The 144,179-nt window shown below is 43.5% G+C and overlaps 3 protein-coding genes and 1 non-coding gene across 13 annotated transcripts in view; 1 reads left to right on the forward strand and 3 right to left on the reverse strand.

The window, feature by feature from the left end:
- Window positions 1-6,294: 6,294 nt before the first annotated feature.
- On the reverse strand, window positions 6,295-86,733 carry ITK (IL2 inducible T cell kinase). Of its 5 annotated transcripts, XM_069968844.1 has the most exons (19): window positions 86,328-86,733; window positions 67,654-67,705; window positions 48,946-49,153; window positions 35,205-35,309; window positions 34,436-34,517; window positions 32,018-32,146; window positions 23,636-23,670; window positions 21,615-21,745; window positions 21,248-21,313; window positions 20,252-20,306; window positions 16,862-16,941; window positions 16,119-16,246; window positions 15,894-15,968; window positions 14,679-14,850; window positions 13,656-13,872; window positions 11,907-11,971; window positions 10,652-10,770; window positions 10,300-10,457; window positions 6,295-6,722 (listed from the first exon to the last, which is right to left on the reverse strand). In XM_069968844.1, exons 4-19 carry the CDS (start codon window positions 35,238-35,240, stop codon window positions 6,651-6,653), a joined length of 1,620 nt encoding a protein of 539 aa, XP_069824945.1. In that variant the 5' UTR covers window positions 35,241-35,309; window positions 48,946-49,153; window positions 67,654-67,705; window positions 86,328-86,733; the 3' UTR covers window positions 6,295-6,650. The 5 variants fall into 5 exon arrangements, with proteins under 5 accessions (XP_069824945.1, XP_069824954.1, XP_069824963.1 ...); XM_069968853.1 differs by lacking the exon at window positions 86,328-86,733 and having other exon boundaries at window positions 67,654-67,737; XM_069968862.1 differs by lacking the exons at window positions 67,654-67,705; window positions 86,328-86,733 and adding an exon at window positions 66,357-66,409.
- On the forward strand, window positions 78,914-81,665 carry MED7 (mediator complex subunit 7). The gene is made up of 2 exons (XM_069968879.1): window positions 78,914-79,144; window positions 80,628-81,665. Exon 2 carries the CDS (start codon window positions 80,645-80,647, stop codon window positions 81,326-81,328), a length of 684 nt encoding a protein of 227 aa, XP_069824980.1. The 5' UTR covers window positions 78,914-79,144; window positions 80,628-80,644; the 3' UTR covers window positions 81,329-81,665.
- On the reverse strand, window positions 86,214-86,295 carry TRNAS-UGA (transfer RNA serine (anticodon UGA)). Its single transcript has one exon. It is a non-coding gene; the product is annotated as a tRNA-Ser (tRNA).
- Window positions 86,734-114,964: 28,231 nt separating the features above from the next.
- The window catches only part of SGCD (sarcoglycan delta), a 474,695-nt gene continuing 445,480 nt past the window's right edge, over window positions 114,965-144,179 (reverse strand). For all 6 annotated transcript variants that reach the window (XM_069968891.1, XM_069968911.1, XM_069968908.1 and 3 more), the window contains 3 exons: window positions 129,763-129,835; window positions 118,444-118,567; window positions 114,965-117,828 (listed from right to left, as the gene is read on the reverse strand). In XM_069968891.1, coding sequence (XP_069824992.1) covers window positions 117,655-117,828; window positions 118,444-118,567; window positions 129,763-129,835 — 371 coding nt within the window. In that variant the 3' untranslated portion in view covers window positions 114,965-117,654. The remainder of the gene's footprint in view (window positions 117,829-118,443; window positions 118,568-129,762; window positions 129,836-144,179) is intronic.

Raw genomic sequence — 144,179 nt, forward strand, 5'->3', positions numbered from 1 at the left:
CACACAGCATCATCATCACACAGCATCACCCAGCACCCAGCCAGCCGGCATCATCACACAGCATCACACAGCCGGCAGCATCCACCACACAGCATTACACAGCCGGCAGCATCATCACACAGCATCACCCAGCAGCATCATCACACAGCATCACCCAGCCGGCAGCATCATCACACAGCATCACCCAGCCGGCAGCATCATCACACAGCATCACCCAGCAGCATCATCACACAGCAGAGCCCTATCACACAGCATCACCCAGCATCATCATCACACAGCATCACCCAGCACCCAGCCAGCCGGCATCATCATCATCACACAGCATCACCCAGCACCCAGCCAGGCGGCAGCATCATCATCATCACACAGCATCACCCAGCACCCAGCCAGCCGGCAGCATCATCACACAGCATCACCCAGCAGCATCATCACACAGCATCACCCAGCCGGCAGCATCATCACACAGCATCACCCAGCCGGCAGCATCATCACACAGCAGAGCCCTATCACACAGCATCATCCAGCACCCAGCCAGCCGGCAGCATCATCACACAGCATCACCCAGCAGCATCATCACACAGCAGAGCCCTATCACACAGCATCACCCAGCATCATCATCACACAGCATCACCCAGCACCCAGCATCATCATCATCACACAGCATCACCCAGCACCCAGCCAGGCGGCAGCATCATCATCATCACACAGCATCACCCAGCACCCAGCCAGCCAGCAGCATCATCACACAGCATCACCCAGCCGGCAGCATCATCACACAGCATCACCCAGCCGGCAGCATCATCACACAGCAGAGCCCAGCCGGCAGCATCATCACACAGCAGAGCCCTATCACACAGCATCATCCAGCACCCAGCCAGCCGGCAGCATCATCACACAGCATCACCCAGCAGCATCATCACACAGCAGAGCCCTATCACACAGCATCACCCAGCATCATCATCACACAGCATCACCCAGCACCCAGCCAGCCGGCATCATCATCATCACACAGCATCACCCAGCACCCAGCCAGGCGGCAGCATCATCATCATCACACAGCATCACCCAGCACCCAGCCAGCCAGCAGCATCATCACACAGCATCGCCCAGCAGCATCATCACACAGCAGAGCCCTATCACACAGCATCACCCAGCAGCATCATCACACAGCAGAGCCCATCAAACAGCATCACCCAGCACCCAGCCAGCCGGCAGCATCATCACACAGCATCACCCAGCAGCATCATCACACAGCAGAGCCCATCAAACAGCATCACCCAGCACCCAGCCAGCCGTCAGCATCATCACACAGCATCACCCAGCAGCATCATCACACAGCAGAGCCCATCATACAGCATCACACAGCAGAGCCCATCATATAGCATCACCCAGCCAGCAGCATCAAACATCACCCAGCCAGCCGGTAGCAGCAGCCTCCATCACACAGCATCAACCATCATACAGCATCACACAGCAGAGTCCTACATCATGCATCATACAGCATCATCCATCACACAGCAGAGCCCATCACATAGCATCATACAGCAGAGCCCATTGTACACCATCATCACACAGCAGAGTCCTACATCATCCATCATACAGCATCATCCATCACACAGCAGAGCCCATCATAGCATCATACAGCAGAGCCCATTGTACACCATCATCACACAGCAACACACAGCACAGTCCATTACACAGCATCATCACACATCAAACAGTATGAGCCATCACACAGCATCATCCATCACAAAATGTCACCAATCTCACAGCATTACCTTCTATCACCCACCATACAGCAGCACCCGACATAATACACAGATCATCACCTATCACAAGGAATGAACCATCACACAGCAGCACCCATCACAGAGCATGACCCTTCATCACTTATCACACATCACCCATCACAGAGCATGTTCATGTATCGTGCTGATTCTCTAGCACTATACCCTCCTATCCGCTGCCTGGTCTCCAACACTATACCGTCCTATCCGCTGCCTGGTCTCCAGCACTATACACTCCTATCCGCTGCCTGGTCTCCAGCACTATACACTCCTATCTGCTGCCGGGCCTCTAGCACTATACACTCCTATCTGCTGCCGGGCCTCTAGCACTATACACTCCTATCTGCTGCCGGGTCTCCAGCACTATACACTCCTATCCGCTGCCGGGTCTCCAGCACTATACACTCCTATCCGCTGCCGGGTCTCCAGCACTATACCCTCCTATCCGCTGTCAGGTCTCCAGCACTATACCCTCCTATCCGCTGCCTGGTCTCCAGCACTATACCCTCCTATCCGCTGCCTGGTCTCCAGCACTATACACTCCTATCCACTGCCGGGTCTCCAGCACTATACACTCCTATCTGCTGCCGGGTCTCCAGCACTATACCCTCCTATCCGCTGTCAGGTCTCCAGCACTATACCCTGCTATCCGCTGCCGGTTCTCCAGCACTATACCCTCCTATCCGCTGGCAGGTCTCCAGCACTATACACTCCTATCCACTGCCGGGTCTCCAGCACTATACACTCCTATCTGCTGCCTGGTCTCCAGCACTATACCCTCCTATCCGCTGCCGGGTCTCCAGCACTATACCCTCCTATCCGCTGCCGGGTCTCCAGCACTATACCCTCCTATCCGCTGCCGGGTCTCCAGCACTATACACTCCTATCCGCTGCCGGGTCTCCAGCATTATACCCTCCTGTCCTCTGCGTTGCAGCTGTCACCCTGATGTAGTGCTGTGTGTTATTGCTTCATCATGCAGCAGCTGTTCTTCTATAGAAATGAGATCCTCTCTATGCAAAACAACAGGAAGCTTTATCCCTCTGATAGATATTTCCCAGCTGATATCTGACACCTCATAATAATCCCTGTAAGGAACAGGACGCTATAGAATAACAGGGCCGGCGGCTAGGGGAACAATAAGGAAAATAGGTGCCTGATTGTTATAGGAAATGTCACAGAATACAGAAAGAAATGGCCTTAAAGGGGGAATTTAAGGGGTACTGCAGCGTTTTTTCCCCTTTCAAATCAACTGGTTTCAGAAAGTTTTATAATTTATTTCTATTTAAAAATCTCCAGTCTTCCAGCACTTATCAGCTGCTGCAAGTCCTGCAGGAAGTGGTGGATTCTTTCCAGTCTGGCACAGTGCTCTCTGCTGCCACCTCCTGTCCATGTCAGGAACTGTCCAGAGCAGTAGCAAATCCAGTAGAAAACTTCTCCTGCTCTGGACAGTTCCTGGTATGGCAGCAGAGAATACTGTGTCACACTGAAAATACACCACTTTCTGCAGGACATACAACCACTGATAAGTACTGGAAGACTTGAGATTTTTTTAATAGAAGTAAATTACAAATCTATATAACTTTCTGAAACCAGATGATTTGAAGGAACATAAATTTGCCAGAGTTCCCCTTTAACTGGCAGCAGTAAAGGAGGACACTGTCCCTCTGCTGCCACCAGTGGCTGTGTTGGGAACTGCAGGCCTTCATTGTTGCAGAATTCATTTCCCATTAACTTACAATATAAAAAGACTGAAATTTGATAAAATTTTTTTACATACACAAAAATGTGGTAAGGGAAGGTGTTTGGCCTTTGTATCAGTAAGTTCCAGGTATGTATGTAATATGATTCCATAGGGCCCCATGCATATGACAATATAATGATATATATCACGTGTCATCATACTTATTTATTTACTTAAACATAGTCTAAAAATGTTTTCTATCAAATCAACTGGTGTCAGAAAGTTATATAGGTTTGTAATTTACGTCTATCAAAAAATCTCAAGTCTTCCCATACTTATCAGCTGCTGTTTGTCCTGCAGGAAGTGGCCTATTCTCTCCAGTCTTGAGAGCAGGAGAGGGTTTTCTATAGCGATTTGCCACAGCTCTGGACAGTTCATGACATGGACAGAGGTGGCAGCAGAGAGGACTGGAAAGAACAGACCACTTCCTGCAGGACATACAGCAGCTGATAAGTACGGGAAGACTAGAGATCTTTTAATAGAAATAAATTACAAATCTCTGGCACTTTCTGACACAAATTGATTTGAAAGATTTTTTTTTTTCCCGCTCGAGTACCCCTTGAATAGTATGTACATATAGACCGACAGTGATTGGGTAAAGAGAAAAAAAAATTAAAACAAGTGTATTCAGTCTCTGAACTTTTATTAATAGTAACGTTTCACAAGAATAAGAATCAGCTGTTGTAAAACTACAATTCCCATCATTCCTGATCCAGGCATGATGGGAATTGCAGGTCTGAGGTATCCCTATGCTTGCCTAAGGATGTAACAAGCAAACGGATTGGGGGGGGGGGGGTCTGACTAGTCGATAACACATAGGAGGCACACCTATATTTGGCTGTGGTGGCAACACTTCATACTGGCTACAGCCATGTACATGAGGTCTTACATTGAGTTCCAGAATATAAGTTCATGAGCGACAGGACCCAGTGCAAAATCAAGGCTCCCTCACACTTCAGCATCCAGAATTTTGGACAGCTCTGAATGCTTATCCAGAAACTGTCAGGAATTCCGCATGTACTGCATAGTGCTCCAGTCCAGCACCTGCCCAACTCCAGGCTTATAGAGCCCATACAGGTAAATGTGGTGCTGTGTCTGACAGGGCTGGGACCCATTAGCTCCCCGCCCTGTCAATCAGTCTTCTGGCCATAGGCAGCATTATGCCTCCGGCCAACAAGAGGTCGCTCTCTCTCCATCCAGTGATGCGGCGCATGAGTGACGTTACTCGTGTGCTCACAGAGACAGAGGGAGAAGCTGGCCGGGAGTACCGTTGCAGCCGTGAACCAGGTAAGTATGTATTTTTTTTCTCTTCCGTTTTTGAGGTCAGGAAACACTGATGGTTCTCTGAAGTCTGTAAAAATGGCCACAGAAATGTGAAGGGGGCCTGAAAGTGGTTAGCATGTACTCAATGGAGCGGTGGCACCATATTACTATTGAAGTAAATATATAGTGAAAAGGCTATGGACAGTCGATCTAATATTTTTACATCCATTTTACGCAAAATAACAGATGCATTTGTGTGCGTCCATTTTAATCCGTTTTCCATAGACTTCCACTATATAAAAAAGGATAAAAACTGCATCAGGTTTATTTTTAGAGTACCCAAAACCATGGTCACATTGACTTTTTAAAGGGGGAGTCTCACTTACCCCAAGTATGGTACCCCCTAGGCAAGGGATGGGGAACCTCCTGCTCTCCAGCTGTTGCAGAACTACATTTCCCATCATTGCTGATCCAGGCATGATGGGAATTGTAGTTTTGCAACAGATGGCGGGCCGAAGGTTCCCCATTCCTGGCCTAGGGGGTAACCAGCAAATCAATGAGGGGGTCTGACTAGTGGGTTTCACATAAGAGGCACACCTATAGTTAGCTGTGGTGGCAACACTTTAGATTCATACTGACTACAGCCACCGACCGCATTTTTGGGTACGTTAAAAAAACAGATGCATTTTGATCCGTTGGAATCACGAATCAAAGCGGATGCACACAAATGCATCTGTTTTTTCATCCGTTTTTTGCAAAAAGATTTATCGGAAAAGAAAACTAATATTATTTTCTTATACAGACCCTTGCAGGTACCGATTACCCAATTGGGGGCTAGTGGGGCATCATCAATGTGAGCTGTCGTAGTGCCTCCACCCTATGCTCCATCGAACCCCCAGAAAATCCCTATGAATAGCCCAGGGGTAGGGATCCTTGGCTCTCCAGCTGTTGCAAAACTACAACTCCCATCATGCCTGGGCAGCCAAAGCTAAAGGCATGATGGGAGTTGTAGTTTTGGAGAGCGAAGGTTCCCTACCCTTGGACTATGTTATTATTGAGGGACACCATATCAGGAACAGCATGTATGACATCACCAGTCATTGAGATAGATTATAGTTTAGGGGGAAAAAAAAGAAAACCTGAAAATAACATAAGAATACTAGTTTCTTGCAATGCATTTAAAACATGGAAGATAAATACTGTACTACATATACAATGGAGGAAAAAGAGAAAGTGGCGCCTAGCGACTCTTGCAGTACCATGTCTGACCTGCAGGTGGTACTGCAAACTGTATTCTATGAGGGAGATTTATCAAACATGGTGTAAAGTGAAACTGGCTCAGTTGCCCCTAGCAACCAATCAGATTCCACCTTTCATTTTCCAAAGAGTCTGTGAGGAATGAAAGGTGGAATCTGATTGGTTGCTAGGGGCAACTGAGCCAGTTTCACTTTACACCATGTTTGATGTGTACAAACCAAAGGCAGTGTTCCTCAACCTGTGGCTGCTGCAACACCTATCATGCCCTGATAGATTCAGGCATGTCAGGGCATGATGGGAGTTGTAGTTCTGCAACAGGTCGGGGAGCACTGCCCAAAGACGTGAATGCTTTTCTGCTGGCATTGAAAGTGCATTTTGTTTTTAGACTGGCACAATATCTGACTTTCTATACCAGGGGTAGGGAATCTTTGGCTCCCCAGCTGTTGCAAAACTACAACTCCCATCATGTCTGGACAGCCAAAGCCATAACCATATACCCCATGATGGACGGGATATATTGACCGCTATACAGTGCAAAGATGGACACACAGATAAACGGAAAGGGAATTCCAAGCACGACATTCTGACATCTCCATCCGGGTCACATTTCTATCTCCGAGATATCTGTGATCTCTTTCAGCAGACGGCAGAACGATGGGCGAAGCTCTGGGTTCTGTCAAAAATTGAAGAAGTAAAGGAATTAGTTGCGGTAAATGACTTTATAAAAGGTGTCTGTCTCTTTAAAAAAAAAAACAAAGAAACTTGTAACACATGTCATAGTAACACATAAGAGTATTACCAAAACAGCTTGGCCTGGCTCAGCACTGCATCCCTTTATATCATCAGATACCCATCTAGGGGTACTCAGGAGAAAAAAATAACTTTTTAAATCAACTGGTGTCAAAAAGTTTTACAGATTTGTAAGTTACTTCTATTAAAAAAATCCAATATTTATCAGCTGCTGTATGTCCTGCGGGAAGTGGTGTATTCTTTCCAGTCTGACACAGTGCTCTCTGCTGCCACTTTTGTCAGGAACTTTCCAGAGCAGTAAGAAACCCCTATTAAGAAAAAACCTCTCCTGCTCTGGAGAGTTCCTGACAAGTACAGAGATGGCAGCAGAGAGCACTGTGTCAGATGGAAAACACCATTTCCTGCAGGGCATACAGCAGATGATAAGTACTGGAAGATTTGAGATTTTTAAAAAGTAAAGTACAAATCTACATAACTTTCTGACACCAGTTGATTTGAAAGAAAAAGTTTTTTGCTGGAGTACCCCTTTGAAGTGGCTTAATGGTCCGTTTACACGAAGCGATAATTCGCCCAATCGATCGTTTAACAAATTTGAAGCAACAGTTTGGTTTCTATAACGATCAGCGTTTAGACACATAAATTGTTTGAAAAATTGTTATTCTGATTGTTTTTAAGCCCACCTCACACATAGGATGAATCGGTGAAAGACTGTTTACACAAAGCGATCCGCGAATTTTTAGCGAACGACCAACGACGATTTGAGAACATGTTAAAAGATCAAAATGAATGATTTCTCACTCATTGCTTGATCGTTCGCTGCGTTTACACGGAACAATTATTGCTCAAATGCGATCGTTATTGAGAAAATTTTAACGATAATCGTTCAGTGTAAACGCAATTTTACACATTCAAATCTATTAGTCAAACACTCTTTCTGTTGAAGCTTATTCCTTCCAATTCCTGCTTATATATGTAGACGTGGCAAAGCCTGCATGTGCTTACAATATGGACGGGAGAGAAAGCAGAGGCCACATGTCTACTAAGGAAGAAGCAACTTATTTCTAGAGACAACCAAGGGATGGGGTGGTGAAGGTTGTATGTACTGACATCATTTGTTGGAGGAGAGTTGGGAGACCCCCATACACATTAGATATTTGGCCAGTCCATTGGCAGGTTCACAGTAATATTCTCTAATGTCTATGGACCCTTAGTCCTCATTCACACATACAGGAGATTTATCAAGTGAAACTGGCTCAGTTGCCCCTAGCAACCAATCAGATTCCACCTTTCATTCCTCACAGACTCTTTGGAAAATGAAAGGTGGAATCTGATTGGTTGCTAGGGGCAACTGAACCAGTTTCACTTTACACCATGTTTGATAAATCTCCCAGTCAGTGGGTTTTTGTTTTCTGGTCCGTACATTGTGTCCGCTATCATGCCCCCAATCTGTATTTTCTTGAAGACCCCCAAAAAAGTGCTTGTTAATAAAGTTGAGCTGGTTCAATAAAGATGCCAAACCCCCTAAAAAGGTCACATAATTGCTTTCAGCCAGTAACTTTTCCTGGGGAATCTGTATTTTCTGCGGATCCATATTTTTTGCGGACGTCCCATAGACTTCAATTGCTGAAGCAGTAGAAAAACCTGGGAGCGTAGTGTCCTTTTTTAAAATTGTGGATCGGATCGTATGCTCGCAAACTAAGGATTGTGTGAATAACCCAATAGAAATTTATGGCCACGAATTGTGGAGACTAATGCTGCGTTTACACGGAACAATTATCGTTCGAATTTTCACAATAACGATCACATTTGAGCAATAATCGGCTCGTGTAAACACAGCGAACGATCAAGCAACGAGCGAAAAACCGTTCATTGTGATATTTCAAAATGTTCTCAAATCGTTGTTGGGCGTTCGCTAAAAATTTGCAGATCACTTCGTGTAAACAGTCTTTGAAAGATTTACTCTATGTGTGAGATGGGCTTAAGCGATCCTAAAAACGATCGCATTAACAATTTTTTAAAATTTTTTTCTAACAATTCATTCCTCAAAACGCTGATTGTCATAAAAACCAAATTGTTGCTTTAAAATCGTTTAACGATCGATTGGGTGAATTATCGCTTCTACACAAAGCGATTTTCAACGATTAACGAGGATTAAAGGATCGCAAATTACATTGTTTAGCCTTAACCTGAAATCGTTTACCATATTACACAAAATGATGGTCGTTAGTTACGATCGTTACTACAATCGTTATTGCGATCGTTACTATGATCGTTTATTCCTTCTGATCCCAGCAAAACAATGGGCAATGTGCAATTACACTGAACGGTTACTGAAAAAATGCAAAACTTGAGCAAACAATTAACAATGATTTTAGGTTCAGATCCAAATAAACGATCAACGACATACGAACGATTTTTCGATCGTTGCCTGCAATTACACAGAACGATTATCGTTTAAATTCAAACGATATAACTATTTTTCGCACGATAATCATCCCGTGTAATAGGGCCCTAAATAAACAATCAGCGACATACAAACGATTTTTCGATCGTTGCCTGCAACTACTCGATACGATACGATAACCGTCCTATGTAATAGGGCCCTAAGGCCTCAGTCTCTGGGATTCATTACTAGGATGATAAAACAAATCTGACAATATTCCTTGATTGAATATAATCCAGAGCTACTGACTGTAATGCTGGGTTTACACGGAACGATTATCGTGCGAATTTGCACGATAACGATGGAATTCGAACGATAATCGTACGTGTAAACACAGCGAACGATCGCACGACAAGCAAGAAATCGTTCATTTTGATCTTTTAACATGTTCATAAATCGTCGTTTGTAGTTCACAAAAAATTCACAGATCGTTCCGTGTAAACAGTCGTCGCGCGATAGTCCGGCTGCCCCGCCCGGCCCACTGCGCCGACTCGATCGTCACCCCCCTCCGCCGCCGCTCTGATCACCACCCCCGCCGCCCCGATCGCCACCGCTCCGATCCCCACCTCCGCCGCCGCTCCGATCGCCACCCCCGCCGCCGTAAACTTAGCATTAGGGTGCGTTTACACAGAAAGATTTATCTGACAGATTTTGGAAGCCAAAGCCAGGAATGGATTTGAAAAGAGGATAGATCCTAGTCTTTCCTTTATGACCTAATCCCTGTTTATAGTCTGTTCCTGGTTTTGGCTTCAAAGATCTGTCAGATAAATCTGTCTGTGTAAACGCACCATTAGGGTCCTATTAAGCGGAGCGATAATCAGCAAAATCGGGAAGCTGCGAGCACAGGAGAGAAGACCGGGAGCGGGGAGAGGTAAGGTAACAGGTGTTAGAGCAAGGGCTGCATGGACATCGCTAACGATGTCCATGCAGCCCTTACTGCCCAAATATCCGTCCGTCTAATAGGTCCAGTAAATGAGAGCCGATCTAGCAGATCGGTCACCATCTGCTACGTGTGCAAAAGCGTGAAAACATACGGGCATACGGTATATTTACTTACTTCCTGCCAGCAGCTGTTCATGAACTGGTACACCTTCTCCGATGCCATCTTGGGTCTGAAGAGCCTCAAGCCATTTGACACTTCTTCTACAACGTCCGAACTACTGAGGTGTTCAAATGGCGTCTTCCCCTCGCTGAAGACCTCCCAAACCAGGACACCTGCCCAGCAGAGACATATATAATACATACATAAATCAAATATATCTTACAGCTAACTCTTGCTCTGATTGGCTCCCACATTCTGTCATAATGGAGAGAAGCGCTCAGACGTGTGCTTCTCCAATCTATGTTTTAAGATTGGCTGGGGTATGAATACTTCGATATAGCGTTAACTTAAGATGACTTCGACATACCATAAGACCACACGTCGGACTTGCTGCTGTAGCGTCCGTATCGAAAAACTTCCGGAGCTGACCATTTCACAGGGAATTTAGTACCTGTTGAGCTTGTGTACTGGTCATCAAGGACAAACCTAGAAAAGTAGCACAATTACTCAATATACGAGTATCGAAAGGGTAGCCAAAAGAGGTGAAAAAATGCTCTGACAATACGCTTGTCTATAACTGCTTTACAGGGGATGTCTAACATGGCCGCTTTCCTCCAGAAACAGCACCACTCTTTTCCGCAGTCCGGGTTTTGCAGTTCAGTTCTATTGAAGTAAATGGAGCTGAATTGTAGTACCACACACAACCTTGAGGACAGGGGTAGTACTGTTTTTGCAATAAATTAATTGTGCTTTTTCTTACCTTGGAGAACCCCTTTAAGGTGAACAATTTTAGTGTGAATTTGGAGCACCTAATGAATAATAATGGACATTATGTAATTCTTCATTTCTCCTGAGGGGGCACTGCAGGGAAGTCGATCACTCCCTGCTAAATTCCTCTGCAGATTATAGCTGATTTTGTCTGGTCCTTGTTTAAAGGGATTCTCCAGAGAAATATTTTTCCTTTCAAATCAACTGGTTCCAGAAAGTTATATAGATTTGCAAATTACTTCTATTTAAAAATCCCAGGTCTTCCAGTACTTATCAGCTGCTGTATGTCCTTCAGGAAGTGGTTTATTCTTTCCAGTCAGACACAGTGTTCTCTGCTGCCACCTCTGTCCATGTCAGGAACTGTCCAGAACAGTAGTAAATCCTCATAGAAAACCTCTCCTGTTCTGAACAGTTCCTGACATGGACAGAGGTGGCAGCAGAGAGCACTGTCCCAGACTGGAAAGAATACACCACTTCCTGCAGGGCATACAGCAGCTGATAAGTATGGGAAAACGTGCAATTTTTTTTAGAGATTCCAAGACGTCTTTTTATGTAAAATAACAGTCATTATTTTACCGTGACGACTGTCAATAATGATCATTATTTACGGCCATCATTATTAAACAACGGTCGTTATTTTGCCGAAAAAAAAAAAAAAGGTTGTGGGAACATAACCTATATGATCGATCAAAATCCACCTTCATTTCTTACAGCTGTTGCAAAACTACAACTCCCATCATGCCTGGAAAGCCAAAGCTACAGCTTTGGCTGTCCAGGCATGATGGGAGTTGTAGTTTTGCAACAGCTGGAAAGCCAAGGTTCCCCATCCCTGTCCTAATATATGTCTTCCTTACCTGGTCATGCCAAAATCCGACACCTTGACAACCAATGATTCTCCAACCAGACAGTTACGAGCGGCCTGGGAATGAATGAATACATGGCTCACACAGTCATAGGTTACTCTTTATAATGTAAATCATTTATAGGTATCTATTATATATGTGGGGAATAACATCATTATTCAAAGCAAATTTTGTGTCCAAGAGTTCTCGGAATCTTGTAAAAAATTATAGTACATTAGGGGAAGTTACCATTTGCTGCTTATTTCCCCTGCAGCGGCCACTACAGGAGGAATAAGGTATTACATGCTGATATATAGCTGGATCCAGTTAGTCAGAAAGACCGATATTGCCTCAGTACTAAAAGGGTTGTTCACTGAAAGTTTTATTCTTTCAAATCAACTGGTGCCAGAAAGTGCCAGAGATTTGTAATTTACTTCTATTAAAAAAAAATAAAAAATCTCCAGTCTTCCAGTACTTATCAGCTGCTGTATGTCCTGCAGGAAGTGGTGTATTCTTTCCAGTCTGGAGAGCAGGAGAGGTTTTCTATGGGGATTTGCTACTGCTCTGGACAGTTCCTGACATGGGTAGAGGTAGCAGCAGAGAGCACTGTGTCAGACTGGAAAGAAAACACCACGTCCCGCAGAACATACAGCAGCTGATAAGCACTGGAAGACTGAAGATTTTTTTTAACAGAAGTAAATCAAAAATCTCTGGCACTTTTTGACACCAGTTGATTTGAAAGAAAAAAAAAATGTTGCTGAACAACCCCTTTAAGGGTGCCTTCACATGTACCGGATCCGCAGTGGATTTTACGCTGCAAAATCCACTGCGGATCCAGTGCCTGTTCACTCCTATGAGAATACATACTTGCAGCGGGATTGACAGTATAATGTCACTGTGTGGTTAAAGAGGTTTTGGTGCTGTGTGACAGGAGAGCTGACCGTATAATGCGAGCACCCCCCAGGATTCTCTGCTACCGAATGTGGACGCGCAGCAGCTATACATATGCGCAGTAAAGACTTGTCCCGCTCCACGCATTCTCAATCAATGCCAAGCCATGTCTTTGAGCGCGCCAAAGACTGAGACTTCCTGTATTTGGTCTTTTTTTTTTGAAGAGAGAAAAGACCAAATATCTTATAGCTTACTCTTTCCTCTGCTCCCTTGACAACCCCTTTAAGCACATATAAGAACCCTTGTAATCCTGAGTGGATCAGTCAAGCTGTTCAAGTTCGGCAACATTCTCCGAACCTCAACACTAAGGGTATGTTCACACTAAGCAAATATAGCGGAATTCCACGGCGGAGCTCGCAGTGGGTGAATGGGAGGGCGTGAGTGAATGGGAGGGCGAGGCAGACATTTTAAAGGGGTAGTTCACCGACACATTTATTCTTTCAAATCAACTGGTGCCAGAAAGTGCCAGAGATTTGTAATTTACTTCTATTAAAAAATCTTTAGTCTTCCAGTACTTTTCAGTTGCTGTATGTCCTGCAGGAAGCGATGTATTCTCTCCAATCTGGAGAGCAGCAGATATTTTCTTTGGGATTTTGCTACTGCTCGGAAAGTTCCTGACATGGCGATTGGAGATTTTTTTTTTAATAAAAGTAAATTACATATTTCTGGCACTTTCTAGCACCAGTTGATTTGGAAGAAAAAAAAAATTGTGAACTACCCCTTTAAAAGTTAAAAATCAGAAAGGACAGACAGAAAAAAGAAGAATACCCCTTTAAGGCATTTACAAAAGTTTGTCTATACTATACCTACCAGGTCCCTGTGAATAAAGTTAGAGGCCTCCAGATACTCCATCCCTTCACAGACATCCTGACACATCCCCAGAGCTATACTCCGTGTCAGCGTGCCCCGGTTCCTGCGCAGGTAGTCGTTCAGGCTGCCATGTTCCATAAACTCAAATACAAGGAAGATGGGCGCTTGTTGGGTACAAACTCCCAGAAACTGCACAAGTTTAGAATGGGAAAGCTTCCTATAGACCAGGAGGAATACAAGACCAAGACATAAGGTATTAACAGTGTATATGATACAAGGTGACTGCTGCTCTGTGTCCTTCCTATGCTTTAAGCCTTGATTTACCTTTCAGGAACAGTATGGATCATCTTTAGCAGGCAGAGAGCCTCAGCAGGTATATAATGCAGGTGTTCTAACATTCTCCTGCACATAGAACATGCTAATCCATACTCATATTTCCTGTTCTGTCCTGATCTAGTTGTTAGACAGACATGTAAAGGGGTTATCCAGCAAAAATCTTTTTCTTTCAAATCAGCTGGTTTCAGAAACTTATATAGATTTGTAATTAACTTCTATTTAAAGATCTTAAGTCTTCCCATACTTATCAGCTGTTGTATGTCCTGCAGGAAGTGTTGTTTTCTTTCCAGTCTGACACAGTGCTCTCTGCTGCCACCTCTGTCCATGTCAGGAACTGTCCAGAGCAGTAGCAAATCCCCGTAGAAAACCTTTTCAGCCCTGGACAGTTCCTGTCTCGGACAGAGAGCACTGTGTCAGTCTGGAGAGAATACACCACTTCCTGCAGGACATACAGCAGCTGGTAAGTATGGAAAGACTAGAGATTTTTAAATAGAAGTAAATTACAAATCTATATAACTTTCTGAAACCAGTTGGTTTGAAAGAAAAAGATTTTTGCTGGATAACCCATTTAGGAGCTAATGGGGACAGAGGGACTTGGCTTAAAAAGTAGGGGCTATCCTTACAAGACAGAGACACCTGGGAGGTATACATATACGTAGCTTGTACCTCCCACCATAAATAACTTACATTAACACCTGGGCTTCCTCCACAAAGTCTTCCTCTGACATCATTCCTTCCCGGATCATCTTTACCGCCACTTTTCTGGTGCCTTGCCAAGTTGCCAGTTTGACCACACCAAACTGACCGCAACCGACCTCTTGAACAAAAGTCAAGTGGGTGGGATCAATTTCCCATTTTCCTAAAGAAGAGGCAAAATCTATAATTTTAGCATTTTTTTGGCTGTATATTATAACTTTTTAGCATTATTCATGCTGCTCTGGACAGTTCTTGTCATGGACAGAGGAGGCAGTAGAGAGCACTGTGTCTGACTGGAGAGAATACACCACTTCCTGCAGGACATCCAGCAGCTGACAAGTCCTGAAAGGCTTAAAGTGGTTATCCAGCACTACAAAAACATGGCCACTTTCTTCCATTGAAGTGAATGGAGCTTAATTGCAAATTGCACCTGAACTGGAAACAAGAGTCGTGTTGTCTCTAAAAGAAAGTGGTCATGTTTTTGTACCACTGGACAACCCCTTTAAGGTTTTTTAATAGAAGTAATTTACAAATCTGCATAGGTTTCTGACCCCAAGTGATTCAGAAACAATTATTTTTTTGCCAGAGTACCCCTTTAAGCCTTACATGTTTTCGTAAATTTACTTGGCGCATTACTCTACACATTAGTAAGCACATTTTCACTAAACATTAGACTCACAGGTGTTTCCCCAATATAGTTACTGCAGTGTTTTGCCATTTACACACTAGGCACCAGATGGCGCTAAGAATACTTTCATTATGTACAGTATTTATTATTATAATATGTTTTTTTTTTTACTGCGTTAGTAATGTTCAGTTTATATACCTCACCAGTTCATACCCCTCTGGTTAGTACATTTTTATGGTCATTCCATGGTATTTTTTTTTATATTTTTATATGTATAAATATTGATTTTTTTTAAATTGTACATCTATGAGTTGTGTATTATTTTTGGTAATTTGATTACACACCAGTACTGCTTATTGGCAGGCCTGTTATGGTTATGTCTTATAGATATGTCAAACTTTTTGAATGGTCAGGGTCCAGGTGTTCAGTGTCCCACTGACTGTTAGATAGAACAAGGAAAAGTGTGCAGACAGTACTGGGAGAAGTGCATGGTTGAGCGCTTCACTCCCTGGCTCACTGCAATCTCTATCTCTTTACATTCTAAAAACCCAATCCAGACTACAAAGTATCAGGCTCACCGTAGCTCAGTCCTGCCGTTACGGGGGTCGTCTGATTCCAGCAAGACACTGGATGCCGCAACCTTGTCACCAGACCTGAATGAATGATAGAGCCAATAGGATTATCCTATACATGTTACTATACTATACATATACTATACTATACATGTTACTATACTATACATGTTACTATACAGCAAAGCAAGTAAATTCTTTAAGTGAAAATCCTTTCCGTATGACACTTACCCCCGCCATTGTGTTGGTGGTAGTTAATAAGCTCTGGGATGTTCGGGAGCACGATCTTCTCAGCCAAGTAATAGCGTGGAGGAGAATCCCTGGTTTGCCGAATATGATAATGTTTCACTGTGTCATCCCTGTGTATAAAATCACAACTTCAGACGTGCATGAATAGAGTCTAGTTTTTCAGCTTAGGTCCATTGCGCTGTATGGGACTGAGCTGCAATACCCTACACAAACAGGGGTGGCGCTATTTAAGGACATCTAAGGACAACTCCGTCCAAAATGTATTTTTTAATGTTATTACATAAGCAAAGCTAGACAAATTTCTAACGTACACTTATTATTTCCCTCAATTTAGTAGATCAGACAGGCTTTAATTTCTCTAACAAAATGTGAAATGACGACCCGGTCTATACCTGAAGAGTCCAGCAGGGGCGCAGTATATGTAAAAATTACATGTAAAAAGTGATGTTACGATTTTATGCATGTAATTTCTACATATACTGCGCCCCCTGCTAGACCCTTCAGGTATAGACTGAGTCGTGACATCACATTTTTTTTTAGAGAAATTGAAGCCTACCTGAACAGCAACATATGTGCATTTCTCATAATTAGTGTATATTACAAATTTGTCTAACATTGTTTCTGTAATAAAATATTAAAAAATACATTCAGTATTGTTGTCCTTTAACAAAAAAAAAAAAAAAAGTCACAAGAGTCATATAAGCCAGAGGGGTTTTGGAGTTTACCCTAATGATTTGGTGAAGATGGATACGGTGTACATCCCCGGCTGTCTGGAATCCCGGACCATGAATGCCCCTTCCTTGCCCTGTGTAGGAATGGATGACAGGGACACAATAAGAAGGATTTCTGAATGGGACTATAGATCCCATTTATATGTATAGTAATGGAGTCGAGGAGAATGAGCGGCTGACTGGGCTTAAAATAGAGAAACGTCATCTATTAGAATTCATACTAAAAATACCTCTGCAACCATTCCCAGAGTACAGAGCTCAGCAGCCTCCCCCGGCTCCAGATACAATGGATGTGATTGAGTACCAAACAGAAGCCACATTTGCATATAAGATTCAATGATAACTGATTTCACTTATTGTTCCCCCACATAATGAAGCCATTTTTTTTTAACAGGATTCGCTCTAAATGCAACACAAATGCATCCTGTTTTTCATCCGTTTTTGCAAAAACGCAGTGTGAACCTAGCCTAACTGGTCACAGGTGCTAGTGCAAAAGCAATACAAGTCTCGAAGTAGACTGCAGGTAGAGGTGAAGAGAAAAGACTTTGTGTAGCGAGGGTGGTGTAGGGGCTCTTATTGAAGTAGTGCAATACTCTGCCAGGATTGTGGTGTGGATACTTGAAAGAAGAACTTCTCGTACTTACATATATATTTGTACTGGGCATATATGACTGACTTCTGCCTACACAAGATCAAAGACCACCATGTGAGATAGTACGAGTCCTAGATCTGTCTCTAGCTCGAGCTCCCACTGAAGATTCCCCCCAGGTGGACGGTCTTTGTCAGTAAGATACTTCAGCACTTAGCAGCTTTGTCTCACTGGGGGTCAGTCCCTCTTCCTCTCTTCTAGGGGGTGACTGACGTTTAAGAAGGATACCAGGCATAGACAAGGGTGTCCCAACACATGGTTACCCCACTTCTAGGGCTTAGCACTGCATACTAGGAGTCTTAGACTCCACACTGAACTGTACTGTGCTCAACTCCGACTGTAACTCCTAGTAACTAACTAGAGAACAGGAAACCCCTATACTATATAGGGTCGTGTGACAGGAAAGGAGAAGAAAAGAGAAAGAAAGGTGTCCTACACCTGTGAATAACTAAACCGTACACACTGCAGCTGTGCACAGGGGAGAGTGAGACACCTAGTGGTTGGAGCGGAAAATCACAGCCCCCAGCTTTTGGCTTGGCACCTGACAGAGTTATTTTCTGATGGGCGGTAAAGAAGTTAGTGACCCCTGTACTGGAACGCTATATTTCAACCTGGACTACATCAGTGATCTTTAGCAGCGTGTTCCTGCCTCTAAAATCACCAACTGATTTTTCAACATTCAAAAAGTAAAAAAAAAAAAAAAAAAAAAAAAAAGACCCCCAAATCAATCGCTTTTGGCCTTGCATGCCTGGTAGGGTTTGTCTCTCAGGTACTGAGACCTGTACACCAATCTAAGCAGCATACAGGAAGTGGGAATGGAGTAGGTGTGCATCGAGCAGCTCGGCACAACCACTTGAGCTTAGAAAAAAAACATAATTTTATAACTTTGTAAAACAGCCACCAGCTAAGTGATGAGCATCATTAGTTTTTGCCATCTATCAATTATCTGCAGCTCTGAGTATTAGATGAAGCTGTGAGATTCCCTTTTAGCTTGGAATCTCCTGTGGTGCTTTTGGGCAGTTTTATAAGCTAAGGGCAGAAGATACCACCCCCTTCATTAAAAATGAAAGGAAAACTTGTATCCCCTATCTAACAGCTACATCCTGTTCAAAGGTTATGAAAATATTTTTTTTCCCCTTTAGGGTGCGTTCACACGTACAGGATCTGCAGCAGCTCTGCAGCAGATTTGATGGCACAGATTTGAAGCTGCAGATTCAAAGCAAATCAATTCTAGGCCATCAAATCTGCTGCGGATCTGCTGCAGATCCTGTAAGTGTGAACGCACCCTTATGCTAAGTTTACACGAGGCGATTATTGGCCCGATCGTACGATTAACGATTTCGAAGTAACGATTTTTTTTTATAACGATCAGCGTTTAGACGGTACGATATATTGTACGGAAAAATCGTTTTGCGATTGCGCACCCGCAGCCCGCCCCCCCACTCAACCGCAGCCCCCTGCGCCGCCCCAATCGCCACCCCCGCCACTCGGATCGCCACCCCTGCCACCGCTCGGATCGTCCCCCCGCCGCCCGATCGCCCCCCAGCCGCAGCTCCGATCGCCCCCACCGCCGCGGCCAAGAGCATACGTTACCTGCTCCGCGCAGCAGGTCTTCCGACATCCCCAGCTCCCCTCTTCAGCGCATTGATTGGCTGAAGAGATGAGCCGGGAATTTCAAACGGCTCCTCTTCAGCCAATCAGTGCTCCTCTTCAGCACTGATTGGCTGAAGGGGAGCCGTTTGAAATTCACGGCTCATCTCTTCAGCGGGCGGGCTGCCGGACTATCAGGCGACGACTGTTTACACGGAACGATCGGCGAATTTTTTGCGAACTACGAACGACGATTTATGAACATGTTAAAAGATCAAAATGAACGATTTTTCGATCGTTCGCCGCGTTTACACGTACGATTATCGTTCGAATTTGATCGTTATCGCGAAAATTTGCCCGATAATCGCCCCGTGTAAACGTAGCATTAGGGTGCTTCACACCTACAGGATCCGCAGCAGATTTGATGGTGCAGATTTGATGCTGTGTTCAGTTATTTAAGTGAAATTATTTAATTGTGAACGTACCCTCAAGATGTCTGGAATACTTGTATGGCCCTCACTCTAGATTTTTACTGTACAACAAAATGCATGTACATAGCATTGGGAGTATCTGAATGTAATATATATTAGGGGGGTATTTAATATGTTAAACATATTTTTTAAGAATTTTTGGTGACTTTTTCCCCCAAAATTTTCCACTTATATATCTATAGATAGAAAAGATATCTTGCAGCTTTCATTTTCATGACTGGGGCTAAAACTAAGCTGAGACTTCCTGTTGTGTCTCTGGTGATAAGAGGAGGCTGCTGTAGAGTGGTCTGTACAGCATTACAGCAACATGTAACAACTGTAAATAGAAGCAGCTCCCTGTAAAAAAAAACAAAAAAAAAAACAACATTTTTAAAGCTCACAGAGCACGCTCAATGATGTTTTACATTCATCTCAAGGACAGTGTCTATTGCCATCTATGTCCACGAGTCTTGCTGTAAAGCATGTCACTAAATGCTGTTAAGAACAACCCAGGCAATATGGCAGCTCCCATAACAATGTTCAAAAAGTAAAAAAAAAAAAAATTAAGTCAGAAAATAGAAACAGATTAGAATAAAAGAGCACATTTTAGTATCTGACTCTAATCAGTAAAACAAAACTTAGGTATCATATTGCCTTTAAGACGTGAATACATACCTCATCAATGAGAAGCTTTTCAGCCTGGTTCCTGCTAATGTTTCTGTTGTACCACCTTAGAAAAGTAAAATATGAACATGTTACCAAATGCAAGTAAAGAAGTAGGGGATAGAAACGAGTGCGAGTGCAGGGTCAGATACACAGATTTGTTGGTAGTATGGTATCATAATAATACACAGATTACATAGTGCCCAGAAAGACATGTGAAATTGCTGCAAAACTTACTATGCAGCTACATCTCAGGCAGATACAAAATAACAGGTGAGGTCTAATTAAATGCTGGAGCTTACCACAAGAGGGCGTAAAAGTGTTTCCCCCTATAAAGAGGCTCTCAGAAGCTACTTATGGGTAATGTACTTCTTGGTGAGATACCAAATATGCAAATAGGGAGAGATCTGTCAATCATGGTCAGTGGACCTGTCAGCAGGTTTAGGCTGTCCTCTCTAAGGGTAGCATAAACTAGCGAGAGAGAAAATGAAGTGATGAATGATGTATCACTTGCATTGTTCTGTGCAGCTGATTCAGAGATAGCCTCCTGAATAACATGGACAATAAGTAGTCCTCTCCATTATGTGCGTGAGCCCAGTAGTCCTGGATATTCATCAGAGGCTGAAAACTCCACCCACCAGCTGCAGATTGGCAGTTATCTATCCATGCTGCGTATAGGCAGTCAACTGTCAATAAGTAGCTGGAGGGCGGGGGGAGGGGTGTGGCAAGAATCCTATTCTCCTGCATATTAGGAGAACGGCTGAACAGAATGATGTAAGTAATACACCGATCTGTTCAGCATTTCTGTCAATTGTTTATGCTGCATCCCTTTTAAAGCAGCATAAACCTAGTGACAGATTCCCTTTAAGCAAATCATATGTATAGATTTGGCTGACAGCAATCTACCCTGACATTTTATGCACTCTATAATACCTGTGACTTACGGACTACAAATGCCAAATGCCATATACTATTATCATAAGACATGACTCTTCACGGAGCGCTTACTCATATGTTAGCAGGCTGTCTTCACTCTGCGCTGCCAGATAGCTGCTTGGGGCATAACCAACATGTCTGAAAAAGAGAACATCACCATGTTTTATTGATTCCACCGGATACTAGAATTCCATGGTTCTCTGGAAATAACAGCTTTAGGGTGCGTTCACACCTACAGGATCCGCAGCAGATTTGATGGTGCAGATTTTATGCTGTGTTCAGTTATTTAAATGAAATCTGCTGCAGATCCGGTAGGTGTGAACGTACCCTTATTATACACTCTAATATGCAACTAACGTTTTCTGCTCTCATGGAACTCCGGACTGCAATACAAAACCTATGAAAGTACAAATTGTATCATTAGCTAGCAATTACTCACCCATTTTGATCCTGGACTTTCCACCAATGCGGTTCTGAAGTGTCCAGCGGTAGATATTCTTCCCCTCTACGGAGTGCCAGCTCTTGGGTATTCTCTGTTCTGTAGTTATATAATGCCACTGCCCAACCTTTCTGGAAGAAACAGAAAAAAAGATGGCGAGATGCTTCAGGGTTATTGTTAAAGGAACATTTGAACTAGATAGGGGATAACTCCTCATATCTTTTAGTTCTGGTCGGCAGAGGACTGAGGGGGCGGGGTGGGGTTCTATGTCTTCAATTGCAGTCAGATCAGTGGGGGGAGCGCTCCTGCAGCAGCTAGTTGCCTTACAGTCAGTAAGATGTTTGATCTTACGAAAAAAACTTTACAGGGATACTCTGGAGAAAAATATATAATTTTTAAATCAACAGACATCAGATTTGTAAATAACTTCTGTTTAGAACACTCAAATCTTCCAGTACATATTAGCTGCTGTATGTCCTGCAGGAAGGGGGTGTATTCTTTTCAGTCGGACACAGTGCTCTCTGTTACCCCTTCAGGAACTGTCCAGAGCAGTAGCAAATCCCCATAGAAGACCTGTCCTGCTCTGGACAGTTCCTGACATGGACAGAGATGGCAGCCGAGAGCACTGCGTCAGACTGGAAAGAATACACCACTTCCTGCAGGACATGCAGCAGCTGATAAGGTCCAGAAGACTGGAGATTTTAAAACAGAAGTCATTTACAAACGTGTATAAATTTTAGACACCGGTAGATTTAAAAAAAAAAAATGTTTTCCTAGAGATCATGGCGCAAAAAAATTGCCCCATACGACCCTGTAGGTGAAAAAAATAAAAGCGCTGAAAGAGTCACAGTAGGGCCATTTTAAATATACCTATGTGCATATAAAAGTTTTACTGCTAATAAAAATATAAAACGTTAGAAAACCTAGTAAACCTGCATATTGCTATGTTCAGACTGACCTATAGAAGAATGAACGTCAGTTTTGCCATTTGTTGACCCAAATTCACCCCATAAATGATATTTTGGAGTGAATTATGGCAGATTAAAAGACGCCATTACAAAGTACACCTGTTTCTGAAAAAAACAAGCCCTCATATGGCCCTGTAGGTGGAAAAATAAAAGAGTCATAGGTCTTAGAAGGTGAGGAGGAAAAAATGAAAACACAAAAATGACAATTGGCCCGGTCCTTAAAGGGGTAGGGCGGCGCTAAGAAATTATTCACAAAATAACCCACATTACAAAGTTATACAACTTTGTAATGTGTGTTATGTATGTGAATGGCCCCCTTCCCCGTGTTTCCCGACCCCCACCCGTGTACCCTGAAGTGTAGTGCATTATACATACCTGATTTGTGTCGACCCCCGTCTTCTGACAGTGATGTAATCTTCGGGAGGCCAGCCGACCTGCTCCTGCCGTCCCCCCTCTGCCGCCGCGTCATAACTGTGCTCAGCCAATCGCGGCTAAGCAGCTGATGACATGTGCCGCGTCATCAGCTGCTTAGCCGCGATTGGCTGAGCATAACTGTGCTCAGCCAATCGCGGCTGAGCACAATTATGACGCGGCAGAGGGAGGCCGACTTGAGGGACGGCAGGAGCGGGTCGGCCGGCCTCCCGAAGATTACATCATTGTCAGAAGAAATGCGGACGGGTGTCGACACGAATCAGGTATGTATAATGCACTACACTTCCAGGTCCACGGGCGGGGGTCGGGGAACACGGGGAAGGGGGCCATTCACATACATAACATACATTACAAAGTTGTATAAGTTTGTAATGTGTTATTTTGTGAATAATTTCTTAGCGCCGCACTACCCCTTTATGGGGTTAACCTAAGAAAAAGGCTTGACTGGTTCTTCCAAAAAAATAAACAAAAATAATAATAAAAAAAATAAAATAAATTGTAACTGCATACATTTCCCAGGAAAGAATCCACCCTGTAGAATAGTATATTTTCATCTGATGCCCACTGGCATTGACTGCAACCTTTATTACAGAGCATGTGCCATTATATTGATGTACTTACTCTGTTGTCGTCCGGAAGGGGCGGCAGCGGTTTCCCTGTGAGACAGAAAAAAATACATATGTTTATAAGTATCTCATAGCGAATAAGGCAGAAGAGACCTGTGCAGGTGAATGCCAACCAAGTAACCCCATTATGTGCCACGGAGAGATGCTTTGAGAATAAGAATTTATAAGACTGATTTCCTGACCAAGACCTTGAGAGCTGAGTTAGACTAAAGTTCCTTGGGTCACCAGAGGACGTGATCCTGAGGAGCCACCAGAGGATGTGATCCTGAGGAGCCACCAGAGGATGTGATCCTGAGGAGCCACCAGAGGACGTGATCCTGAGGAGCCACCAGAGGATGTGATCCTGAGGAGCCACCAGAGGATGTGATCCTGAGGAGCCACCAGAGGATGTGATCCTGAGGAGCCACCAGAGGATGTGATCCTGAGGAGCCACCAGAGGATGTGATCCTGAGGAGCCACCAGAGAACATGGTCCTGAGGGGCCACCAGAGGACGTGACCCTGTGGGGCCACCAGAGGACGTGACCCTGAGGGGCCACCAGAGGACGTGACCCTGAGGGGCCACCAGACGACGTGACCCTGAGGGGCCACCAGACGACGTGACCCTGAGGGGCCACCAGACGACGTGACCCTGAGGGGCCACCAGACGACGTGACCCTGAGGGGCCACCAGACGACGTGACCCTGAGGGGCCACCAGACGACGTGACCCTAAGGGGCCACCAGATGACGTGACCCTGAGGGCCACCAGACGACGTGGTCCTGAGGGGCCACCAGAGGACGTGGTCCTGAGGGGCCACCAGGGGACGTGGTCCTGAGGGGCCACCAGGGGACGTGACCCTGAGGGGCCACCAGAGGACGTGATCTTGAGGGGTCATTAGAGGACGTGACCCTGAGGGGCCACCAGAGGACGTGATCCGGAGGACCCACTATTCTTTTTATAAGTCCACTTTAAAGTGGTTTTACCAGCAGATCCAGATGAGGTTGTCTTTTATTAGACCCTTGGGGCCATATATTTGGGGTACATTATAATGTCCCACACCAGGCTCACAGAAAGATCCTCTGGCACTCTGGTGGGCCCATCTGACCCTGCTTAAGAGCCACATTCAAGACAACCACTGTGACGTATCCTTTCCTAATTAATAGAATAGGGTGCTCAATAAACCTCATTGACTTATATTGGGGTCCATTGTGGTGTCCATCTTTTGGTGAGAAGAGCAGCTCTGCATGCTGAGCTATTTATCCCATCATGTATGATGACTCCATACAAAGCCTCCAATGCAGTGTTGAACACAGCATATACGAACATATGGCTCCTCAATATACATATAGCCTTCCCTCTTCTAGATTGTGGAGGAAGGCCTGTAATAGGCAGGGAAGAGAAGCTGTTATAATCAATATACCAGGGAGCCAACAGCAGGGAACATGGCCTTCATAGGACGGCCTCCAAAGCACAGGAGTAGTGTTAAGCGAACTTGCTGAACTGTTTGGGCCCGGGCAGCATTCTCTGAACAGGAACACTCAGCATTTAGCTCCCGGCATCTGGAGAAGCTTGATGCCACCCTAGGGAGACCTGGAAAACATGGATACAATAGGCTGTATGGATGTTTTACTGGCAGCCCTTAGGGCAGCATCCAACTTATCCAGATGCCAGGAGTGAATCAGTATATGGGGATAAATTCTGTTCTTGTAACAATCAAAAATGCCTGATCTTAAAGGGAATCTGTCACTAGGTTTATGTTGCCTTAAATTAAGGCAGCATAAACTAGTGATAGAAAAGAACAGATCTGTGTATTACTGACATCGTTCTGTTCAGCCGTTCTCCTAATATGCAGGAGAATAGGATTCTTGCCACACCCCTCCCCCGCCCTCCAGCTGCTAATTGACAGCTGACCGCCTATATACAGCATGGATAGATAACTGCCAATCAGCAGCTGGTGGGCAAAGTTTTCTGCTTCTCATGAATATCCAGGACTACTGGCCTCATGCACATAATGGAGAGGACTACTTATTGTGCATGTTATTCAGGAGGAGATCTCTGGATCAGCTGCACAGAACAATGTGACACATGATTCTGTTCAGCTTCTCTGTCACTAGTTTTTGCTATCCTTATATAGGACAGTATAAACCTGCTGACTGTCTTTTTAAGAAGTTTGTTATAAACTTTTAGCAACTGTTGGACCATTTCCTTAGGTCATAGGGGATCTGAGAACAGGAAATATTTTACAGACTATAGGTTTTGGTGAAACCCACTGTATACGTGTGACGTATGGCCCTACTGTACCTACTGTACTTATATATCTTTAATTTCCTTATCGCTTCTGTAATGCTGCGTTTACATGAAGCGATAATTCGCCCAATCGATCATTTAACGTCATTTAAATTCGTTAGAAAATTCGTAAGAATAATTGTTATTGCGATCGTTTAAGTCCATCTTTCACATAGGGTGAATCTTTAAAAGACTGTTTACACGAAGCCATCTGGGAATTTTTAGCGAACGACCAACAACGGTTTGAGAACACGTTAAAAGATCAAAATGAACGATTTTTCACTCATCGCTTGATCGTTTGCTGTGTTTACACAGAACGATTATCGCTCAAATGCGATTATGGCGCAAATTCGAACAATAATCGTTCCGTCTAAACGCAGCATTAGATTCCATATGAATCTAACAGGAAAAGAACTACAGAGGGTAAGGGCCCTATTCCACCGGACGATTATCGTTTGCATAATCGTTAACGATTAACGATCTCAAACGACCGCTATTGCGAAAGACCTGAAAATGTACACTCATTTCCATGGAACGATAATCGTTACTTATGATCGTAATTGCGATCGTTTTTCTTAGCTATTTATTCGCTAATGCGTTCGCATCTATTGCGAACGACTGAACGATGTCTTATTCAATGCGAACGATTTGCGAACGAGCAACGATAAAAATAGGTCCAGGTCTTATATAGCGATTAACGATTTCTCGTTCGGTCGTTAATCGTTAACTGCATTTCAACCGAACGATTATCGTTAACGATAATCTGAACGATAATCGTCCGGTGGAATAGGGCCCTAAGGGGCTTTACCCCTTATGATCACTTTCTGAGACATTGTGTATAATACAGGCCTCAGGGAAGCTGGTTATTCTTCCTGTGGTCAGTCCTTCTGCAGTAGGGCCCTATTCCACCGGACGATTATCGTTCAGATTATCGTTAAATCGTTCGAATCTAAACGATAATCGTTCGGTTGAAATGCAGTTAACGATTAACGACCGAACGAGAAATCGTTGATCGCTTTATAAGACCTGGACCTATTTTTATCGTTGCTCGTTTGCGAAACGTTCGCATTGAATAAGACATCGTTCGGTCGTACGCAATAGCGAATAAATAGCAAAGAAAAACGATCGCAATTACGATCATAAGTAACGATTATCGTTCCATGGAAATGAGTGAACGTTTTCAGGTCTTTCGCAATAGCGGTCGTTTGAGATCGTTAATCGTTAACGATTATGCAAACAATAATCGTCTGGTGGAATAGGGCCCTAAGTCTCATCCCACACTAGTCACGTAATGGGAGCTTATGTCTTTCACTATCTTTCCTCTACCCCACCAGCTTGTCTTATGGTGTCTAATACTGTACTGGTTCCACTGGCCTTACAAGTGGTCTGGTTGCATCACATTTATTATACTTGTAGGCACTTTTTAGACACATTGGGGGAGATTTATCAAACATGGTGTACAGTGAAACTGGCTCAGTTGCCCCTAGCAACCAATCAGATTCCACCTTTCATTTTCCAAAGAGTCTGTGAGGAATGAAAGGTGGAATCTGATTGGTTGTTAGGGGCAACTGAACCAAATGGGCCATGGCCTCAGCATGGCCTACTGTGTCGGCCCCTCAGCTGGTTACTTCACCTACCACTTGTGAAACATTCACACACCAGTATCTTTTTAAGGGTGCCTTCACACTTACCGTATTGCTGTGTATTTCTCGCACATAAATCCACAGTGATACTGATTGCTATCAAGCCAATGTATGTGTATTCTCACTGCGTGTTTGGTGCGATTTTTACATGCGCGTTTTGATTCTCACATGATTTTCACAGGCAAATTCAACACCACAAAAAACACAGCTACTTTTATGCGAGTTTGAGGCAAGTTTTGTGCAAGAAATAAGCAGCGATACGGTACGTGTGAAGGCACCCTAAGGATGAAAATCTGGATCCTCTATTTTTCATTCGCAATCTACAAAAAAACATCCTTTTTGCGTTGCGTATTTTTATCTGTTTTTTGTGCATCTGCAAAAAAAGGGTATAGTGAAGAAAAAAGAGAGAGGATGACAAAAATGATGTCACTAGCTGACCCAACCCCCCCAAAAAAAGGTCACATAGTCATCTAGGGGCCACTGTACAGTCATTTCCATCAGGCAGGATATTTCTGTCAGGAGGAGTTTAGTGATCTCATAAAAAATGGATCTGTGATACGGATGGTTTTGCGAATTCAAATGTACTCTACGCAAATTTTGCACTCTCCATAGACTTCTATGGGGGTGTCTGTTCTGTTATTACGGACCATATTACAACATGCCTTTTTTTTTTTTCATCACGGATGCGCAAATTTACTAGATGTATGAATAGCCCCGTAGAAAATAATGGCCTGTAACGGATTCAGTATTTCCAGGTCCATGAAAAATACTGACGTGTGAATGTAGTTATGGTGATTTATTTTTTTTTTACCGATGCAACCTGTTGGTGAAGGTTGTGAGCACAGTACTGACTGCAGAAATAGGAAATTCTTTGTGGTCAGGACTGTCAGGCTGCAAAAACAAGGGCTGATGTGTCAAAAAACACAGTCTCTTCTTTCTTCCCTCTGTCATATCAAGAAGCCGTCGCTTCAGATTCACACACAATTATGTTACCAAATAGCAGGAGTACTAAACTAGTGTACTCAGTCAGGTCTATGATTCAAGAATGGAGTGAATCATGGGTGACTTGTTCACAGCCAAAGATCATAAGGTACGACTGTGTCAGGGTCAATGACCCTCTGATCTTCTTGGTGATTAAAGCAAAGACTTTCCAGTATTACATACTCCCATTTCTATAAAGGTCACAACTGAGTCATTGATATGGTAGGTGTGCCATGTTCAGACCTTAGGTTGGCAGCACCTTTGGATTAGTGAGGTTTCTATGCAATATATGGCTATGTTCACACTGCGTACAATTCCATCCGCAGTTCTTACGCCGCCGTACATGTGCGGCTGAAAGTACAGGCGTGGGAAAAATCGACATGCGGCCAGATGCTTACGCACCGCGAACATACGCCCGTAGTAGAGTTATGCTTCCCTAGCTTGTTTCGAAGCGATCTGAAACAGGTCATTTATTTGGAAATCTTCGCCCAGCCCAATAAAACACACAGAACCCTTTGGATCGAAAAATCAAGTTCAATTTGACTGAAATAAGTACTCCGTACGGGACTGCATGTAACTCCACGGCCGTGAGTTCAAACATTTCCGTCCTCAAACAATGGTCTTGTTCATTTTTCACGGCGGCGTATACGATCCGGTCGTAAGTTCATACGTAGTGTGAACTGTGCGGCCGTATATCGTATACTTTCAAGCGAACGCATCAACCTCAAAACTACGTGCGTATATTCGCGGTTCGCACTACGAGCGGAAAGATACGTAGTGTGCACATAGCCTATATATATATATATATATATATATATATATATATATATAATTTTTCTAAGTAATATATATATATATATATTCTCAAAGGTGAATGTTTGCCTCTGTTGAGCATTCATACAGTGGAGAAAATAAGTATTTCATACAATGCTGATTTTGCAAGTTTTCCCACAAACAAAGAATGGAGAGGTGTGTGATTTTTAGTGTTTTCCACTTCACCTGTAAGAAACAGAATCTATAAAAAAGAAACTCACATAATCACATTGTATGTTTTTAAAATAATTAATTTGCATATAAGTATTTAGTCACCGACCAACCCGCATGAATTCTGCCTCTTACACGTGTTTTGCTTTCCTCTGCTCTCATTATCTGTATTATCTGTCTAAGGACACCAGGGACAAAGTTGTGGACCTGTACAAGGCTGGGATGGGCTGCAGGACAATAGGCAATCAGCTTGGTGAGAAGGCAATTATTAGAAAAGATGACTGTCAATCTTCCTTAGTCTGGGGCTTCGTGTAAAATCTTGTCTCATGGGGTAGGGATGATTCTGTAAAAGGTCATAAATCAGCCCAGAACTACATGGAAGGACCTGTTCAATGACCTGAAAAGAAGTGGGACCAAAATCTCATAGATTACTACTAGTAACACATTAGGCCTTCATGGATTAAAATCCTGCAGGGCACGCAAGGTTCCACTGTGCACATCAGCACATGTCCAGGCCCGTGTGTAGTTCACCAATAACCATTCGGATGATCCAGGGGAGGCATGGGAGAAGGTCATGTGGTCAGATGAGACCAACAGAACTTTGTGTTTGGAGGAAGAAGAAGGGTAAGTACAGCCCCAAGAACACAATCCTAACCATAAAGTATGGGGGTGGAAACATCATAGTTTGGGGGGAGGACAGGACAACTGCACCCTATAGAAGAAAGGATGGATAGGGCCATGTATGCCATATGAGAGTTTGGCCAACAACCTCCTTCCCTCAGTAAGAGCTTTGAAGATGGGTGGTGGCTAGGTCTCCCAATATGACAATGATTCAAAACATAAAGCCAGGGCAACAAAGGAGCGGTCTGTAAGAAACGTTTCAAGGTCCTGGAGCTACCTAGCCAGTCTCCACACCTGAGCCCAACAGGCACCCTATAGAGTCCCATTGTATGTGCAGGTTTATTACTTTGCAGCCTTCCCCTTGTGTATAGTGGGTAGCTGTTCGCCAGTGTTTTCCACCCGTACGATCTTTCCCATACAGCATCGAGGCCACTGTTCTTATATTTTGGTGAGTTTCTTGTGCTCATGTAGATGAAGAAAAAAAAAACTGCTTAGAACAGCAACTTTTGGCTCGTCAGGAAATCCAGTCTAAAGACTTTATTTGTAATCTGTAACTTAATCTTCACCAACAAGCTATATCTCAATTTCATGCAAACAGCGAACCTTGGTTATCAAGACGTGGCATGAATTTTTTATTTTTTTTTTAAGAAGACTCTTGATACCAGTGAAGTCTTTGCTGGGAGGACCAGAAGTAACTTCCTCAGTGTAAAATCCCTTTTACTCGGGCCGATTGTTGCTAGAAATGATTCTTCGACTAATTATCGGCCCGTGTAAAATTGACAGCAATCGGCCGAGGAGCGGAAAACGCCTTCTTTTCGACAGATCGCATCTTTTGTACTACGGAAAAATAAATCACTATGGGCCAAATATCTCGATATCAATGCATTTAAATACGATAGCAATGCATTTAAATGGTTTAATGAATGATAGTTATTTTTCGTGCAACCCGGCTGGCAGGGGCATAGCGGAGGTTCATGGGGCCCCATAGCAAAAACTGTACTGGTCCCAATAAATTCTGTGCGCCACCCCACCCCATACTCACATGACTTGACGCAGTCCCATGGCGTTCCGTCCCCCTAGATGTCACTGGTGCGCCGGGGAGCTTGGAGAACCGAACACCAAGGGACTGCACCGGGTCATGTGAGTATGTGCATCGGGGAAAGGAGGGCTCTCTTGTGGCTGGAGGTACAATGCTGCCTCCAACCACAAGAGAGACTGGCAGGGCAGGGAGCCCTGCAGATGGGTGCTGCAAGCTGTAACCACCATGGAGACAGACCACGTTTCACGGGCCCACATGCCACACGGGCCCTGTAGCGTTGCATCATCTGCCTCCATTGTAGCTATGCCACTGCTCCATCCATGGTGCACTACAAATGACGGCCAATCTCACTGCAAACGGTCAAAGATTATTAGGTCTAAAAGGACCTTTACTCTATGAGATGTTCAGCGAGTCCCAAAGAGTTACATTAGGGAAGTGACCTCTGGTCCACAAACATACCGGACTGGTCATAACAGAGAGAAGCAGGGACTGGAAGCAGAATCGTAATAGGAAAAACAGAACTGAGTCAACACAGTGGCCAACATGAAGAGGCTATAAGGAACTTTTTCCCACCCACCAAACAATCAGTCTATACCGTTGATACATTCTCCCCAATAATGCCAGCATGATGGTATTGGGTATATTGATGATGTACCAATTGTGGCTCAGGCGCCACAGAACCTGTGAGAAGCAGAATTTTTTAACAATACCTTATGAATGGTGCCACGTTTAATGCAGATCAAACATTCCTGTTTTTAGATAGAAACTAGGTATGTGTATATACCATATGTATATTCATGCCTAACCATCATTATTAGGATTGGAAACATGCAGTTCTACTTACAGCCATTACTTGGATCATAGACAGTACATCCTGTGGCCATTTTTTCTGTCTGGCAACAGCATCTCCACCGTCCTTCCATCCAGAAGTTGGGGTGATACTTGGGAATCAGACATTGATTGTTCTTCGTCACTGGGTGAAGAGTTATAAACGTCAGCTAATAGCAACCATTGGAGACATTTTTGCCCCTGAGAACAAGCACCATTCCCGTCTGTTATTGAATACACAAGGCTGCAATACTATGGGGATGGATAAGGGTCGTGGAAAAGAGCGGCACTGGTTCTGGAACACAACGAGTTCGGCAAGTGGTAAAAAACATAACCTATATAACTATGTAAGAACTACACTATGGGATCACCACCCAAACCTCCTTTCTATTGACATAGATAGGACACAAAAACAAGTCATAAACTTGGCAATACAGACTGGCAATATTCAGATGTAGCAGAACTGATTTAGTTAAATGTTAAAGAAAGAAAGAAATGTTAAAGATCGCAACTCTAATTCCCAGGATCTGTGAGCTCTGTTGCTAAAGCAAGTGGTATGCAGAATTGCTGGAAGTCCCATAGACTTGCATTGCATGGAGTTGCTGGGACTCAGAGCTGCGATCCGGCCGCCAGGGTGAAATGATAGGTACTCTTTAACCCCTCAAGGCTTCATTCGTAGTGCTGTGTAACACCTTATGAGCAAGCATAATCCTTGTAGACCTGATAAGCAACTACTTAGGCATTGGGAAAGATGGCGGTCATGCTTTCACCAAAAAATTTGTGTAAAAAAAGTGACAAAATGGGGCTTTGCTAAACTACCCTCCTATAGACTTTAAAAGGATATTCCGCTCAAACATAACTTTTCATATGTTGCTGCCCATGGTGAGACTAACAATTCCTTCCATACTTGTTATTATCTATTCAGTCTCCTTCCCCCAGCTCTCAACTGCTGCTTTTTACTGTCTCCCCCTCCTCTCCACTCCCTTCTGAGACAACTAATGTAAACAAGTCCCTATCTGCAACTTTGTAATGGTGGTGGGGGGGGGGGGGGGGGTTAATCACAGTGAGTTCATCAGCAACTTGACTCAGACTATCTCTCCCAGCATTACAAAGATACAAAGTTGCAGATAGGGACATGTTTACATCAGCCGTCTCAGAGGGGAGGGGGGAGACGGAGAAAGGATCGTGCAGGTATGGAATTAATTTTTATTCTCCAACATATGAAAGGTTATGTTTGAGTGATATACCCCTTTAACTGTGCAGAACATACCATCAAAATGAAACTATAATTATAGAGGTATAATGGTTTTGTCACCTTTGTCAAGAACCTTGCTCGTTCGTGCTTCTACATCCTGTAGGACAAGAGTGATAGAAAACTATATGTACAGCCTTCTACCACATAGCAGCACATTGCAGGTGACGGCCCATTTAGAGTTTTTCTAGTCTGTCACTACCTAAAGGGGATGCTTATCTGCTATTTCCCTCAGATCATGTTCCTTCGTTGCTCTTTACCTCAGTTCCATTAGGGACGAACTATGATTTATAACTACAATTTATCTACAGTCCCTATGGGGGAGTCTGAGGTAGTCTGAGATACACCTCCTGTCTCATCATTGGTTCAGGCTGTTGCTCTTTCCTCTTCTGATTGGCTGCCATTTGTTTACACAAAGCCCATCCCAACACGTCAGTGCTGAATTTAATTACTGTTTCTATATGCCTGACATAGACATAATGGGGGAGATTTACTAAGGTTGCCCACCTGGCATACACCAGGTGCAGATTCTTTCCTTCTCCCTAGCGTACGCCAGCTTTCTGTGGCCAGGTGGGGAGGAGGCCGTACTAAGCCTCTTAGTAAATCCGGCCAGGGAAAAGGGGGCAGGGTTTTATTTAAAGGGGTTGGTCACTTTATAGTAAAATAGGTCAGTACAAAGTATTAATAAGTGTACTCACTGTATATACTGACAGCAGGTCCCTGTGTACCTCATAGAGCTAAAATCAGACTCCCCTTCACCAGGCTGGGCTGCCCTGCTCTGTTTTGTTTCAGTCCATAAAATAGCTGACATGGAGGAGCATGTGACCAGGCCCTGTCCACTGTGTCCTCCATAGACATATACAGGCTCAGTGGTGGACACTGGGGGGCGGGGCCTGGTCACATGCTCCTCCATGTAAGGAATCTTATGGACCAAAACACCACAGAGCAGCGCAGCCCAGCCTGGAGGAGAGGAGTCTGATATTAGCTCTATGAGGTACACAGGGAGCTGCTGTCAGTATATACAGTGAGTACACAGGGAGCTACTGTCAGTATATACAGTGAGTACACTTACTAATACTGTACACTGAGCAATTTTACAATAAAGTGGCCAACCCCTTTAAGACTGGCATACTCGTACGCCAGTCTTTTTTTAAATGTCCCCCCTTCATGCTTTAATCATACCTTCTTTTAGAGCCAGAACCCATTTTTCCCGACTCTGTTTATCAGGGGCAAAGATGTACAGGAAATAATTATCATGGACGACCTGAGGGGGGAAAAACATCTGATTTAGGGGAAAAAAATACTATCCAGCATGGTAAAATACAACTTTAAGGGGAACTATCAGCAGGTTATGTCCCTATTGTGCAGGAGACGCTGAGGAGGAAGCCATGTCTCTTACCTTCCTCCTCTGTGCCGTTCCGCTGCTGTTAGTCGTGTTCCTCATAGTCTAGTGAGACCGTTAGGGGCACTGCCCACCCCCATAGCGCCAATCCACCCCCGTCCAGCCCCTTTTTAATGATAATGAATACAGCGGGCCGGGGTTAGACTGCCACTATGGGGGTGGGCAATGTTCCTAACGGTCTCACCAGACTATAAGGAACACGACTAACTGCACCGGAACAGCACAGAGGAGGAAGGTAACAGACATACCTTCCTCCTCGGCACCTCCTGTGCAATAGGGACATATCAGTAGGTTAGATTCCTCTACGTTTTTCCTATCCGTTCAACATATCCATTTTTAATGTTACTTTTAACGGACAGAAAAACGTAGTCAACACTTTTTTTGTGTAAGGTAAAAAAATCGAAAGTCAATGGAAAAACGGATTCAAACAGATGGCACATAATTGCATCCATTTTTTTTCCGCTGCCAATATGTGGCCTGGTTTATATAAGATTGTACAAATCCACACAACACAATGGTTCCCATGTAACAAATCAGTCATAGTCTTACCTGGAAGGCGTACTTGTTCCTGCAGCCAATTGTCATATCTGTGGTCACTATTTCCACACACTTAATACGAGGCACTTCCACAAATCCTCGAAGACTTCGTACTTTCTAAAAATTAAAGGGTAGACAGAAATAAATATCAATCTATCTATCTTATCTATCTATTTATCTATCTATCAGTTATCTATCTTATCTATCTACTACCATCAATCTTATCTTATCTATCATCTTTTCAGATCTATCTGTCTACCTATCAACTCTTTCAGTACTTATCAGCTGATGTATGTCCTGCAGGAACTGGTGAATTCTTTCCAGTCTGACACAGTGCTCTCTGCCGCCACCTCTGTCCATGTCAAGAAATGTCCAGAGCAGGAGCGGATTTCTATGGGGATTTGTTACTGCTCTGGACAGTTCCTGACATGGACAGAGGTGGCAGCAGAGAGCACTGTCTCAGACTGGAAAGAATACACCACTTCCTGTAGGACATACAGCAACTGATAGGTACTGGAAGACTGGAGATTTTTAAATAGAAGTAAATTTAAAATCTGTAAAACTTTCTGAAACCAGTTGATTTAAAAGAAAACAAAATTTGCCACAATACCCCCTTAAAGGGCTTGTTATAATATTATTGTTATATTATGATGTTTATATAGTTTTTCTCCTCTCGCTCTTAATTCTTAATTCATTAACTTCCTAATAATGGCCCTGATTTACATTGTCTTGACGCATCACTGAACCGGTGACATCACCACCTCATTTTAACAGTCACCCTATCCCAATCACTGGCTTCAATGTTTAATAGAGATGAGCGAACCTGGAGCATGCTCAAGTCGATCCGAACCCGAACTTTCGGCATTTGATTAGCGGTGGCTGCTGAACTTGGATAAAGCCCTAAGGCTATGTGGAAATCATGGATATAGTCATTGGCTGTATCCATGTTTTCCAGACAACCTTAGAGCTTTATCCAAGTTCAGCAGCCCCAGCTAATCAAATACCGAATGTTCGGGTTCGGATGGAGTCGAACCCGAACCCGGTTCGCTCATCTCTAATGTTTACAGTTGCAAATACTGTATATTCCATGAATAGGAATTAATATGATAGAAAAACAATGCCTCTTTCTTCCAGAAACAGTGCCACCCCAGTCTTCAGGTTATGTGTGGTATTACAACTCCCCATTCCTGTAGATTTATCTAACACTGGTAGAAACAGTCCTGGAAACATCCGGTGACATCACCAAGCTTCTATCTTTATGAATGATCACCTCCTGCCCACGCAGGACGCAGGTCTAGCTATTGCTACTTGTAATATCCCTATATAGCTTTTATATTTAGAGAGTACTGTTCATACTCTCTGGTGTTACTTCCAGCTCACTGTTTTTTCCATCACACAAATTTCACCAGATCAGGAAATGTGTCAGCTATATGCTAAACATCTATCTATGCCGCCATGTGAGGTGACACGGTCACATAGCTTAGGCTAAAATTATAGTTTTCGTGTTTTTTACTGTGTCCGATGAAAAAAGGGTGCGCCAAAGAATATAATGTGAGGAATAGACCCATCAGGGGAGATTTATCAAACATGGTGTAAAGTGAAACTGGCTCAGTTGCCCCTAGCAACCAATCAGATTCCACCTTTCATTCCTCACAGACTCTTTGGAAAATGAATGGTGGAATCTGATTGGTTGCTAGGGGCAACTGAGCCAGTTTCACTTTACACCATGTTTAATAAATCTCCACCAAAGTGTATGGGGACCTTTGGACATTTTCTTCAATCAATGGTGTATGGCTGAACGATGAAGATGGTGTACGGCTGTACAATAAACCTTCAATAAATGACGGCTGATCGATCGTCCAGCTATCAGTTATATCTCTCACCGTACACGTTACGGTTTCATTGATGTTTGTATCTATGGAGACCCAAATTTCCAAATTAACAGAAGAACTCGCCACTGATCCGGCAGCAGGCCAGCATGACAGACACTTTAAGGGTGGGTTCACACGGGACAACTCGCTGCGAGTTTTGCAGTGAGGTCCGCTACGAGGTAAGGTCCTGGCAGGTCCCTGTGAATGTAATTCAGCACCCCCCTCATCGGCTCCCGCTGTAGGAATACATTACCTGTCTCCTTGTCCCCAGGGGTTCTCGGCTTCCTGCTCTGCCACCCTTTCAGACTGCTGCGAGTATGTATTCACAGGTACCTGCCAGGACCTTACCTTGTAACGGATGTCTCTGCAAAACTCGTCCTGTGTGAGCCCACCCTTAGAAAGAGTAACGTTAAAGTTCTAAAATGGCCAAGTCAAAGTCACGAGTAAAATATGGCCCTGGTCTTTGTTTCATGAAAGAGGTTGTCCAGGGACCTCTGTACTCCCCACCAATCTCTGTATCGGCCCCCAGCCTCTTTGTTATGAATACAGCCACGGGTAAGCACGTGGCTCTATAGGAATGAATAGAGCCACGAGTCACATGACCTACCCTTGGCCCCAGAGATCGTCAGGGGGTATTGAGATCGGATCAGTGCAAATGTGGACAAGGCAGATACACATCCGAATCCTGTCTATAGTTGTGGACATTATTACGGTTGTGTGAATAGAGACTTAATTTTTTTTTTCAGGTTTGTACAAACCCGACTAATCAGCATTTGAATCCCACTGTGTGGACAAGGTCGAGAATATCCATGTTTTCCAGGCAGTTGTGGAGCTGCAAAAAAAATTCTCCACACAGCAGGATTCAAATGCCGATCATGTTCACTCATCTCTACTGTCGAATCAATGATCGCCTGGTAAATGGCGCCAGCCATAACCAGTGACACTGGGCAAATGATGAATGATCTTTATGGAAACATTCTCAGAATATTCTTTCCTGAAAAATCATTTATGGATGAAATATCTTTGATGCAATTTTTTTTTAATCTGCCTGTTTTGAGTATTCACCCAAAAATTAGCATTATCCGGGATTTGTGGCCAATTTATCATTTGCACCTTTTAACTCCTTCAGGACCAGGCTAATTTTTGTTTTTTCCTCCTTGTGTTTAACCCCTTCGGGACCAGGCTAATTTTCGTTTTTGCATTTTCGTTTTTTCCTCCTTGTGTTAAAAAGGCCATAGCACTTGCATTTTTCCACCTAGAGACCCACATGAGCCCTTATTTTTTGCGTCACTAATTGTACTTTGCAATGAGAGGCTGAATTTTTGCATAAAGTACACTGCGAAACCAGAAAAAAATTCAAAGTGTGGTGAAATTGAAAAAAAAAAACACATTTCTTTTATTTGGGGGGACTGTGTTTTTACGCCATTCGCCCTGGGGTAAAACTGACTTGTTATATATGTTCCTCAAGTCGTTACGATTAAAACGATATATAACATGTATAACTTATATTGTATCTGATGGCCTGTAAAAAATTCAAACCATTGTTTACAAATATACGTCCCTTAAAATCGCTCTATTCCCAGGCTTATAGCGCTTTTATCCTTTGGTCTATGGGGCTGTGCGAGGTGTCATTTTTTGTGCCATGATGTTTACTTTCTATTGATACCTAGATTGCGCATATACGACTTTTTGATCGCTTTTTATTACATTTTTTCTGGATTTGATGCGACCAAAAATGCGCAATTTTGCACTTTGGGATTTTTTTGCGCTGACGCCGTTTACCGTGCAAGATCAGGAATATGAAAAATTAATAGTTCGGGCAATTACGCGCGTGGCGATAGCAAACATGTTTATTTATTTTTATTTATAACATGGGAAAAGGGGGGTTATTCGAACTTTTACTAGGGGAGGGGGCTTTTTATTAATAACAACACTTTTTTTTTTTCTTTTACACTTATACTAGAAGCCTCCTTGGGGGACTTTTAGTATAAACACTCTGATCTCCCATTAACATCTATGCTGTATAGATATACAGCATAGATCAATGAGATCAGTGTTTTATTGCTTTTGGCTGCTGCAGCCTAAAGCAATAGAATGCCGAGCTGGGATCAGCGCCATTACGGCGCAGACCCCGGCCGGCAACAGACAGAGATCGCTTCTCTGTAACAACGTCACGGGGGAGCGATCTCCCCACCAGACACCAGGGAACAGCTGCAATGAAGTTTTCAGATGCAGCTGCCAACTTTAACAGCTGCATCTGAAGACTTAAATAGCAGGCACGGCGATCGGACCGTGCCCGCTAATAGCAGCGGCCCCGGGCTACATGTTGCACTCGGGACCCCGGCAGTTCAGAGCAGGGTCGCTGCACGGTTACGTCCTCAAGCGGAAAGGGATTAAAAGTTGCAAAAACTGGTGTAGGCCTACTAGGTACCAACCTACACTAGAATAGTCAAACACATTAGACTTCTTGGTAAATGTCCCCCAATTAGTTAAAATAGATTATCCCAATTGATATCGCTAGGATATGATATACCAAGTAATATCGCTAGGATATGATTGATGGAGGTCTGACTGCCATGACCCCTACCGTTCCCAAGTGGCACTCTAGCAGCTATTTATTTTTAAGGCTGCTATGGTTCTTTGAAGTCAGAACCCAAATGTTCAGAAAGTAATGAAGCCATCCCTTTCTGAGGTGGAAACTTTTTAAGAAGGCCATATCTTGACCAAATAAATAGGGGAAGAGTAAAATTTGTTACGCTACATTTGGCCCTTGCACCAGAGCTGAGGCAGTACATGTGTACACCAACGCAGGACTTCTAAGACTTTTATGGATTTGGCAAGTTAAGCATTTTCCACTGACAGCAATAATGACATCACAATTCGACTTCCTCTTGCTGAAATCCCCAACAAATGTAATAGCGGAGATTCTAACATTTAGGTATTAGACAGGTAGGTCTACATGTAATTTGGGTGAGAGTGGAAACATTAGTCTTGACCACAAAACAAAATGGGTAGGTGCCGTTACGCAAAAGATGGCAAAGATAACTGTTAGATAAAGGATCCCGTTCCCAAATTGAATCGTATATATTGCCATTGAGCTTGGGTGATCAGCAGGTTATTTCCATGATGGCACCACTGGCACAGCTTTGGTGATAACTATTGGATCTACTGGATCCAACAAAAGACATGGTAGAGTATGGGTTGGTACATTTAGCAGCATGAAGCCAGATGGGCAAATACATCCAGAGTTCGCCATGTGTTTTCTGTATTAAAAAAAACATTTATTTTACCTAAAAACTGATAGACAATGGAGTTCCCTGTTTCCAAGCAAATATCATATTAATATATAAGCTTTGGACTAAAAATTATTTGCGTCAAGAAAATCAATGAAGCAATCATGGGATGTTAGATGGGAAAATGTTAGTATGCAAAGCCAAATACTATCAGACCCCCACTCTTAAAGAGTCACTGTCGTATTTTTTTTTTTTTGCAGAAATCAATAGTCCAGGCGATTTTAAGAAACTTTGTAATTGGGTTTATTAGCCAAATCTGCCATTATCTGCATGTAAAAAGCCTTTTCCCAGGTCCCCCCCTCCTTCCTCTTTTTCATCCACTCTGAAAAATCTGAAAATTGTGACTTGTTGCAGGAGACGTCCCCTGTCTGCTCTAGGGAGAGGGGAGGGGGGAGGAGGAAGGAGGGAGTTAGCCGGCGGCAGAAAGCAGATAACAGAGGATTACAGGCACGGAGCTGGGTGACAGCTGTAATCCGAGCTCAGACAGGTCACTGGTGATGGTCACAGGAGATATCCCGTGAGGGATTTGTAGATTAACTCTTTATTGTCCTGTTTTGGTCTTTTCTTTAGCTCTCTCCATAGGAGAACAATGAAGACAGGGGGGAGAGCTTCAAACTGCTTTTTCATGATAAAAATGCATTTTTCAGATAATAAACCCAATTACAAAGTTTCTTAAAATCGCCTGGACTATTGATTTCTGCAAAAAAAAATTTCACGACAGTGACACTTTAAGGCCCTATTACACGAAGTGATTATGGACCATATTTAGCATATAATCGCTTAGTGTAACATACGACAACGATCAGCCGACATGCACGATGTTGGCTGGTCATTGTCTTTCAACACATTGATACATCAACGATGAGGATAGCAGCGATATGCTGCTGTCGCTCTGTGTAATAGGAGCGGTGGCAGCAGACTGCCACTATCTTCTATGGGCTGCCTGGATGATCTAGCAATCACCCGGTCACTGGGAAAGAGGAGCAAGCGAGCGCTGACTTGACAGGTCGGCGCTCATTTGCTCCTCTGAATCGCCCTGTTAAAAGACCTATTGGCCAATGTCCACATCCATGGATGCCACGGTTCATGCATGTGCCCAAAGTTCAGACTGCAAAACAACAGGACAAATTATAATATGGTCTGGATATAGTTTTTAAAGCGGCCGGCCGCAACATCAAACCATGCCCTATGGGAACACATACGGAGGCCTTATTCTACCCCACCAACTTACCCCATTCCGATGCTCGTAATAGTTAAGTGAGTTGTGAGTAAGGATGAAGACCCTTGACTTGAAGTTGGCCGGAGACGTTCTCCTTTTCTGCTGTGACCTCTTTATAAGTAGCTGTTGTAATAGGACTGAACTATTCATCTGGAAGATCAACCACCGCTCCCAGGGTCACATGGAGACCCTGAGATGTCTACATAAGCATAATCCCTTTAAATCCACTCACGAGGGCGAACAATTAAATCCAAGAACAGACATGAGGAAAGTACAACACCTGGACACTGCGAGCTATGTGAGAAGAAAAGTTATCGAGAACAGGGGGTAAGAAACAGACGTAGGGAGCGGAGGTGGAGTTCGTGAAGTCTTATCCTCAGATCTCAGAGTGCAACTGTAACCACATCCTTGTTTCGACTTGCTTCTTCTGTTGGTCTCATAAATGTTATATACTCCTCATTCTGAACTCACTATGTGCACTGTATACTGACATCATTCTCACTTTAGGGAGAAAAACTCCTGACTCCAAATCCGGTCATCAGAATAAATCTCTGGGTCAATGATCCTTTACTACAACCTGTAACCTGTAATATTTTTATGCTCCAGAAATGTATCCAGGCCCCTTTCCACAACCACTTCCTCTGGCAGAGTTCTATAGACACCTTGCTCTTACAGTAAAGTGTAGGAATTGTGGCAGTAGCTGAAATTACCAAAAATCTTGGACTCTTAAGTTCAGGCCCTGTTGAAAAGAGCCTTTATTGTAGGCCCGAATCCCAAGGAACGCCTGTGGCTGGAACTATAAGGGACTATTGTGTCTGGAATCTGAGGCTTTCAGTACTGGGGTATTATGTGCAGCAGGTAAGGTAAGGGGTCATTCACTCATTCCGTGAATGGTCAGTAATTGTGGACGCACTGGACTTGGGAACTCCCGACATCATCATTCATTATGATGATGTGAGCTCCAAAATAGTTAAATCAATTTGGCTTCCAAAAATATGCGTCAAAGGAAAGTAATAAAATAGGCAGGGCTCATGTGAGGATTCGGGTGATGAGACTAAGCATGTGCGACACCAGCACTGCACACCTTAAGTGGATGTTCTGAAAGGGAATCAAAACAACACCAGGGGGCACCATAACAAGCAGATAATCACAACATTTAGACTCAACTTCCAATAATTGGTAATTTTCCTAATGTATGGCCACCATTCCCCACTGTAAACCACAATGCCTCATATCAATTCCTAAAATGCCAGGAGGCAAGTCTGGCAACATGCATTGATCCTCGAAAACAACCTTATGCCAACAGGTGGTTTCTAGTATACTCAGGCCCATATAGGCTGGGGTTTTCCATTGTAAAATTCTTAACCACTAACCTTACATCATCACAAGCAAGCATGGGCACATACTGGGAGCTCCATGATGCATTGCACTGCGGGCACTGGAAGTGGTACGCATAGTGTCTTTTTTATTTTCCCCCAAACCCTTGGCCGTAATGGTTTCCTCCCCCCCCCCCCACCAGACTTCTCCTTTAATATTATAAAAAAAAACACAACACACCAGCTTGCAGAAAATAGGCCATGTTTTATTTATGGTCGAACTTTAATAAATAAATAAAATAGATAAATACTTACAGGAAATGTTTTATTTTCAGTCTGACATAGGGCTCTCTGGTGACATCTCTGGCTGAGACAGGAACTGTCTCGGTTTTCTATGAATCCCCATAGAAAACCTCTCCTGTTCTGGACAGTTCGGCCAGAGATGTCAGCAGAGAGAACTGTGTCAGACTGAAAATAAAACATTTCCTGCAGAACATATAGCAGCTAAAAAGTATGGAAAGACTTAAAATGTGAAACGATGTGCTGCGAAAATGAAAAAAATTCAAATTTTTCACACATAAATGTTGGTGTAATTTAGATTTTTTCTTGTTTGCAAGGGGTTAAAAGAAAACATAAACCACTAATCATGTAGAGCAATTTACCCCGATTACAGGAATACCCCACATGTGGACACAAAGTGCCAAGGGGGTGCACGGAAAGCCTCCAAAGGGAAGGAGCACAATTTGGATTTTGGAAGCTGGATTTGGCCAGAATGAAGGACGAAGGCCATGTCGGGTTGACAAAGACCCCGTGCTACCAAAACAGTGCAAACTCCCCACAAGTGACTCCATTATGGAAACTACACCCCTCAAGGAATCTAACAAGAGGTGTAGTGAGCATATGGACCCCACTGGTGACGGGCACATAGGTGGAACACTGTTCTGTGAAAATGAAATTTTTTTAACCAGAATGTTGGTGAAAATTTGAATTTTTCATGTTCACAAGGGGTTAAAAGTGAAAAAAAAAGCAAAGTAGAGCAATTTACCCCAAGTGTGGAAATACCCCAAATGTCTGGATAAATTGCTGTGTGGATGCAGGACAAGCCTCCAAAAGGACTAAGTGCCCTTTTCAGGCCAGAAGGGATGACAAAAGCCATGTTCAGTTTACAAAGCTACCGTAACAGTGGAAACCCCCCAAGTGACCCCATTATGTAGACTTCACCCCTCCAAAAATGTAACAAGGGCTGTAGTGAATATATGGACCCCACTGGTGACAGGCACATGGGTAGGGATAAAAGTTAAAAAAACACTGCTCAACTGTCAGGCCAGTATGCTTTTCACATCGGTATTTTATGCCGACAAAAAGTCTGTCCTCCACTAGTTATGCAGTGTATGTCTCCTATGAAAAAAAAATTGAGATGAGCGAGTATACTTGATAATTGGGTTTAAACATCGGCATTAGAATGTTGCTGTCTGCTGTCGTGGAGAAGGTGAAGACAGCCCGAGTCCCGCCTGGAAAACAGGGATATAGCCTATGATCTAGGCTGTATCCCTGTTTTCCTGGCGGGACTTGGGCCGTCTCCACGGAGCATCCAGACCGCAGCATTCTAATGCCGATGTTTAAACCCGATTATCAAGTATACTCGCTCATCTCTAGTAGAGATTCCAATTTTCACACTGGTCAACTGTCAGACCAGTGTGACTTTCCATGTTGGTATATGATGCCAATATGGAAAGTCTGCCAAAAAAATAACAAAAACATAATTTACCTGAGGCAAGAATCGCATTTAGTCCATGGACGAGTGGTACGCTTTGAATCAATCTCCGATGCAGAGGCCTGGATTGTCGGGACAGGTGTCGCATTGGTAACATGTGTCCCTTCAAATACCCCTTTGATGACACACTGCATAGTTTCCGGGATCTTCCTTTCTTCCCAGAGTGAAGGACTAATCCCAGGAAAATGTTGGCCTGGCACAATACTGCAGTTCGAGGAGTACTTGGGCCCGCTTCTCATTGGCTTCCAAAGATTAGGGCTTTCAGTGCCACTTCCTGAAACTGAATCAACTTACCTGTGTGGCCAGCACATTGGTATAGTAACAACGCCGTTTGGACTGTGTGCACAGCCAGCTTCTTGTACCACGTCCTAGTCTTTCTCATGGCATTATATGGTTTGAGGACTTGATCTGACAAATCAACTCCTCCCATGTACCCATTGTAGTCCAAAACACAATCCAGTTTCAATGCCAAGGTTGTGGTACCTTGAACAGGGAAAGGGGTGGTACCATTACCATGAATGGTGGTCAAAATAAGGACATCACGCTTATCCCTATATTTGACCAGACACATGTTTTCATGGGTAAGGGTCACTCACCGGCCAATCATGGGTGATCGAGCACACATGGGAGGACTACAACTCCTCCCATCCGCAACGGTGATTGGTGCTGTCTTGGACACTGTTTAATTCCGGGATACCGGCCCGTAATATGCCTCGATCACTGCGATTGGCTGGTCAGTATTGACCAGCCAATCGTGGCGATCATCGTCACGTGAACCAGGAAGATGGCTGCTGTCGAAAATTTTGACCAAACACACGTTTAAAAGACCCGCGTACCGACACGGCATGGGTCCTTAATAGGTCAACAACTAGGGCTTGACCTGTAGTCCTGGCTTGACCGCGACGCTATGAGCCAAACCATCTCCGTTCTGCCTGCTCAAACCTTCCCACCGGATTCCAACAGCCAATCAGCTTGCTTCCTTAAAAATCTGCCTGGATACTGCACCTGGAAAGAAAACTCGAGAAGCCGGAACATACCAACTCACCTCCCAAACATAAAATATCCATAGGGTCCGAATGTGCCCATGTGGCTCCTTCACATGCATTACAGGGGCCCTATAGCATGAGCACATACCGGACCACTATACAAAACGACACAACACACCAACTTGCAGAAAATAGGCCGCAGTGTTTTACTTATGGTTAACGTTCAATTAATAAGATAAATATTTGATAAATTAAAAACTTTACAATAAAACATATTAGCAAAAACATTCCCCCCAGCCCTAGCAGCCTAAGGCTGGCCTGGTCCCCCACAAACCACAGCCTGTAAGCCCGTATTAAAAATATCAATACCTATACCTGAAAGGTGAACTCCATCCTTCCAGTACAAACCTTTAACAAATCCCTCTAAATCCATGTGCCATTCAGCCTGGGCATGAATTGTATCATCCCTCTGTTCAGACATTTCCAAATCCTAGACCAAACTAACTTTGGGACCGTCTCCAAGCGTAGCACGTGGCGGAAGGGCCGATCTCAATGCTGGAAAAAAAATGGGTGAAGAAACAGTATTAACCTTCCCAACATCATTTCCCCACCGCATGAATTACAATGATGTCTGGGGAAGGTCAAGACATACAGTTGGTCTAACTCTTCCCGATCCACAAACTCAATATGACGCATAGCCTGCCCAATAAAATCAGATTTAAGGTTGATTTGGTCTACCTTAGAGAAGATCCTCCCTATAGGCACCACTTTTGTGGTGAACACCAGCAGCCCAAGTAATGATTGCATCTCCTTTAGGGTGCGTTCACACCTACAGGATCTGCAGCAGATCTGCAGCAGATTTGATGCTGTGTTCAGTTATTTAAATGAAATCTGCTGCAGAAAATCAGCTGCAGATCCTGTAGGTGTGAACGCACCATTAAGGTTACTTCCTTTCACCTCAGAAAGCTCGGAATAAGCTGACAAATCCTTTCTAGAACTTAACTCAATCCTCAAAAACTCTAGACATGTGCAAGGAAAGATGGTCTTTTCACTCTCTCGAACATGGGTCTCTAAACTGCGGCCCTTCAGCTGTTGTAAAACTACATTTCCCATCATGCCTGGACAGCCAAATCCAAAGCTTTAGCTGTCCAGGCAAGATGGGAGTTGTAGTTTCGCAACAGCTGGAGGGCCGCAGTTTGGAGACCCATGCTCTAGAGCAGGCATGTCCAAACTTTTTTCGAAGAGTGCCAAATTTGATGAAGTGAACATGTGCGAGGGCCGACCATTTTACATGCTACATGCTATATGCTTTATAACACAGGCAGATTATAGCAAGCTGGATACCTGGGGGGCCGTAAAAGTTCGGAACGCGGGCCGCAAATGGCCCTCCGGCCGGACTTTGGACATGCCTGCTCTAGAGGAACCCCAAAACACTCACATATTTGCTTAAAAGCAACTTTCTTATCAATCTTTTGCTTTACAACCAACTTATTGTAAAGCTTTACTGACTTTTCCACCAGTTCACAACCAGAACCTGAAAAATCTGGAACATGGAAAATGTTTGTAAAACCATTAAAGGGGTTATCCAGCACTACAAAAACATGGCCACTTTCCCCCTACTGTTGTCTCTAGTTTGGGTGGGGTTTCGAAACTCAGTTCCATTGAAGTCCGTACCGTAACGATTGGAAGACGGATATACTGCAGTGCGTCCACTCTCCGCTCTGAGTTAGAAAAAAAGAGTCGGAATTGTAATGGAGAGCCCGACTCTTTTTTTCTAACTCAGAGCAGGGAGAAGACGCGATGCAGCATGGTTCCTCCGATCGTTACAGGTGTGAACACTCAAAACTTTTGACGTCTCTATGACGGCTAAATTTTTTTGTAACGACAGGTACACTTTAAAGTGTCACTGTTGTTATAATTTTCAAAATCTAAACCAGCAGATGTAATATAAAGCAAGTTTGCAATATGCATTCCTTTTTTTTTGTTATCACGCTGTAAAACAAAACTGTACTTACCAGAAATCCAGGTCCAGACTTAACACAGGAATTTCAGAGTCACAACTCAATGTGTCCGTGAATCACATGTAGAAACAAAGAACAAAAAAAAGGCAGAGCGCCTCATAGAGTAGTACCTCAGGATTGAAATAATGATCTAAAACATGTAAAAAATCACTGCTCACCTTTTGGGGTTGTGGAAACAGAGCCACAACACCCAGCAGCACATGTAATGGTGTGTCCAACACACCTCCCAGGGATAGGGGTAGCAGCAGTCTTCACAACAGGTCTAAACCGGGCTCCTTATGCAAGGACCCGTGAAGTCAGGTAAAACCAAATGGTGCCAAAAATGACAAAAAAATGACCTGGAGATTGCGCTCACCACCAAAAAATGTAGTAGAAACCAATGTTCACATAAAACACGATTTATTCAGTCCAACAATAACGCGTTTCAGGGCTATGGCGCCCCTTCGTCAGATTCAGGACAAACATCTTGTTTGTCCCCCTCAGTGTCTCCCCAGTCCCCCTCAGTGTCTCCCCAGTCCCCCTCAGTGTCTCCGCAGTCACCTCAGTGTCCCCCCAGTCCCCCTCAGCGCAGTGTCCCCCTCAATGTCCCCCCTTCCCCCTCAGCGCAGTGTCCCCCTCAGTGTCTTCCCAGTTCCCCTCAGTGTCTCCCTAGTCCCCCTCAGTGTTTTCCCATTCCCTCTCTTCTATACCTGTACTACTACACCCCTTATCCACTAGACGTCCACTACTACACCCCTTATCCACTAGACCTCCACTACTACACCCCTTATCCACTAGACCGTATATGCACACAGAGTAATTCTGTCAGAAAATCATGTGTGGCATCTGCCACTCACCCCCGTGCACTCCTGCTTCACTCCCACACCAGCTCCATAGGCTCTATTATATGCTCCGGCAGATTCTGCTGTCCGCCCAAAGAATTAACGTGTGGTATTACAATTTGGCCCCGTTCTCGTCAGTGGAAGTGAGTTGCAATACCACACACAAACTGAGGACAGGGGTGGTGCTGTTTCTGGAACGAAGCAACTATGGTTCTCTAATCTTGCATAACCTTTTAATTTTACATGGCCATATATGTGAAAAGTAGAAAGCCTTTTACACTGCTCTCAATTCCTATTCTCTATGAGTAATGTAGTAGAATATTCCCTTTATTATTTGGAAAGCAGTGTCGTCTGCTGAGGTTCCCTATGGGTAACATAATCGGTTGGGGGCCCACTCAAACTTGCTCACCCCCCCTAGATTGAACCCCTAGCTACGCCCCTGCTGCACCTACCACTGCTTTCGTCACTGCTCCTTCCTCCGGTCCCACTGGCTGGTCCTTCAATCCTCTTCTTGATCCCGGCGTTCAGCTTGACCCATAGTCCTTCCTTGACCATGACGCACTGAGCCGAACCGTCTCCGCTCTGCCTTAAATGCAGCTCAAATCTCCCTGCCGGATTCCAACAGCTTGCAGCCTCTCTAAAACTGCCTGGATACTGCACCTGTAAAGAAAACATAGGAACGGTTAGTCCGAAACATACCAACTCACCTCACATACAAACATAAAACATCCACAGGGTCCATGTGGCCCCCTCACATGTGTTACAAGGGCCTTATAGCAGCACAGCAGAATGAATGGATAGCAGATAGGTATTCTCATATTAGATATATTGAACACTAATGGTGCGTTTACACAGACAGATTTTGGAAGCCAAAGCCAGGAATGGAAGAAGAAATCTCAGTCTTTCCTTTATGACCAGTTAACTGTTTATAGTCTGTTCCTGGTTTTGGCTTCAAAAATCTGTCAGATAAATCTCTCCGTGTAAACAGACCATAACAGGAACCCATAGAGCAGAGATATTGAGCCTCAGTTAATGTTTGGCATGGTTTATGACAATACACAGGGGCCTAATACACAGATTATGATGGGAAATGTGTAGTTATGGCTACAGTGTAAGACCACACATTCCACATAACTTCCTCCACATAACATTTATATTGAAATTTCATAGACTATTGTCTGTGGTTGTACATACACAGCAGTGGACGGAGATCGTCCACCCACTTTGTCTACGTTCTGGAGTTTGATAAATATTTTACTGTAGGTGAATGATATCTTAAAGGGAAAGTACATAACTGTGCATCATTGATCATTTTGATTAAGGGGTTGTCCAAGTTTACAAAAACATAGCGGCCTTCTTCCAGAAACAGCATCACTATTGTCCTCAGTTTGGGTGTAGTCTTACATAGCAGTTCCATTGAAGCAAATAGAGCTCAGTTGTAATACAACACCCAACCTGAGAACAGGGGTGGGGCGAGCCAGCTGGCTCCGGTAGCTTACAGGGTGGGGAGGGGAGCCCCTTGCTCCCCTCTCACTCTGCCTCCTTTCCCGCACCAGCAGCGGAGCTCTCTGCGGTCCCGCCCGCTGGTGCACCTCAGCCTCAAGTGACCCGTGTCGGTGTGGGAGCCCCTCCAGGGACCCTTCAGGCCGGTTCCCGCCAGCCAAAGCCGCATCCTGCAGATGCTGGTCCGGGAGGAATCCCAGCAAGCGTCTGGTCTCCGGAGCAGGGGAGGCCTCAGCTGCGTGCCGGAAGCCCTGACTTGTGTTCGGTGGTCTACACGTCATTCGATGCGGCTGTGGTGTGGATCAGGAAGTAAGGTCAGGGTGCCCCTATGGCTAAGACCAACATTGAATCTGTCTTCCGTCTTCTTCCAGTTCATCCCTATAGCATGAGGTTGTTTTTGGGAGTGGGCGTTTTTTTGTGGACAGATGCCTCATCATGGGCTGCTTGTTGTCGTGTCCCTTTTTTGAGGCATTTAGTTCATTTTTAGAATGGGTGATTCTGGACCTAGGGAACGTGCAGTCGGTCATACACTATTTGGACGACTTCCTGTTCACTGGGCCTCCTGGGTCTCCCATTTGTCACATGTTTCTGGGCACCATGGGCTGAGTGGTGGGAAAGTTTGGGGTCCTGCTAGCACAGGGAAAAAATCGAGTGTCCGGCAATTGCATTACAGTACTTGGGGATCACTATTGATTCCTGTAGAATGGAATGCAGGTTGCCCGAGGATAAACTTGAGGCCTGAAAGGCGGAGGTAGGGTAGCTCAAGGTCTGAAGAAGATCCCTCTAAGAGAACTCCAATCCTTGCTGGGCAAGTTGTTTGCCTACAGGATCATGCTGATGGAGCGGGTTTTCTGTAGGCGTTTGGTGGGGGCTATAGCGGGATTGAAGGCACCTCACCATTTTGTTCGCCTTACTAGGGAGCATTGGAATGACCTTGCGGTATGGGTGGAATTTTTGGAAGCCTATAACGGCAGGTCATTGATGATTGTCCTGGTTGTTAATAGTTTTGATTGGGATTTGTTTACGGATACTGCAGGGAGCATGGAGGTTCGGAGTGTATTGTCAGGGGCAGTGGTGTGTGGTGTCTTGGCCAGGGTCGTGGTTTGAGTCAGGTCTGGTTTGTAACCTTGCTCTTCTTGAGTTCTTTCCCATAGTTGTGGCAGTGTCAGTTTGGGAGGAGAGATTCAGGGATAAGAAGGTTAGGTTTCACTGCAATAATTTGGCGGTTGTTTTGGCGATTAATTGTGGGCGGTGTTGGGTTGGTTGGGTCAGCAGCCAAGGTCAATCAGTTTGTGGCGGCTTTGGTTTTCTGGTTTAAGTTACGGGGGTATCGGGATGTCAAAGATTTTTTAGTCGCAAAGACACTTCAGGGTTAGGAGTAGGGCGCAGCCGGATTTGTAGAAGGCAGTTCCTTTTGGAGCAAATAGTTGGGTGACGGAATCCACCTGAATGCAGTGGGGATGGATCTCTGGGCTTTGGCACTTCAGTAAGGCATTGAGCAGGCATTGGTGTTGTGGAGGGGCTCGCACACTTGAGGAGCTCAAGGTGTGCTCGTGGTGGCTGGTCTGAGGGTTCTTGGGGTTGGTTGCGGAAATTAATAGAGGGGATACATGGGAAAGTAATCCTCGATGTAGTTAGAGCATGCGGGAAGTTGTGATATTTAGGCTCCCGTCAGTGTGGTGTCACGGGAAGTCGTGTGGCTATTAACATCTGCTCATCATATTAAGAGAAGGCTCCTGAGTCAGTAGCGGGCAGTTACAAAATTTGGCAGAGCAGTAGTTGGATTTTGAAGCGTAAGGCCCCCTCCCGTCAGTGGTTTAAGAGAATTACTGATGTATATTATATTGATAATGTTATTATGCATATAGACTTATTTGACTATTTATGTTAACTGTGTGGTTTGTCAAAAAAAGGCTGCTGTGGCCATTTTATCCAAGCAGGTATCTGTGTCACTTATTTGGGACAGAAGGGTGGGGGAGGTGGTATAGGGTAAAGGGGTGTGTGTGATATGAGGTATGTTTTACCCAACGTCATGCAAGTTCAGGATGACGGACATTTAGCCCCTAGGTGCTGCTAGGTGCTGCAAAGAGGTGCATCATAGTACTGAATAAATTGGCTATTATTAAACTAATTTAGTTGGCATTGTACAGTGGGGCAATGTGAGTTTTTATCAGCACATTTAAGTTACTTACGCAAAAGGAAGGAACACTGCCCTGGTCACACCATTCTGGATTAGATGAATTAGCAGGCTGACGTCATTGCTGTAACTCAAGTTTTAGGGTACAAACACACACGGCTTATACGCTGCGTATTTACTGCTGCGATACGCAGCAGATTAGATCTAAATAACTGAACACAGTATCAAATCTGCTGCGTATCTGCTGTGTATGTTTGTACCCTTACCAGAAAATTATTGCAAGTGAACGGTGGTGAGCTGTAGCAGACTGACTCTCTGTGTCCTTCTGTTCTGTTGTCTCCCCCTAGTGTTCTGTGCCTGTCCCTACCTCTGAAAGATGATCAGTGTTAGCACATAGATCAGTCCTTTTTATGATGCAGGTTTTCTTTTGTTATATTAATCCTCTCCTTGCTGTCATCCTCCTAGGTCTTCTTCCTTCAGAAGGCTTGCATGTCAGAATGTCCCCCCTAAAAGTGATGATGCCAGATATACAGCATTTCTGTATGACTACCTGGCTTATCAATTATATTGGTATACTGTGCTGTGTACCTATTTGTCATGAACAACGTTGTATGCCATATATTTTTTATCCTTCTACCTATTTTAGTAAATTTTTGGGACAATATTTTGTCTGGCACCTTTCTTACCCCCGAATAATTGATAGTCCTATGTGTCGTGCGGCCCCTTGGTCAATGATCAGGGACACATATCTCTGATCAGCAACTGCTTAGTTTTTGGGATAGGCTTTTTCTTTTTTCATTTAAGTTGCTAAAGTCTAAAACGCTATACTACACAATGAAGAAAATAAAGGTTAAAAACATGTGTACAAGTACTACACACTTACACACACCCTTTAAAAAATAAAATCAAGTGCAGAGGTTCTTCTCAGCTGAGGAGGCGTACACCATGATTGCCTCTGACACTGATATGGCCAGTGAGAAAGATTCCACATTTCTCCTTCCTTCCTCTTCATCCAGTGATGATGAACGCCCAAAAAAGGTGCCCTGGGACAATGCCAAAGGAGGCCACCTCTTCAAGTTATTCCATCTGTGAAAATTATGAGCTACAGATTCCTGAATTTGTGGGCCGTCCAGAAATCCAATTTTACCACATTGGCCTTGTGCCCCAAACTACAACTATAAGGCAATACTGGAGTGGGGATGTTTTGTATGATACCCCAACTTACCGTAATGATCATGCCATGCACACGCACTTTTCTGCAGGCTGCAGCCGCTCTCCCTCCCCTCCTTCTGTGTGCTGACTGCCAGCAGCAGCCCATGCAGCAGAAGGAGACAGCCTGAGATTAGGAAGTGGGGGAGGGTCCCAGGGAAGAGGAGAGGGGCTGCGCTGATTCTGCACGCTAACTGCTACTGCCTGTCAATTTGGTCACTCCCTGCCTCTATATAAAAAAAATGAAACCTCAGGTGACCATATAGAGGCAGTGAGTAACAGGCATTTTCAGCAGGGCTGAGGGATTATGTGTTGACCTGGAGCTGCTAAACAGGAAGGCCCACCTCCTGCTCAGGGGCCCACCAAGGGGAAGGGCCCACTGGGGGATGCCCCTGCTCCCTTGTGGGCCAGTCCGAGCCTGGTTGCCTACGTCTTTCTGTTATATTTTCAGGGATGTCTTACTACTGTTTGGTCACAAGATTCCGCCACTGAGTGTTACCTTGTTCTTTTCCAGCACATTGAAGCTAATTGGGGTTAATGCATTGTTAATATTATTCTGTTGTACAGGAGTGTGATTATCACAGTTCCCATTCCCTGGCCTATCAGGAATTTGTTCTGGAAAGTTCACACTTATCGGATGTCGACCAAGCACCAAGAAGTCTATAATAAAGTAAAGTATGAAAATGGCAGAATTTTGGCGTTATAGCTGTATAGAGAAGTCCTCATATGGAAAGGGGGATACAGTTTCCCTTTAAGTTTATCCTGGACTCTGTGGTTCCTCTGCACTGCATCATACACTACAGAGGCTACACCTACAACCTTTTAATCGACATGTTTGGGATCCAGGGAGGGCACATACCACTCTTGACCACCGTGACAAGTGCCGCAGCGGTAATTCAACCAGCCCTACCTAATACCACCTGGCTACCCTTGGATACCACACATAGAGGGAGCCTAAGTACTTTTGTATGGTCTGAAATATCTTGGGGGCCTGATAATGGGGTCAGTAATATGCTGGGGGACTAACACCGGGATGATTAATATGCTGGGGACCGATACTTGGGTCTATAATATACTGGGGTTTGTAATATGCATATCCATACAATGAGAATATAGGGAAAATCTGAAAGAAAGGGAAAAAAAAAAATAGGCCACACCCACAAAAAGCCACACCCCTATTTGTCAAAGCCAAAAAAAATGCAAATTCGCAACTCTGCATGTCCTCAATATGATTGTTATGTTGAAGTGTCGGTAACATTGTGGATGGTTTAGTACTTTAAGAAAGGATATGATATGAAAAATCCATCAAACTGCTCTGTAGATGGAAAACAGTCTCTTCCCTACACACTGCTCGTCTTTCACACCATGTGACTATGACATCATCGCTGACAAAGCCTCACAGTACAGCTCTGATGACTGATGACATCACAACGCTGTGTGAAGGCTTCTATGTGTTATTCCAGATTCTGCAGTCGGAGAGGATGGAGCTTCACAGCGTTCTTGTGCTATTATTGCTCTTTACTTTGTGCTATGGAAAAGAGGAGGTGACAGAGACATCAGCTTCATACAGGAGGAACTTTATTTTTCTAAATGGATATTAAATTCATGTATTTAATATCTGTATTCTCCTTTCTGGACAGTGATCTCAGGGATAGAGAATCCCCTACAAGAGGAGGCCATGATAGTGAGTAGACACTTCCACAATGTAGAGCCCCCGACTGCCTATGGAGGGTGCACTCTGATTGAATGTGGCACCCTCCATAGGTTATCATGGTTCCCCTGGGTTATCTCCTGCCACCAGTAAGGGTTCAGTTGTTTTATTCACTCCACCCCTCTGTTCCCTATGCTGCCAATAGGGCTCATTCTCAGGCTATTGGGCCAATCTGGGTCCGGGACATGTAGCTTACTGCTTTGCTCGATACATGCGCCCCGAGTTGTTGTTGTGAGTTGCTGCTCATGGGACACTCATATGTGTTTCAGGATAGTCAGCGCGCAGAGATCCGGCTTTGAGGTAGATAGCTGGGTTTTCGCAATATTGAAGTTATCCGGAGGGTTATCTGTGGTCTCCGGTGGCCCCCAGTTCTGTCTGAGTTAATGGCAATCGGTGTCTGGTATTAGGTCCTGTAATCCTAGTCATACATGCGAGGGGCAACGATCTGTGCCACCTCAAGACTGTCGAACTCGTGACTAAAATTGAGAGGTTCAGTCCTCTCTTTTCCGAATTAATCTTAGTGTGGTCAGAAGTCGTTCTTCATGTTGTTTGGCCGTTTGCTAGAGATCCAGTATGCCGCAGTAGTTTTTCATCGCCAGCTTGAAGGCGATAACAGGGGTTTGATGGCTGCTGATGGTGTACACCTAAACGACTTAGGTACAGACATATTTTTGTCAGGAATACAGGCTTTCTTCTTGCTGGGTGGTGGTCAGAGCCCTGTGTAGGACTAAAAGGGCTCCTTCTTGGCAGAAAAATCACTGTGTTGCAGAAAATGCATAGCACGTGTGCGACGGGAGTCCGCCAGTGGCACACCATTGGCTATCGGTACAATCGAGTTAGGCATGGTACATGCCGATTGATTTAAAAGTTCTGGTGAATTAAAAGCTGTGGCCAACCATCATTACTCTTGGGTGCTGTCTTTATTTCTGGTGGCGGGGAAAGGGAATAAGTAAATGGTTAAAACGTTTGGTTGCAGTATATATGCAGTCTGAAGCTTATTACATATTAACATATAATAATAATCCATGAATATCTGTCTGTGTTTATTACCAAATGTAGGTCTCATCGGGCAGATAGTTGCTTTGGTCCTGACTTTTTTGTTGTCATCATTTTTGGTAAGTTTCTGCTGCTTATATTCTCTGACTACAGACCGCTCTGAGGTTATAAGATCTCTGCTGCAAAGCCTTACAGTGAAGCCTTGAGGGCGACGGAAAAGGGAGAATTTAGAAAATTTGGCAATTCAGCTTAAAGGGGTTAAAAACATGGCCACTTTTCCCCCTCTTTTGTCTCCAGATTGGGTGGGGTTTAAAACTAAGTTCCATTGAAGTAATGCGCTGGATAACCCCTTTATTATAGATGTGGTGCTACTATCTTTCCAGGGAACAGAGCCGATATGTATTTTACTATGAGAACTGTAGGTGGCGCAGAAGCTATTGCAGCCAGGCTATATCCAGATCATAATTGGAGGGTTGATAAATGAATAGTGTCATCTATAGAAAGTTTATCAAAGGACTTTACTTTCTTTCACAGCACTATATATTGGTATCAGCGCCGTCGTTAGAGGCCAGAAAAGGAAGATTTAGAAGAAGTTGTTGTCCATAAACCAGGTAATAATTAGTCGTTTAGCAGTAGTCAGTAGTAAGTTTCCAAGAAGTGGAAACTTAAAACATAGCTTTTATTTGTGTGGATTAAAACAAAGCGGTGCAAACAAATAGAGCTATGCGAGTCACATGGCTGCGCTTAACCATGGTCTGGTAATAATCAGGTAATAATTACTAAATCATAAAGGAGGATGTGTCTTGAAGAGGAACATCCACTTGTGCCAGAAAGATAAATAGATTTTTAATTGACTTCTGTTAAAAAACCTTCCGTCTTCCACTGAAAACTCTATCCATAGCAGGAGAGGTTTTCTATGGAGATTTACTACTGCTCTGGACAGTTCCTGTCATGGACAGTTCCTGTCATGGACAGAGGTGGCAGTAGAGAGCACCGTGTAAGACTGGAAAGAATATAACCCTTCCTCTGCGACATATAGCAGCTGATAAGTACTGGAATTTGTACTTAGGGGTACAAACCCACACACCGTATACGCAGCTTGCAGCTGATAAGTACTGGAATTTGTACTTAGGGGTACAAACCCACACACCGTATACGCAGCTTATTTACTGCTGTGATACGCAGCAAATATGCAACAAATACGCAGCAGATTAGATCTGAATAACTGAACACAGCATCAAATCTGCACCATCAAATCTGCTGCGTTTTTGCTGCGTATCTGCTGTGTATACGGTGTGTGGGTTTGTACCCTAGAAGTAATTTACAGATCTGTTTAACTGTATGGTACTAAATAATCAGAAATAAATATTTTTGCCAGAGTACCCCTTTAAGATTTAGATTATGAATGGTGGCCATATTCGTGTATTATTAGAAATTGTATAGCTGTCATTTACCTTATATACTGTTATTTTTGGAATTGACCTTGGAATTGGACAATGGCCGGTCCTCACATTCACTTTTCAAACCTGTTAGTGGAATACTAGGTGCTGTTTATGGCCTTCTGTTGTAAGTCTACATTGCAGTCTACATTACATAGGCTCATAACACATGCCAATTCTGAAGTCTTCCCTTTTACATTGCAGATGTGCCAGAGGTCAGGGTAACACTGGAGGACACACCTGAGAGTGGAGATATAGCCATCACTGGCTATATCTGAGAGGAGGCAGCCTCCATCAGACATAAAGAAACGCCAAAACATATAGAAATCTTAACGACCATAGATGTGGAAAAAAAATGGCTGGAGAAAAAAAGTTACTGAATTCCACTCTAAGCAAAGGATAAAGGAACCGGAAGTAATGACCCGCTATGAGAAAACCAGAGAGATGTCAAGAAATAAAAATTCAAGAGGTTCTGCTCTTGGTTTCAAATAAGGAGAGGAAAATCCCTGACCATGAGCCAAAGAAAGAAAAGAAAGGAGATGAAATGTATAGAAAAGTCAACTTGTGGCTGGAGAGGAGGGGAAAAAAGACTAAAAAAGATCAAGTAGTCTTCCTGGCTTCCACTACCTGTGCTCTATGGAAGGAGAGAACAGTGAACACTACTCCCCCTATGATCTCCCCCCATCCAGCAGAGCTTGTATATACATGCAGGGACATCACTGGACCTCAGTGACAGTCAGCTCTTCTCCATAGATACTGTATTTATGCAATGCAGAAGAGCTGACTGCCTGTGCTGGCGGCTTCTATCATGTTACAGCAGAAGCAGCACCATCTAGGCATATGGTGAGGAATCATGTGGGGAAATGATGGCTGGGTGTTTTTGTGGTTCTTACTTTAGATAGGCTAGTGGTCACTGGGGGGAGGGAATGTGGGAGGAATTACAAGAAGTAGGCTGCTGGAAGGGGGCGATGCTCCGGCACACAGAGAATGCTGGTCTATGTAGTTTAGCAGGTCCTGTGCGCAAATGATCCAAAGCAGAAGTAAAGAAAAGATGGGTGAAAAGAAAAACGTCCACAGTGGCCCCAAAACGTAGCGGATCACAGCAGAAATTGCTAGGGGAACTTGGGTAAGCTAGAATTACTACGCCTTCAATTTTTTATTTTATTTTGCATAGAGTTGAATATCCTCTTTAATTAGCCCCCTACATGGGTACCCCCTTCGGTCCCCTCATTCTACTGGGCTAGAGGGAAGAGCTTTTCAGAAAAGCTTCCATAGCGTGCCCCTGTCAAATACATCAAGGCACTCTATCTGGCACCCCCCCCCCCCCCCCCCAGGAGGAACTCATCTCACTTCACAACTCTCATCAGCCGGCAAGTACCTTTGTGGGGCTTCCATGGATGCAAAGCGCCTAATTTCCTGTGCTCCTTCTATTACCATCCACAAGTCTGTGTGGCCTAAATCTTGGTCTGTAGACTGTTTCCAAACACTCCCTATCTTCGCTACCTTTCCTCGTTTCTCACCTTTTTGGCTCAAACCTGGATGAGATTATTAAGGATGCCATGTTAGGAAAAAGCTCCCATCTTTCTCCGACAAGGTCTCACCGTCTGCGTCCTTCCAGGCAAACATCTTCATGGTTCCGTTCATTTCGTTCGTCCAATACATCTCAGGCCCCTCGTCGCCACTCTCGACAGCAATAGGGGACCAGCCCCCGGCAACAAGCTAGCAAGCAGGGTCCCTCTCGTATCTCCTCCACATGAAGGGTTGCCCCCATCCGATTCTTTTCAGGTGGAGCGCTGACTTCTCCTCTTCCAGGATGAGTGGCTCTCCAATGTATCAGATACCTGGGTGAGGGAGGTAGTCTCTTCTGGCTACTCAATCGAGTTCCTTATTCTTCACCAAGGTCCTTGCCACTAAGATGGGCCTGCTTCGTTCCAGGGGAATTTGGTCTTTTCATACCTGGATGACATTCTAGTACAGGCCCCCTCCTGGGAAGAAAACCTGACCAGTCTCAACATCTTCCTGGACACCGATTCCAGGTTCGGGCGGTTAGTCAATCGCTCAAAATCTTCACTCATCCCTTCTCAGCGGATTTTGTTCCTAGGGATGACCCTGGACACTTATTCAGCAAGGGTCTTCCTGCCGCAGGGCAAATGGGAGATCTTTGGTGATTCTCCTCTCTAGCAAAATGGTTCTAAGATCAATGGTGTCCTCCTTCGAGGTGGTCTCTTATGCCCACTTCAAGCGTCAATCCTCACCCATTGTGACCACTAGTTAGTTAGTATGATCAAAACATTTTTGTGCCAGGTCGCTCTGTTTTTTTCAAATATCAAATGGGTGTTCTTTAATCTGCAGACTGAGGAGGAGGCCCTCCATTCCATCCTGTCACTTGATGCAGTCAACGCATTTGACCTTGTGGAATGGGGGTTCCTTTGGGAGGTTTTGGGGACTTTTGAATTCCGACAGCATATAATGGATAAAAATGTTATACAAGGGTCCCGTACTGAATGTGAATCTAACAAACTTTGATTTGAAAAGGGGCACTAGACAGGGTTGTCCTCTTTCCCCCCTTTTATTTGCCCTTTATATGGAACACCTTGCTAACGGGATCAAACAAGGCATCACAATAGAAAGCTTTGGAGTCTGTGGGATTCATCACAAGATTCTCTTGTATACAGACGATGTCCTGCTTTTTATTCAGGATCCATGTCGGTGCCTACCTAGGGTTATGGAGCAGTTTGCCATTTTCGGGTATTTTTCTGGATTCCAGATTTATTGGGGGAAGTCCATCTTGCTGGAGGTTAAACCGGACATAGTTAATCCAGGTCAGAATTTGGGGTTAAAAGTAGTAATAACTTCATTTGAGTATTTAGGAGTATAAAATATTGAAAGACCCCAGTAGATTCCTTGAATTCAATTGAAAGACATATTTTAAAAAGTTGGTTAATAAAATTAATGTATGGATAAAACTACCCCTAGCAATATCCAATAGAATGGCATTTAATCAAAATGATTTTTCAACCAGAGGTTATTTATTAAGTGTGGCACCGACGTGGATCCCTGAAGGACAATTTCAGAAGCTTGAAAGAGAAATGATAAGTTGGTTGGGGGGGGGGGGTTTGGAGTGAGGTTAACTTTGGAGCCTTGACCGCCCCGATGGAAAGTGGAGGTATGTGAATGCCTAACTGAATTCTATTTTTGTTTTCTGAAGTTGATGCAGATTGATAGGAGACAGGACACTCAATTTGGGTGTTATTTGCTAGGTATGCAGGATGCTAGATTCTTGACCTTTTGGCAATTTTTGGAGTCATCCTGATGGCGATTTGTCACAGCCGCGGCGGCGTCCCGCGTTCGGGGCCGCCGCCGCGACCGCTTCCTGCCCCATGCAGCAGCCGGTGTCCATAGTCGGGGACCCGGCGCTGCTATCACCTCGGCCCCGGGGGGCGCCTCACCTCTCCACGCTCCTGTCTCCCGCTGTGCCGGCCGGCGCGCGCGTCCTTGCCTCCTAGGGCGCGCGCGCGCCGGCTGTCTCGGATTTAAAGGGGCAGTGCGCTCCTAATTGGTAGTTGCACCTAATCACTCCCCTATAAATCCCAGCTTGCCCTGTTCCCTGTGTTGGAGCCTCTACATGCTTCCCATAGCGTTTGGCCCAGCTCCCTGTTGTTCCTGTGTCCTGTCCGTTACCTGGTCCCAAGTCCCTGTTCCTGAGTCCTGTCCGTTACCTGGTCCCAAGTCCCTGTTCCTGGTTCCTGTTCCCCTGTCACTCCACCTGTTCCCGTGTCCAGCCTGTCACGTGCTCTCTCATCTGCAGACTATTGCCTGTGCCATCTCCTGCCACGCCTCGCCTGCCGACACCAGCAACCAAGCCAGGGGTAGCGACCTGGGGGTCGCCTGCCGCAGCAAGTCCATCCCGCCTTGCGGCGGGCTCTGGTGAAAACCAGCGGCCCCTTAGACTCCGCTCCCTGGTGAGGTTCGTGCCATCGCTGGTGCCGGTCCAGTGGATCCACTACTCCGGGCGTTACACGATTAGATCAGTATCAAAATACATAACTTTGTATTTTGTGTATAATGAATTATGTCTATATTTTTTGTGAATTTAATTGCTTGATGTTATTTTAAAAGTGAAAAAAAAAATAGAAAACGTATCTAAACGAAATCTAAAAAAAAAACAGTGACAGACACTTAAAATATAAACAAATTATATATTTGTATAAAAAATTTTAAGGTGAATATTCAGTGCTTGACATTCCAAAAACAAGGTGCAAATGACTGTGGACTGTTCGCAATAGTATTTTTGGCTATGTCTTGGGGTATTCACAGCACCCAGCAGCACATTCCTGCAGCCCTATTGAAGGTCGGACATAATGCTCTGAGGGGAGAGAGTAAGAGGCTCGGCTGAGCCATCGTGTAATTGTGTATTGGAACACATGTTCTAGTGTTCTTGGTGAGCTATTAGTTCACTGCATAATAGCTGATACACCAACAGATGCAAACGGGTGCATTGCAACATGCATGTGGTGGTTAAGCATCTGCATTATTTTGTCTGATGCATCTGTATATAATCTCTTAACCCCTGATGAACCGTGGCCTATACCCCCAGGGAAACGCGTCGGGTTAGTGTGTGTTTTTCTTCATCTTTTCATTTATTGGGTGGTGTTGCCTTTATACATAGGACCAGTTGTGGTCCAGGCAACTCAGTTGTACATAGGTGTGGAATTTTGTTTATTGCGGTGCATTTTAACATTTTAGCCGCATAATAAATGTTATGTTTTAATATTGTGATACGCTGCTGTGATTATATGTTTTGTGGTGATTTGACTTTGACAATGGATGGCCTGTTTCAGTATACTTACAAAGAATTGTTATTTTTGATATCTACGGTGGATTTGACCACCACCAAGTGTTTGTAATATGAATGTGAAAGGTATCTTGAAAGGTTGGGGAGCGATCAGAGCTTTGGTGGTGAATGAAAGATGGAAAGAGACGCAATACAAAATAATTTCCCTACCTGGTACGTCCACAGACCCTAACAGCGTGCCCCCGTTGCCAGACTCCCAATACTAAATACTAAAACAAATGCCAATAAAGGCCACAACCATCAAGGGGGGAAGCTTAGGGTAGATGTTTCAGTGTTGGAAACAGGTTATTTTCCCTGCTCTATGTCCTGGGCCTGCTTCAGAGGCCCCGATCTATAGGTAACCATATACCTGCGGTCCGTAAGAAAACATGTGACCACACCTTTTATGAGGACGACCTTTTTCTATGTTTTTGTGTAATGTTCTATAAAAAAATTTGTGGAAAAAATGTAATAAAAGCATTAAAAAATATATGAATGTGAAAATTTAATAAAGTATTGTTAAAAAAAAAATCTTCAGTGATTCTGTAATATGTTCACACCCTATGGGTGCGACCGCACTCGGTGAATCCATGGCGGGTGGGCACAGAGTGCATGAGATGTGAACATCTTGTCCAAACGCTTCTGAGAAACCTGCACTGACATCTGTGTGGAGTTTGCTACCTGTGTTGCTGCGGAGTTTGCTACCTGCGTTGCTGCGTATCTGCAGCGACAAACCCGCCTTTGAGCAAAGAGTGCAATAATTAGGTGTAAGATTAGGAAGCATCCGTCAGCGTCTATCCATCACAGTTTTTAGTGGTTTCCAGCGAGATCATGCTGGTGAACAGACATTTTGTATCACTGTCCATTATATCATGACCAGACACATTTTTTAGGCCCTTCAGAAATTTTTCTGACAACCCTCAGGAGTCTGACCGGCTGAATAAAATCAGACCTGGGTAAAGTTTAGCCAATACTTGCCTAATAAGTGTGCCCGGTGTGGACTCAAGCTGTACAAGCTATGAAAGTCTGATACCGCTTATGTGTATGCTTTGCGGGTGTATGTGGGGGGAAGGACGGTCATATTGACTCCCCTGGCTGTCCTTTCATTACCACCAGTGGAAAGGTTGCCTGGGACCCACTGTTTGATCAGGGGTACCACTTGTACTTCGATAACGTACCCGGTATGGACTGTACTTAGACAACTGGTATACAAGTGTACCCCTGTTCAAATGTCTCTTGGAGAAAACAGTAATGCGTGGGACAGTCTGAAAAAATCAGAGGCATCTTCCAAAGACCCTCATCGACCAACACCTGAAGACTGGAGAGAGCAGGGCATTGCTGCACAATGGGGTCTTGAGTCTCAAGTACAGTGACAAGAAAGACGTGTGCATACTCACATCTATTCATAATGATGCCAGCAACCCTGTCCCCAGACGTGGCTTCACATCAGCCAAGATGACACCTGTATGCATACAGGCATAGAACAAATTTATGAGTGGTGTTGATCGGAATTATCAAATTTTGAACCCGTATAATGCCATGTGCCGGAGAAGACTCTGGTACAAGAAATTGGCCGTGAACCTTATCCAGATGGCACTATACAATTCCTTTGTACTCTACAGGAAGGCTAGCAACCTTGAAACAATACTTAGAGTAACAGGAAAAGGACATCAAAAGGCTTGTACTTGGAGAAGAGGTGGGTTAAAGCTCAATATGTGCCAAATAATTCCTGTGCAGCACATTCCTGGTGTAATGCCGTTTTTCAGAATGGGGTCACCCCCTCGGTTTCTACTATCTTGGTGCTATGAGGGCTGTGTAAATGTGACATGGCCTCTACCATCCTTTCCAGACTAATCTACTGACAAAAAAGTGCTCCTTCCCCTCTGAGCCCTGTTGTGTGCCCGCCCAATACTTTATGTCCATAAACTGGTCAATTATGGACTTTTATTTTTCATGACCCACTTTAGCGAAAAACTTGTATGGTCCAAATACACAATGTGCCCCATGTTACTATCCTAGGAGTGTGGTTTTCAAAATAGGGTCACTTGTGGGGGTGTCTCTGAGACAAGATCCAGACAAGTCTTTAGTGACATCAGAGGCTGATGTGTTGTCGGGAGAGAGAGAGAGAGAGAGAGAGAGAGAGAGAGAGAGGGAGAAGCAGTGCTGAAGCATGGAAAAGCCACTTAAGTCAGTATTATTGGTTATTACATAATAAAAAATTATATATCATGCTGTGATACAAGAGGCCCATAGGCAGTTAGCAGACTCGAAAGTGTACAAACCATATAATATATCTATATCTTTTCTGTCTATCTATCTATATAACATTATAATAATCATTGGGTTGGATACAAACTCTCTTCAATCCCTGGAACAGGAAATAGACAAAATTCAAACACAGTTATTGGGTGATATGGCCCAAGAAGAGATGAAAAGGATAAAACATGAAAGGGAACGGCTGACGGAGTGGGAGAAGGAAATGAAACCAACTAAGAAGAAGAAATTTCAACGTGATATGTCAGATTATGCAGCAAGCAAAGTGTGCAAATGGCGACAACAGCGGAGTACGCTAACCAGATCTGCCTCCATTCCATCATTGGCCTCTACAAGTGTGGAATCTGGTGTTTCATCTGTAAGTACACATGAGATGAGTTGTGGAAAAAGAAAATTCGAGCCTTATAGACATCAGGAACACCCTAAAAGATTTTACAGATACGAGAAAAGTGGATCAAGGGCAAAAACCCCTAAAGTAAACAATTTGTCAAATATACACTCACCGGCCACTTTATTAGGTACACCTGTCCAACTGCACGTTACCACTTAATTTCTAATCAGCCAATCACATGGCGGCAACTCAGTGCATTTAGGCATGTAGACATGGTCAAGACAATCTCCTGCAGTTCAAACCGAGCATCAGTATGGGGAAGAAAGGTGATTTGAGTGCCTTTGAACGTGGCATGGTTGTTGGTGCCAGAAGGGCTGGTCTGAGTATTTCAGAAACTGCTGATCTACTGGGATTTTCACGCACAACCATCTCTAGGGTTTACAGAGAATGGTCCGAAAAAGAAAAAACATCCAGTGAGCGGCAGTTCTGTGGGCGGAAATGCCTTGTTGATGCCATAGCTCAGAGGAGAATGGGCAGACTGGTTCGAGCGGATAGAAAGGAAACAGTGACTCAAATAGCCAACCGTTACAACCAAGGTAGGCAGAAGAGCATCTCTGAATGCACAGTACGTCCAACTTTGAGGCAGATGGGCTACAGCAGCAGAAGACCACACCGGGTGCCACTCCGCTCAGCTAAGAACAGGAAACTGAGGCTACAATTTGCACAAGCTCATCGAAATTGGACAGTAGAAGATTGGAAAAACGTTGCCTGGTCTGATGAGTCTCGATTTCTGCTTGAACATGACAATGAGTTCACTGTACTCCAATGGCCTCCACAGTCACCAGATCTCAATCCAATAGAGCATCTTTGGGATGTGGTGGAACGGGAGATTCGCATCATGGATGTGCAGCCGACAAATCTGCGGTAACTGTGTGATGCCATCATGTCAATATGGACCAAAATCTCTGAGGAATGCTTCCAGCACCTTGTTGTATCTATGCCACGAAGAATTGAGGCAGTTCTGAAGGCAAAAGGGGGTCCAACCCGTTACTAGCATGGTGTACCTAATAAAGTGGCCGGTGAGTGTATGACTGTCAGATGCACAAGTGCAAGTTCTTGAATTGGGTCTGTCTTTTTTCACCTGCATCAAAATGTAATCATTTTTCAGCCAGAAAGGGCCTACATCTCTTTGGTCAAAAATTGTGTTTTAAAAAGTTTTTTGATAAATCGGATGGGAATGAGCTGCATACAAGGGAGGAACAGGAGGCATTACAAGTATTAGTAGATTTGCTGACAGAACAGGATGATGACATGTCAGGTAAATTTCCAAATAGCAGTCTAACTAAATCTCGAAAATTTCCTCCATTTGCCATTTACCCAGTGATAGATCTGTTTGTCACATTGGTTACACAGGAATTTAAGGCCATACCTGAAACAATATGGAGAGATAATTTGAACTACCAACAACAACAGGCACTGCGAGATCTGTCAAAGTTGAAACAAGTGGTGATCAAACCATCAGACAAAGGTGGAAACATAGCTATATGGCCCACCAACCTATATGAGAAATAAATGTGTAGTCAACTCAAAAATGTGGAATGTTGCAAAAGGCTTACATATAATCCTCTTTAATGGTGCGTTCACACCTACAGGATCTGCAGCTGATTTTCTGCAGCAGATTTCATTTAAATAACTGAACACAGCATCAAATCTGCTGCAGATCTGCTGCAGATCCTGTAGGTGTGAACGCACCCTAACAGTATAAAGCAGAATTACATGCATTACTGTTGGAAGCATGCGAAGAAGAAGACTTGACAAATGCAACAGCATTGGAGGTGGAAAAACCAACAATTTCGACCATTTACCTTTTACCAAAGATACATAAGGACATTAACACTCCACCTGGGCGTCCAATCATGGCAGGTAATGGTAGTTTTTGTGAACCCTTATGCAAGCTCATTGACCATATGCTGCGTCCCCTAGTAGAAATATTGCAGGGATATGTTAAAGATACAGGGGATCTGTTGATCAAGATTGATGGCATACACTAGATCAGGATATGCATATGGTGACCTGCGACGTGGAGTTGCTTTATACATCCAGACAACATGATGGCAGTGAAGCTGTACGCACGTTTTTGATGGGGAGCCCATACTCTGGGGCATTACAAAGATTTAATGTGAAGGCACTGACTTTTGTGCTGATAATTTCTTATTTAAAGGAGTTCTCTACCTGCAGCTCCAGGGGAGCGCTATGGGGGCAGCCTGTGCGCCCTCATATGCGAAACTCTTCCTGGGGCTGTGGGAAAGGGATATCTTTCAGACTAATCCTGTACTTGTTGCCGAGCAGATTTTTATGTGGGGTCACTACATAGACGATGATCATGATCTGGCAGGGGTCCATAACATCACTGGCACAATTAATGAACTGATTAAACATCAATGTGAGGAATATCAAACTTACATATAAACACAGTAAAAAATCGATTGATTTTTTTGGATGTGTCCTTACAGTTGGACTAGAATGGGTATGTTTAAACCAATTTATATCGAAAGGCAACGGCAGCCAACACTATTTTAATTAAGAACATACCAGCGGGCCAATTTCTGAGGGCCAGACGTATCTGTTCAAGTGACACAGCCTTTCAGGCTCAAGCTAAAGATTTGAGATAACGCTTTTTTTTTAAAGAGAGGAGATACAGCAATAGAAGCATCAAACTTGCATACCTTCGTGCCAAACATGTGGATCGTGGACAACTGTTGCTTCCAAAAAAGGAACCTACGCAAAAAGAAGAAAAGGTGAGATACATATTCACATATAGTTCATATAGTGATGAAATGCGATTAGCAATGAAAAAACACTGGTCTATTCTTCAGACAAGACCTTTAGGAGAGTGCTTGGCCCCAGTCCCGCTATCACATTTAGGCGAAAAATCTATGTGACCATATAGTAAGTAGTCATTAAATTGGGTGGCCAATTGGGCATTTTTGGATCTAATGCTGCGTTTACATGGAGCGATAATTCGCCCGATCGTACGATTATGATTTTGAAGTAACAATTTTTTTTATAATGATCAGCGTTTAGACGGAACAATATATTGTACGGAAAAATCGTTTTGACGTCCACATCTGTCCGCTGTAAGAGGCTGGCGTCTGTTTTGTTTTTAATATTTATTCTTTATTCATATATATGTATGAGTACACATATTTTTGTGTGAACATAGATATATATTTTTATTAGTATGGTTTTATGACATAAAAGAGAAATTTTAACAGGTGTTGAATTTTTGGACCTATCTTCTAGTAAACCGGACTGCATCCTTATGGTAATAATTTATTATTTCTTGTTTTTGATTCGTAAGAGAAAAGAGTAACAGAAGCTGCTGTGGACGTGGGACCATTGGATTGGCACATCGCAATTTATTATGACACATTCATAATATTATGGCACATACAATATTATTATATACATTGCACTATGCACTTTTGCATAAACTTAATAGGATATTGTTTTTAGGTATAATTGGCACTGGGCATCATGTATATGTATATGTGTTATATTATATTATATATATATATATTTCTTTAAATTATTACATATTTATTCACTACATGTTATTTATTATCTAGTCATCTGGTTTTTACTACATGCCTTCTATTTAGATATGTATGTTTTTAATGAATTGTACAGTCATGTCCGAAAGTGTTGCCAGCCCTGAATTTTTTCCAGAAAATGAAGTATTCCTCCCAGAAAATTATTGCAATTACACGTTTTGTTATACACGTTTATTTCCTTTGTATGTATTGGAACAACACAAAAAAAAAAAAAAACAGAGGAAAAAAAGGCAAATTTAACATAATTGCACACAAAACTGCAAAAATGGGCGGGACAAAATTATTGGCACCTTTTCAAAAATGATGGTAAATAACTATTTCAAGCATGTGATTCTCCTTCAAACTCACCTGTGATAAAAAAAACAGGTGTGGGCAATTTAAAAATCACACCTGAAACCAGATAAAAAGGAGAGAAGTTTAAGGGTACAAACCCACACACCGTATACGCAGCAGATACGCAACAAATACGCAGCAGATTTGATGGTGAAGATTTGATGCTGTGTTCAGTTATTTAGATCTAATCTGCTGCGTATTTGCTGCGTGTTTGCTGCGTATCGCAGCAGTAAATACGATGCGTATACGGTGTGTGGGTTTATACCCTAAGGGGTTATCCAGCGCTACAAAATTATGGCCACTTTTCCCCCTACTGTTGTCTCCAGTTCAGGTGCAGTTTGCAATTAAGCTCCATTTACTTAAATGGAACTGAGTTTCAAGACCCCACCCAAACTGGAGACAACAGTAGTGGGAAAGTGGCCATGTTTTTGTAGCGCTGGATAACCCCTTTAACTAAATTTTTTGAATCGTGTGCCACACTAAGCATGGAGAACAGAAAGAGAAGAAGACAACTGTCTGAGGACTTGAGAACCAAAATTTTGAAATAGCAACAATTTCAAGGTTACAAGTCCATCTCCAGAGATTTTGATGTTCCTTTGTCCACGGTGCACAACATAATCAAGAAGTTTACAACCCATGGTACTGTAAGCTAATCTCCCTGGACGTGGACGGAGGAGAAAAATTTATAAAAGGTTGCAACGCAGGATAGTCCGGATGGTGGATAAGCAGCCCCAATCAAGTTCCAAAGAAATTCAAACTGTCCTGCAGGGTCAGCTCCAACTATCCATCAACATTTGAATGAAATGAAATGCTATGGCAGCAGACCCAGGAGGCCCCGACTGCTGACACAGACATAAAATGCTAGGCTGCAGGTTTCCAAAATGTATGTAAGTAAGCCAAAAAACATCTTGTGGACAGATGACAGCAAGAGCTTTTTGGTAAAGCCCATCATTCTACTGTTTACCAAAAACGGATCTAAACTTACAAAGAAAATAACACAGTACCTAAAGTCAAATATGGCGGAGGTTCAAAAATGTTTTGGGTTGGGTTGGGTTGTTTTGCGGTTTCTGGAACTGGGTGTTTTTACTGTGTGAAGGAATCAGGAAATCTGAAGATTACCAAAGGATTTTGGGTCACAATATAGGGCCAAGTGTCAGAAAGCTGGGTTTGCTTCCTAGGTCATGGGTCTTCCAGCAGAACAATGACCCCATGATTTACGGCTCAGCGTCCCTGGTTACTATGCATCGAGAAATCATGTAAGATGATCTGTCACATGATCTTACTCTGGTCTGTGTAGCTGGTGTGGCGACGTACAGTCACGTGACGCAAGTGGTCGCGTGATCTTTGTCCGCTACACCGTCATTTCGTATATACATCACGTGAGCTGTGGGGAGTGTCTAGAGCCATGTGATTAAGGTTACTTCTCCTTTCATATTTGCTCTGTATTTTGGGTGGGTGCTTTGTATTATAATGGGGTTAGACATGTATATGTAACCCTAGTTATTAAACTATTATTGAATTACACATACAGCATATAACACTATATCAAGTACCCAATCAAGCGACCAGTGTGGTCACGTGTTATTTCTGGATATCGTGACCGGAACGTAGGGATAGCATCTATACACCTGGTAAGATCTCGTGAATAGAGGATTGAATACAGTTTGGTCCTTGGGTATATATAACAGCGTTCAGCTAGGTAGCTCAGTACCCTTGAGAAAGAGGTTTAACGCGAAACATGTTGGGTAAGAAGGTACAGGGGTAGCAGGTATTGTACCTAGATGGGCCTTGCTATTCCAGCATTGGAGTGTTACAGTGTTAGGCTATGTTCACATGTTTTTTTTCAGCTCCATTTAAAATGACGTCCGTCATTTTGAGTCTAAAATAACGGACGCTATTTAGCAGTTTGTTGCCATGTACTCCCTTGTTATACGTTTTTAATATATTTTGATGTTATATGGAATTGAAGGATTATATACATATAATATATATATATATATATATATATATATATATATATATAAAGGATTATCTACTTATTGCAATATACATATGTCTATCATTTTTTTTTTTAGTTTTTTTTGTTTCATAACATACAGTATATGCCCAAATCTTTGATATGTGGTGACCCTAGAGTTACGGTATTATACCTATAACCGTAAAAGTCTGGAATCACCCCATGGATGACCCATTGTATCCTCTATGGGGTCCATTTTACAACCTTTGGCCATCTATATGGATAGCTTTCTGCAAAAGATAATAAAAACTTTTGATAGATGTTTACGTGATACACAAATACCTACACACAATGTGACATGTTTGTGCACCATCAAGGCATGGGCAGCATACACATGTTATTAAGGAAAAATCCTTATTTCGACAACTACATGATACAGGTCCTGATGGCAATTTTAGATACTATATTATGGAAAAAAATTTCAGGTATGATAAAAAAAAAAAATTCTAACATGTATACGGAGTGTCAATGGGCTCTTCAGTGGCCCAAGTGTGGCAAACATATTCATGGAAATGTTTGAAAGGCGCTTCATTTTCAACTCCAGTGGCATCCAGTGGCGTTGGACGCTGTCATCAGAGCTGAGTATGAGTGCTACTCATACTCCACTCTGATGACGGCACTCGAGATCCGGGCACAATGACAGGCCAGCCGGGCAGGAAACAGAAGGCGGGGCTGTGAGGTAGACTGGAGGCGTGCATTCTTGGGGAGAAGTATATACCTTTGAATTGCACGCACCAGTCCGGCCTCCAGTGCTCAGCAGAAGCTCATTAACATATCGGTGCCCCACCCCCCGCGATGCGATTCCAGACGAGCGATCCCTGCTTCTTGCTGGCGCTGCTCTGCAGCAGGCCAGAGAAATATATCACTGATTTCATTGATCTATGCAGTACATATAGTATGTACTGCATAGATCTCTAGTGTGTAAAAAAAAATATATATATAAATAGAAAATCCACTCCCCTAATAAAAGGCAATCACCCCTTTTCCCATTATAAATAAAAATAACTAAATAAACAAACATATTTGGTATTGCTGCGTGCTTAATTGCCCAAACTATTAAATTATTGCATTCCTGATCATGCACGGTAAACGGCGTAAGCCCCCAAAAAATGACAAAGCGCAAAATTGCTGGTTTTTACTATCATATCCAGAAAAATATAATAAAAAGCGATCAAAAAGCCGTATTCACGCGAGCAAGGTACCAATAGAAAGTGCAGATCATGGCGCAAAAGTTGACGCCTCACACAGCACCATATACCATACCATATAAGGATAAAAGCGTTATAAGGATGGGAATAGAGCAATTTTAGTTAGACATTGTTGTAATCGTACTGACTTGTCATGTCCGTTTTACCATAGTGCAAATGGCGTAAACACGAAATCCTCCCAAATAAAAAAAAAAGGCGTTTTTTTTAAATGTACCACACAAATAAATTTCCCCCGGGATTTGCAGCATATTTAATGCAAAAATCAAGCCTGTCATTGTAATGTAAAATTGGTGTTGCAAAGAACTCATGTGGTTCTGTAGGTGAAAAAAAAGCAAGCGCTATGGCCTTTAAGAGTGCATTCACATGTACAGGATCCGCAGCAGATTTATTAATAATATTTATTTGTACAGCGCCAACAGATTCCGCATTGCTTTTTTAAAAATTAAACAATGTTTAAATTTATACAATAAATAAATTAAAATAAAAACAATACATAATTAGGGACCTGCTTGCGAAAGTATACAGACTAGGAGGACTAGGGGAGACTTGAGAGGCAACAAGTGCCAGTGCAAAGTGCCAATTTGCCAGTGTTCCAGTCCTTGTACATAGTCTCAAAAAGCCTATAGGTGATTGGGCGAGCCAGTCACAGGCAATTTTCTGAGTTCAGGTAGCAAGTACAAAGTAGCGTAAACAATGTGGGCACAAACTCCCTTGATAGGTACAGAGCTGCTGTTTGTTTGTTAAAAAAAAAAATCTGTTTTGCAGTATGTTTTAAATAAAATGGTCCTAAAAAAATTAAAAATTTTTTTGAGGAGTTACAAATTGACAAAAAACTACTCAAAAGTGGAATTTTTTCTTCTCCCTTTTGTATTTGGAGTAAGCAGGTTAAGTGCAGGGTATGCATCTCATGGGAGGGAAATCCAGTACTGTGGTCATATTTAGTCCCCCACACTGTCTCTATACCGACATACAAGCTTCTAAGTAATCTGAGGGGGGTGTCAAACCTCTGTGGGGTTTTTTTTTTAACATGGCACACCTTTATACACTGGACAGTCCCTACTTTTGCCCCTTACACGTTAGGGGAGGGGGGGCAAGTGAGAATCTGTCTGTCACTGACTATGGTCACTGCCCCACATACTGTCCCTGCACGTGTCCAGACTGTTATATCTCCCTGCTCTGCCTCACTCAGGACAGGCTGCCTGGCTCCCACACTATACTAAGTCCGCTTGTTGTGCTAGCAGCTACTGCTGCTGTATGACACACAGCCACTCTCCGTGAAGACAGATTGTAAAATGGCTGCTCTCCCTCCCTGCATGTGGACATCGGTCTCATACTGCCCTTTCATTGGCTGAGCTGTCCCATGTGACCACTGAATGGCATTGTGAGACTGATTGCACGGCTAGCCTCATGGGAAATGTAGTTCTTTGTGAATACAGTTCACTATAATCTGTATGGTTATGAATATGATTAATTCATTAGGTTTTCTGTCTCGAGGATACTGATGAGAAGTGATTAGTAACACAGGGAGATAGTTATGAAGCAGCCTTGTAGGATTCTGTGTGTTTATCCCAGCAACCAATCAGAGCTTAGCTTTCATTCCTTATATTGCTGAGGTAATTTGAAAGCTGGGCTCTGTTGGTTGCTATGGGCAACACATAGGCTTGTATTATAAGAATACAAGCCTATAAGTTGTATAGCTCTGTTAAAAGATCAGATATATTTAACCCCTTATGGTACTATTACACAAAGAGATTTTTCAATGATTAACGATAAACGATCTCAAACGACCGCTATGGCGAACGACCTGAAATCGTTCACCCAATTACACGGATTGATGATGGTTACTTATGGTCGTTCTTGCGGTCGTTTAGTCGTCGCTATTGCGTTCGTCGCTACTGCGAACGACATCTTATTCCGTGCGAACGATTTGCAAACGATCAACGATGAAAATAGGTCCAAATTCTATCAAACAATCAACAATTTCTCGTTGGTCGTTTAATCGTTGTCTGCTATTGCACTAAACGATTATCGTTCAAATCTGAACAATCTAACGATTTTTTTGAACAATAATCGTTCCGTGTAATAGGGCCCTTAGAGACCAGCCGTATGTGTTTTTATATGGTGGTCACTGAGGGGCTTTAAGTTGGACCGCCGCCTTTTGCTGGCAGCTGGACTCCTATAATAACTGCTATAATACGATAAGCCGCCAATCCTGACAGTTTAACCCAATACACGCCATGGTCAAATTGTGACAGAAGCATGTAATGAATTTGCAGGTCTATGTGACCTTATCGGCAGCCTGTATACAGCATTACCAGAGGCATATTGATAATACACTGCACTATTATATGAGTGATCAGGTGATCACCTGTTAACTAGTCCTTACAGGACTAGTAAACCAAAAAATAATAATAATTAGAGATGAGTGAAGCGGGTTCGGGTTTGAGTCGATCCGAACCTGAACGATCGGCATTTGATTAGCTGGGGCCTGAAAAACACCAAACAAGAATGCAATAAACTAAATTGGTGAGGTCCAAGTGCCCAAGAACAAAGGAACATTTTGGCCCAGGATGATCGGACCCAGGGGCGTAGCTACTGTCTCTTGGGCTCTGGTGCAAGAGGTCAACTCGGGCCCCCTCCCCCTTCCTCAACCAAGTGATGCTATATATATATATATATATATATATATATATATATATATATATAGCTATCTATCTATCTATCTATCTATCTATCTATCTATCTCAAGACTGGTATTACCAATAATACCAGTATATGGGAAATATCACCATGCATATTACCGCCATACTGTTACTAACCAATTCCTGTATACTGAGACCAATATTGCCAATAATACCAGTATATAGGAAGGAAATATTACCGCCACACCACAACCACCATATTGTTACTGACCAGATCCTGAATACTAAATCCAATAAAACACAGTACCAGATAACAAGTAACAAATAACACCACCACAAACTGACTAACACCACCGCTGCTACTGAGTAACACCACCACATACTGACTAATGTCACCACATACTCACTAACACCACCGCTGCTACTGACTAACACCGCCGCTGCTACTCACTAACACCACCACTACTGAATAACACCACCACATACTAACACCACCGTTGCTACTGTCTAATACTACCGCTGCTACTGACTAACACCAACACATACTCACTAACACCACCGCTGCTACTGAATAACATCCACTGTACACAGATCACTATCACCTCATCCAGTCGTATAGAGGTAGCCTCAGCTCTACACAGGTTCTATTCACTATATACATTACAGTGCAGTTACATCAGGTGACTCACATGGGACGTCTTCTCTGATCGGAGTTCTTCCCTTTTCATCTTCTCCATCTGCCCTGGGCCATTATGAGAACTTCTCCGAGCCACAAATCCACAGAATCTGCCAGACAGACATATTAGGCTCCTCACTTTGTCACCATCCTCATCTCTCTACACACTGCACATCTGTATTGGCCCCTTTACACCCCCTTATTTAGTGGGTAGGCTGACTCTATGTGACCCCCTTATAGTATATGCCCCCCTCTGTGGTCCATTATAGTACATGCCCTATTGCATACACTCCCCATGTAGTCCCCCAATGTTTCCCCCTTATAGATGCCCCTTATAATGGCCCCCATATAAATGGCCCCCATGTAACCCCCTTATAATGGCCCCCATTGTAATCCCCTTTATAGATGGCCCCCATTGTAATCCCCCTTTGTAGATGGCCCCCATTGTAATCCCCCTTTGTAGATGGCCCCCATTGTAATCCCCCTTTGTAGATGGCCCCCATTGTAATCCCCCTTTATGATGCCCCTTATAATGGCGGCTCCATGTCTGTCCTGTCCCTGGCCGCACACGCACCATAGAGCTTTGTGCGTGCCGAGGATGGTACTTCCGGCACAGAGGTCACTGCGCCGGAAGTACCATCCCCGGCACGCACAAAGCTCTATGGTGCGTGTGCGGCCGGGGATGGGACAGACATGGAGCCGGGAGACACGAGCTGCGCAGCAGCCAGGGGCCCGTCCCAGTCTCCCTCTTGTGACCACAAGCAAAACCCTGCTTGCGGTCACAAGAGGGAATGGGAGGGGGGCAGTGCAATGGCAAGGGGGGGCATCGCGGGCCCCCCCTTGGTAGCGGCCCGGTCGCAGCGGTGACTGCTGTTACCACGGTAGCTACGCCACTGATCGAACCATACCATGCCTGGGCATCCACTGCACCACTCATTTGGTGGACCTCCATTGAACAGCCGCACATGTTTTTACAACAGTCACTGAGGTTGGACCGCTGCCTTCTGCTGACAACTGGACTCCCATAATAACTGCTACGATAGGATAAACTATCAATCCTGACAGTTTAACCCATTAAACGCCACGGTCAAAATATGACAAAAGCATGTCATGAATTTGCAGACCTCTTTGGCCTTATTGGCAGCCTGGAGACACAATTGCCCAGTTCCATTGGGTTTCCATGGCAGCAGGGGGTCTCCTGGCATAGATGTGCCTCTATACAGCTTTACCAGAGGCTGTATTTAATGAGAAGTACGGAACAGGGCAAAAATATTATTTTGGGCTGGGGGTAGGGGAACCCTACGGCTATGTCATGACCCGACTGACGGATGCCAGTCAGTGAGCAGCCTAAATCCCACCTGCTTGTGATGTCTCAGTCAGATTGTGACGTACATGGAACCCAGGAGAAGATGACACCCAGTGGGGTATGGGAGCTCGGTTATGCGGCATCGGAAGAAAATGGAGGCCGTCCGAGGGAGTCCTGGAAAACATAGATATAGCCATAGGTTGCATCCATGTTTTCTTAGCAGCCTTAAGGGGTTATCCAGCGCTACAAAAACATGGCCACTTGACCCTACTGTTGTCTCCAGTTTGGGTGGAGTTTTGAAACTCAGTTCAATTGAATTAAATGGAGCTTAATTGCAAACTGCACCTTAACTGGAGACAACAGTAGGGGGGAAAGTGGACATGTTTTTGTAGCGCTGGATAACCCCTTTAGGGCTGCATCCATATTCTTCAGACGCAGGGAGTTGAATGCCAAGTGTTTGTGTTCGGCCACGTGCAGTACACAGACATTTTTCTGATGTTCGCTCATAATTAACCATAAGTTAGGATCTTGGGACAAGCCCTTTACAACCAGTGCTTCATGGCACCTTTGATGGTGGTAACTTTGACAAGCTTTGGCTGGAGAGTTCCCTACCCCTATTCTAGAGCAACATAGAAAGTATATTAATGCTAATCTAATTTGTAGGTCAAAAAGAGGGACATGTAGGGAGTAAAGAGGGAGAGAGGGACGTTGGTCAAAAGTAGGGACTGTCCCCTTAGGAGGTGTGCCCGCTGTACATGTGAGTCCACAGCTTCATTCATTTGGGGGGGGCGGGTTCTAAGCAAAAGTTCAGCCACTTACTGACTGGTTGCTATGGGAAACAAAGAATATTCCTGTTGATAAATCTCCCTCATGATTTTAAAGGGAACCAATCACTGGAAAAAAGCATATAGAGCTTTTGAAATGTGCTGTTAGAGCACACAGCACACTTGGCACACGTGTTTCCATAGCCTCCGTGCCTTCCCCCTGTAAGCCGCAAAGTAACTTTATAAAACTGGCGCCCTGTATGCTAATTACCTGAGGTAGTCACCTGGGCGGTGTTCGGCTAGCAGGTAGTCACGGTCCCCTGGGTGTTCTTCCGCTGTAATCACGCCCCCTCTGAGCGTGATTCAAATGTCAGAGTGGCTGTGGCGTCACTCGGGAGCGCGCCGTGCCCAACGTCGGCGCGCTTACGTACTGATGCCGGACGCCGCCGCTCATGCGCAGTGCAGCCGCTTCCATTCCGGCTGGACTGCGCCTGTGTAGAATAGCCTCGAACTCCGGCTAACAGGCTATTCGAGGCTATTCTGCACAGGCGCAGTACCGCCGGAATGGAAGCGGCGGCACTGCGCATGTGCGGCGGCGTCCGGCATCAGAATGTCACAGCTACTCGGCCATTTGAATCACGCCCAGAGGGGCGTGATTACAGCGGAAGAACGCCCAGGGGACCGTGACTACCTGCTAGCCGAACACCGCCCAGGTGACTACCTCAGGTAATTAGCATACAGGGCGCCAGTTTTATAAAGTTACTTTGCGGCTTACACGGGGAAGGCACGGAGGCTATGGAAACACGTGTGCCAAGTGTGCTGTGTGCTCTAACAGCACATTTCAAAAGCTCTATATGCGTTTTCCGGTGATTGGTTCCCTTTAAAGGGGTTATCCAGTGCTTCAAAAACATGGCCGCTTTTTCCCCTACTCTTGTCTCCAGTTCAGGTGTGGTTTACGTTACGTTGAGTTTCAAAACCCCACCCAAACTGGAGAAAAGAGTGGGGCAAAAGGGGGCCATGTTTTTGTAGCGTTGGATAACCCCTTTAAAATCATGAGGGAGATTTATCAACAGGAATATTCTTTGTTTCCCATAGCAACCAGTCAGTGCTAGGCTTTCATTCTGTCAGGGCTGATAAATATTTGAAAGCTGAGCCGGGATTTGTTGCTATGGGAAACTGCTCTATAAATCTCTCCGATACTTAGCCAAGGCATGGGCTTCACAAATATGGCGCCTGATATACATACACATATATATATATATATATATATATATATATATATATATATATATATATATATATATATATATATATATATATATATATATATACACACACACACTGTGCATTCAATGTAACTATGCTTCTACGTGCATGTATATAACCGCACATATATTTATATTTTCTTGTCAGACACATCATCTTTCCTAGCGTCTCTCTATTGCTACGAAACCCTAGCGCCCTCTAGTGTCGGTCCCTTTAGGCTTTGTCTGACATGCTGCAAGACACACGCACGTGGTGCGCCGCTCAGCCAATCGGCGCGTCTTCTTGGAACAGCCGCGCGGAGGTGTGACGTCACATCCGGGAAGCGGTGTTACCGGGTGGAGAGAGAGGCGCTGCTGTCGGTGCGTCCTCCCGGTTGCCTCGTATAGCAGCAGTAAGTATGAGAACGTGATTGATAGCATTATACCAAGCCTGTGTAGTAGTAATAATAATAATGCAGTCAGTGCAAAACTACAACCCCCGCCATGCCCTCACATGAGAGTTGTAGTTTTCTATCAGCCACAGATGATATAAAGCTCCTCATATTAAAGCACACCCCCTGTTTTTGGAGTCTTGCTGCAGCTGTCTGTCAAAAATACATGTATGCTCAGCCCAACCGACTGTGTGTGTGTGTGTGTATACATACTTACATATACATACATACATATATATATATGATTGGGAGAGCTGGCCGCTAGCCATAGTGTTTATCTGGCAGCTATCATACGTGCATGGCCAGCATAAGGTTGTGGCTATATGTAACCCAGAGCAATAGGTGTACTCTGTTCATAGACATTTAAAGGGAACAAGTAGCCCAATTGGTCTGATATGGTTCCCGGATCACTGTATACGCTCCTGAGCACGTACCGGCTGTAGTAGAAGCTGTATACTGGAGAAAGAGGTTTCATTATCGGGCGGGGAGGTAGGTATCAGGGCGGCTCCCCACCCATGTGCAGTCGCCGCTCTCTGTCCCACGCTCGGAGGGGATGATTGACAGGTAGAGAGCTGTAACTAGACACAGGCGGGGAGCCACCCAGATGACTACCTCCCCCCCTCTGCCTGCCGCGCGCCCCGGTAATTAATCCTCCGGTACACAGCTTCTGCTGCAGCTGCAACCAGTATATACTGCAGGCTGCTCAGGAGCTGTATACAGTGCTCCAGGGAACCATATCACACCAGTTGGGCTGCTTGGTTCCCTTTAAGGCCTACTCCAGAGAATCCATGGGAGTTTGACTGCAGAGATTCCTACTGATCATGGGAATGGAAGTCCGGTGGCCTCTGAGTGAATGGTGGGGCATATACTTACTGTAATACATTTCAATATACTGGGTATGTAAATCTGTACTATGGATGTGTGCAGGGGCAGATCTTGTATTCGGTTGTGTTGAGCAAACCTGTTAGAATGTTCAGGTTCGGCAACGTTCGCTCTGCGTTTGATTCTCCACAGCTGTAGAAGTTGGATGCCACCCGTGGAAAACATGGATACAGTCTCTGGCTGTATCCATGGTTTCCAGGGCTCCCTAGGACGGCATCTAACTTCTGCAGCCCTGAGGAATCAAATGCAGAGCGAACGTTGCCGAACCTGAACATTCTGACAGGTTTGCTCAACACTAGTTAGGACCTCCCCATATATCCAGGGTTCTCTTTTAGCAAGGGTAGGGAACCTTGGCACTCCAGCTGTTGCAAAACTACAACTCCCATCATGCCTGGACAGACAAAGCTTTAGCTTGGCATGATGAGAGTTGTAGTTTTGCAACAGCTGGAGAGCCAAGGTTCCCTACCACTGTCTTATAAGGGTGTATGCGAATGGAGACGTCATTTAGAGTATATAAGAGCAGTCCTGGCATGGTCCTATCTAATACACTCCTCTTTTTCAGATCCTTTCCCCGTCACTATGGGTGAGCCCCAGCAAGTGAGCGCTTTGCCCCTTCCACCCTTGCAGTACATCAAAGAATATACAGATGAAAATGTCCGTAAAGGATTAGTCCCTAAACCCCCTCCTCCAGTGAAGGACAGCTACATGATGTTTGGCAACCAGTTCCAGTGCGACGACCTGATCATCCGTCCCCTGGAGAGTCAGGGTATTGAAAGACTTCACCCTCAGCAGTTCGACCACAAGAAGGAGCTGAGAAAACTCAACATGTCCATCCTGATCAACTTCCTAGATATGCTGGATGTCCTCATCCGGAGCCCTGGAAGTATAAAGCGTGAGGAGAAGCTGGAAGACCTGAAGCTGCTGTTTGTTCACATGCATCATCTTATCAATGAGTATCGGCCTCACCAAGCCCGAGAGACCCTGCGGGTGATGATGGAAGTGCAGAAGAGGCAACGGCTGGAGACGGCGGAGAGGTTTCAGAAGCACCTGGAGCGGGTGGTGGAGATGATACAGAACTGTCTGGCCTCATTGCCTGATGACCTGCCTTTACCTGATACTGGAGTCACCATAAAGACTGAACCTATGGACATGCAGGAACCCAGTATAGACCAACAGGACCTTCCCGCAGAGGCTTCAGCTTCTGTTAAAGAGACAGTAGATAAAGATGCCGCCATGTGTGTGATCATTGATGAGATGACATAAGGACATTTATTTTGGTTGTGTGTTGAATCTACCTCTGGGTTATCGCTGAGGTTTCTTGTGATCCCACTCTCGGCACCATTGTTCACCGTGGACATATCGATGGGTGTTCAGGAGGAAGTTACGCTGGAGACTTGTTCTGCACTAATGGAATTTTCTCAGGAAATTACTTTCACATAGAATTGTTCCATAGTAATCGCCAATACCTAGTACCACATGCTTCCATATCATGTTACAGCAGCGGGTTTTCACCCTTTATGCACCCAGTGGGTGGTCTTCATTATGGTGATTCTGTTTTTTTTTTTTTTTCAAGTGTAGGAGTAAAAATTGCTGTTAATTAGTCATGAGTTGATGTGTTTTGTTCTGGATATCTTGTTTTTCAAGGGATTCACAAACTACCCCTTTAATTCCAGGATCTCTGTATAATCTCCATTTGCATCTGATGCAGTCTGTTGTTTTCTGTAGTCGTCCAAGGTTAAAGGGTTTATTCAGCGCTACAAAGACATGGCCACTTTTACCCCTCTCTTGTCTCCAGTTCAGGTGTGGTTTGCAATTAAGCTCCATTTACTTCAATGGAACTGAGTTTGAAACCCTACCCAATCTGGAGACAAGAGAGGGGGAAAAGTGGCCATGTTTTTGTAGCGCTGGATGTCCCCTTTAAATAGGTTTCCAATTCCATGTAGGTAAGACAGTCACTTCTCAACTGGTGGGGGTCTGACCTCTAGGCCCCCACCAATCATGAGAATGGAGAGTGCGCAGTGCTGGTCTAGTGCTGCACTGACATTTTGGCTATGTTCACACAATCTAATACAGCAGCCGTAAGTTTGAGTGTGAAACAACAGCCACTGTATTACGTGTTTTGCCAGCTGATATTGCATTATCAGCCATAGGAACTTTATATTCCATCCATAGAATCTGCTGGCCATATGGGGTGTAAATTAAAATCAATTAACCATAGACTTTCCCACCATTCACACTACAGCCGACAGGACAGCCACACAGTGTGTGAACAGTCTATTTTCTACGGCTGTTATTTGCGAACTGTGGTGGTAGAAAATAGACATGTTCATTATTTTGTTCAGCCGCAGTAAATGGCCGTAGTTAATGCCCTGTGCACCCAACAACGGCCATTGTTCTAATCAATAGAACTTAATGAATTCGGTTTCCGAATTCATTACTGTGTGTGAACATAGCCTTACACTGCACAGCATCCTGTCGCTACCCTGATATATAAGGAATATCGATGAGAGCAATTTGAGCATGCCTTAGGCTTCGTTCCCACTGAGCAAAACTAGCGGAATGAACATGTTCATTCTTCAGCGCGGACAGAGCAGGAGCACGCACCTCCCATAGACTCCCATTATGAGAGGGAGGCTAATGGCTTTCCACGGTGGACATTTCCGCTCGTTTTGCTCAGTGGGAACGAAGCCTTAGTCCGAATGTTCTGCATTTGATTACCGCTGGCTGGAGAATTTGGATGCAGCCCTAAGGCTGCCTGGAAATCATAGATACAGCCATAGGCCATAAGGCTGTATCCATGTTTTGAAGGACTCCTTAGAGCTGCATCCAACTACTTCAGCCACCGGTAATCAAATGCTGAATGACTTGACTCAAGCATACTTGCGTTGTGCTCAATGGTTCAATCAATTAAAACGCAGGAGTGTCACCCGAGCCAGATCATTGGACCAAAGGGAACCCCCCCAGATAAGATCAGAGCAGACGCTGTATGAATCCTGGGTACAGTCACGATCACAGAGCACATGGATGCTATTATATGAACTACCCTGTGGTCTGTGATCGTGACTGTACCCAGGATTCATACAGCGTCTGCTCTGATCTTATCTGGGGGTGTCCCTCTGGTCCAATGATCTGGCTCTGGTCACACTCCTACATATTTCTCTCCCACCACATCCGCCTACAATAGAGTTGTGCCTATTCATCACACAACTCCATCAGGTGAGTGCGTCCCATAACCTCTTGAAAGTACACACTAAGGGTCCATTTACACAGAAATATTATTTAACAGAATAACTGCCAAAGATTTGAAGCCAAAGCCAGGAATGGATTTGAAAAGAGGAGAAATCTCAGGCTTTCCTTTTTGACCTGATATCTGTTTATAGCCTGTTTCTGGCTTAGGCTTCAAATCTTTGGCAGATAATCTTTCTGTGTAAATGGACCCTTGGGGTCCAATACATGTAGCGATAATCGGCCAAATCGCAGCCCTCGTTTAAACACCTGAGGGGTCTGTCAGCTCAGACAGGCCGCACTTAAGCTGCTGCGCTTGGGACCGCGAGGAAGAAGGAGCGCAGGAGAAGACCTGCAACATGCTTGGGTAATGTATGGTGTTTAAACAAGGGCTGCAAGGACATCGGTAAAGATGTCCCTGCAGCCCTCACTAAACGATTATCGGGCTGTGTAATAGGCCCAGTAAACTAGCTCCGATCTAGCAGATTGGCGCTCGTTTACATTATTGATCGGGCCTTCATTGTCCCATGGAATAGGACCTATAGGGTCCTATGAGATGAAGCAATTTTAAACGATCTCGTTTGCAAACTTTTATTGTTAACCTGAAATCGCTCACCATCATACACCGAACGATAGTCGTTAGTTTTGATCGTTACAATGATAGTTACTACGATTGTTTTCTCCATCTGATCCCGGCTAAAGAAGGAACAATGCAATTACACTGAACGATTAGTGAACGAATATGGAATAAGGCTAGGTTCACACTGCATTTTTCCTATCCGTTTAGCGTATACGTTTTATGGGAAAAAAACTGATGCAATTTTGTGGCATCCGTTTGGATCCGTTTTTTCCATTGACTTCTATTTAAAAAATGTAAAAAAAAAATTATCGAAACTGATGCATTTTTTTAACATACACAAAAATAGTGTTGACTATGTTTTTCTATCCGTTAAAAGTAACCAATTGAAAACGGATAGGAAAAACGCAGTGTGAACCCAGCCTAACATCGAACGCTTAGAGATGATTTTAGGGTCAGATCTAAATGAACGATCAACGCACACAGGAACTATTTTTCGATCATTTCCTGCAATTATGGTGCGTTTACATAGACAGATTTATCTGACAGATTTTTGAAGCCAAAACCAGGAACAGACTATAAACAGGTCATAGGAAAGACTGAGATTTCTTCTTTTCTCAAATCCATTCCTGGCTTTGGCTTCCAAAATCTGTCAGATCAATCTGTCTGTATAAACGTACCATAACATAGGACGATCATCGTTTAAATTTGAACAATATTAACGATTTTCCAGATGATGATCGTCCCGTGTTATAGGGCCCTTACTGTCATTTAGAAAAACTTTTGACATGTCAAGAGCGGTTTGAGTCTCAGTGCTGAGACCCCAACAATCTTTAGGGAGAAGCCTACAGTGGCACGCTTCATTCCCTGGTTCAGCGCTCAGTCCGTCACCTGCAATAAATCACATTGAGCCGGGGAGTGAAGTGCTCAGCTGTGGGGTCTCAGCATGTCTGCATTAAATGAGAAAAGTTTTTTTTTTTTTCTCATAATAAAAAAATACAGATGTAAACGGCCTTAAAGGGGTCTTCCCAACAAACAACCATCTATTTATAGGAAAGGTAAATGGGGGTCCCACCCCCCTTGTTTGAATAGAGCCACAGTGACGCATGTATTCTACCGCTCCATTCACATCTATAGGCCTGATGAAGATGGCTGAACGTGCACATGTGACCACTGCTCTGTTTAGGGAAAGGAGCCCAGGACCCTCTTTATATTTTCTTGTCCTGTGGATAAATGATGAGACCTGTAAATGTTGGGGGTCCCAGGGGTCAAACCACTACCAGACACTGATCATCTATGCTGTGTCATTCATGGGGCAGACACACGGACACTTATCTGCCATCAAAGCCTTTTATTAAAGCATACATATGGAAAATACGGCAGTATTTTAGGCCGTAAACAACTGATAAAACAAGCCTGATGCTCGATTTGGGCTAGCTTCACACTTTGTCAAAATGATGACTGTCTTTCATAACAACGTCCGTCATGGGCGCTATGACGGACGTTATTTTTACATAATGTGAACCTAGCCTTGCTGTTCCAAAAAGCTGTAAAATACAGTGTGTCAACACAGACCCAGACTGACACCATGATGGGGCAGATTTATCAAACTAGAGTAAAGTGAAACTGGCTCAGTTGCCCCTAGCAACCAATCAGATTCCACCTTTCATTCCTCACAGCCTCTTTGGAAAATGAAAGGTGGAATCTGATTGGTTGCTAGGGGCAACTGAGCCAGTTTCACTTTACCCCATGTTTGATAAATCTCCCTTATGCTTCGTTTACACGGAATGATAATTTGCCCGATCGTACGATTAACGACTTCGAAGTAACGATTTTTCTTTTATAACGATCAGCGTTTAGACGGAACGATACATCGTTCGGAAAATTCGTTTTGCGATCGCTTAAGCCTATCTCGCACATAGGTAAAATAGGTGAACGACTGTTTACATGGAACGATCTGCGAATTTTTTGCAAACGACGATTTAAGAACATGTTCAGAGATCAAAATGAACGATTTCTTGCTCGTCGTTCGATCGTTCGCTGCGTTTACACGTACGATTATCGTTTGAATTCGATCGTTATCGTGCAAATTGGCACGATAATCGTTCCGTGTAAACGCAGCATTAGATGTCTCCAGCTGTTGCTAAGCTACAACTCCCATCATGCCCTGACAGCCATAAATGAGAATAGTACTTTTGCAGCAGCTGGAGTACTATCCTATAGGGAACACTGTTATAAAATATAGCAAAATAGAATTAAAAAAAAAAAAGATAGATTCAAGACTATTAGGAGTTTAGGAAGGGAAATAGACAAAAAAAAGTAAATTAAAATTCATGAAAAACAAGTCGCTGCGAGCAGGGTTCGAACCTGCGCGGGGAGACCCCATTGGATTTCAAGTCCAACGCCTTAACCACTCGGCCATCACAGCACCGTGTAGATTACGGCAGAGACTTCACCTACCAGACTGAGCAGCTGTATGCTGGCTGTCCTGAGCTCAGTGACTGAGGAGGCTGCGGTTTATAGTGTACCAGTGTTCCTGGATATTTAGCGGCGTCTCCTGAGTAATCAGCTGTTACAATAACGTTTGCTTTGTTTGTCGGTGTTTCCGTAACCAGCATAGACGTGATGACAGCCCCCTGCTGGTCATAAGCGTGTACTGCATAGGCCTCATCGTTCTAGACACAATCTGGAAATGTCCTCTTATTTGTCAGCTGAAAAAACAGCACAGAAATACAAGATGTGACCCTAGCAAGGACAGGAGAGCACTCTGGTACTTGTTGTCCTTCAGCAGCAGCGTTCCTTCTGTCGGAACAGCATGATATGACGTCACTATGACTCACTGCAGAACCAGCTGTGACCTGCAGATGGCGATGTTGTCCGCGGTTTGAACACAACCCAAACAGGACGTATATACGGTACAGATGCGATACTCGTGGTCACATAACGTACAGTAGTGACGTATGTGCTGCTATATTGCAACCAATGATAGTGAATGATGTCACAGTGTGACCCGCACGGTACCATGACGCAACAACCAGCAGAAATCACAGTCTGATCACTATCAATACTTGTGGGTTCAGCAGCACAACATGGTGATCTATAGAAAAGGCAGCTACTCTACAGGGAGATTACCTACAGGGAGATTACCTACAGGGAGATTACCTACAGGGGGATTACCTACAGGGAGATTACCTACAGGGAGATTACCTACAGGGAGATTACCTACAGGGAGATTACCTACAGAGGGATTACCTACAGGGAGATTACCTACAGGGAGATTACCTACAGAGGGGTTACCTACAGGGAGATTACCTACAGGGAGATTACCTACAGGGAGATTACCTACAGGAGAGATTACCTACAGAGGGATTACCTACAGGAGGATTACCTACAGGGAGATTACCTACAGGAGAGATTACCTACAGGGGGATTACCTACAGGGAGATTACCTTTAGGAGAGATTACCTACAGGGAGATTACCTACAGGGAGATTACCTACAGGGAGATTACCTACAGGGAGATTACCTACAGGGGGATTACCTACAGGGAGATTACCTACAGGAGAGATTACCTACAGGGAGATTACCTACAGGAGGATTGCCTACAGGAGGATTACCTACAGGGAGATTACCTACAGGGAGATTACCTACAGAGGGATTACCTACAGAGATATTACCTACATGGAGATTACCTACAGGAGAGATTACCTACAGGGAGATTACCTACAGGAGGATTACCTACAGAGGGATTACCTACAGGGAGATTACCTACAGGGAGATTACCTACAGGGGGATTACCTACAGGGAGATTACCTACAGGAGGATTACTTACAGGGAGATTACCTACAGGAGGATTACCTACAGAGGGATTACCTACAGGGAGATTACCTACAGGGAGATTATCTACAGGGGGATTACCTACAGGGAGATTACCTACAGGAGGATTACTTACAGGGAGATTACCTACAGGAGGATTACCTACAGGGAGATTACCTACAGGGAGATTACCTACAGGAGGATTACCTACAGGGAGATTACCTACAGGAGAGATTACCTACAGAGGGATTACCTACAGGGAGATTACCTACAGGAGGATTATCTACAGAGGGGATTACAGGGAGATTACCTAAAGAGAGATTACCTACAGGGGGATTACTTACAGGGGGATTACCTACAGGGAGATTACCTACAGGGGGATTACTTACAGGGAGATTACCTACAGGAGGATTACCTACAGGGAGATTACCTACAGAGGGATTACCTACAGAGATATTACCTACAGAGGGATTACCTACAGGGAGATTACCTACAGGAGGATTACCTACAGGGGGATTACCTACAGGAGGATTACCCACAGGGAGATTACCTACAGGAGGATTACCTACAGAGGGATTACCTACAGGGAGATTACCTACAGAGGGATTACCTACAAAGGGATTACCTACAGGAGGATTACCTACAGGGAGATTACCTACAGGAGGATTACCTACAGAGATATTACCTACAGGGGGATTACCTACAGGGAGATTACCTACAGGAGGATTACCTACAGGGGGATTACCTACAGGGGGATTACCTACAGGGAGATTACCTACAGGGAGATTACCTACAGGAGGATTACCTATAGGGAGATTACCTACAGAGGGATTACCTACAGAAGGATTACCTACAGAGGGATTACCTACAGGGAGATTACCTACAGGGAGATTACCTACAGGAGGATTACCTACAGGGAGATTACCTACAGAGGGATTACCTACAGAGGAGTGTGCCATTTCTAATTGTGAGTTTTTTATGTGATTGGAACCATTGGGTCCCTCTAAGCATCAGGGACTGTGTGCGACTGCTATAGCTATATACGAGACCGCACATTATAGCACTGTTGGTGTGAAGTACTGGGGTCCCATCATATACCGATAGATCTGTTTCAGTTTCCTCCAGGTTCCTCCAGGTTTCCTGCATATTCCAATAAGGGAATTTACATTGTAAACCGAACTGAAGGCATTGATGAGAGTGATCTGTACAGCACTCTAGCATATGCTGGTGATATAAACATACTGCTGTACAACCACCATGAACTGCATGCATTTCTATTTAAAAATCTCAAGTCTTCCAGTACTTATCAGCTGCTGTATGTCCTGCAGGGAGTGGTGTATTCTTTCCAGTCTGACGCGGTGGTCTCTGCTGCCACCTCTGTCCATGTCAGGAACTGTCCTGAGCACAAGAGGTTTTCTATGGGGATTTGTTACTGATCTGGACAGTTCTCTGGTGGTAGCAGAGAGCACTGTGTCCGACTGGAAAGAATACACCACTGCAGGACATACATCAGCTGATAAGTACTGGAAGACTTGAGATTTTTAAATAGAAGTAAATCACAAATCTATATAACTTTCTGACACCATTGACTCTGTACAGTGCATTTAAGTGAGAAGATCCACAGTATGGAAACCCTATAACACTTTCATGTAAATCTTAGCCTTAAGGGTATGTTCACTCATCACAGTTGCATCCATGGCAAATCCGGCCTGTATCTTACAAGGAAGTCAGTGGCAGAGAAGGCCGACCTCGGATTTCTTCCTCACATATGCTCTCGTTGTACTGTGGATCCCCATGGGAATCAGACGAATCGGGTTAATCCGCAGCTTTTTCATGCACACGGCCCAAAATCCGCCCGGATCTTCTTGGAAATCTGCGCCTAAATCCTCATCAAATGTTTGACATGTGAACATACTCTAATAGGGCCGCGGACATGAGCCCTAAGCTAGGAAGTCAAAGCCTTAGAGGTTTCTATACGCACAGATAGCCGGGAGCGTAACTAGAATTCAAAGGGTCCCGTAGAAAGATCAGCTCCATAACTATCAATAGTAATGAGGATATCGATTGCCGTGTAGAATATCTTTATTGAGACCCTATGGGCGACATCTATACAGCACACATATCCGGAAATACACCTGACGTATATCATGATATGAGGCTTAGGGCCCTATTCCACCGGACAATTATCGTTTGCATAATCGTTAAAGATTAACAATCTCAAACAACCGCTATTGCGAAAGACCTGAAAACGATCACTCATTTCCATGGAACGATAATCATTACTTATGATCGTATTTGCGATGGTTTTTTCTTCGCTATTTCCTTGCTATTGCATTCGTATCTACTGCAAACGACCGAACAACGTCTTATTCAGGTCCAGGTCTTATAAAGCGATCAACGATTTCTCGTTCGGTTGTTAATCGTTAACTGCATTTCAACCAAAACCTCGCGCCACTACTCTGTGCTCCTTCTCCTTGACCTATCTTCTGCCTTCGACACAGTTGACCATTTTCTCCTCTTACAAATCCTCTCATCCCTTGGTGTCACTAGCCTAGCTCTCTCCTGGATCTCCTCTTACCTCTCCAACCGCACTTTTAGTGTCTCTTACTCCCACACCACCTCCTCTCCTCGTCCCCTTACTGTTGGTGTTCCCCAAGGCTCTGTACTCGGGCCTCTTCTCTTCTCCATCTACACCTCTGGCCTGGGACATATCATAGAATCCCATGGCTTCAGGTACCATCTTTATGCCGATGACACTCAGATCTACCTCTCTGGTCCGGATGTCACCTCTTTGCTATCCAGGATTTCAGAGTGTCTATCGGCCATATCCTCCTTCTTCTCCTCCCGCTTTCTAAAACTCAACATGGACAAAACAGAACTTATCATCTTTCCCCCATCTCGCTCCACCCCGCCTTCTAATCTGTCAATCACTATCAATGGCTGTACTCTGTCCCCTGTCCCCCAAGTCCGCTGCCTTGGCGTGACCTTTGACTCTGCCCTGTCCTTTAAACGACATATTCAGGCCCTGACCACCTCCTGCCGCCTTCACCTCAAAAACATTTCCAGAATCCGCTCTTTCCTCACCCCTGACTCCACCAAACTGCTGGTCCATGCTCTCATTATCTCCCGCTTGGACTACTGTAACATCCTCCTCTCTGGCCTTCCAGCTAACTCCCTTGATCCCCTCCAGTCTATCCTTAACTCTGCTGCCCGACTAATCCACCTTTCCCCTCGCTTTGCCTCAGCCTCTCCCCTCTGCCAATCCCTTCACTGGCTCCCCATTGCCCAACGTATTGACTTTAAATTGTTGACCATGACGTACAAGGCAATCCACAACCTGTCCCCTCCGTACATCTCTGACCTGATATCCCGCTACCGTCCCTCACGCAACCTTCGATCCTCCAGTGACCTCCGTCTCCGCTCCCCCCTTGTTCGTACCTCGCACAACCGCCTCCAAGACTTTGCCCGAGCCTCCCCCATACTCTGGAACTCGCTACCCCGACACATCCGTCTCTCATCCACCATCAAGTCCTTCAAAAGTAACCTGAAAACCCATCTCTTCAAACAAGGCTACAACCTACAATAACTCTGCATCACACTTGAATGGCTGCACTTTACCTCCTGTTTCTCTCCCTAAACCCCATAGATTGTGAGCCCTCGCGGGCAGGGTCCTCTTCCCCCATGTACCAGTCTGTCTTTTGCCTTCATGTAATGTTTTCTGATCTTGTATTGTTCCTGCCTGTTGCCTATCTATTGTATAGCGCTCTGGAACTAAGGGCGCTTTATAAATAAATAATAATAATAATAATAATAATAATAATAACCGAACGATTATCGTTTGGATTCGAACGATTTAATGATAATCTGAACGATAATCGTCCGTTTTACACCGTTTTACAGTAGCAGATCGACACCAGCACAGGGTCCCGGTGGCGTGGTCCTTTCTTCAATTTCTTTCCAATAAACTGGTGTAAAAAAAAATTATATAGATTTGTAATTTACTTCTGTTTAAAAATCTCAAGTCTTCCAGTACTTATCAGCTGTTGTATGCCCTGCAGGAAGTGGTGTATTCTTTCCAGTCTGACACAGTAGTCTCTGCTGCCACCTCTGTCCATGTCAGGAACTGTCCAGAGCAGTAGCAAATCCCCATTGAAAACCTCTCCTGCTCTGGACAGTTCCTGACATGGACAGAGGTGGCAGCAGAGAGCACTGTGTCAGACTGGAGAGAATACACCACTTCCTGCAGGACATGCAACAGCTGATAAGTACTGGGAGGCTTGAGATTTTTAAATAGAAGTTATTTACAAATCTGTATAACTTTCTGACACCAGTTGATTTAAGGGAAAAAAGTTTTAAGGTAGACTGATCTGAGATCTGTATTTATATAGGGATTTTGATCTGGGGTCTGTAATAAATTAAGTAGTCTAGTCTTAAAGGGAACCAATCAACCCAATCGGGCTGATATGCTTCCCTGAATCGCTGTATAGAGCTACTGCAGCAGGAGCTGTATACCCGAAAAAAAGCACTTTAATCCCCCGGGCGCATGGCAGGCAGCGGCAGGGAGGTAGTCATCTGGGCGGCTCCCTGCCCGTATCTAGTCACCACTCTCTGCCTGTCAGTGCGCTACGAGGGGATGAATGACAGGCAGAGAGGTTCGTTACTGGCCTAGACACGGCAGGGAGGTAGTCATCTGGGCTGCCTGTCACGCGCATGGGGGATTAAAGTGCTTTTTTCCGGGTATACAGCTACTGCTGCAGCCCAATTGGTCTGATTGGTTCCCTTTAAGTCTGTATTTAGGGGTTCCAATCTGGGGTCTGTATTAAATATGTTGCTATCATCTGGGGTCTAAGATCTGGAGTTTAAAAAAATGTAATCAGTTTGGTCGGCATCTGTATTTGCTTAGGGGTCGGGTGCTGCTAGTGTCTGGTCAGGGGGCCCAATCCATTTCAGGATCGGGTACCGGGCCCCCTGATGCGGCGGGCCCCATAGTAACCGCTATGGTTGCTATGGCGGTAGTTCCGCCACTGCTTCTTGACACCAGTTAATTTGAAAGAAAAAGATTTTCGCTGGACAACCCCTTTAAATTAGGCAATCTAGTCTGGGATCCGTATTTATTTGGGAGTTCTGGGGTCTGTAATTAATAAAGTAGTCTAATATTAGGTCTGTATTTACGGATCCATATATTAAACTACGAGGGTCTTCGAAGATCTGGGGTTAAGGATTTTTTAAGTAGTTTGGCCTGCATCTGCATTTGCTTATGAGAGGTCTGTGTTTTAGGTATCTGACCTGGGGCCTGTATTGTTGTAGAAGTTCTGGTCTGGGGTCTGCATTTTAAAGGTTCTGGTCTGGGGACCATTAAATTAGTTAGGTCTGGGGTCTGTATATATTTAGGGGTTCTGGTCTGGGGGACATATTATTAGGGGTACAGTATTTTAGGCTATGACTAGACATGCGGAGCTGCAGCAACTATACCACCATTATGCCATAGGCTGTGTAGGCCCAAACATCTGAGAACCTACTAAAAGATAGCACATTGTCTCACAGAAAAAGTGACTCTATCACTCTCAGAAGCCAATCACAATGCAGCTTTCATTTTTCAAGATATGAAAGCTGCAGTGTAATCGGTTGCTATGGGTTACACCAGAGATGGCTTCGGCCCTCCAGCTGTTGCAAAACTACAATTCCCATCATGCCTGGACAGCCAAAGCTAAAGCTTTGGCTGTCCAGGCATGATGGGAATTGTAGTTTTGCAACAGCTGGCGGGCCGAAGGTTCCCTATCCCTGGGTTACAGGAACAAGGATCTTCCTGTCAGACAGTTGTGATAAATGGGGCCTATAGTGCTCTCTCTTTTCCCATGCACCCTTGGGGCTGGTATAATATAACATATTTGTAAGCTTCATAACCAAAGGAAAGGTCAGGATATGTCCAATATTTTTGATCCCCCCCTTCCCGAATCCCCTGCTATAAAATCCACTCTGCAAACCTTAATAATATATAGATCCCTGACTGCAAATAATGATTTTCTTCTAAAAACTTGGTGTCATTTTTTTTCCACAGCGCCATTTTACAGCAGGACAAGACGTTGCTGAATAACTGCGTTTCATTCGGAGGCTTAATTTATTAGGAATCGATTGGAGATCTGTAGTTTAATTTTCAGGTTTACGCTCATTCCCCAGAGTTGAAGGCGGCTTATAAATGAGCGTTACAACATCTGATTTATAAATACTCCTCCGATTCTTATTCAGACGTTGTAAACGTGGCAGAGCGGCCCCGGATGAAGTGTTTCATGAATGTTATATAGATGTCTCCGAGCTGACTAACTTTTTTTTTTCCCTCCATTGACATAGCTTGTGCTTTTATGGCACCCTTTATTTTACCTTGTAATGTAATAGCAAAAAAAGAAAGAAAAACAAATTACAATGCTGTCAAATTTGTCACACTTAGGGCCGAGCAACAATGTAAAGGAGCGCAGATCTGCTAGATCGGCGCTCGTTTACTGGGCCTATTCCACGGCCCCGATGATTGTGAAACAAGGGCTGCAAGGACATCGTTATCGATGTCCTTGCAGCCCTTGTTTCATACATTACCTGTCCAGGCTGCAGGTCTTTTTCTCCCTGTCCCGCGCGGCAGCTTCGGCTTCGGAGCGGAGCCTTTCCGGCCAGTGATTGGCTGAGCGGTCTGTAAGTTCAGCCGATGCTGCCGCGCGGGCCTGGGAGAAGAAGACCTGCAGCCTGGACAGGTAATGTATGGTTCTGCTGAAATCGTTGGTCGCCGCCGCACACCGCTATTCAACAGTAGTGATGTGCTGGTGACGAACGACGATTTTAGGTCTGAACCTAAATGAACGATCAGCCGATGACTCGATCATCAGCTGATCGTTCTCTCTATTCCACGGAGCGAAAATCGGCCGAATGGGGCCGATTTGGCCGATTATCGCTCCTGGGGATAGGGCCCCTAGGGGGGCATTTATGAAAGTCCCGCCTGAGGTGTACGCTTCCCCCCTTCTCCCTTACGTACGCCTGCCATATGCCCCACTCGCCCAATGGGCGGGCAGGGGGAGTTTGGGGGGGTGCGGTAAGGCGGGGAGGAGGTGTGGCCTCCTCCCATTCCTCATTTATTATGATTTACACCTGCTGGCAGGCCTAAATCATGATACAAGTCTATACCTGCCGAAAGCAGGTGTACATTTGATAGGCAAGGTGCAGGTTCGGGCGCCAGGCCGGCCGGATTCATTAAGAGTCGCGCGCCTGTTAGTAAATTAGACTGGGGAAAAGGGGGCAGGTCGTACGATACACTGGTCTTGATAAATTCCCCCCCCCCCCCTTAGATTTTTAACCATTTAGTGGTCAAGCCAATTTAAGTGTTATGGTGTGTTTACACAGGCAGATTTATCTGACAGATTTTGGAAGCCAAAATCAGGAATGGATGTGAAAAGAGGAGAAATTCAGTCTTTCCTTTATGACGCGTTCCCTGTTTATGGTCTGTTCCTGGCTTTGGCTTCAAAAATCTGTCAGATAAATCTGCCTGTGTAAACGCACCATTATTGCAGCAAATAGTTACATATGAGATATCTCTCCCATCTATCTATCTATCTATCTTCTATTTTTATATAAATTACAAATAAAGTACTATATAATTTATAAGGGTGTAATGTCTTTTTTTTCCTAGAAAAAGATATAAAAGGCAAATTTCGAACCCTGTCTTCCATCTTTATCCAACATCATACCCCCCTTTAATTTCATGTGATCCACTAAAAAGGATCACTATTCCTTATATGAGCCATAAAGCTTCATGTAGTTAATCAAATAGGCTCCGTGATTTGACAAGCCGGAAAACACTGATGGTGCAGTTTGCACATTTGCTCCTCTAGCACAATGTACAGGCAGAACTGCTGGGTCTTACGTTTGTCATGGCAGGACCTCCTTAAAAATATTGACTTGTGGCCTCCTTTATGAGCTGTTTGACTTAAAGGATAAAAAAAAACAACAATCTAACACCATCAGCACCCAGGGGTATCCATTATACAGCACAGCTATCACTCCTACAAGGTGTTAAGGTCTGGGATGATCTGATTGCGGATAATGATAGGAAAGGCCTTCCTGCTTGGAGCAGCTCTTTTAACAATGCGGAGCTTGGGGAGCTTAAAGGTGCAGCGCCTGACACTTACTTTTATTGATGCAGCCTTTTAAGCGTGCGGTTTATGCTTCCCACAGTGATTATTTGCTGTCGGTTTTACAGTGGGTTTGTATTTTCAGGGCTTTTTGAAGTGTGCAAAATGGCAGCTGTCTACACGCAAAGGGACAATTCAGGCGAATTATCGAGAAACAGCAATGCTGGGATATTGGGCTGGAAAATATATTATAGCTATAGTATATTTGCTGCTGGCGTTACATTGTTTACACGGATGGCTTTGCAGTATAAGAAGACTGGATTGGAGGACAGAATGACGGGCAAAGCAGTTATCACCCCTGATCATCCCATTAACATACGCTTCTATAGTGAAATGGCGGCCAGAAGGACTCTTTTAGGAGGCAGCTAACTGGATATGAGTTTATTAAATACACTTAATAACAGCCCTGACATATATGGTGGTGTAGTGTACCATGAAATATTATTTCTAATGTAAGAATCCTATATACCAAGGATGGGAAACCTTTGGCACTCCAGCTATTGCAAAACTATAATTCCCTGGCCTGGCCTGGACAGCAAATGCTTTGACACTTGCACTGGCCCACTGGAGGACTGGAGAATCCTCTGGTGGACCCCCAGGATGCCGGACCCTGATATTACCCTATGTGTACTCCTTGTGTAGTCCCCTTATAGTAGATGACCCCCTGTGTAATCCCCTATAGTCAGGGCCGTATTTACCACTAGGCACCCGTGGTCCGGTGCCTAGGGCAGCACCTTGCAGGGGGGCAGCACCAGGGAGCAGGGGGACAGATAAAAAATGTTTTTTGTTTAATTTTTTTTAGTTTCCCTCCTCTTGTTCAGACTTGCCAGTAAATCTGGTGTCTTTTCCAGGGGGGTGGGGGGGTATGGTGGTATTGGTCAGGTCTGGTATCGCCAATAGGTGCGTGAAGATGGGGCGTCCTCAGGTTTAGTGCCTAGGGCAGCAGCAGCTGTTAATACAGCCCTGCCTATAGTAGATGGCCCCCTGTGTAGTCCCCCTAAAGTAGATGACCCCCTGTGTAGTCTCCCTATAGTAGAAGGCCCCTGTGTACTCCCCTTATAGTAGATTACCCTCTGTATAGTCCCCTTATACTAGATGGCCTTGTGTGGTGTCGCCTTATACTAGAAGGCTTCCTGTGTAGTCCCCTTATAGTAGTTGGCTCCCTGTGTAGTCCCCCTATAGCAGATGCCCCCCTGTGTAATCCCCCTATAGTAGATGGTCCCCTGTGTAGTCATCTTATAGTAGAAGGCCCCCTGTCAGTTCCCATATACTAGATGTTCCCTGGTGTAGTTGCCCTATAGTAGATGGCCCCCTGTGTAGTCCCCCTATAGTAGATGGTCCACTATTTAGTCCCCATATAGTAAATGGCTCCATGATTAGATGAAAAAAAAAAATATCTTCCAGCACAGGCAGTGTGTTAGAGATGTAACAAGTGTGCTTGTTAAAGGCGCACACACAATTGAATAGTGCGCTCACCTAGGAATCTGGGTCAGGCGTCCTGCATTCCTGATACTCCCTGCAGAGCTGCATATCAGTCGTGGCCCACCAGAGGATCCTCCTGTAGGCCAGTGCCACTTACCCTCCAGCAGTTTATGATTATGTAGGTGGCCGCCCAAACCACCCACATTATGGTCCGCCACTGGCTGTCACTTGGGTTGCCTCTATGGCAGGTCCTTGAGGGTTTATAACATCTTGCTGTCAACTTTTGCTGCCACCAAGGATACTAAGCAGGTGCCACTAAAGTCCCTATATAATTATCGCTCATTTGCATTGGTGAAATAAAAATAAAAAGTCTGCTAAAATAACACTAGTTCCTCGGAATAGGCGCCTTCACATAGACACATAGCAAGGATGCTTAGCATTCATTGCCTTTGCCACTTCTCAAAGCCTATTACCTGCAAAAAGAATTGTGCACCATCTCCCCATTGTTGCAGTTTATATGCCGCTTTCATGCTATAAATCTCCTTGGTGACTGACGACAGAAAATTATCTACTGTGAAAGAAAATAAATGTTTTGGAGAGAAAATTATTCAAAATGTAAATCTTCCAATATTCTCGCACATTGGGAGCCTGTCACCCAAACTTGAAAGAAAAATTCCTCCTTTATTGAAGCATAACACACAGTGAATCAGGATTAGGATGCGTATTGAAGAGTTATTACAATGATGTTTTATTTTTTTTCCCTTCCTGGGTGACAAATGACTTGTGAATACAAAGTAAGTTGATACAAAAGGTTACATGATTTCTCGAAGAGATTTACATACGTGACTAGATAGAAATCCCTTTAATTATGCAGAATTATACAAAGGAGCCTTTATTTGTGTTTGCTTTGGTCTTCAATGGGAAAAGTTTAGTTTTTTATTTTCTTATTGTAGCGGAATTTCTTTTAATCCTTTAAAGTCTGTCCGAAATCTAGATATCTGGGGAAATTGATAAAAAATTACTTTACAAAATTGGATCCATTTTTTTTAAATCAATTTGAGTCTGTGGAGAATACGGTAAAGCATAGGGCAGGGGTGTCAAACTCAAAGCCCCTCTAGCTGTCGCAAAACTACAGTTCCCATCATGCCTGGACAGATAAGACTTTTCCTGCTGCAGTGAAGCCAAGACCTGGCTTAGGCCAGGACCCTTGTCAGGGTTTAAGAGACTTATTCTTTTATGCTGCTTACTACTACTAGCATGCAGTGCTAGAAACCTTAGGAGGGAGTGACGACCTCTGAGGAAAACCTTGTCAATGCCAGTGATACCTTCTGCAACACACAGAGCAGTCACCTGGGGTACTGGCCCCAGTAGGACAAAGAGCGTGTATGCTGACGTATCCTACTGTAATGCACAGCTGTTCTGGGAAGTCTTATAAAGTCTGCTCAACCCAGCGCAGGGACCTTGGACCTTGTACTACCCTAGCAGGGCCCTCAAGACGCTCCTCTACACTACCTTGCTGCTACAACCTTGTTGTTACTACGTCTTGCCTGCACCTGCAGTTGCCTACGTGTACCTTACTTGTATTGCAGTAAGGTTTATATCAGTAAACCAAGCTCTTCTGGTTAAGCCATTGGACTCTGGTCAAATATTTCTTGCAACTGCACATATACACCAGTTTACACTTGGGTTATCAGGACCACAAGTGCAGTGCCCGTTTGTCCGGGACTGGGTTCCAGCACCACTCCTGCCCACTGTGACAAATTCCCAAGTTACCCTAAACCCACGCAACAGCCACAACACCACATAGCTGCCCTGGCATAGGGAAAGTCCTATAGCAGTAAATGGAGAGGTAGCCATGCAAGCATACTACCGTTATATTTGCAAGTGGACCATAGGATCTGTCATCTTTTTATCAGTCCCATAGAAGTAAATGGAGTGGTAAAAATGCAAGCACACTACTACTCCATTTGTAATAAATCCCATAGCAGTGAATGGAGAAGTGACTATGCAAACTCAATAATGCAGTATTTGCAAGGGGCTCTTGGAGACTGTTGTTCTCTTGATCTGTGCTGGTCCTAGGAGTAGATCCCCTTGTGATCACACATTAATATTTAATAATTGCTATTAGTGGGTAAATACATTTAAAGGGGTTATCAAGCAAAAATCTTTTTCTTTCAAGTCAACTGGTTTCAGAAAGTTTTATAAATTTGTAACTTCCAGTACTTATCAGCTGCTGTATGTTCTACAGGAAGTGGTGTGTTCTTTTCAGTCTGACACAGCGCTCTCTGCTGCCACCTCTGCACATGTCAGGAACTGTCCAGAACACCAAAGACTTTCTATGTGAATTTACTACTGCTCTGGGCAGTTCCTGACATGGACAGAGGAGGCAGCAGAGAGCACTGTGTCAGACCGGAAAGAAAACAACATTTCCTGCAGGACATACAGCAGCTGATAAAAACTGGAAGACTGGAATTTTTTTTAATAAAAGTAAATTACAAATCTATATAACTTTCTGAAACCAGTTGATGTGAAAGAAAAAGATTTTCGCTGGAGCACCCTTTTAAAAACTTTGTTATTTATCCACTTCTTTATGGCTTAAGTTAAGTTAAAGGGTATATCCAAACAGGAAAAAAACACAGTAACTTTCTTGCAAAACAGTGCCACCCCTCTCCCCAGGTTGTGTGTGGTATTAAACTTTAGCTCCCTTCACTTCAATGGAACTGAGCTGCAAACCACACCCAAGCTGAGCACAGGCGAGGTGCTGTTTCTGGAAGAAAGCGGCCATGTTTTTGTAAACCTGGATAACTTATGTCGTCTTCGGGGTGTAGGTCGGGATCAAAGCTATGCAAAATTTAGCTTTCCTGATGCAAAGGAAATGGTGGTTCCATGGAGAACATGAGTCTTGGGGTCATTGAGCATCACGTCACCAATAAAGTAGTTTATAATATGTATGATATATATGCTATAATATATATAAAAAAAAACATATATCTAATGGGTTGGTGGAATTTCTTCACGTTTCTTAAGGTGTAACTAAATTAGCTTCTGTGTAACATCTCCAGTTGACCTCAATGGTCAATTCTCCATCTCTAAAACAAATCATAAAATCCCATGAGAAATATCTGTAGATTTGTTAGATGGAATTAGATGCGCTCTATGAACTGCCAAAGAAAACCTCCATTTTCCATGTCGGGGTTAACCAAACAGATCCAATTTTCAGTGGACATCCCTTAAATGATAATAGTTTTCCTCCAGAGAACACAAAGAAGCTTCATCTAATGCCGAAAATCAATATTTCTAATCTCGAATAAATTAATGATCTTGAAATGAACCCGAAACTTTTTTTGAAGCCGTCTCCAGAGCCGTATTGTATATTTGTCGGCTCGCGTCTCGGACGGGCTAATGATCCGCCATGGTTGGCTATAAATGATCGCTTATTTTAATTTAACGCCATCAATCCACCTTAGATCTCGGGAGTTTTATCGATCACTTCAAGATCAAAGATTAAGATAAGGTTCATTTTGCAATTCCTTTAGACGGGGGGGGTTTAGCGTGATGGCTTTAAAGTCCTATTAACCATCCGGGAAGGATAGGAAGACTTCATTACGGTGATGCATTAATTCTTTTAGACGTAAGAAATATTACGGACAAGATTTTTTTTGGGTTTCTATTGTTAAGAAAAATTAAAGTGATTTCATTGGAAAAGAGAAAAGTGTTTATTTTTCTTTGTGGGTGACACATTGAAAGTATATGGCAAGAAATCTATCATATTAAATGACCTGAACCACTAAAAAAAATAGGACTGGAGTGATCTGAGGCCCACTGGGGGCCTCACATTGATGGCATTGGAATGATGCATCAAAGTAGAACTTCCCTTTTATTCTGAGGTCATAGGGGGCGATTTATCCAACATGGTGTAAAGTGAAACTGGCTCAGTTGCCCCTAGCAACCAATCAGATTCCACCTTTCATTTTCTAAAGAGTCTGTGAGAAATGAAAGGTGGAATCTGATTGGTTGCTAGGGGCAACTGAGACAGTTTTACTTTACACCATGTTTGATAAATCTCCCCCATAATGTACATTGACATGCCAGAAAATCCCTTTTATCTCCTATCAAAGTAATAACTGTGGCATTAAGGCTATGTTCACACAACATAAGTTCATTACATAAGTTGTTACAACGGCCGTGATTCCCACAGAACTTATGTAGTGCTGCCTTCTGAGGGAATCCCGGACAGAGTGTATACACATACACATGTCAGTTTTCTGCAGCCGCTACTCAGTGAATAGTGGCCGCAAAAAACCCTGTCAGTGCACACAGTCGAGCCAGCGGCTCCGGCCGCCTGCTCCATTGTGTGCAGTGGGGAGTTCTGATGCGGGCGCACACGGATGCGTCCGCATCAGAACTCTGCAGCGCTAAAGATTACTCGGCCGGTACTGCAGTACCGGCCAGGACGATCTTTTCAAAGACTGCCCATTCCGTGACCTGGACGGGTCACGGAACAGCCAGCCTCATAAGTAGTGTGAACATAGCCTAAGACTGCAAAGTTTCCTTAAAGGGGTACTCTGGTGATTTTGTTTTTCTTTTAATTCAATTGGTTTCCGAAGGTTATATAAATTTGTAATTTACTTCTATTTAAAATCTCAAGTGTTGCAGTACTTATCAGCTGCTGTATGTCCTGCAGGAAGTGGTGTATTCTTTCCAGTCTGACAGAGTGTTCCCTGCTGCCACATCTGTCCATGACAGGAACTGTCCAGAGCAGTAGAGGGTTTCTAGGGGCATTTGCTACTGCTCTGTGTTCCTGTCTCGGACAGAGGTGATACTGTGTCAGACCACATTCAGTGTATGTTAACAGAATGTAAAAACAGACTATTGTAGCTACCAACATTAATGGCACCCATTGGTCCAACCAAATATAATTTGTCATTCTCTATCAAAATTTAACTGGATACATCAAATGTGGACTCTGGTCCTTTAGTCTGACTGGCTCCCTTTTCCGAAACAGTGGTCCCCACTATCATCTGCCCCTTTAAGACCAATATCTGATTGTTCTAGAAACTTTCATATTGTTCAACGACTCAGGGTTACCAAGATCAAAGCTCCTAGCTGCTCGGTGGATGCAGTTATGATAACATTGAAGCTGTAATTGACTGGGACAGGTTGCTTGTGGGTTGATGCGTTCTTCACAATCCTCCAGCAATAAGTAGGGCAGGGAACTCCGGAGACAGTGAGAATTACTGGGAGCAGAATAATGGCCGCGTAGTATCACATCGCAAATATCCTCGGCTTTACATCAGCCTCGCTATCCAGGGAGTGAATATTGTTCTCAGAGAACAGATGTTACTGGGAGAATGAAAAATCAATGTGCCCATAGACTGTGACAGGTTATGGTAAACAAGATTCTTTGCAGGCCCGAAATCTTATCATAACAGTATAAAATATTATAAGGGTCTTCCATCAAGCTCTGGCTCCGCTCCATGTTGACCTCGGAGCCTCGTGGTTGATATTAATCCGCTCTCACTATGATCATCTTTAACCTATATAAAGCCATAAAGCAATCAAGGACCTATTTTGCAGCAGGCAGTAAGTCATTCTTCTGTACCAATCACTGGGTTAGGCAGGGCACAATTTCAAAATTTGGTCCAACTGACAATAAAGGGGTGATAGAAAGTATTTGGTCCATATGTTTTAGCCAAAATCAAGATTGGTTCTAATAAAGTTCAACTTTTGAGTCGCTTAGATAAATTACAATTCTTGACTATAAGGCCATAACCCATGTCATTTCCACTGTATGTACAGTGTCGGACTAAGATACCTGGGGCCTACCAGAGGAAATGATCCTGGGGGCCCACCAATTAAGAACCAGTGAGAAATGACATGTCTGTCAGTGTTACTGCAAGTTCTGAGCTGGGGGCCCACCGGTCCTCTGGTGGGCCAGTCCGACACTGTATGTGACTAGCGATGCCAGCTCACTGCTACTAACTTGTCACTCACTCTATGCAAACAGCATAATGTGCCACATAAGTATCTTAAAAGGAGAAGTCCCATGAAACTAACAAATCTCAGGCAGGTAGGGGGGTGTGGGAATATAATAACGAAAGTATACTTACCCGTCCCCGTGCCCTCGTAGCGCTTCCTTAACCCCTTAAGGACCAAGCCAATTTTTGTTTTCGTTTTTTCCTCCTCACGTTTAAAAGGCCATAGCTCTTGCATTTTGTCACCTAAATTTTTTCTCCTATTTTTTATATAAAATATGCTGTGAAATCCATGTGCCCGCATCCCAATTCACCATAGCACACAATGCAGAGTGTGGCCGGAGCTGCACTTTCCATTGTGTATCCTGTGGACTTTGCAGGGTGGGGGGAGCTACCTAAGCCACACCTGGATGTATGGGTGTGGGGCCGCAATACTTTGCCTTGCCCCTGATGCTCCCCACACACACAAGAGCCACTGGGTTGTGCATATACACTAGATGTATATTTATGGTGGTGTCCATGCTGCAATAATGTGCTACCTTTTTACCTTGCAGCCTTGACTTTTTCAAGATTTGAGTGCCCCTTTAATCCAGGGATATGCACATACATGCTCCGTCCTACTCACGCTTATTGTGCAGGTGATAGATCGTGTAGCAGGCAGATGTCAAGCTCTATCACTTTGAAATATGTGACGCATCCCCAACTCCCAAGAATAAGAATTTCAGCCAAAAAACACAAAATAAAGACACAACACATTGTAATCAGGTGTCAAAGGGTGCCAATTTTATTTAAAATTACATGACACTGAAAATGGCAGACCCCCGACTCACGAAGAGTCACCCTCCAGCACTCAGGCGAGGAAAAACCCCCTGTGGGGGAAACCTTGAGGGAGCCATGGCTGGAGAGTTGCCCCTCCCCTGGGCTTAGAGGGTAATACCATACTATAAATTAAATATACTGGATCTGAGAGAGATATGTCACCTTATTGATGGCTAGGCAGGCGGATGTATCTCTTCTTGGTGTAGACTCGATAAAGGGGTAGTCTAAAGCAGACCACCCCTTTTCCCCTGCTAGAACCTCCAAATTACATCACGGGTAGGGGGCAGTAAAGTGGTCAAAGCTCAAGGTCCTCTGGCGCATCCAAGATGGCACTGATCTGGGCGCGGTGCGTTGCTTTATGGAACCTTCTTTATGACATAAGCGCTTGTCATCACAGTGCACGGTTACCATGGTAACTGCAGGTAAACACATCTGAAGCATTAACCCATTAATGACTGGCAATGCACTTTACTGCAGAGGTCACTAAACACACTTGTGACCGAGCAAACAGCTTATGGTTAGGCCACACTAAGATCACTAAATAATATGGTTTGATGTGGCCCATAGCAACCAATCACAGCTCAGCTTTCATTTCTCAAATTACTCTGGTAAAATAAAAGCTGAACTGTAATTGGTTGCCATGTGCAACTTAGACAGTCTGACTTACCCATAGCAACCAATCAAAGCTCAGCTTTAATTTTATAAGAGCTTGTTAAGATATGAAAGGTGATCTGTGATTGGTCGCTATAGGCGAATCAGACTGTGTTTTGTCTCTGGCAGATTGATAATGCTTCTCCATTGCTGTAAAGCTTATGATGCTGCTGATGATGATGATGACTGAAAACACATGACATCAAGCTTCCCCATAATGCTTTGCAGTCAGCCCTTCCTCCATACCTCCCAACTTTTTGGAGGGACACTTGTGGCTCACAGACATTTCTATACACTACAATTCCCAGCATTCCCGGTCACTTGGTTTAGAACCCACTGGTATACGGTTATATACGGCGGATTTGTTTACATGAAGGAGACGGCTGACAATCTGATGTAATTGTATGTGGAAAGGGCGGCCAAAGAGTATTATACATAAAGCTGCTGAAATGAATAAAGAAGAAGGGGATCCCTACCTGGAAATCCTCTAGAGTAAAGACAGTATGGGCGGCATGTAAAACATTTCCCAGGATTTCATAGGAAATCAGTGATCACCTGATTAGTTGATCACTGAAGAAACTGCTTTGACTGTACTTAAGGGGTTGTCTAGTTGTTTAAAAGTAAAATAGCCCATAGTATTAAAGGGGTACTCCACAAAAAAAAAAATCGTAAAAAAAAAAACTGGTGCCAGAAATTTGTAATTTGAAGTGGTATATTCTTTCCAGTCTGACACAGGGCTCTCTGCTGCCACCTATGTCCATGTCAGGAACTGTCCAAAGTAAGTTCCTGACATTGACAGAGGTGGCAGCAGAGAGCACTGTGCCAGACTGGAAAGAATACACCACTTCCTGCAGGACTTACAGCAGCTGATAAGTACTGGAAGGCTTGAGGGTTTTTAATAGAAGTAAATTACAAATCTATATAACTTTCTGACACCAGTTGATTTGAATGAAATTTTTTTTTAGCTTGTTATCCCCTATCCTATGGATTTTAGGGGGAGCACCAGCCCAGCCAGTGTCAGACTAGGGGTACCTTGGGCCCACCCTACTTACAGCAGATATAACAAGCACCAAACCTTTCACATTACTATAGCAACTTTGCACAGAGCTGTGTATGTGACCAGCGATACTAGCTCACTGCTAGTAACTTGTCACTCACTCTATGCAAACAGCATAATGTGCCATTTAGGTTTCTTGAAAGGAGAAGTCCCATTAAACTAATAAATCTCAGGTAGTTACCCGTCCCTGTGCCTCAGAAGATCTCCCTTAATGATATCCAATAGCCACCGGCCTCCTGCAGTTCCTCCAGCTGCAACATCACATATTGGCTGATGGATCGCCTGCTCTGCCATTTGATTGAAAGCCAATCCTGGGCGGTGTCCCTCTGCTCTTTTTGTTGGTGGGAGGGGTCTTGAGTGGAGACCTTTTATGTTGCCCACATGCCGTAATAGGGTATACAGGCAGGGGATATCTTGATGGGACGACCCCTTTAAGAGTGTGTGAATTGTAAAGTTGCATTGATCGTGTTTGCTGTCCATGAGAACAATGCACCTCCAATAACCTGACAGCCAAGACAGGTGACCACAACAGATATTAATTGCATAGCATACAGTAAGAATGTTTAATGAAAATGTAATACAGTTACATGATGAGATACTGCTATCTACATTGTGTAAAAGGGGTGGCAGTGTATAGCATTGTTATATATACAGTATATCTTCCGTAGATAGTAGTGTTACATGGCTAACGTTTGGCACACAGCGTATCCGCTGCGGATCGGTTACGTGTAAACCCACCCTTAGGGTATGTTCACACTGAGTAATATAGGTGGAAATCCGCGGTGGAATCCCGCCTGCTTCAGTCTCTCTATGGAAGGGCTCACACGCCTCTGTTCCCAACGAAAAATTGACATGTTAATTCTTTGAGTGGAGAGCGATGGAAGCGGAGGCGCGTGAGCCATCCCATAAAGACACTGAGCCAGGTGGGAATCCACAGCAGAGAGCTCCACCATGGATTTCTGCCTATATTACTCAGTGTGAACATACCCTTAAAACGACTCTGTACCCAAAATCTGCCCCCTCCTAACCACTTGTACCTTCGGATTGCTGCTTTTATTCCAAGATCTGTCCTGGCGTCCGTTGATGCAGTTATTGTCCTAAAAAAATACTTTTAAACTTGAAGTCCTGTGTCAAATTGGCGTGGCTTAGAGTGTCTGTGCCCAGGCTTGCACCGCCTCTCCGTCCCTCCTCCCCACCCTCTTCACCATTAGGAATGCCCGTTTTTTGTAGTTTTTTTTAATTTTCATCACCTGTCTGAAAACTGCACAGGTGCCTTGACGATCCAACACGTGCAGTGCTCAGACAAGTGATGAATAGGAGAAATCCTACCTGGGGCATTCTTAATGGTGAAGAGGGTGGGGAGGAGGGATGGAGGGCTGGTGCAAGTCTAATGCACAGATACTCTGGGCCACGCCAATTTAACACAGGGCTGCAAGTTTAAAAGTTGTTTTTCAGGACAATAACTGCACCACCTGCCGAACGGAGCCCAGGACAGATCTTGGATTAAAAGCAGCTATCCGAAGGTACAAGCTGTTTGTGGGGTCAGATTGTGAGTACAGAGACACTTGAAGCATTGTCTCCATGTAACAAAAGCACCAGGATAGTCCATGGGTTAAATAGATCCATTGAGCATCATTCTTCCAATGTGGTCAAAAGTGTGTCATTTTGGCTTCCATTCATTCAAATGTATACTGTGCTGAATACAATTTTTTACATGGGTCCCTATTAGTGATGACCCATCGCTGATGAGTAAACTTGTAGAACGTTGGGGTTTGGCCAAACCTGAACGCTCAGCATTCGACTCCCGGTGGCTGGAGAAGTTGGTTGCATCCAACGTCATCACTAGTTCCTGTTTGATAGATTTGTCTTAAGCATACATTAGATATATACATTGCAGACTACCCCATGGTTAGCGCAATCTGGACTTCTATTTAGTCTTGGTTTGGCATGGGTATTTGGTCTCTGTATGACTCTACACCGCACAGTGTATCATCCACTATAAGGCCAACCCCAATCATGTCTGACACTACATTGCTTATTACCACAGTCTTTGCATCTCCACCTGTATCAGAATGGGGGCTCTCAAAGAAAGAGACTCCTGGGGCCAACATATATGTGGCTACTTTTGCGTAGGACATGGTTATTAGTGAATCATTCTATAAGAAATAGATCATAGAGGTGAGGACATGACTCTAATGTCCATATGGAGTTATGGCCCATCATGGTTGACCGGTCCAAACATGATTTACACAGAGAGCATAGAAAGGACAGAATAATAATCTTATAGCCTCTGCTTCCCATACACAAACGACCGCCTCATTCTCTTATTGCTGGAACTACGGTAATAAAATTAGTCCCTAGTCTTTTCTTTTATGGCCACAAAGGTATAAGCTCGTCATGGTATGTTTCCCTATTATCTAAGAGACATCAGGGTGGATTAGAGATATGTATTTTGGACACGATTTTAGAGTGAGTGAGACAGCAGGAAGCCCGAGGTGATGGCGGCAGATGAAGCATTTAACACCTGCACCAGCAGCTGCCGAGACTGTTCTTGTGATAACTTTTCTGGAGGGCCTGGTAGGGAGCTCACTACTCAAGAAATACATCTTCGGCTGGCGTAGCACAAGGTTCAATTATATCCCCAAGGAGGCACTTACATGTCTCGCAGAGACTTACAGAGAAAACAATGTGAATGTTGTCACTGTCTTACGGAATCATAAATATCTTTGTCTTGTCTTCCTGAAATCCCTTGTACCTTTACATAAAGAAATATCTAGATGACATTGTGTGGGGAGAATAACTTCAGGTGTATTAGATTGTTGCTCAGATTGCAGCTACTGATGCTGCGTTTACACGGAACGATTATCGTTCGAATTTGAACGATAATCGTACGTGTAAACGCAGCGAACGATCAAACGACGAGCGAGAAATCGTTCATTTTGATCTTACAACATGTTCTTAAATCGTTGTTCCCAAAAAATTCGCAGATCGTTCCGTGTAAACAGTCGTTCACCGATTTAACCTATGGGCGAGATAGGCTTAAGTGATCGCAATACGATTTTTCCGTAGGATATATCGTTCTGTCTAAAGGCTGATTGTTATATATATAAAAAAAAAAAAATCGTTACTTCGAAATCGTTAAACGTACGATCGGGCGATTTATCGCTCCGTGTAAATGCAGCATTAAAGTGGTCTTATGTACATAATGGCTCTATAAGCTATAGGGGTAAGGTGAAAGGTCTACGAGTAGGGACACTCAACTACAGTATATGTAGAATGGGGGATTTACACTATGGAGCTCAAAAAGGTGGTAGCACCTATGACAATATTTATAAAGTATACTACAGATATGCCATCAACAGACTGGCCCAGACCCTATACCGAAGTATTTTAGAGGCATTCTCTGTGACCCATGCAGAAGTCATTCTACAGGGAGGGGAAGGCTGAGCTGTGAGCCTCAGCTATTGTATTATCAACACATTGGTGTCATATGTCACTGTAATCCTGAATATGAGGATTGTGAGGAATGATTTGTATACAAGTGTCTGCTTAGTGTTAGTGGTCAGAATGGAAACTGCAATATTTCAGGATTATTTTACAATGTAGATAGGGATATGGAAAATTGAAAAAAATCATCACCATAAAACTTGTATTAAAACAATAGATCAATATCTGATGACATATTCCCTTTACACATACATATTAGAAAAAAAGCTAATTTTGGTGGGACCGGTCAACTGGGGAAGAAAATGTTTGGCCATATCCTTTTTCTCGGATAGTCTGGCTGCAAGAACACATAAACAGAGTCATACTTTCATGCGTATGGTAGGATAAAGAGAAATAGCTTTTACATGTGTATGGGTATTGTTATAGACTTACTTCCAAGATTAGAAAAAAAAAATACGGCAACTCTCTTGCAAAAACAGCGCCACCCCTATCCTCAGGTTGTGTGTGGTATTACAATTCCGCTCAATTCACTTCAATGGAACTGAGCTGGAATTCCCATACCCAACCTGAGGACACAAGTGGCACTGTTTCTAGAAGAAAGTGGCCAAGCCTGGACAACAGGTCATTAAAAAGAACAGTCTTCGTTATTTTATCAATCGTTATTTTATTAAGAGGTCTTACAAGATTGCAATTGAAATCATTTAAATACAAATCACTTTTTTATTCTTGTACAGAAAGTGTAATAAAGTTAAAAGATCTTATTATTATACGGAGCATTATTGCAAATGCTTACAAAATTTTTGCATAGAGTGAGTACAGACTCACAAATAACCCAAATACAAAACAAACCCCAAAAAGCTGTATATGTTACCCCGTCTTCACTTCAAGCAGACACACGCTACACTCACAGCCGAGACGCGGACACAGAAACATATTGGGAGGTTATGAGCTTTACCATCTTGTCGGCATAATCACATCTCCGTGTACCACCGGTGTTCTCGGAACATCAATGGTAACGATGGTTCTTAAAGGGAAACTCTCCAATATTTAGCAAATTCTTTGCTTTAGTTATCATGTACTGATTTTAAAATGGTGTTTGTACTCATGTTCATATCCAAATGAAATTTTAAGGAATCAGGAATGAAATTAGTAAAAATTGGCCTCTACCTAATGGGAATTTTTTGCCTTCTTCTGGATCAACACTTTTTAATTTTTTTTTTTTTTTACAACTATTTGTTTGTTTTGTGTTATATAAGAGCTCAGATTTACATATAATGGCTATGGAGAATTTTGGTCACACTAAAATAGCGGGTTACCACAACCCCCGAATAACTTCATTTCCTTATGGGGGAGAAAAATTGTGCAAAAATTTCAACATGGTTGTAATTCTTGCAATTGCAATTTCAGCATTTTTTATTATATATATACAGTATATATATATATATATATATATATATATATATATATATATATATACTTGATTGTCTACAACAAAAAGTCACCACAGAGCAATAGCCATAGTTCTAAGCCATAGTTCTTAAGTTCTCAGTCTTTCCAACCAGCAGAATTTTGCCAACAACATTGTATATGAATGGATGGAGAAGGAGGTGCTGCAACTCAATGTCAGTACAAGATAAGTTAGGCAAAGGATTCGCTACATTGTATATAGATTTAAACTATAGAAAGTGGAGTTTCGCTTTAACATCTTGTAAGATTACATTCCAAAGACTAAAGATCAGGCCCAAAATGGCTGCTCATTGAGTATATGTGACAGATACACCTCAGTGTTTTTTTTAGAAATGGACCTATTGAACCATATTATCATGTTCTTCAGATGGCTTACCATTAAGTCGTTCCATTTTAAAAGGGTTCTCAAGTTTAATTTTTTTTTTTTTTCAAATGCTTTACTAGAGAACTTTGAGTAATAGACCTTCATATATTACTGGGAAATGGCTACAAATGAGCTTCACTGACTCTGGAGGACCTGATGTATAGGTATCTCATTACATATAGTGGGTGCTGTGCAATACTTAAATTAACCTGCGGAGGTGCTCCAGGAAAACGTAACACTTAGTACTCCCTTTCCCTGCAGATTACAGTTGATCGCTGGTGGTGTTAGCAATGGGACACACTGTGATCTTTTATCTTATAGGGTCCCTATGGCAAAAATAATAGGCCTAAAGCAAACAACCACTTTAAAGCCAACAATATATATCCACGTATACAAAAATCATGATGTCACTGAGTTCTTCAATAGTTAATTTAACAATGCTGCCATCACCGGTTCCATCCGGTCTCTTACAGGGGGACATGTTCTAAAGCCATCTCTATACTCAGCACCCTTCTGGCTTTGACTCAAATTATAATTGCTTAAAGGGCATCTCCTTAGTTAAAGAAAAAAAAAAAACTTTTTTCAGGACGTTAAAATTTTTTGTCGGCCATATTGTTTTTTACCCCAAAAATGGACATAACCAAGAAACTATATTAGCAACTTGACAAAAGAGGATAAATCTTGGACCAATATTAACTGCGTATTTTAATTCTATTAGGAAATTTTAATTTTTTTCAATATTAAACCAAAGTATTATGATTTCGAAACCAAGCATACTAGTAATATAAACCTTGCAGACACATTCATACGCTCACAATACAGTGTTATGCTGGAGTTCCATGGTTTGCAAGCTTAGCACATACCCCTGGGATTCTATGAAGAAATACACAACTGTAACAATCCTACCGTCTATGGGCAAAATCACAAAACTGGTGATAGTCCTTCAAAAAGTCATCTTTTCTTTTATATATAAAACCTATTGGGTCAAATATACAACCAGGATTTGGACATTAATTCATAAACATGTGGGACTTCCATTACATTGAAAAAAAAATAAAAAATCTCTTCTCAGCGACTATACTAAAAATTTAGCTGTAAAAGAAACTTGGAAGTTGTCCAATTGCGAAATGTGCTTTAATCCCACATAAAGCGTTTGTTGCATTAGAGGATGTGAATAACAACTTTAACATAATGTGCCAGAAATTGAATATGTTAGCTGTCACTAAAAAGGTTAAACAGCTTAATGAAGCCTTTAAAATTTTACTTCCATTTTTATGTTCATTAATAAAAAAAAGGAACAAAAAAAAAAATTACACGTGTAGCGGAGAAAATAAATGGCCAGCTCTCATTAGATAATGGATAGAAACTAGGACGTTGTAGAGCGTGGGATGATACAGTGAAGACGAGTCAAACTGTTTGGGTTTGCCAAACCTCAATGCTTGGCATTTGATGCCCTGCGGCTGCAGAAGTTGGATGCTGCCCTAGGGCTACCAGGAAAACATGAATACAGCCTATGGCGGTATACATGTTTTCCAGGACTTCCTAGAGTGGCATCCAACTTCTAAAGTCATGAGGAAGTGTTCTGGTTTGGATAACATTGCCCAAACATTTTGACGGGTCCTCTCCACACTACCAATGATCCTTCCAAACTGCAACTCCTTTGGGGGAAACGGGCACCATCTCCTACACATAATAAAGGAGTCCCCCTCTACGCAAACAACTAGGGGCAAAAGTCAGGCCTTTTTCTCCTAGGAAAGGGATATGATCTATGGGGCCAAGTACAGTCTTGTTTTTACTCTGTATAGTCTACACATGGTGTCCATTGGTTTATATTGGATATATAAAACAATCTAGATCTTTCTGGGCTGTTACAGCTTTGGGGGAGAAGATGGATATAATACCTGAATCCTCACCATCCAGCTGCCATATATAAGTATTAGAAGTCAGTGCGGCAAGAAAAGTTTGGTCATTTTGTCGTACTCACAGAAATGTTGGCATATTTGAAGTCAGCCATTTTGAAAAAGTGACAACAGGAAGTAAAGCCTTATTGGTTGGGATATTTAAAGGGCACCTAGCATTTTAATAAACTTATCTGAAATAGTGTAAAGATGTGGTCAGCTGAGCACTGAGCCCCTTCATTTCTGATCTGGTTTTCCTTGGAGAGAGAAACGACCAGAGTATAGACTCTACATAAAACATTTATTTGCTTAGCTCTCTGGGCAAAGCTAAGTAGAGCTCATTAGAAATGAAAGGGTGCAGAGAGCCTCCCCCTTACTTTTAGCCATCAGTGGGGGTTGTGGCACCAAGACCCCCACCAAATAATGCTTCTGGTTATCCTTCAAATGATCTTCTCTGACTGATAAGACACTTAATAGACACATCACACTTATGGTTACCATCAGTTTTTAAGAAGATAATTCAAAGTTGACAACCAATATGGCGGCACTTCCTGTTGTCACATTTGCAAAAAATTTCTGTAAGTAAAGAAAATGTAACAATGTAACAATCATAGTCATACATTTTTCAAGATTATTTTTGTGGTATTGGAAATTAAATTATTAAGAGCCCTTTTCTAGATCATCCCTACGTGACATTTTATCTATTCTTTCTTCGTGAAGAACTAATCATTTATATTTCTCAATAAATTACTCTTTTCGGACCTGTCAGGGACCAGATTGACTACAGAATACACTTGAGGATGCTCTAGCATTCAGTTTGGTCTGAGAAAAACCTAACACATGGTGTATGGCACCATATGCAAAAACTCATCCTGGTTCTCCAACTACATCTATTTCTTGAGTCCACCAACAGATCCAACCTTTGGCAAAGCATGTCTGATATACCTTTAATATACACATTGATGCCTCCTAAAGACCAAAACTTCAGCAGATCCTTTTAAGGAAGGGACGGGAAATCCATGGCCCTCCGGCTGTTACAAAACTACAATTCCCATCATGTCTGGACAGGCCAAAGCTAAAACTTTGGCTGTCTAGGCGTGATGGAAATTGTAGTTTTGCAATTGCTGAAAGCCACAGGTTCTCCATCTCTGATTTAAGGGATTGTCTATTGTCTACCAACTGAAAAATGTTAAAATTCACCAAATTCAGTTTACTTCCCATATCCCATTGTGGTTCCAATTTGACTTCCTGTTGTCATCATTGACTTATCTACCAGTACCGTGTTGCATCATATGACTGAAGTTGTTATAACATCACCACTTTGGCCACTTACTGGTCTTGTGACGTGGCACAGGACACACATTGATGACATCAAGAAGTTGAATAGGTTACAATTAGTGTTGAGTGAACTTGCCGAAAATTCGGGTTCCACAATGTTCGCCTGAAGCCAAACACTTGGCATTTGGCTCCCGGTGGCTGAAGAAGTTGGACACAGACCTAGGGCTGCCTGGGAAAACATGGATACAGCTAGTGTGGCAACCAACTTCTCCAGCCGACGCGAGTCAAATGCCAAGTGTTCAAACTTTGCCGAACCCAAAATTTCAGCAAGTTGAGTCTACACTGGTTACAAAGTATTTATTATTTTATTTTTTTGCCTGCATGAAACATTTTTAGGCGTCGGAGAACCTAGACCCTGGGCCAGAGCAATAGGGTTATCTACAATGAATACAACCCTTGTCCTACCACCATCTTGTAACACTAATGATATCATTTTACAGACGTTAATAAAAAAAAAACAACAAAACGTGGTTTAACCCTATATTAAGTGACTTTAAACATCAAGGGGGAGATTTATCAAACATGGTGTAAAGTGAAACTGGCTTAGTTGCCCCTAGCAACCGATTCCACCTTTCATTTTTCATAGTGTGTGAGGAACAAAAAGTGGAATCTGATTGGTTGCTAGGGGCAACTGAGCCAGTTTCACTTTACACCATGTTTGATAAATCCCCCCCCCCAAGTTTCTATACATTGGCTAAACATATATGTTTCGGGATATTTTATATGGCGTGATAGAAACCCAATGTCCTCAAAGGCTCCATGGTTTTATGACTGTAGTCCGAGAGGCGCAACTAAAACCGTTACTCCACATTCCTTTAAAAAAAATATAGAATCTTAAATTTATCAAATTCTGTCATGTTATGAAAATATTTACAACCATGGGTGTGAGAAAATGCTGGAGTTACTTGCTAAGGTGTAACCTTCTTGTTGGGTTTATACAAACTAGTCTACGTTTTCCATGATTACCCCTTTTAGCAAGGTAATAATATGGCGTGATGGTGACGGATGGACAAACAAGTCAAGATGGGAATCGAAGATGTAATGACAGAGAGGACAGATGACTTCAACCTCATCCCAAGGTCGTAAGATCGGAGTCATCTTGTAAGTGCCCTATAGCCAGGTAATGAGACTGTAGCAGCATATTCATCTAGTAACCTGTAATGTTATTGATCATACAAAATAGTTTCTTGTCATAAGAAATCTTTCCACACATCGGCACTCAACAATCACACGTCATATACACCCCCCGTCAACAAAAAGAAAAAGAAAAAAAATATAGACAGCAAACAATTAAATCAGAAACTTCCCCTCTGTGCTTTTCCTTGCAGAGTGCATTGTCTTAAGGCATAGGCACATTTCCCCCCTCTTTGATCAGAGATGGTTCAGTCCAGTGCCCTCCTTAATACGTGGCTCCAGGTGACCTTATGGGCAAATGGAAGAGTTTATTATTGGGAGTGGGGTGCGACAAAAAAAAACACCAGATAAAAAAGGCAACTAAAATCAATGACAATCAATGTCATATACTGAAAACTAATTTCTTCTGGCTTTGCTAAAAAGGTCCTGTATATGGAGTTCAACAAACCTGAAACGCGTTGGTTTTGTTGCACGATTGGCTTGGCTAGCAGTGCGGTGGAGGTGATTGTTTCAGCTCCGTAGGTTGTTTACCCTTTTTCTATATAGAATAATGTGAAAAAAAAATCCTTGGCAACCAGTATTTTAACTATATGATATGATGGTCATTTTTTTGGTATTTCACCTTAATAGGTAGACATCAAATTTATATTGTTAATAAAACATAAGGGATTGCAATTGGGAAAATTAAAAAGAAAAAAAAATGGAAGAATTTGGCACAATATGATTGCATTTCAGAATGTCCACTCGATTAAACATTGTAGTATTGTAAAGTCAGGGAAAATATCATCTACGTGACTTAAGATTATTTTTGAAAGCTGAATTTTTGTGCCGTCAATATTTCCTCAAAAACTCTTTCCATAGATTAATTTGGAGTTAAGAAACTTCTCCACATCTTTGAGGAAGAGCACCCTGACCTAGACCAGATGTTTGTTGGCCTCCTCTTTGGGAGGGCCACCATTTTAGGAATTTTTCACACCAACCTTGGGTTCTCATGTCAAAGAGGTTTCACTCCATCTAGATTTTATATTGTAATTCATAGTAGGTAGATGGTGGACATGAACAATGCTGTCCAACCAACTCCTCCAACCCATAAAGTTATAATTGATCATATGTTTTCAAAATATTTTCTTACACATGAAATTCTTCTTAGAGTCGTGATGGGACATATGGTATGTCTTGACTCGAAGTAACTATAATGGAGGCTTCGAGAAGTCCTACCATCCTACAACTGCCAAGATGTTTCACTAAGGCTAGGTTCACACCTACTGTAGTGGCTCCATTGGCTGCCTCCATCTCTGGTCCTTGCACACCATGCTACAATATGAGCAAACTCAAGATGAGCACAACCCAAGTCCAATCGTTCGGCATTTGAATACCTAATGCTGAAGAAGTTGGATACAGCCCTAGGGAGTCTGGGGAACATGGATACGGCCTATGGCCAATGGCTATAGCCATACTTTCCATGACTCCAACTTCTTCAGCCACTAGTATTCCAATGCAGAATGATCAGACTCAATCATGCTCGAATTGTACTCATCTTTACTAGATACCATGACAGAACCTGATGGACCCTATAAGAGTCAATAAAGTCCACCATGACTGGCATATAGTGGATCTGTTGGCCTCCAACTCAACTATGAATCCAACCTAAAACCAATGGTTTGTGTGACTGCTGGCAACTTTCTAATCCTACTGGAATTTTAAAACCTATTGGAATATCCCCTTATACCTACATGGCAAAGTTATTGGTTCTTGAATCAAGGCCATGTAGAATTACTACCACTAAACTGAGATGGAATTCGACAAACCGAGATAAAAAGCTTACAAAAAAAAAAAAAGGAAAAAGTTTTGGAAATTGGCCGTTTCTGTTCTGCAAAAAACCTTAAAAAGTAGACAGTAGAACAGGATGCCATATACATGTAATGGTACAAGTGCTGGGCTGGACATGGTGGATAACGACAAATTTCTTTGGGTTTCCTAATGGCCACCTTGAAAAATAAGGAGAAGACTTGGGAGAAGAAAGAAATACAGGCAAGAGGGAAGACGGCTGGGGGTCACCCTGAGCTTCTGGCACTGAAACATCTCTTCCATGGGAGATTAATAGATTTACAGATATATATCTATATATATTTGTATATATTCACACGCACACACACATAGTTTTTCTGAGGCTTCCTGTGTCTGGTTACAGTCTTACTCCTGGTCTTTGGAGTTTGGCTTTCCAGTCTCTTATAGACAAATATTGTTATTTGTCTGGCAGGTGGATTCGCTGCCTGCTTGTGACAGGAATAATTTCCCACTGGCGCACACGCAGATTTCAAATACATTTTGACGGGGTGCGGACGCGGAATACGATCCCCGCGGCAGCTGTGGAAGCTTTACGTTAGCCGCTTTTAACTGGATCTGAAAAACAGAGGAGAAAGATATGATGAGAGCCATATGCATAGGAAGATTTTCATATACAAAATTTATATTACATGGGCGTTCGCAAATTAGTTTTTTTTTTTATTGATGGCCCATCAAAGAATAGATCATCAATACTTGATCTGTGGGGATCTGAACCAATGCTGATCAGTTGTTTTCCATACACACTTAATGAAGCTGAAAACTGATAGCGCCATACATGGCATAGTGGCCATGCTGGGTTACTGCATCTCAACTTCAGTTGTAAAAGGGAACTGAGCTGCAGTTACCCAGCATGGCCACTAAACCTTGTATGGCACTGTCTATGGCACTGTATAAATGGGAGCTGCAGCTCTTGCAAACGGATGATTGACAGTGGTGATGAGTGTCAGGTTACTGGATGCCGGACAACTGATAGCCAATCAGACATTGAAAGGCTATCCTAAAAGAATTTCCTTCTGGGATTTATTTACTACTCTTGTTGCTCTTCCATGTACACATGAGCCAAGCACATTGCTCATCTATTGCCATCAGTGCTATAGACCCCATAATGGGGCAATATGGTGGCTCATTTCTATTGATTTTGGACAAGCAAATAGGAAAAATATATCCCACCTCTCCGTCTGTAGAATCTAGCCGCAAGTCTGTTCTACACGATGCTTCTAACCCGCCAGCTTCTGCATTTATCTCGATTCCTTTTGGTGCCTCCATGGTCAAGGTCCGCGTCGGAGATTCCAGCCTGTTTAATGCAGGTTATAGATGTGTTAGTTCATGCCAAAATCTGATGTTTGTTAGGCAGTAAACAATTGTACACATCCTAACTTTTAAAAAAAAAACTTACTTCTTTACAATACCCCCTAAGTAGCAACAGCATGGAGGACATAATAAATAGAACGGACCAATGCAAGGCTGGGTTCATGTATCCTCAGCAAACTTGTATAGTTGCCATTTGGCATGTAGGTACTGGGTCACAAAATTTTGCATGCAGATTTTATTTGATTCGGCAAACCACACCAGTGATCTCGTTCATGGTCTGTCACCATGCCCCAATTCTGCCTATTTAGCACCGTACAGGGTGTCACATGACACAGCTTGTTGCATCCAGCATTCACATTTGAGCCCGTGTGCAGGCCCTAAGCTCAGAATCCAGCACTGGCATGAGATATAACACGAGTATTACTTAGCTGCTCCCCCTTTCTTCCTGTCCCTTCAATGGCAGCATATAACCTAGTCCCTAAAAAAGAGCTAGCTACATGAAGAAATAGGCATTTTTATCTAACAAGATATATTATTATACTTGTTTGCTCTAATAAGATATATTATAACAGTTACTATTGCGCTTCACAAAAGTGACAACAGAATTTACTATAGGTTTTTCCACTCCCATTGTCAATCGTGCAAGTCTCTATCAAGTCTAATGTACACACAACGCAAAAGTACGGCCGTTGTTGCAATCAGTGCTTAGTTTTGTATGGTATCCAGGCCGGAGCGTATACACATAGTATACGCTACGGCCGGGATCCCTTGCAGCGCCGCAAAGAACTGACACGTCAGTTTTCTGCAGCCACAATTCAGTGAATAGCGACCATAGAAAACCATGTCAGTGAAGCACTATGAAGCACCGAAAAGACCAACCGAAAAGATCATCTGGCCAGTACTGCAATACTGGCAGGGATGATCTTTTCAGAGACCGGCCTTTCCGTGACCCGGCTGGTCTCTTACAGAGTGTGAACATAGCCTAACACTGTCTGTATCGTGTAAGGCCTCATTCACACAATCCATGCCATGACCACCACCACGATCCTCACTGCGATGACCAGAGGAGGATCGCAGCACGGATCCCCCAATAGAAGTGCAGCCCCCCATCGCTCAACAGCAGAGATGACAGGAGCACAGAAAACAACTACTCGCCTACTCCCCCGTGCCGGTATACATGTGAGCCAACCACCACGGGGGGAGTAGGCGGGTAGTTGTCTTCTTCACTCTTGTCATCTCTGCTGACGGGCGGCGGAGAAGGATCGTTGCCACGTCCTATTTTTCCGCGGTGCGGATCGTGGTTGTGGTCGCGGCACGGATCTTGCGAATGGCTGCATTCATTTGAATGGTTCCTAAAATGGTCCGTGGTCATGGACAAGTTAACGGGACATGTGAATGCAGCCTAGGACATGCTCCATTAACAAAGGAAATGGTACCGCTCCAAGAGGAGTAACAGAGGAACGACACCACGTTCCAAGAGAAAATGCTGTTTTATGAGCACTGCAAGTATTTACTTGGCAGGTCAGGAGAGACGACCGGTCATCTTTAATGTAAAATCCACCCAAATATTTATGAGCCGGCTTTCTAATGTCAGCGGGAAACCTCAGTGCGGATGTGAGATGGAGAAATTGCTGTGAAATTATTATGTACATCATGTACAAACAGTGAAGTCCTCGCTACAGAAACACAAGTTCAAAGAACATGTTCTCATCTAGTGTTCTGATGTTCAAAGGACAAGACCATTTGTATCTCGGTTAAGTTCCCGGGATGGGGAGAGATACTCGCCCTGTAATCTCCCGTTTATTTATGAGCTTGTGAGCGACTTTCCCTTGTATTAGAAAAACACAACATTTAACACGATTCTTTATCGAGTGAAATTAATGAGGCTCCTCGTCTTCCCTCCGCTATCTCCTCCACTCGAGGCTGCACGCTCATTTACATGGGTGACACCAGTAAATAAGGAGGTCAGAATGACAATGAGATGGGAGGGAGACGCTCTTAATAAGTAGGAGGCAGATATTATACATAGAAACTAGTCATTTGTTTCTACGTACAGATTAATAAATGAGCGCACGGAGAACAATGTACCAGTAACAGCCCACAGACTCCTCTCCTGCATTGCTGCCTCTATATGTTATATAGATCACATAGAAATTTTAAAAAGTATGCCGTGATGTTGTGAGCTCCCCCTAGTGGCGGCTGCAGAGAGCCAGAAAACTCATTTCATTCTGTGAGCAAGCGAAAGGAAGTAAAGGCTTTGGCTCTGTGTCATATCCCCTATAACAATATGTTTTATTAGTGATGTTTATTACAAACACAGCAAACTGTATTACTTATTTATAGTACGTAACTCTATGTAGGCATTGTTTTTATGTGACAATCTGGATGGCAGTATAGTTTATTGGGGTGGGGGGAAGTGCTGTGGCACTCTTATTTATTGGGGCACTGTTGTTTATGTAGCGGTATTCTGCTGGTGCTGGTATGAGGGTCAGTTTATCGGCAGTATAGTTTATTGGGACTCTCTGGTGCCGTTATTTATAATGGGGCACTTTGCCAGCTGTGCTTATGTGGAACAATCTGCTGGCAGCATAGTATAGTACGGCACAATGGTTACATGGTTTTTAAAGGTGCATATTGATGGCTATATATATATGGGATAATGTGCTGGCAGTATAATTTATTGTGATGCTCTAGGGGCAGTATTGTTTATTGGCCCACTCTGCTGGCAGTTTATATTGTGGCACTCTACTGGCAGTTTATATTGTGGCACTCTACTGGCAGTTTATATTGTGGCACTCTGCTAGGACTATTATTTATTGTAGCATTCTGCTGGCAGTTTATATAGTAGCACTCTGCTAGCACAATATAAACTGCCAGCAGAGTGCCACAATAAATAGTAGTGCTAGCAGAGTGCCACAATATAAACTGCCAGTAGAGTGCCACAATATAAACTGCCAGTAGAGTGCCACAAAATATATTGTGGCACTTTGCTGGCAGTTTATATTGTAGCACTCTGCTATCACTATTATTTATTGTGGCACTCTGCTATCACTATTATTTATTGTGGCACTCTGCTATCACTATTATTTATTGTGGCACTCTGCTATCACTATTATTTATTGTGGCACTCTGCTATCACTATTATTTATTGTGGCACTCTGCTATCACTATTATTTATTGTGGCACTCTGCTATCACTATTATTTATTGTGGCACTCTGCTATCACTATTATTTATTGTGGCACTCTGCTGGCAGTTTATACTGTGGCACTCTGCTAGCACTACTATTTATTGTGGCACTCTGCTGGCAGTTTATATTGTTGCACTCTACTGGCAGTTTATATTGTGGCACTCTGCTAGCACTATTTATGAAGTAGCACTCTGATAGTAGTATTGTTTATTGTGGCACTCTGCTGGCACTGCTTAAAGGGGCCACTCTGTTAACTAGAGTTTCGTATACACACAACATTCTATCCTAACCACAGTTCCGTATACACACAACGTTCTATCCTAACCACAGTTCCGTATACACAACGTTCTATCCTAACCACAGTTCCGTATACACAACGTTCTATCCTAACCACAGTTCCGTATACACACAACATTCTATCCTAACCAGAGTTCCGTATACACAACGTTCTATCCTAACCACAGTTCCGTATACACAACGTTCTATCCTAACCACAGTTCCGTATACACAACGTTCTATCCTAACCACAGTTCCGTATACACAACGTTCTATCCTAACCACAGTTCCGTATACACAACGTTCTATCCTAACCACAGTTCCGTATACACAACCTTCTATCCTAACTACAGTTCCGTATACACAACCTTCTATCCTAACTACAGTTCCGTATACACAACGTTCTATCCTAACCACAGTTCCGTATACACAACAATCTATCCTAACCACATCCCATTTACAGTAAACTTTCTAAAGACAAAGAAATGTCTCTCATGAAGGAAAAAATAACCGCACAGACATTTGTTAAGATGACAAAGCAGTAAATCTCCATCTATATCTATGAGCTTCTCCGGCTAAAAGCAAAAGGATGTTTTCCTGTTATAATTGCCGTTATTGATTGTGTATCGTAAAAGAAGGAGAGCGCTGTGTATCCTACGTGGGGGAAATCGCCTCCTCTAAAAGTAGAACGCTCTCAGGAGCCATGTGCACTTTTATATGACATCCATTAGGTGTTATGGTCTCACTGATATACTTCAGTAGTGAGAGATGGAGAGGGGAGGAAGTATGTCCTGTTAAAGGGATTCTTCACTTAAAGGGAAGGGTCACCACTCATGACCTTTCTCTATTAGCCATACTGAAAGAGAGGAGATCTCCTGGGAAAGCATGGAAAACTACTGATGGCAGCTATTTATATTGCTCCCATTGACTTCTATTGCCATTGATTTCTGTGGCTGCTTAAAGTACTGAGATGGTACTGTGCATAGGGCCCTCTAATAATGGTACTGCAAATTGTAGTCTTCTAGCAGTATAATTTATGTGGACTCTCCTCTGACACTGTTCATGTAGACCCCCTGCTAGAGTCGTTGCCAGATTTTATATATATATATATATATATATATATATATATATATATATATATATATATATATGTATAGGACATCTAGTATCACCTAGTGGACAAGGTGGGCATTACAGGAACTCTTTTCCACCCATAAAGTGGGGAAAAAAATTGCTTTCAAGTCAATTGGTGTCAGAAAGTTATACAGATTTATAAATGGTTCACTTTAAAAATCGAAAGTCTTCCAGTACTTATCAGCTGCTGCATGCCCTGCAGGAAGTGGTGTATTCTTTCTGACACAGTGCTCTCTGCTGCCACCTCTGCCCATGTCAGGAACTGCCCAAAGCCAGAGAGGATTTCTATGGGAATTTGCTACTGCTCTGGACAGTTGACACCAGTTGATTTTTTTCCTCCAGGGTACCCCCTTAACCAGTCAAATGGTAAAAGAGAGTGATTCTTACAATAAACCATGCATTGCATTTGGAAAAAGATACTTTCACACAAAGCTGTACACTCAGATCAGCTGAGCATGCATGTTTTATCTTTGCCGCAGATTGGGGAATAAATCTCTGAGATCCGGCATGTTAAAATCTAAACCAGCAGTAAGGGTTAATAGGATAGAGTGCGGCATTACAATACAGTCCAGATTAATAAGGTATAATTTGTCAGAGTTACAGCCGAAGATTTTGAAGAAGATTCCTGGTAATTACTCCCAATCCTCAGTGCAGGGAGGTGCACCGGGCAATGGGATATAATGGTCACTGACCTGATGTATTATCCAGGGTGGAAACCTCTGCTCCTTACATAACCTAGTCAGAATATATCACATCAACCTACTGTATGTGATTTCATGAAAGTATAAGATGATGATATGATGTTACCCATGCAGGACACTGTTCACTAGTAATAGAATAGTAGATCTAGCAGCTTTCCTCTTAAAACAGTGCCATCCCTGCCAACAGGTTGGATATGGTACTGCAGTTCCATTTCACTTCAGTGGTGCTAATCTGTAATATCAGACACCAAGAGTCATGCTGTTTGTGGAAGCGTGGAAGGAAGCAGCCATGTTTTCTAATCTTATACAATCCCCCAAGGGTCATGATCTGTCTTTTTCAACCTCCATTTTTAAAGGGAATCTGTCACTAGGTTTATTCCACCTTAAATAAAGGCAGCATAAACTAGTGACAGAAATGCTGAATAGATCGATGTATTACTTACATCATACTGTTCAGCCGTTCTCCTAATATGCAGGAGAATAGGATTCTTGCCACACCCCTCCTCCGCCCTCCAGCTGCTGACTGACAGTTGACTGCCTATACACAGCATGGATAGATAACTGCCAATCAGCAGCTGGTGGGCGGAGTTTTCTGCTTCTCATGAATATCCAGGACTACTGAGCACACGCACATAATGGAGAGGACTACTTATTGTTCATGTTATTCAGGAGGAGATCTCTGGATCAGCTGCACAGAACAATATAAGTGATACATCATTCTGTTCAGCTTCTCCGTCACTAGTTTATGCTACCCTGAGATTGGACGGCAGAAAACTACTGACAGAGTCTCTTTAAAAATTACACTGGGCATTTTTTATTTTTAGAGCAGAAGTTTTCTATGGGGATTCGCTACAGCTCTGGACAGTTCCTATAATAGACAGAGGTGGCAGCAGAGAGCGCTGTGTCAGACTGGAAGCAATACACTACTTCCTGCAGGACATACAGCAGCTGATAAGTACTGGAAGGCTTGAAATTTTTTTTATAATTTCTTTTCTGACACTGATTGCTGATTTAATTTTTTTTTTTTATCTCAGGAGTACCCCTTTAATGTAAAGGTGGAGGGTTCCGTTACAGAGAGTGATTCGGAGCCCTCTGGAACTTTAAGTAACGCCCCTGTCATCAAGTATTTAATCACATCACCCACCGGTCCTTAAAGTGAAGCCTTTTAATAGATTTAACATCCTTTGTTCAGGCTTCACACAGTTTTTTTTTTATGACAGACAAGCAAAATGGCTCCCACTCCCTGATCTACCGGGAGATTTCATTTTGTGACTGTATTAATAAGTATCACAAGATTCCTACTGTGCACATCAAAAAGAATGGCGGCGATAAAAAAAATACACACAATTCTTGGTAATAATTAGATCAAATCTATTTCATGAGCTCCCGTCTGATCAGAGGAAAAGATGATTTTTTTTTTCCTCACAGAGATTATTAACTCTATAAGGACGGACGGACGGCCTATGGCTATGAATAGGGAAGCTCTTCTCCATCTTGGATGGGGCAGCTGCTGGTGGGAATAGATCATATCCTTAATATCCGTGTTCACCCTGATGGGATGGCAGTATCTGTACAGCGCTACGGAATATGTTCACCCTCTACTGACAGATCTTAGAACCAGGTTAAACTCCCGAATATTAGGCCCGTGTTTCTTAACATTCTGAAGACAACTACCCCGCATGGTATTAGAAATGGCATGTACTACTGCTAGTGTACCACAGATGTGCACCAAGACTAGGCCCTGTACTACCAGGTGGGAATGCGTTACAAGTCTATTACCTTAGAGCACCAGTAATGTTTCCATCATTTCTTCCACTACCCTAGACCAACAGGGACATTGGCATTACCCTACCTACTACCCTAGACCAACAGGGACACTGACATAACACACTCCACTACCCTAGACCAACAGGGACACTGGCATTACCCTACCTACTACCCTAGACCACCAGGGACACTGGCATAACCCACTCCACTACCCTAGACCACCAGGGACACTGGCATAAGCCACTCTACTACCCTAGACCACCAGGGACACTGGCATAACCCACTCCACTACCCTAGACCACCAGGGACACTGGCATAACCCACTCCACTACCCTAGACCAACGGCGACACTGGCATAACCCACTCCACTACCCTAGACCAACAGGGACACTGGCATAACCCTCAAAACTACCTTAGACCAACAGGGAACCTGCTATTACCTTCTCCACTATCCTATACCACCAAGGAAAATGGCATTACCCTTAAAACTACCCTATACCACTGGGGAAAATGTCATTACCCTCTCCACCTACCTAGACCACCAGGGAAATTGGCAGTACCCTCTCCACTACCCTAGACCAACAGGGAACCTGTCATTACCCTCTCCATTACCCTAGATCACCAAGGAAAATAGCATTACCCTCAAAACTACCCTATAGAACCAGGTAAACTGGAATTTCCCTCAAAACTACCCTATACCACCAGGGAAAATGGCATTACCCTCTCGACTTACCTAGACCACCAGAGAAACCGACATTACCTTCTCCACTATCTTAGCTCTCCACTACCTTCTCCACTTCTCCATAGCTTTGGGGCTACTATGACATCATTAATTCGAGTGGGCTTTGTTCCTGGCCTAGTAATAATGAAAAATACTCCAGTAGACCACCAGGGAAGCAGATTTTCACCCCATCCACAAACCTAACATGTTCAATAACCCTTTAACTATCTTGTACTTCTAGGTATACTTTGTACTTCTTTTAGACTAATAAAAAATGGTAATGATTTCCACTCCCCCAGACCACCAGGGACCTTACACTATGCTAGAACAACAGGGAAATCTTAAATATTAATTTCTCTTATTTTCTGGCATCTAAACTAGGATGGGTCTAGTATAGTGTCAATTTATATGATTAAATGTTATAGAGGTTTAGGGTAAGGATTAACAGGTTTTAAGGGATACTCCAGCAAAAAGAATAAAAATCATTAAAATTGGTGCCAGAGATTTGTAATTTACTTCTATTAAAAAATCTCAAGTCTTAGATAACCTATCAGCTGCTGTATGTTCTACAGGAAGTGGTGTATTCTCTTCAGTCTGGAGAGCAGCAGAGGTTTTCTATGGGGATTTGCTACTGCTTGTGCAGTTTCTGCCACAGACAGAGGTGGCAGCAGAGAGCAACGTGTCAGACTTCTACTTCCTGCAGGACATACAGCAGCTGATAAGTACTGGAAGACTTTTTTAATATAAGTAAATTCCTCATTTCTGGCACTTTTTGATACCAGTTGATTTGGAAAAATAATTGCTGGAGTACCCCTTTAATCTATAGAGATACGGCTAGTGTGACATCCAATGTCAGCCGGCCCCATTGGCTTTTTCAAGTCTCTTCACTTGGCGCAACAAATCTTCCAGCACTTAACAATACATAATTACCGAGCCGCCAATCTGCCAATCGGAAATGGGGGCATGGAGCGGCGCAGGCCTCACATGAAATGGCGAATGCTCTTAATTAAAAAGAATAAATCACGGGGATAACATTTCAATCTGAGCAGAGGACAGGGGAGGCAGCGACGTGAATGACTGAACGGTGAGACGCTCCTGGGGAGGGGGCTATTCCTTTTAATGGCCGTCTTTGAGATTAGATTAATTACGGGGAAGGGTCAGAGGATTGAGACGAGTGCTCATCTATTTATAGGCAATTGAACTGTACATGCCATGAATTACGTCGGCGGAGTCACATATCCGTATGCCTTAGATTCCGCCATGTAAATAGTCGTCATAAGGTTTGGCCTCGGGATCAATAGACGGGATTCCCTTTCTAATGTTTATGACCAATGTAACACCCTGACACTCTTGTATAATATAAATTCGCTTTTTGATTGGTCAACGATATATCAAGGACTGGTCATTTCCCTGTCATTCTCCTTGATCAGTCAGGACTCAGGGGGCGGCAATGTAAGTGGAATTAGACTAAGCAGCCACTTGAAGTATAAGAGATGATAATCTAGCCCAGGGGTAGGGAACCTTGGCACTCCAGCTGTTGCAAAACTACAACTCCCATCATGCCTGGACAGCCAAAACTTTAGCTTTGGCTGTCCAGGCATGATGGGAGTTGTAGTTTTGCAACCGCTGGAGAGCCAAGGTTACCTACCCCTAATCTAGCCCTAGTCTCGGGCCCTGTTCTTGGAGCCTCTTTCCATCCTGTGATAAGAAAAGACGCAGCTACGTACTTTCCATAAAAGCGCCATCTCCTTCTCCGGGTTACAATTCAGCTCCATTCACTTCAATGGAACCGAGCTGCAATACCACGCCCAAACTGAGGATAAGAGGGGTGCTGTTCCTTTAGGAAAGTGGCCATATTTTTCTAAGTATAGACAACCCCTTTAAATCTTATTTTGGTTATAGACAATTCACCAGAATTGAAAGAAACATTGACAATGTCATAAATGCTGATGATGTCATTGAGATCGGGAGCCTTATACAGATCCTAGAAATTTATGGTATGCCCAAATGTAGGCAGAAGGGCTTTGGCTGTCCAGGCATGATGGGAATTGTAGTTTTGCAACAGCTGAAGGGCCAGAGGTTCCCCATCCCTGATCTAGACCTATAATTTGTATATTATTAGAGAAAGCAAAGCCAAAGTCAACCCAGCCCACATCTCCCCACTAGAGGGCACTGGTGCACCATGTAAGAGTTGCTCATGGTACCGAGCACTTTCCATGTATGCATATTTGCACAGGCTTCACCTTTATTTCCTACCCTGGTCACATCCAGTACTTCAATATAAGACGCTCTAGCAGCTCCCTGTATCACAGAAATATTGGTCTCAGGAAAATGTAATAAGGAACCGAATGTCTGTCAGAGGCGGCTACCACAGAGCGCAGAGGTCTCTGCTGGAAATACGGGCTTTTATAAGCATCTCATCAATGACACGGGGATCGGGATGGCTAAAATGGTCCTCAGAACGTCACCGGGAAAAAGAAATGTAGATAAAATTCGATTTTCGATATTAGATCAGTCTGTGGTTATGCTCTGTATGTAGAACTGGGTAATAGGGAAGTATATGGTGACCTCCATACCTCTCAGTATTGCAACCAAAACCAGGAGTGGATTAAAAACACAGAAAGGATCTGTTCACACAATGGTGAAACTGAGTGGATGGCCGCCATATAACAGTAAATAACGGCCATTATTTCATTATAACAGCCATTGTTTTAAAATAATAGCAAATATTTGCCATTAAATGGCGGCCATCCACTCAATTACAACATTATGTGATCATAGCCTTTATGTGTTTTTAATCCACTCCTGGTTTTGGTTGCAATACTGACTGAAATATACTGACTGAAATATACATAGTGTGAACGCAGCCTAAAGGTTTCAAGCTACACCTCTCACAGTCACTAGGGGTCAAGATTAATTCAGGGGACCATATCCAAGATGAATATTATAGTTTCCCTATAGGTAAGGGTGCATTCACACCACAACTGTGGTGAGGTATGGACATTTTGACAGGGCGTTGACGTGTCTGAGCTTCAGTTTTGGTGTGAATCCACCCTTACCTTTAAGGAAACTAAACATTTATCCTGAACGAATCTGTACCCCTAATAATTGCCAGTATCAGGGCTGGCATTGATCTTATTTAGCATAGTCAGCTATTGACTACGTTAGGGTCATTTCCCGCATAAGTTTGTACTTGGTTTGCTTTTGAGCCCATGTTCTTGTACACGTGCGGGAAATTACCGGAGAGTACTCACTAGCTGATTACGGCCAGGCTATAGAAATAAATAGGACCCATGGCTCTTCATGTAGGTATATGTTGGCACCACAACAAGGGTCCGATTTATAGTGTGAACCCTCACAGTATCTTTCAGTAACTACATCTCTTCTTACCGTAGATGGTGGAATGGTTCGGCCTTAACGTAGGGTGTTTCAAGGGATGCTGGGAATACCGCTCCTTCTGCACCTGTTGGGAAAAAAAACCATATACAGCGAGGTTGAGAATGGGTTTTTAATAACCCACGAGCTCTAACGTCTAGATGGAAAACCTGGCTTGCTGAGTCCTAAGTAATAAAGCGACCATAGAGGCAGCTCTTAGCATAATAAGCATGTAGGGCAGGAAAGATGAATGGTGGCCAGCCAGATATGACATTGCTTGGTTCCAACCCTCCCATCTAGGCTGCCGTTATTACACGCAAGGACCTTTTATTTTTTGCTCCATCAAGTCAGGCTTTAGCACGATAATCGACCATTTTTGGTGCATCATGTGGCAACTCAAGTGTTAAAAATTGCTTAACCTCCCCTGTTTTCGGAGTAAATCCTGCGTCCGCTAATGTCAAAGTTGGTCTGTAGGGTCCTCCGCGCCCGGCTCTTTTCCGACTCCCTGCCTAGCGCATTGACTTAATGAAGGGAATTTATTTTTTTCCCTGGAAGTTGCTATCTCCACACGATAAGGATCACACTAGGTGCTGCCCCCATTTTAACAAGATGGACTTGTGTCTTTTCGGCTTTTCTTAACCTCATTGACTTTGCGATAACGGTAATTGTATAGAAGATGGATTGTCATTGCCTGCTATTGGATTGTTTACATTATACAAGTGTCTAGTGCCTCCATTCTTTCCCACAGATTGGAAATCCTCTGGGGCATGACTCTCCTATCCATTGGGTTTTACAGCTTAACACCTTCATGTCAGGAGAGGTCAAAGAGAAGCCACTGACTATTTATGTGTATACACTCTCACCAGACACATAGGAGTAAAGAAATAGCACCAAAATATAAGAATACTAAAAAAAAATGTTGGTCAAACAGCCAAAAAAAGACATAGGAGGAGATTTATCAAACTGGTGTAAAGTAGAATTGTCTCAGTTGCCCCTAGCAACCAATCAGATTCCACCTTTCATTTTTTAAAGAATCTGTGAGGAACAAAAAATTCTGATTGGTTGCTAGGGGCAACTGAGACAATTCTACTTTACACCAGTTTGATAAATCTCCCCCATTGTGTGGTTGTGGCCGGCAGAAGTCAAAAATGTCATGTGACACAGGCCAAACCATGTGAACAAGTATGATATGAATTCTAAATCTATAACAGGCCCCCCTACTCACCTTGTATTCCCCTAAAAACATGGGCCCTGGTATGACAGCGAGCACTGTACCCATTACTGTTCCCAGTACTTGGGAGTACAACACTGTTCACATACTCAAGGCCTTGCAGGCAGCAATAATCCTTATAGTCACCAGTCTATGAAAAAAGCTATTATAGTTGTCAGGCGGCAGCTCAGTCATGTTTCTCTATGACATTACGGCTGATCACACTGTATTTTGTAAGGATTTGCCAACGTATACCTCAGTGTCAGTATTGCTATACGGTGTGAACTGTCACCTATAGACTATAGGCAACCATGAACTACTATAAATGGGAAAAATATCTAAAAGTATGAAAAATAGGGTACTGCCTACTAGAGTACCTCATGCTCGGCTCTGCTCAAAGAGTACTATGAATGATGTACAGATTTGTAGAAATGCTAGACATGTTTCTCTATGAACTTGATCAAAGCAAAAACAACGGACAAAATGCTCTTGGGGGGGGGGGGGATGTCTTAGCACTTAGGCCCCGACCAATCTAAACATCTGTGTCACTATAAGGCTCCGTGCACACGGAGCAAAACCGGCGTAATTCTGCCGCGGAATCCCGCCATCCTCCGTGTTCTAATGGCAGTTTATGGGAGGCTCGCGCGCCTCCTCTCTCCGCGCTGAAGAATGGACATGTTCATTCTTCAGCTCGGGGAGAGGAGGCACGCGAGCCGCCTCCCATAGAGTGTCATTAGGACACGGAGGCCGCAGTGGAGATTTCCGACAGTTTTGCTCCATGTGCACAGAGCCTAACGTGAAAAGTTTTTATAAGGTATAGGTAATTGTTTTTGTTTAGAAAGAAAAAAATGCAGACCTGCGAGCTTTCCTGGAAATCCTTTTTTTTTTTTAGTTTTGGGGACACCTCCCCTTGTAAACCACTTAGGTAAATAGCGATCATGGAATTTAAAGGGCTACAATGGCTAAATGTTTTTTTCTTTTAAATCAACTGGTATCAGAAAGTTATATAGATTTGTAGTTTACTTTTACTATAGAAATCCAGAAATCCAGAAATAGACGTGTTCCAGTACTTATCAGCCGCTTGATGTCCTGCAGGAAAAAAAGGTGTATTCTTTCCAGTCTGACACAGTGCTCTCTGCTGCCACCTCTGTCCATGACAGGAATTGTCCAGAGCAGGAGAGGTTTTCTATGAGGATTAGATACTGCTCTGGACAGTTCCTGACATGGACAGAGGTGGCAGCAGAGAGCACCGTGTCAGACTGGAAAGAATACACCACTTCCCGCAGGATATACAGCAGCACTAAAAGACATGGGATTTTTCTATAGAAGTGAAAGGCAAATGTAAATAACTTTCTGACACCAGTTGATTTGAATTTTTTTTTGCTGGAGTACTCCTTTAATGGGTAAAACAGCTTGAATCTTCCCATAGAGGTGTTACCCAGTTGTCAAGCACCAGCTCCACCCAGCACAGGACACCAATGAAGCACGTAGGCCGGCATAGATCGGTGGCAGCTAGGCCTACAGCCCCTAAGCAACTGCTGTACATAATGGCGATCAGTAAATAAAATCCAAGTTAGCATTCCCCTTAAATACAATAATCTACAATATCCGTCAATTTATCTTACTATAATAGACAGGGGAGACACAGTAACGGCCCATTAAATTTTTCCATCCCAAGTGTCTACGGTATTTCACATTCTCCAGATGCCGTAATGTTATTTAGATATCACACATAACAGTGCCAGTCTCCGCACATTGCATCTCTCATAGGGCTCTGCTCCTCTCCCATAAGAAACCACCTCTCTCTCCCCGGATTTTCAGGTAGTGAGACAATGGGCCTCCTTCACCGGGAAAGGTTACCTGCTTTGCATGAAACATTTGTATTATATTTTTCAATACCCCGGTACTGTGAAGTGGAACATATTGGCTCCTTATCGATAATGACGATAAAGGTCATCCCAGGTGTGTTTAATGGAGCAGTTCCTGTAAATGGCTGGACGTGCGCTGTTGTGTTGAATCATAATTCGCCCTTTGGTGGGAGTTGGAAGTCATTTCGAGCATAAATCCCATTTAAATCTGTATTTGTTCACTCAGATCAATTGAAATAATCAACTTCTAATGATATCGTCTCTCAAGGGCTTCGTATCATTATAAGGTGTACGTTTACAGCCGCCACATCTGCAAAAAAAAAAGCCGCCACATCTGCTTAAAAAGCAAACAAATTTTTGTTTATTTTGGCTATTCTCACATCTTGGAAATAGACTTAATTTGGAGTCGACTTTTCCCATCAAAACGGACGTTTTCAAAGATGGAAGCCAATGGACCTCAATATAAGTTGGTTATGTCTGTTGGGTGCCACTTGTGTTAGGTCCACAGCTTAAAGGGGTACTCCAGAAATTTTTCAAATCAACTGGTGTTAGGAAGTTATACAGACTTGTAATTTACTTCTATTTAAAGTTCATGTACCATCAGCACATTCGCTTAAGTTTTGGATGGATCGCCATTCTATTCCCAGCAGCGGCTTCTATGACGCTGCTCCATTGATTGTAATAGAGCCACATTATAGAGAGGCGGGGGTTTCCTCCCACTGGGGCGGGCCAGCCCGCCTCCAGTGCTTCACTCCCGGCCGGTGGCCAGGAATAGAACGGCGCCATAGGTGCGCCACTGCAGCACTGGCCAGCGCGTTCTATCTATGTGCAAAACTTTAAGCGAATGTAGTGATGGTACATTCTCTTTAAAAATCTTAAAGCATTCCCATACTTATCAGCTGCTGTATGCTCTGCAGGAAGTGGTGTATTTTTTCCAGTCTGACACAGTGCTCTCTGCTGCCACCTCTGTTCATATCAGGAACTGTCCAGATCAGGAGAGGTTTTCTATGGGGATTTGCTACTGCTCTGGACAGTTTCTGCCGTGAAAAAAGGTGGCAGCAGAGAGCACTGTTTTAGACTGGAGAAAATAAACCACTTTTTGCAGGACATACAGCAGTTGATGAATACTGGAAGACTTGAGTTTTCTTTTAAGTAAATTAACATATCTATACATACAATTCAATAATATACATACAATATATAATAATTTCTGATCACACTTAAAAAACATTATTTTTTTCCAGAGTGCCCCTTTAAATTCTATTTTTTTTCCCCTTCATATATACCTGCAAAATCCTCCAAAACCCCTGGAAGGATTAGAATAGATTGTGTAGTAGCCACTGTCTGGTCCTGTCACATCCAGAACAATACCTGGTGTTTAGATGCAGGTCACACCGCTCAGGTAATAAATAGTTACTTATTAATTTATTCTCTATCCTGCAGTCGCCCATTAAACTGTCATTGCGATTCCAGCCCTGGCACTATGTAATTTACAGACAATAAATGTTCATAAACAGGCTGAGTAGAAAATCCATACAGTTATTCTAGCTTTATTTTACGTTTCATTTAATACCCCTCAAAAATGATTTTGTCAATGCTATTCCATTAGCGGCTTCTCTGCCCAGTAACCTCCCCTTTACAGTGATATGTCAGGAAGTCAGTGAGCGTGTGACAGAGGCACCGGCGGGTGCCAGAAACCGGGACGGGGACGCAGCAGGTGACACCGGCGGCTGGGGAGCCTGCCAAGGTATTAAGGTATCCCTCTAGGGCTTGTTTTTTGTGTACAGATGGATAATGGATTGAAAAATGGTTTCCAAAAATTTGTCATTCTTAATTATTATTCGTGATGAGAGGCATTAGTGTATCGTATGTTCATCTTCCTACACACATATGGTAGGTATGGGAGTTATGGATTTGGGTTATATATGGAAGACTTCCTACAGATGTTCAGGATTCGTGACAACATGGCACCTGAATGTAAATGGTATCAGTAGATTCTTCTTCTCAGGCTTTGGCCCCTCAACTTATATTTAAAAGGGGTTGGCCACTTTATCTGTATATAGTATTAGTAATTGTACTCACTGTATATACTGACAGAAGCTCCCTGTGTACCTCATAGAGCAAAAATCAGACCTCCAGGCTGTGCTGTCCTACTCTGTGGTGATTCTGTCCATAAGATGGCTGACATGGAGAAGCATGTGACCATGTCCCACCTCCAGTGTCATACGTAGGCATATACAGGGTCAGTGGTGGACACTGGGGGGCGGGGTACCCAGGCTGTCTCCTCCTTCCCTGCGGATCGGGAAGGCATCAGGAATCAGAACCTAAGGTTTTCCGATGTTCGATCATCTCTACCCAGGACCTGGAGAAGACCTTGGTTTTGGAAAGAGTAGAAAATGTGAACACAGCCTGGGAAGCCTTTGATGGGCTAAACATAAGGTACTTGGGTTCAGTATGTACATCAGGGGTGTAAAATTCAAGGCCCTCCAACTGTTGTAAAACTTCCATTCCCATCAAGCCTGGACAGCCAAAGCTTTAGCTGTCCAGGCATGATGGGAGATTTGGTTGTTCAACAGCTGGAGGGCCGGAGCATGCCACCTGTGGTCTACATGCTCTGAAAGTTATCATGTCTGTCTCGATGGCATAAATAATATAGCACGCAGAGCTATTTTTGTCGAAACAATAGAAACCTCGATATAACTCATAATAAGTCAGTGGAGCCCATCAGTCACCTTTTGGATACGTGATACGATAGAGCCATCACAGTCCCATGGCTTCCGTTATAAATGGAAGCGATAATGCTAGTGTGCCTACAGCCTTGGGCAGTTCTGTCAGATTTGATGACAAGAATATCATAGCGTGCAATGCTATTTTTGTTCTCAAAACAAGGAAAAAAAACAAGATATAACCCCGATAGACCTGATTAAAAGTCAATGGTCAGCATATGTGTGCGTCATACAATGAATTAGTCACAATGCCATGACTTCTGTTATAGACTATGAGACCAAATGAATTATAGCCAAACCTTTATTTTACCATTTAACTGGTAAAAAGTGAAAAAGGGGTTTCCATTTTGGACAATTTACACTTGGTAGGCTAGGTTTATGTGTGCTGAATGGCTAGACTGCTGCGCGATGACCAGGAACAGACCACATGGGTTTTAAAAGGGTCTGACTTTTCTGTCTATGTCTTTTCTGCCCAACTGTTTGAACTTGGAGGACCCAAAAACATCATGTCTGTTTTTGAGGTATGTTAGGATACTGGTATAATATATTCAGATTTATACCATGATGCACCCATTAGCCAAACATAGGCTACCAGGACCCATATTTATCATTTATTATAACAGACAGTGAGTGTGGACCTGCTGTGCTGCTCAATTGGTTTGGCTTTGGGCCACATCAAAGAGCAGAGTCTAAGGGGCCTATCCCACGGAGCAATAATCGGCCGAATCAGCCCGATTATCGCTCCGTGGAATAGAGAGAATGATCAGCCGATAATTGTGTCATCGGCTGATCGTTCATTTAGGTTCAAACCTAAAATCATCGGTCGCCACCCGTGCATCGCTACGTGAAATAGCGGGCGCGGCGGGCGACCGCCGATTTCACAAACATCATACTTTACCTGTCCAGGCGCAGTCTTCTCCTTCTCCTGGTCCCGTGCGACAGCATCAGCTTCGGAGCGGCCTGTCTGAGCTGACAGACCGCTCAGCCAATAACTGGCAAGGACTGCTGCGGCCAGTGATTGGCTGAGCGGTTTGTGAGTTCAGACAGGCTGCTCCGAAGCTGATGCTGCCACGCAGGACTGGTAGAAGGAGAAGACCTGCGCCTGGACAGGTAAAGTATGAAACAAGGGCTGCAAGGACATCGGCAACGATGTCCCTGCAGCCCTCGCTAACGATTGTCGGGCCGTGGAATAGGCCCAGTAAACGAGCGCTCTTTTTCATCGTTGATCTGGCCCTGCTCGGCCCGTGGAATAGGACTCTAAGTGCCCACTAGGTCTTCACCCTTTCACCCTTTATTCCGCTCCAGGATGTGGAATCTCACAAGGTCATTACACAAGTGTGGTCCCGGTGTGAGCAGCAGCTGGTTCCCAAGAACCAGACAGAGTTGGGGCAAGGCACCAGGGAACAGGCTGAATTTATGTGGAGAGTTAGCGCAGTACAAGGGATGAGATGGGTATCATAGTCAGCCAGGGGAAGGGTCAGGGCAGGTGGCTTCAGCAGCAGGTCAGGCAATCTGAGTCAGCAATGAAAGAGGAAGGCAGTACAGACCAGGATCAGGCAGAAAGCGTAATCCAAAGAACAGGCACAGGTCAGGATACACTTGAATACAGCAGAAAGACACCTTCACCTTTATTTGGACTGCTATTATTCAACAATGCTCAGACAGGGGAGGGGCAGATGGAGACAGTTTAAATGCAGGTGGCTCTGGATTGGCAGATGGCAGTAGAAGGTTGAGACAAGCTGCCTCTATAAATCCAGAACAGTTGGCCGCATGCGCACCCTAGTGGCCAGTTTCATTGCAGCAGAAGGAGGAAGAAGGCACTGGAAGACACTATCAACCCCAAGACAAGCATGGAGCACAGCAGAGGAGCAGACAGGACGACGGGGTTACCACTTATAGAATGTGAGAACACCTATAAGTAAGTGTTCAGTTTCCCTGCAGCACCCCCACAGGTGAAATGGAGTATGACATAGTGCCTATTCAAATTCATTTTTCTGTGTAATACAGGACAGTTCCTCCAGAGAAAGGGTTTCTGACTGTAGCTTAAAATGTGTGTTTTAAACTGGACAACCCCTTTAACTTAAAACTGAAGGTTGATGATGATGATGATGAGGAGGAGGAGCTTATTTGTTAGACAGTGTCTCTTATTCTCTAATGAAGTTTAGCAGATTGACAGTCCTTTAAATGAAAGATCTAGAATATTAATAACTATCTTGGAGAAACTTCATAGCCTGCAGGCTATAGTACCCCACCTTGGCCATATTGATATATATAACCAATTTATTTTGACTACATCTTTAATAAATCATTGAAACCATTTTAGACATAGTCATCTCAATACAGTTCTAGGAAAAGAAAACCTAGTAAACTGTATAATATGCCCCCCGGGCACAAAGGTCAGAGAGTCAAGCTTTTGTCATTATTGGCATTAAAGCCCATCTCATGCATGTAACGTTTTCAGAAATAATCTTCAAAAAGCATCATGTGGAGGAATAATGGAGCGGCACGACCCGGCATTGAGGAATAATCACCCAAGGCTTGCCACCGAGGTCAAATGCCACGGCAAGTCAATCAATAAGGAAAAAGAATCACATCACCAAGAATCCAAGAGAAAGAGATGTAGCGGTGTGTGTCTGTTCTAATAGACCTCCCGAGTAATCACAGACATATAGTCAATGCTCAGGTGGACAGAAGATATTTAATAATCATGACATCTCGCTTGTTGCATATTTCAGGCAGGCCGGGGGAGGTGATAAATCAGTCAGATGTTGTGACGCATATTTACTGCAATCTCGGCCCACACTGACCCGGGCACAATGGGAAATGGGACTGGGCTAAAGAAACTAGACATCCTGACTTTATTCTGTCTTTTATCATCTATCCTTCCCCTCTTTTATTTTCTTTTAATCTCTACATTCTTTCTTTGTTCATTTCCTTCCTTCCTTCCTTCCTTCCTCACTTTCTTTATTTCCTTTCTTACTTCCTCCCTTTTCTTCTTTCCTCCCTCTCTCCCTCCCTCCCTCCCTTCCTTCCTTCCTCCCTTCCTTGCTTTTCTTCCTTCCTTTCTTCCTTCCTCCCTTCCTCTCTTCCTTGCTTTTCTTCCTTCCTTCCTTCCTTCCTCCCTTCCTTCCTCGCTTCCTTCCTTCCTCCCTCCCTTCCTTCCTTCCTTCCTTCCTTCCTCACTTTCTTTATTTCCTTTCTTCCTTCCTCCCTTTTCTTCTTTCCTTCCTTCCTCCCTCCCTCCCTTCCTTCCTCCCTTTTCTTCCTTCCTTCCCCCCTTTCCTTCCTTTTCTTCCTTTCTTCCTTCCTCCCTCCCTTCCTTCCTCGCTTCCTTCCTCCCTTCCTCCCATCTCCTCCCTTCCTTCCTCGCTTCCTTCCTTCCTCGCTTCCTTCCTCCCTTCCTCACTTCCTTCCTCCCTTCCTCCCATCTCCTCCCTTCCTTCCTCACTTCCTTCCTTCCTCCCTCCCTTCCTTCCCTTTCCTATTCTCTTTCCTTTCCTTTCCCTTCCTTCTATTTATCTATGTAAAGGAAACAAGCAGCACAGCAGAAATCCTCGATAGCCGGTGCCAGTAGTGCGGTCCTGACCACGACCAAAGAGTAGTTAGGTTGAAAGAACTCCACGGCACTTCCACACGAATCTATCTATCCATCTATCTATCTATCTATCTATCTCCTATCTATCTATCTATTATCTATCTACTATCTATCTCCTATCTATCTATCTCCTATCTATCTCCTATCTATCTATCTCCTATCTATCTATCTATCTATCTATCTATCTACTATCTATCTATCTCCTATCTATCTCCTATCTATCTATCTATCTATCTCCTATCTATCTATCTATCTATCAATCTATCTATCTATCTATCTATCTATCTATCTATCTCCTATCTATCTATCTATCTATCTATCTCCTATCTATCTATCTACCTATCTATCAATCTATCTATCTATCTATCTATCTATCTATCTATCTATCTATCTATCATCTATCTTCTATCTATCTATCTATCTATCTATCTATCTATCTATCTATCTATCTATCTATCTATCTCCTATCTATCTATCTATCTATCTATCTATCTATCTATCTACATCTCTCCCCCTACTTCCGCTCAGCATTCATCATACACAGCTATAGTTAAACTAAACGCCAGCTTCGAACAGCACAACCTTTTTTTCTTTTTTCCTTAAGATCATTTCCCAAGGTGATCCACTACCAAGAACACTATTTCATTCAAGCGGATCTTATTATGTTCTATTGTTCTTAGTCAAACTCAGTAGTCATGTACTTTGTTTACCACCTGCAAACTATAGTCTCATTACCGCTATAGGCATCTTCTCCCGGTTTCCTGTCTACGCAGCGAGTGCCTCATCCAAGCCTCCACCTCCCCCCTCCCCGCATTATAGATTTCTCTTCACTAAGTCTCTCCGCCATGGAATGACCTGCGAGATATGGATTTGTTCCTGTCAAATAAACTCTATACATAGAACTGGCCTATAAGATATGGATTTACCCTTAGCTCTTCCCAGCTGTAATACAAACAGCTCCTACAGTACTCGACTCGTTTTTTTTCTATTTTTTTATTCCCTTTTTCTAGTCAAACAAGAAGCTTATGATATAAGTTCCGTGCTAAAATGAATGAGATTCCGCCGTGTTTACACGCAATACCCCCAAAAGGCATCATAGGCCTCTGCGTGAGGAATTACAATTTTACATGTAACGCTTTCTCCGCAGTATAAATACAGGATAGTAAAAGAAAGTAAAAAAATAAAATAAAATAATAATAATATTGTATATAAAAAAAAATACAGCGGTGAAATATGTGTTCAGCACAAGTGCTACCCTGTGGTATAAAGGCAGAAACACAATCGCATGGAATTACAGATACGGGGTTTATCTGTTCCGCCTTCTCCACTCGGCTTCATAAACACAATGCGTGATAATACTGCTGAACAGAGAGATCCGCTTGCAGTGTCAGACTTTTCTATGGTGTATATATGCTATTCATAGCTTTTATCTGCCTATAATGTTTACAGAAGAACAGACACTTTATTGAAAGAGCTGAAATCAGATTTCAACCCCCCCCCCCCCCCCCCCCAATATAAGGAGCCCGGAGCTCTCTTCTCCGCTCGCGTTGTTGCTGAGCAAGCATTATACTGGCACTAATCGCAAGTCTTATTACTGGGAGGGTTATTAATGGACAGTCCCCCTTTAAAGGAAGGCTTTTCTTAAAGGTAGAGTTATTATTTTTTTTTTTGTATCCTATTTCTGTGGATAAGGTGCTATGGCTTAAAGGGCTTATCCGTCCTCAATATAACATTAGAGGGGGGTGACTCTTGGCAACTGGCTGATGTTTACCTCCGTACTAGTGGAGGTCAATGTTGTCTCCACTTGAATGCTGCAGTACCCTGAACCGCCACTAGCAATTGTCTGGCAGCTGCCACCTCTTCAATCACATGATCGTTAATGGTACTGAAGTCACTCTAATGTTGATGGCCTACCTTTATTGTTTCAAATTACAGAGCCAAAAGCACTATGCATGCTCCCATATGGTGCCTCCATTATTCACTATGCAAGGGACTATATTGTACTTCTGAATGCCTTAAAGGGGTTGTCCAAGCTTAAAGTAACATAGCCTCTTTCTTCCAAAAACATTGACTGTTTTAGGCCATGTTCACACAACGTAAGTTTAGTATTAAGGATTCCCTCTAGCTGCAGCACAATGTAAGTTAAGTATTAATCATGGCCGTGTTGCAAATCAGCAACAACGGCCGTGATTAATACTTAACTCACATTGTGCTGCAGCTAGAGGGAATCCTGGCCGGAGTGTAAACACATAGGGGGAGATTTATCAAACATGGTGTAAAGTGAAACTGGCTCAGTTGCCCCTAGCAACCAATCAGATTCCACCTTTCATTTTCTAAAGAGTCTTTGAGGAATGAAAGATGGAATTTGATTGGTTGCTAGGAGCAACTGAGCCAGTTTCACTTTACGCCATGTTTGATAAATCTCCCCAATAGTATACACTCTGTCCGGGATCGCTAGTGGCCCCGCAAAAAACTGACAAGTCAGTTTTCTGCGGCTGCTATTCATTGAATAGCAGCCGCAGATAACTTGTCAGTTCACACAATGGAGCGTGCGGCTCTGGCCGCACACTCCATTGTGTGCAGCGGGGAATTCAGATGCGGGTGCACACTGATGCGCTAGCATCCGAATTCAGCAGAAGTGAAGATAATCCGCCCAGTACTGCAGTACCGACCGGGATTTACTTCTCTGACACCGGCCGTTCTGTGACATGGCCCGGGTCACAGAACGACCGGTGCCTTATGCCATGTGAACATTGCCCTAGTTTGGATGGTGTTTTTGCATCTCAGTTCCATTGAAGTGTAATACCACACACAACCTTACGACCGGGGTGGCACTGTTTTTGAAAGAAAGTAGCTGTGCTTTTTTTAACTCTTTAATTCTCTGCTCTGTTCCTTCCTATTGTTAGAACATCTCCATATACATGGCACTCCAGAGGCTTGTATAGGGATGGTATAGGTCTCCCATGTACACAAGGCCACAGTGAATGCTCAAATGCCAAGTAAACCAAGATAAATCAAGTCTCAGACCGTGAACAATCGTCTGTGGAAGACAAATACATTCAAGTAAGAAACAAATTACAGTGTCTAAAACGCTACAAAAATAGCCACGCTCCCTCAATGTCTTCATTGGCCAAGGTCAAAGATATGGTCAAATGTTCTGGGAAATAGCGGAGGTCCAAGTTACCAAGTGCAAAATTGCTGCGATGAAAAAGGAAGAAAAAAACAGCAATTAACCTTGCTGGGAATCCACAATCTGCTGCTGCTACCGTTTAGGCAGACTAGAGAGTATAATACATGTTATTTGGAGGCAGCAGTGTGAACTCTCAGAATTGCTGCTGACGGGTAGGATAATGGCTCATTACAAGAGATCAGCGACTTCTGCAAAGGCAAAGGTAAATGTAGTCAGATAGTAGCATCCGACGTAGACTTAAATGGTAAGATTCTGTCTCTAAGATCATGTAATTAAATGTGCATTTAAAGGAGACCTGTTCGCACTACTGAGAAGCCTGCTGTAGTATATAGTTAGGTTCACATCTCAGTTGGAGGCTTTATTATATCAGCGGCTTCCAGGATAGATTAAGTCAAAAAAGTAAAAAAAAAAAGAATGGACTCAAAATTCAACCAACTGCTTTATGATCAATAGGATCCATCAGGTGCCATTGGTGCATCTCAGGATTTTGTGCTGTAAATTTAAAACTGGATGTTGCCATTCATCTTCATTCATCTAACCCCTTAATGTAAAATTAACATGTATCTACATCTGGGGTAACAGTAGCTGCACATTAGCACAATCCGACATACATGCATGTAAATGAGTTAAACTGTTGCCGCGTGACTTCCTACCCTGATCTGTGCCCCAGTCCCCTGTTGCTGTACCTAATAGTCATCCCTGTCCCCTATTTCTGTACCTAATAGTGTCCCCTAATCATCACTCCTATTAGTGTACCTTATCATTGCTCCTGTTAACTGTAAATGATTGTTGCTCCTGTTAGTGTACGTGATCGTTGCTTCCGTGAGTGTACATGATCATCGCTCCTCTTAACTGTACCTGTTAGTGTATTTGATCGTCACTCCAGTTAGTGTACCCGATCGTCGCTCCTGTTAGTGTACCTGATCATAGCTCCTATTAGTGTACCTTATCATTGCTTCTTTTAGTGTACATGATCATCGCTCCTCTAAATGTACCTACTTGTCGCTCCTGTTAGTGTACATGATCGTCGCTCCTGTTAGTGTACCTGATCGTAGCTCCTGTTAGTGTACCTTATTGTTGCTTCTCTTAGTGTACATGATCATTGCTCCTCCAAATTTACCTACTTGTGGCTCCTGTTAGTGTACCTGATAGGCATTCCTGCTAATGGACCTGATTGTAGCTACTGTTAGTGTACCTTATTGTTGCCTTAGTGCACATGATCATCACTCCTCTAACTGTACCTACTTGTCGCTCCTGTTAGTGTACCTGATCGTCGCTACTGTTAGTGTACTTGATCATAGCTCCTGTTAATGTACCTTATCGTTACTTCTCTTAGTGCACATGATCATCACTCCTCTAACTGTACCTACTTGTCGCTCCTGTTAGTGTACTTGATCATAGCTCCTGTTAATGTACCTTATCGTTACTTCTCTTAGTGCACATGATCATCACTCCTCTAACTGTACCTACTTGTCGCTCCTGTTAGTGTACCTGATCGTCGCTACTGTTAGTGTACCTGATCATAGCTCCTGTTAATGTACCTTATCGTTGCTTCTCTTAGTGCACATGATCATTACTCCTCTAAAAGGAACCTACTTGTCGCTCCTGTTAGTGTACCTGATCGTCACTTCTGTTAGTGTACCTGTTCGTCGCTCCTGTAAGTGTACCTAATTGTCGATCCTGTTACTATACCCAACTGTCACCACTGTTACTGTACGTGAAATTTGAAAAGTTTGCTGCAACTTCTAAGCCCTATAACATCCTAAAAAGTAAAAGGACCTTTAACAATTAATGCTGACATAGAGTAAACATATTGTAACCGTGAATTATTATACCATGTGTT

The sequence above is a fragment of the Dendropsophus ebraccatus genome, chromosome 1 (genome assembly GCF_027789765.1).
Source record: "Dendropsophus ebraccatus isolate aDenEbr1 chromosome 1, aDenEbr1.pat, whole genome shotgun sequence".
NCBI classification, from domain to species: domain Eukaryota; kingdom Metazoa; phylum Chordata; class Amphibia; order Anura; family Hylidae; genus Dendropsophus; species Dendropsophus ebraccatus.

Coding starts and splice junctions, on each gene's coding strand:
- ITK (XM_069968838.1), bottom strand. CDS start 41,725: ATGAATAGTTCAGTCCTATTACAACAGCTACTTATAAAGAGGTCACAG. Junction 13,873..14,678: donor GAGGAAGCCCAGGTGTTAAT/GTAAGTTATTTA, acceptor CCTGGTCTATAG/GAAGCTTTCCCATTCTAAAC. Junction 11,972..13,655: donor ACTTTATTCACAGGGACCTG/GTAGGTATAGTA, acceptor ATTCATTCCCAG/GCCGCTCGTAACTGTCTGGT.
- MED7 (XM_069968879.1), top strand. CDS start 80,645: ATGGGTGAGCCCCAGCAAGTGAGCGCTTTGCCCCTTCCACCCTTGCAG.